The 144179-nt window shown below is 38.6% G+C and overlaps 2 protein-coding genes across 10 annotated transcripts in view; both read left to right on the top strand.

The window, feature by feature from the left end:
* The window catches only part of slc38a11.L (solute carrier family 38 member 11 L homeolog), a 22824-nt gene extending 14472 nt beyond the window's left edge, over window positions 1-8352 (top strand). For both annotated transcript variants that reach the window (XM_018235867.2, XM_018235865.2), the window contains 5 exons: window positions 672-742; window positions 1381-1542; window positions 3689-3801; window positions 4395-4526; window positions 7593-8352. In XM_018235867.2, coding sequence (XP_018091356.1) covers window positions 672-742; window positions 1381-1542; window positions 3689-3801; window positions 4395-4526; window positions 7593-7880 — 766 coding nt within the window. In that variant the 3' untranslated portion in view covers window positions 7881-8352. The remainder of the gene's footprint in view (window positions 1-671; window positions 743-1380; window positions 1543-3688; window positions 3802-4394; window positions 4527-7592) is intronic.
* Window positions 8353-27077: 18725 nt separating this feature from the next.
* Window positions 27078-104444, top strand: cobll1.L (cordon-bleu WH2 repeat protein like 1 L homeolog). 8 transcript variants are annotated; one of them, XM_018235859.2, is made up of 15 exons: window positions 27078-27159; window positions 28999-29110; window positions 76966-77154; window positions 78888-79095; window positions 79647-79875; window positions 80005-80043; window positions 81836-81924; window positions 83464-83709; window positions 86077-86239; window positions 86792-86866; window positions 89940-90162; window positions 91242-91306; window positions 91799-93843; window positions 96749-96904; window positions 101277-104444. In XM_018235859.2, exons 1-15 carry the CDS (start codon window positions 27093-27095, stop codon window positions 101361-101363), a joined length of 3993 nt encoding a protein of 1330 aa, XP_018091348.1. In that variant the 5' UTR covers window positions 27078-27092; the 3' UTR covers window positions 101364-104444. The 8 variants fall into 8 exon arrangements, with proteins under 8 accessions (XP_018091348.1, XP_018091351.1, XP_018091347.1 ...); XM_018235862.2 differs by lacking the exon at window positions 27078-27159 and adding an exon at window positions 27248-27902; XM_018235858.2 differs by lacking the exon at window positions 27078-27159 and adding an exon at window positions 27945-28098.
* The last annotated feature ends 39735 nt before the right edge of the window (window positions 104445-144179 follow it).

The raw sequence follows: 144179 nt of genomic DNA, 5'->3' as shown, positions 1-144179 counted from the left end.
GATGATAGCTTCAGCTGACTGATTGGTTGCTATGGGTTACTGCCCAAGTGCAAATGTGCCCAGTGTTTATAAATGACTCCCTCTGTCTTTATAACTGTCTGTAAGCAAACTGACCACAGAGTTGCTGATTTAGCCCCTTTAGAGTTCATAGCTTATCTGCACGTATATGGACTCACTCAGACTTCCTCTCCAACAGATTTCTTGATGAAAATCTGCCGGATATCTATCAGGCAGGTTTACAATCCCATTGGGATGAGGACTGCATTAGCTTATTGAAGCGGTCTTCTACCAACAACCTTTATTGACCTCCATTGAACAGTCCTTCTGTTGTTTGGCTTCTTTATTCTTCATAACAGAGGGTAATGCAGTTATGCTGCAAATAGACTGTGAGGAGGGTATGAATTGCCATCCTTGCCTTAGGTAACAGAGTAACCCCTTTATTTGCACACAGTATACCAAAATGCAAGCTACTTGTGTATGAAAGAGCATTTTGCAATTCTCAGAAGACGCAACAATGTAACCAGTGCATGCATTTCATTATTTCATAGTAAAAACTGTATGTATGAAGACTATAATTCAAAGTTCTTCCTTAGTGGACCAATGGAGTGTGTAATCAGTCTATTAATTTAAGTCATACAGTACTTATTTATATTTCACTTTAAAATACCTAGACCCCATACAGAAGATGCCTGGGTTTTTGCCAAGCCAAATGTAATGCAAGCAGTTGGTGTCATGTCATTTGGTAAGAACTTGCATATTCTATAATTATAAAGACAATGTTTATTAATGTATAAATGTGTGATAAACTTGCATATATGAAAATATATACACACATACCTATACTAATCTAACTGTAGATCGTGAGATCACTGTAATCTATGTTTCTCCAATAAATCATCCAAAACATGAATCTGCCATCACAACATCATCTGGCAGGGTATTCCGCTCACTGTGAAGAACCACCTATGCTGCTTAAATGTTCTGTTCCTCTAATCTAAATGGGTGGCTGCTGGTGTGTACTTTTTATAGGAACAGAGGTCCCCCGCTATCTGTCTACAATGCCCTGTAATCTACCTGTAAAGAGTAATCATGCCCTCTAGGAAGCATTTTTATTCCAGCAAAAAAAAAACCCCAACCTTGATAGTCTACCCTCATTTAGTTCTCATTAATTCTCTCATTTCTCTTATCAGTTTAGTTTCACATCTCTGCACTCTCTCCAACTCATTAATTTACTTCTTGTATATACTGTAAAGACTCTCTACTGCATTAGTCATTACACTTCACACACTTTATTTATTGATGGGTGTCATAAAACATATTCCACTGAATTATAAATTTTTTTAAAAAATGAGTCTTAACTTTTTTCCTTATGTGTTGCAGTGTTCATGTGCCACCATGCTTGCTTCCTTATATACGGCTCTTTGGAAAAGGCTACGGTCAGCAACTGGTCCCGTATTACCCATGTATCAATGTTGCTCTCGCTGTTTATCAGTTTGCAGTATTCTGTCTTTGGATATGTGTCCTTCACGGGATTTACTCAGGGTAAACTATCAGGATCAAATCTGTTAAACAAATTGGTTCCCACAGTGGTTCTAAATTGTTTTGTGTCAAAAGCATCCGGAGGCTGGGCTGTTTGTAGTCCTCATCTATATATACATACACATATACACATTTTGTAAATATATATAGAGAGAGAGAATCCTTCAATTTAACCTCATGAAAAGACAATATGTTGTGAGGAATTGCTGATATATCCCTAAGGCTCTGGGTGATCACTCACTTTCAGCATGTTGTATTGTTTATTCATGGATAGATGTCTTACTTTAGGTCACATTAATGTCAGGGTGAGGCATTTTGAAGGTAAGGCAGTATAATTGGTGTCTTACAGATACAATACCATTGTTCCCCAAACAAACAAGGTTGTACATTGAATTGCAAGTGTTGGTAAACTAAAACCTTTCAAGTGTTTAATTAATCTGGATTTTAAGTGTTCAAACAGAGAAACAATAGTAATCAGTAACCTTCATAGCTAATAAGGAATGTAGTTCTACACTACTATGTTGCTGAAGGGACACTTGTAAACGCTAAACTGCAAGCTCTTATGGTCCACCTGTGTTTACTAGAACAAGGAGTTATACACAACCCCCCTTCCCTAAATGTAAGTAAGTGTATGAACATGATCATTTAGCTGCTCAGATGTATGAATATGACCAATTCTTATTTTTTATTGAAAGTAAGCAAATTAGGGTTTGGTATGGGGACCCCTGTATTCATAATTCATTGGAACTCATCAGTTCCAGGTCACAGTGAGGAATCAATGGGCGAGGGAGCTCGCAACCCATTTCCAAATCAATCAAGATATTGGGTTCCTGGCATCACAGTGCTGCAGATAATGGGGTTCTGGATAAAAGATCCAACACCTGACTTTTGGAATTCAGTTCTTACAATATATCAATTCCACTGGGATTTTGGAAAGTATCACACAAAGTTTTTCTCATGGATAATTTCAAATGAAGTAGAGTGGCATGAATATGTTTAATTTCTATAGTTTGGGAGGAAAAGACTTTTGGATTTTCCATTCAACTCTGCAGAGAGAATTTGGCAGTAATGATATATAAGATGCAATTGGAAGAAGCTAAGAAGGAGACTATTATTTTACCCAGAACTCCTTGGCTCTCATTATGGATGTTGATTGACTAAAGGCTCATTCATTAAAACTGGACTGGAGGAAACAGAGTGGAACGTGTTATACTTTTCCATTTGATTTGAATTTCCAGCACTAACAGATTAAGAAGAAAGAGATAGAATATTCAGAATGAATTAGATTTATTGTTTGCCCATAAACAGGAGTCCACCATCTGTTATGCTGAAATAGTAAATAGAGTCCTATCATAATGACTTTTGTCCTTTCCGGAAGGGTAAAAGTTCTTCAAAAATGATCTAAAAATTACTCAAAAGGCTTGCTCGCTGTTTCATAAAAATACAAAAAACTACAGATCAATAAAGAATTAGTCTGGATACTTTTTACCATATATTATGGACTTCTGTACCAGCCCAAGGCCACCAACATCCCTGTAGCAGTGAGGATCTTTACCTCCCATGTGCCCATCTTCTTTTTTCACAGCACATGCCCGGGGCTGCTGTCAGGTACCCCAGCCTACGGCAAATTCACAATACAAAGTTTTAATTCAGGCACATAATACATGGATGGCAGCATAGAAACCAGTACACAATTAATAATCAGACCCGCAGCACCAACTTCTATGAAAGCTGTGCTCTAACTTTTATTTATGTTTAGTTTCTAAAAAGCAACCCAGAGCACACTGAGCATATACAGATCCACTGACACTCAGAGAAATGGTTTAAGTAGAAGATCAAAGATGGGGAGCTGCTGGGGACAACATTAAAGGCTTGTATTATTATGGCTATAGGGCTGCTGAATCTCTAGGCTGGTACAGAAGGTTCAGTATAATACAGAATGTCTAGCCAAAATATTTATTAAGCTTCAGTCTTCTTTTTACATAGCATAAAAACCTTCCATAAAACTCAATCCCTCTTATCTACAATTGCTCATGTCTCTAAGGAATGTTATACTGTCTTACTGATTAAATTTGTTCTTTATAAATAAATCAAACTACCAAAAGAAGGTCAAGCAGTGAGTTATTTTAAGTTGTTTTTCTCCTCATAGGAGATCTGTTTGAGAACTACTGCAGAGAGGACAACCTGGCCACTATTGGACGATTCTGTTATGCAATCACAATAATTCTGACGTACCCTATGGAATGTTTTGTGGCAAGAGAGGTCAGTATTCAGAGATTATGGGGTAGATCATCATGCCCCATTATTGTTAAACGGTAGGGACATAAAGATTTGCTGCCAAAGAATTATCAATAACCATACTCTATTCTTGGGTATTGGGCACCTGGTGGTTTATCCAGTAAGATCCACAATAAAGACAAATACTTAGAACAATTATATTTTGGGATCTGATAGCCTAGCCAAGTTATTCTGCCAGTAGGTGGCAGTGCTGCAGCAAATAGCAGAAAACAGAGTATCTATGGGTAGAAGTCGTGTGAAAATTCTGGAGCCTATCAAAAACCTGTTTTCATCAGACCTGGCACCATCTACCTCTACACAATTAGGTCTTAATTGGGACACAGGCAGGCTAGTTATTGACTGAAATTGTCATCACTCCCCCTCTTAGAATCTCTTATTTCAAATATCTAAACTGTAAAAATGTAAAAAAAAATACATACATTCATATGTAATACACAGAATACAAATATACAGGTTACATGAGGTAATTTAAGTGGGTGTTTAGCTTCTCTATAACACTACAATTATTATCTGTTGTAGAATGAAACTAAGGAGTTTCATTCTTGATTTTATTGCAGGTCATTTCAAATGTCTTTTTCGGTGGGAATCTTTCATACACTCTGCATTTTGCTGTGACTTTCGCAGTTGTGTCTCTGACCACAGCTTTTTCATTGGTGTATGACTGCCTTGGAATGTTTCTGGAACTGAATGTAAGTATTGGTCTAATCTTCCAAAATAACAGTAGTTGTTCGTATTCAACTGCGCAACATTGCACGAATACGACCATATCTCAGTTCAGAATCAACTAAAACACTGATTCAGTCTCTCATCATCTCCTGCCTTGATTACTGCAACTTACTCCTCACAGGTATTCCAACAAGTCACCTTTCACAACTCCAATCTGTTCTAAACGCGGCTGCTAGACTCATTCATCTAGCTCGCCGCTCAACATCAGCTGCTCCCATATGTATGTCCCTTCACTGGGTCCCAATCTCTTCTAGAATCAAATTCAAATTACTTACACTCACATTCAAGGCCCTTAATAAAGAAACCCCTCCCTATATTTCATCTCTAATCTCCAAATACACTCCTTCACGAAACCTACGCTCTGCTTCTGATCTTCGCCTCACTTCTCCTCTGATCACTTCTGCCCATTCTCGTCTACAAAACTTCTCTCGGGCTTCTGCTTTTCTCTGGAACTCTCTGCCAGAAGCTGTCAGACTTTCTCCTTCTTTCCAAACTTTCAAGCGCTCCTTAAAGACCCATCTGTTTAAGGAGGCTTATTTGATGTACCTTAATTAATCATTGCTGTATCAAAAATGACAAAGTGTTTATATAATCCTAATGTCTCCATTGTACCCTAACCTTTTAGTTTGTAAACTCTAATCTCTAGGTCCTTCCAACCCTATTGTATTCTGTAATCATTGTTTGTTATCCACCATTTATTCCCTGTTTGCTATAACTGCAGTAAAGCACTGCGTATCTTGACAGCGCTATATAAATAAATGATGATGATGATTGATAAAACAATAAATCCAGATGATTAATATGATGATCCTAGGTTTACAACCCTTCATCAAGAATATACTGAAGCCTGAGATTTAGTGTAGCCCCACACGGGCAGATTTTCTACCCTGGTCACCTCTCTACACAATCCCCATGCCCCTTGCACACACTTGTACCCACCATCCTCCTTATCCATGTGAGCCCCAATGGGGTGCTCCCGTGTGTCCCATTGAGTGCCAATTGCAGTTGCACTCCTTGCTCCCATGGAAGTTAAACCATTGTTCCTTCCAGTGGGAAGGTACCACAACCCATTAAACCACAGCCAAGACCAGCATGCAGCTCCTAGCTTTCAAATCTTTCCCAAAACATTCATTTCCCCTGTCCTGCCAACACTGAAGGGTCAAGTTTAATGATGCACCCCGCCCTAAGGGACTTAATGAACGAGCCTAACTCACAACGCTCTGTTGACACTGGGTGGGGGGGGGCAGACTCTGTGCAACCTTTTCCGACCAAAAATGTAGTCAGGGACATGCAACTGTCATCTAGTATAGTGATGTGTCCTAAAAGACTTGAATTGAGTCTGACTCACCCTCTCAGAAGACACTGTGAGGAACAGATTCTATCCCACCAACAATGTAGTCAGGAACAGGGAGCCCAGCTGCAAATACTGTGTATTGGAGTGTGGCCATGCTTATCTGCATGCAACCTTAGCCCAAAGTAGATACCAAATATTTAGCACAACCCTGACTCATGGGTGAATCCAGAGGCCCCTCTGGTTTCTGGACAGCCTTTGCATCTCTATCCTAGTACTGTATCCAAATGGTTTCACTAAGTTACCAAGAATCCTTCAACAGTTCTTAAATCACATCAAAAATCATAACTTTATTTCAGACAATATACAGTATTTATAATTTGGGTTCAGATCCATGCAATATATTACTTGGAATTTAAAATGAAAGATGAATAGGACAGGGCCTGAAAAGTAATATAAATGAAGTAAAAATAACAAATTCAACAAAATCAAAGCCTGTGTCTATAGGTTATGCCAGCAAAAGTGTTCGTAAACAAAAAAATAAACTAGAATCATTTGTCTGTAAATTCTGATGATCTTTAACATTTCATATCCTACCCTAACCAGAAAGACAAGGAAGGCATAAAATAAAAGCCTATAACTTCTACTGCTGTTCTACACAGATCTTTCTGCATGTCCCTTCAGCATAATAGGAATGGGGCTTTCCTCTGGTTTCTAGCCAGATCAAGAAAAGCAAAGAATAGTCCTGAACTGTGCATAGATTCAGAAAATCAAAATCTATTATAGATCACATGGCCATGCACGCAGCATTGGCTCACAGTAAAAACAGCAGAAACTGAGAGAATGATTCACTCTGCAAGCATAGTGAGGCATATAACCATTAAGCATCCATGCAATAAGGATTTAGAATGCAGGTCCTAGGAATACAAAGAGTTATTTTCATGGCACAGGGAGGAAAGTTGTAAAATTCCCATATAAAACACACTTTAGCATTCCATGCCCTTGATTATGGGTGATTAGCCTTCCATATCTTTAGCTGCATCACCTCCACTAGCTTTAATGATACTTAAGTGTGGAACCTTAAACCTAGATAACAGTTTCAATGGCATTTGTACTCCAGACTTAGATTATGTAACGTTACTTTAAAAGGGAATGTAAATATTCCCTGTCCTGAAAGTGACTTATTTAGTCCTAGTTTTTAAAAGTTGATATTCCAAGCTTATTTACAGAGGGAAAAAAAAATAAGAATCATCCTAACCTGCTCCATATTAGTCAACCTCACTGTTGTCTAACATATTGGAATTTTTGTGCGAAAATTGCATGCTAATATCACCCTGTTCTCAACCGTCAGATGGGCAGATATAGCCATGTAACCATCTGGGACGGACGGACACATTATTGACTGAAAGAGTAATACTAAATTTTGTCTTTTGAAACTCTGATTTCTCTTGTAGCCTGATACAGAAAAGCATTCAATGCAGTAAGAGCATCTGCTGACAATAGTAACAGTTATGAAATCTGTATCTAGCATGTAGTCCTTTTTGATTAGGGGATAGTGGCACAAAAGAAACAAACCAAACAATAGTTTTGAGAATTTTATGGATACAATCATAGTAAAATAAACATTAACAGTATTCACCCAAGATTGCTTAATTTCATTAAAGCAATTTACCATCTACTGTATGCATATCTGTCATATAACTATCTATAGCCATATTTTGCTCTCTCTCTTTCACAGGGAATCCTAAGTGCCACTCCGCTGGTGTTCATCATTCCCCCTGCTTGTTATCTGAAACTGTCTGAAAAGCCCTGGTACCATTTGGATAATGCCATCCCCCTTCTTATTCTGCTACTTGGTATGGTTATAATGCCAGTAGGATTTCTAATGGCGATCTTGTATCCACAGGAATGCAGCCATGGTAGTGAAATGTTCTATTGCTTGTCCACTAATTCCACACTGTTGAACATAACATCAGAAAGCTTTTACCGAATGACTTTAATATCACTAACTGGCAAGGGAAACTAATATAAACCCTCTGTAGAAATTCCCCTGTTCCCCCTAGTTCTCTAAAGTAAGTGACCCAAGCTTAATTACTGGTGCAAGAGAATTCACTAGTAAGAAGTATCCTTTCCAGCTCTATGTCAGTCATCTTGGTGTCATCATACATACAGAGATTATTGTGCAGATCTTGGCTACATGATATTACATGGTACTTACATGAGGAGGGGACACATTGCTGTTTTTTTATTGATTGATTGAATAACCCCAGGAGAGGCAACCAATAACTTTGCTTTATTCATGGAACTTAGCTCAACTGCCCAAGACTGTCCCACTTACAGGAAGAACATCAACACTAGATGCAGCAAAGTACATGTAGTTTCAAATGAATCATTTGTGAATCCTGTTCTGGTAGCAAGAGAAGACAGAAAACTACTGGTTCCTTGGATTGCATTGTAAATTATCTGTGACTGTGTACTTTGTTATATAAAGGGCTATTATTGCCTTGTTATTTAATTTATTGGCGCTACAATGTTTGGGATAAATGATTTCTATTCAACCTGATTTCATTTAAAGAGACACTAAACAACTGGCTACGCTGTTCACAGCCTGCATTTTTTTTCTTGTAGGCTTAGAGAAGCGTAACTGCTCCCTTCCCTAGTTTTGTTTATCAGCACTACAAAGTGCAGGCACATGGAGCAGGCATGAAAACAGGCATTTCTAGCAGACCTCCAGTCCATGTGCCTGCAAGCAAGTGGAAGCAGATGCATATCAAAAAGAGCTGGTGAGCAGATCCGCTTCTTTCAGCATGCAAAAAAATGTAGATTGTGAGCAGCGAATGCCAGTGATCCGTGATTCCTCAGCTTTAAATGGTACTAAAGCTTCCAGCTCCAGTTGCAGGAACAAAGAACATGGTGCCAGATTTACACAGATCAGTTGAGATTCTCATTGGAGGATTATTTTGCACTTTAATGCTGCCACAGGCCATGGAGAGCTAAGGAAAAGCTTTACTAAGCAATATTGCTTTTAGAAAACAACACTGATGTTGTTGGACTATAGCTTCCAGCATGCCTTAACCTTGTTAATATGTTAAAATATGCTGGGATTTGTAGTCCAGCAACAACTGAGGAAAGTGTGGCTGAGCACTGTAGTACAGTAGGGTCTAGTGTTCCTTTGAAAGGAAAACAATCTTTCCGACCCTCCAACCCTTTCTCCAACATTTATAAAAGGCAAAATAAATGGATTTACTCTGAAAATATATTTTTTATTCTTAATTCTTGTTTACTTATTACTACAGGTGTGGGACCTGTTATCCAGAATGCTTGGGACCTGGGGTTTTCTGGAAAACAGATCTTTCTGTAATTTGGATCTTTACACCACAAGTCTACGGGCTCTTACAGACGAGCGTTTTTAGCTGTGTTTAATTCTTTTCAATGTACTTAATTCTTTTCAATGAGGCTCTTCTTACACAAACACATGTAAGCACGAACAAAGGTTGGGATGCAGCATGTTGCATTTTTCCTGCATTCGGCGCTTACATGCGTCTGTATGAGTACAGCCCCATTGAAAAAAATTCGGTGCAGGGGAGCGCAGCTAAAAATGCTCGTCTGTAAGAGCCCTACTAGAAAATCATGTAAACATTAAATACACTCCATAGGCTGGTTTTGCTTCCAATAAGGTTTAATTATATCTTAGTTTGGATCCAGTCCAAGGTGCCGTTTTATTACTACAGAGAAAAAGGAAATAATTGTTAAGAATTTGATTCATTTATTATAATTGAGTCTATGGGTGATGGACTTTCCGTAATTCTGAACTTTCTGGATAACGGATTTCCAGATAATGGATACTATATCTGTATTTAATCTTTAGTATCATCTCGGTTACTCTTCAAATGACTGCTTGATTTCTACAGTACCGTACACTGTATATTGCCTGCCACATCAAATTTTAATATTATATCTTTAATCTTATCCTTAATAACATGAAAAATTACTTGGCCTAAAGCTGTACAGTAAAAGAGAAGTGACAAGAAAAGGAATTAGCAGTGAAATCGACTGAAATTGCTGAGGAAAAACATAGAAAACAAACCAACAATAGATTTACTGAAGCAATTAGAGCTAAGGAAATGCCATGCAGTTATGGCCAGGAAAGGTTTGTTCAAACACAAGGATTTTGTGGCAATCACTGGTATCAACTTTATTGTGCAACAAGAGAGGATCAACACTAGTCTAGTGTTAAAGTGTTTTTCTCGTGTTTTGCCCAGAAGAAATCCTTCAAGATAAAGTTTCTTTATAAATTCAGAAAAATTAGGAAACCAGTTCAGATCCAACTGAAGTTGCGCTGGAATGTAATGTTCCTGTCAAAAGTTATACCGGTATGTGTCCTAAGTTCTTGTCCTGTTGCAGCACTTTGGAATCGGAAAGGACTGGTGTAGGTTGCATGAAGTCATGTGATTAACAGTGATATATTTTATTGATATACAAAGTATAGTGATCCCATTAGGCCCTTTGGTGAGGAAGGGGTTAATACTGTATGACTGCTGACATATCTCAATGACGTATAATGTCTGTAAAGAGCTGTATGTTGGTGCTGTATAAATATTGTATAATAAACAGTAACACCATGGTGGAAATTGACCAAATGGCGAAGTGGCTAACACTGGCGAAAATTCGCCAGCGTGAAGTCATTTTGGCACTTCGTCAATTTACTAATGGTAGCTGGCGTAAATTTACTGGGGTAATTTCGCCAAGGAGATAGACTTCACACTCTACCGCCAGGCAAATTTACGGTCTGGCGAAAGAGCGTTACTACGCAAATTCACTAGGTTTTTGATTTTACTGACCGTTACCTATATCGCCAGACTTGCCTTTGCCACCTCAGACCAGGTGAAGTGCAATAGAGTAGATAGGTAATTAGATAGATAATTTTTCTAAGTCCCAAAAAACGCTGGCGTTTTTTCATATTTAAAGGGTGATAGACTGGAAAAGATCGTAATTTTTTTTTGGGAGGTATCCTCCTTCCCCCCTACATTTGCTAACATATGGCACCTAAACTATACTGTGGGTTAATGTGTAGGGCAATATAACACCTCTATATAATTATATTAAGGTTCCCTGGCCTTGTGTAGTGTAATGTATTTGCTGCAGCATATACAGCCATTGTACTTTAACTGCACGCCATATGCTAATTAGCCAACGCTAGCGTAACATCGAACTGCATAATTTTGTTGGCTGAATTTCGCCAGCATTCGGTACCCTGTGTGCAACTTTGGATCTTCGTGAATTAGCGTTGTCCAGGCGAATTTATGCCTGGCGCAATGTTGCGATGTGCACGAAGCCATCGCTGGTGAATTGTAGCCTGTTAGTGAATTTGCCCCTATATGTTAACTGGCTCTACTAAAGGGTTAATTGACATCAACTTATTTCAAGCTTCAATAAATGCAGAAGGCAGAGACACAGAGGAATGGAAAAAAGTTGATACACTGTGCCAGATATAGCAAGAAAAACCAACAAGCTAAAGTATGTACACCCTCCAACACTGTTTCTGGGTGTATATACTGTACATTGGGCTATAAAACTGTAATTTGAGGACACTCCAAGAAATTATTGTTATTTTAACCTTGGCAAAGTTAGTAAAGCTGATAAGTAATTGCTTTAGTTATAGGAATATACTCTTAATTACAGGTTAATGTATCAACTACTAGTTCACAACATATAGCTTACTTTCTATTAGTCCCTTATGAATATTTTCTTCAGCGCTAAAGGGGTGTTTTCCATGTAAGGATGCCAGGAATTCTGAAGTAGGGCAGATCCTAGAAAAAAATTCCCATAGCTATGGCCTGTGAACAGATTCCTTTGTATACAGAAGAGGCCGAAGGGCTCCCAAATGACTGTATATGGGAGTATGCCAAGGTGTTTTGGTTATTCATGTTAGCTCCTACCTACCAACCTGCTGCCAAAAAAAGGGGAAATACATCTGTGTGTTCTGTTTTCTAATTTGAATGTAATTTGCAGTGGTTTTTGCTTTTATATAGAATAATAATTATCTTATTTATTAACACAGGACACATTGGCACCTGAGCAGTAAGTCATAGCAGCCAATCAGTGATTAGCTTTGTTTAAACAGCGGGTTTAAACAAGCGGATTGAGCCCCCTAAGTGGGGTTTATTTTCCTTTACCCGGACAGAAAATAATTACTATAATAACCATTAGAATAATTATAAGCTAGGTTTTTTTTGGCATATGCCTTTGTGCATTTTAATCCTCTGGCAGGTGTCACAAAGTCACAGCCAGTGGCATGCAGCTACTGTAAGAGACTTCTCTTAGTTTCATATTTTAGCTGCAGTTTCATATTTTCATTATTCCTTGCATAGCAACCCTGCGCTCAAACAAAAGACTTATTATGCACTTCTGCCCTCTAAACTACTTTGCCTTATGATGTGTTTAGATAAGGCGCTGCCATGCCCTGCAGGTAAATTGGTTAAAAACATAAAATGCTCATCTGACAGCATATTTCACAAACAAATGCAAATGAGAACAAAGATACAACGATCCACCTAAAATGTTGTGTATTTTACACCAGGTATGTCAAACATGTATGTTTGGGGCCACATTTCGTCTTACTCTTTTTCGACTGTTTATACTGTTATGTGTCAATTATTTTCTGAGATTTTTTGGTACCTTTCATTTTTTATCAGTTTGGACATTTTTTAAGGGTTTCATGTAGATTTGGTTAAAAAATTACAATAATCTAATCTACAGTATACTCAATAGAGTAACTACTGGTGGTGTCTTGGGGCCCACCAGAGCTGTAAAAAGCATAGCGCAGGTGGCAGGGCAGGGGAATTTTTCTGCAGTGAGTTTGAAGGGGGGGTGGACATCCTGCATCCAGGCCCTGCCACAGCTAGTTAAGCCAGTGAATATACTGTACACATTAATACATATACCCCTATATGTAATATAAGGTACTAAGTTTGCCCAGATGCAGTAACTCATAGCAACCAATAAGATGCTTGCTTTTAAACAGGTAATTAGTAAATGCTTCCAGCTGGTTCGATATGGGTTACTGCACCTGGGCAAACTTAGTGCCTTTTATTACATGACCCCATAAGAGTTTTACTGACCTGTTAGGATAATAATATAATTTTCTTATAATCTGTCTCCCACTCATGTAGAATTGTACCTAATAAGCAGGCCTGGATTTGTGGAAAAGCCACCTAAGGGGACGGCATGCTGCCCAACCACACCCACATTGGTTCAACAACATTGGGGATGAGCTGGAGATACAATAATTTTTTTAATTTTCCACAGGCCCTTTGCTCCAATACACATGTTTATCAATGGGTTGTAGACTCATAAGCACAAGGCATCATGACACTTGTGGGATTAAGTGAGCGTATAAAGTATTGGGTAATTAGGGAAATGTGTCTAATTATCATCTTTCCATGGAAAGCACTAAATACCTAGTAAATTTACTAAAATACCATTAGTACACTGGCTTTGATGAAATTGCTGAAAAGTGATAATTATACATAAAGAGAAACACATGAACCAATGAGGGGAAGGAAGTAGAATCTATGTTGCTCTTTCCTTTGTTGTAACTCATTCTCATGCGTTGTGCTTTGTCACGGAGTCACCTTACACCACTGGCTTTAAATTCAAGGTTGATAACATCTGGATCCATAAATGTCAGCTTTTTCAAGCAGGGGTAACTCCCTAGGTTGCCTTATAAGCTATAATTTAGAGTAACATAACTATTACTATTTTATATAAATAGTACAATATGTACCACGAATCCCAACAACTTATATTATCAAGCTTCAAATATAGGAGCTGTAGTCCAGCAACATTGGGGTTGATCGCCTTTTTCTAACTCATACGAAAGGGGTAAGACTTTTTCAATTGAATCATGTTTACAAATATATTAATGTCGCAAAAATCAAACCTTTTAATGGTATTGATAATTAAAGTCAGCCCTTACCCTAAGTTCCTTAGGGATTACCCTTCCAGAGAAGGGAGTTACAAACCCCTTCCTCCACCATGTAAATGCAGAGATCCCCCTGGGTAAGAATTTTCAATATGGAAAGCACCGGTTTTAAGTGACACTATGCATGCTGGTTGCCTATGTCACTGCCCAGCAAGCAATAGGATCAAGTAAATACGTGAGGCCTGGTAATGTGCACTAGCGCTCACAAGATTCTCACCTGCAGTCCTTCAACTGGAGACCTGATAAGCACAATATCCTATGATCAACTTTTTCAACATTATGGGAGCTCTAGTCCAGCAACCACAGAGTCATTCTTAATGGAACGTCACACAATAAAACCTTGGTCCTTCAGGACCAACAGCCCAATTGATGATGATGGTTCTCCAATGAAAATCCTACCTACTCTGTTAATACTTGACTTTTTATTATTACAGTAGTATAAATGTTGCCAAAAGCATTAAATATTTTTTTCTAACACTAAACACCTGCACAACACACATTCTTCCATCAGTTTGAAACTGGCAAGCAGAAAATGCGTAGTAATCCTAGATAACAGTGAGATAACTGGTGTAGCTCTTATAGGCACTACCCTTATGCTTCTGCATCTTTAATTAAGCTTGGGGTGTAAAGCTAGGGTGTAAGGAGTTTGGGGTACTCCACCAGGCAATTGTGTGCCAGTTAAGGAAGAGAGCATAGAGTAGACTAGAGTAGACTAGGATAGGGGCGGCCTAGTGGGACAGTTGTGGCCAGAAGTCAGGTGGAAGCTTGGGCACTGTATGCAGAAACCGCAGGAAAATTTGTGAAACAGCAAAAAAATTGCGAAATGCATTAAAGTCAATGGGCATCCCGATAATTTTGAGGCACGATAATTTTAATGCGTGCGGCAATTTTGACAAGTTTGATGTTGCAGATTTTTCGCCAGTGAATTTTAACCGCTGTGAGTCAATGCCTGGCAAATCTATTCGCCCACCACTAGTGACTCATGAGAGGATTTCCTGAGAAGTATATGTAAATAATTTAACTTATGAGTAAGTTTCTTTTCAATTTGAGACTCCCATCTGCCCTTGTGAAGCTGCTAAATAAACATTTGCCTTGGCTCATCGCAACCTTCCCTTATGCTTTATTCACAACCTGAAGGCTCTACTGGCACTCCAACTGGCTGTTACAAAAAGAGTAATCTTTAAGAAAGGTATATGTCCCCTTTAATTGCTTCCACCAAGCCATGGGGTGGTGCACCTGGGTGCTACCCTGAACCAGTACAGTTGCGCAGCACTTACAGGGTGTGGTTTTCTTGAGTGTCTGTGACTCTAATTCTACATGGCTGTGTTACATGGTGCTGTTCACTGAAATCAGCTTGAGTTTTCTTACTTTTAAGCAATATAGTTTCAGGGAGCACAGAATTTTCTACACAGGTTGCCAAAAGTAAAGCAGGCCAAAGTAAGATGTCATGTACAGTCTGAACAGTTAAACTTACAGCTTTTAATTCATACTTTGGAGAACAGGTTCTGTTTGTCTGTCTAGGAGGATCATTAGTATCGACAGATACTTGTAATGGACTGAATGTGAAATCATAAATGATTAAATCATTGCAAGCATTGTACAGATGCCAGAGTGTCCCTGCAAGCATCTGCTTGTTCCCAGTAGCCCAACCCAGCACAGTGGAATGCTATGAGAACTCTATGTTTGTTTGACATCATCCTAAGCTAAGAAGCAATGCAAAAGTCATTCAGCTAAAAGTAGTTTGGTTCCATTACTATGTGTTCTTCAGGAACCTATGGACTATCACAATCTGCTGACTGACATAAAATACTTATAAATTGCAGTAGAGAACATTTACAGTACATTACAGTATTCAGATTTTTCATGAGGAATGCAATATGTAGTAAAAAGAAAACCAATTTGACACAATGGAGTTTGAGCATTTTGATGGCAAGTCTGTCTATCTGTCATCATTCCATGTGCATGGACAACACACCATAGCCACAGGCCTAAGACAATGTGAAAACCTTGCCTCTGGCGGAACTTCCTTTTCCAAACTGGAAATTTGAGTTTTAGTTTTGTCGCCCCACCCCTGGACTGATACAAATGTAGGAGAGGTAATCACTTGTGCTTTAGGTCTTGACAGTGGAGCTGTAGCTTTCATCTGTTGAAAACACTTGAAGGATTTACAGGCACCATACCTGTTATTAAATGGATAATATCATTACATCATAATCCACCTCGCCTGGATGAGTATAATTTTAGCTTTTGACAGTGGGTGTGGCCCACCTGATCTTCACAGTCAGCCCTAAGGCCTCTGCAATGACACTGGAGCAGAAATTGTATTTTTGCACTGGAAGAGAACCAGTATCAGACTAGATCTCCTAGGGTTCACCAGACAAACTGACACCCTGGGTCTGCTCTCACAGCAGTTATATATAGATAGTGCTAAATGGTATACTGTAGGTTTTCATATATGTCCACAGAAGAAATAAGGATGGGCTGATGGGTATAGTCTGGGGCCCGCTAGTGCTTGGTCCCTCAAGGAGATGCTCTGGTACTCTGATAGGCCAGTCTGGCATTAGGGAGAATAAGATTAGATAATGTGGGGAATATACTGTAGCCCACAACAACCAGATGCTGACTTCAATATCTCAACAGTGGCAGTTAGTAATCTAGTTGCTGTTGGTTACCAAAACAGAGTAAACTGGACACCTATTAATTGTACAAAGTAGGCTATCCAATCAATGGGCCTTCCAGTATTGTTGAAGAACAATTCTAAAACTGAAAGATAAAAACTGTCTGCTGAGACATTTGTCAGAGTGTTGATGACAGATCCAAAGTGACACTTGCTGGTTACAAGGAGGATGTGATCTAGTCTACTCTATAATTGTGTGGTAAAAAAAAATATATATATATATATAATATATATATATATATATTTACACCCTAATCCCTTTTCATAAAGGGACTACATATCCAAGCATGCATTTAACATATTAACAAGGTTAAGGAATGCTGAGAGCTGTAGTCCAGCAACATCAATTTGTATTCTTAAAGAAATATTGTTTCCAGGCTTGACGGCTGCGTTAAAATGCAAAATAATCCTCCAATGAGAATCCCAGTTGATCAGTGTAAATCTGGCTCCACGTTCTATGTTCCTGCAAATGGAGTTGGAAGCTTTAAGCACAATTTCCCAGCACTGAATAAGTAAGCCCTTTATCCCCATGCCTAATTCCAGTGTCATATAATGAAGCCAAAATCACATAATTATTACCGTATGTAAGATAACAAGAGGATGACATAGTGCTAGTAATCAGCATTCTCACTGGCGAATTATCTTGCATCTGTAATTAAGTTTTCGGTCAGTAGAATTTTCATTGGTGAATTGGCTTCGTTTGTAATTATGTTTTACTTTATCATCTGTAGAAAACTAGGAGGTGCAGTTGAACCTTTTAAAGCAGTAGTTTTTTTTCATTTAAGGTAGTGTTTTTTGGACTTTTTCTCAAACCCCTAACATGTGGTCAGGTGCCCCTTAATTCATAACAAGATTACAAATATTTTCAAGAATTTATAGGACAGTGAAAACTTCACCCCAAATCTCAATGTAACTGTTCCTTTAAAGAGGGTGGTTCACCTTAAAGGTAACTATTAATATGTTATAGAATGGCCAATTCTAAGCAACTTTTCAATTGGTTTTCATTATTTATTTTGTATAGTTTTGTAGATTTTCTGACTCTTTGCAGCTTTCAAATGGGAGTCGTTGACCCCTTCTAAAAAGCAAATGCTTTGTAAGGCTACAAATGTATTGTTAGTGCTAATTTTTATTACTCGTCTTTCTATTCAGGCCTCTCCTATTCATATTCCAGTCTCCTATTCAAACCAATGCATGGTTGCTAGGGTGATTTGGACCCTAGCTACCAGATTGCTTAAAATGCAAATTGAAGAGCTGCTGAATAAAAAGCCAAATAACTAAAAAAAACGTTAATAACAAAAAATGAAAACCAATTGCAAATTGTGTCAGAATATCAGTCTCTATATAATACTAAAAGTTATCTCAAAAGTGAACAACCCCTTTAAGCTGGACTATTAGAAGAAAGCTATGTATTCACCCCAACCCTTTCATTGCCTACATTCATGCTGCCCCCAAGGCCCCATAGCTTGGGATCCACTGCTTTAAGATCTATTTTTCATTCCAGCAAACTTGCTGATAGGATGTTAGCTAAATAAATCAATGTCTTTATATTACTTTCTGTTATGATTAGCTATTTTTCTTGGCTTTGGTTTGACATGCCTTTGAAATGTATTACCCACACTTGGTGTCATTGCAGGAATCATAGTATTCCTCTATTAAGAACTTATTCTGCATGTATTTCCATTTTATAGAGCCCGCCTAAATCACAACCATGTCAGCTGCTTCTGCAAAAATCCTTAAAGTGATACCGACACCAAGGCGCAGATTTATCAAGGGTCGAATTTCGAAGTACAAAAAAAAATCAGAATTCGACCATCAAATTAAAAAATCTAAATTCGACCATCAAATTAAAAATCTTCAAATTCGAATATCGAATTCAAAGTTTTTTCAGCAAATCTGGCAATCCTGGTCGAATAAAAATCACTCGAATCTGACGATTCGAGCGATTTTAGCGTACGATCGAAGGCTTTTTTTTCAATGTGTAAAGACTTAGAAAAATGTTGTAGAAGGTCCCAATAGGCTAACACAGCACTTCGGCAGGTTTAATTTGGCGAAGTATTGAAGTCGAAGTTTTTTTAAAGAGACAGTACTTTGATTATCGAATGGTCGAATAGTCGAACGATTTTTACTTTGAATCGAAGTAAAAGTAAATTCGAAGTCGTAGTATCCTACTCAATGGTCGAATTATCCAAAAAATTACTTAGAATTTTTTTACCTCGAAAATTAGTGTAGGGTCGGGAGATGGGAAAGTCCGATCGTACGTTGATTCGTACGATCGGATCTTTGCGTCTATGGCCAGCTTATGGCATCATGGACAGGTCCAGTTTGCTAGCAATGGTCGGGTTGAACAGCAAAGGTCATTGTACGAAATTATTTTATATTTGTAAAATATTCCATGAAATGTATGAAACAAGGAAATTCTGATATTGAATGTACTATTCTCAGTTTCCCAGGAGTCTGTGGTTAAATATATTGTGTGTAAAAATTGTTACAACTTGCCCTTAGAAAGCATAGCAAGTTGGATTTTGAAAAGAGAACAAACACAGTTTCTGTTAAAAAGAAAAAGGCCTGCCTTTATCTCACATGATGTTGCATTATTTGAAATCTACTTAAGCCCTGATTAAGTTGCCAAAATATTTGCTTTCTGCACTCTTTTGAAAAGGGCCACAGCTCATTTCTGATCTATCGTGTTTGATAAGGTTATGGGACCTATTACATATAGATCTTTGACTGCGGTATTATTTCCTTTATTTGAGAGTTGATGTAAGTCTACACAGGATACTGATATTGCCGCATTGTAATAAGACAATAATTACACAGTGCAACCATGTTGGCACAGTTTCAATCCTGACCCACCTCACCTCAGTGGCGTAACTAGATGTTACTGGACCCCAGAGAAAATTCAAGTTTGGGCCCCAAAACATAGCTAAGTTGATCAGTTTTACCCAGATATATTGATGTTGTCCATTAATTACGGTCTTACTGGGCCCCTGTAAGGCACTCGTCAGTCTGAAACCTTAATGGCAGCTGGTATTTTTTTTAGAGGCACATGAGGTCTCCTGCAGATTCCGTTGTTCACCAATGCCCTTTTGGGGCCCGGGCTTACTGCTGTGGAACCAACAGGAAATTTGAGCGTTTGGTAGTAAGGGTTTGTGAAGAGGTACTGGCAAGGATCAGGCAAATCGTAGTCACAAAACAGGCAAATGGGTCGAGACAGGCGGCAGGAATCAAAGTCAAACAGACAGAAGTCAAAAAACCAGGAAAAATAAGTAGCGTAAGAGTCAATTTTAGCATAATGTTTATATTTGTAAAATATCACCTTCAATCCATCACTGATATTGTTGGACTGCAACTCCCATCATGTCCTTTATAAGAGTGTGTTCTGTAACTTAAATTATAATTCAGCAAAAAGGGTTTTCATTCTATTTCTAAACATAACTATCGAGAAACTACAGTCTAAAGTCCAAGTTGCTGTGAGTGCTCTGACTAATCAAACAGCAGTCTGGGTATAGTCAAGCTGGCTTTCTACTCAGCAGACTTGGAACCTGATGAAAGTCACCTTTATCGGTGCAGATGTGTGTGTGCCATGGAATAACAAGCGCATACGTCTTTATTGTGTGCAAAACAACACAGACAGGTTAGCTGCATGCACAGAATATATGAAGGCCACTATATAATAAAATAATGTCATTTTGTGAACAAGGGAAAAGCTCTGCTGCAAAGGTTATTGGTTTAGAAGGGGGAAGTCTGGAAATACTCTTACAGTAATTATGCCATTTTGCAGGCTCCCTTATCAACAACATAGACATTTATCAGCAACTTGGCTGCTGACGTCAGTGTGAACATACTGCTCTCTGAGCACTGCCATGTCTTTTCCCCTATAAAAGTATTTCTCAGGCTCTGAGGCTGGTCTCTCTTGTGAGGCCTTATCTGGTGAACCTCAAACAGATAGCTTATTCCCTTCATACACATAATCTATTTGAATCTATTTGAAGTGCTCAACAGATGCTTTTACACTTGTCCTTACAGTGATTTTTTTTTTTTTTTTTAAGTTTTTGAAGAGGCAATGTAAAAGTTTACTTAATAATGTTGCAGAAAGGCAGCACATCTGTTATCCAGCCAGTCGGGGCTATTGCCTGAACAGAGGCTGCTGCAATTTAATTGAATTATAATCCCTCTATTTATTCAAGCTAAATACAGGTATGAGACCTGTTATTCAGAATGTAGGGTTTTCTGGATAAGGAGTCTTTGCGTATTTTGGATGTTGATACCTAAAGTCTACTATAAGCAATCATTTAAACATTAAATAAACCTAATATGATTGTTTGTTTCCAATAAGGATTAATTATAACTTGGTTGGGACCAAGTACGGGGTACTGTTTTATTATTACAGAGAAAAAGAAAATCATTTTTAAAAATGATTTTATTAAAATGGAGTCTCTGGCAGATGGCCTTCCTGTAATTTGGAGCTTTCTGGATAACGGACCCCTTATCTGTAGTGTAAACCAGATAATACAGGCCAATCGTCCAGCTGAATGAATTTAGGTAGAATTTAAGGTTCCTCTTACTTTCTAATTGGTTCATGTTTATTTCACTCACTGAGAACGGATAATTGAGTGTTATACAGGTATGGGAACCATTATCTGGAAACCCATTATGCAGAATGCTCCGAACTATGAAAAGATTGTCTCCCATAGACTCCATTTTATCCAAAAAATCCAAATAGTTGTATTAGTTCAAATAGTTTATTTAATGTTTATTTTATTTTATAGTAGACTTAAGGTATGATCCAAATTATGTAAAGATCAGTAATCCAGAAACCCCCAGATCCTGAGCATTTTGGATATCAGGTCCCTTACCTGTATATGCAATAGGCAAACCCCCCTTTCCTCTACTGCATGAACATTATAGAGGCCAGTAGGCGATGGAAACACTTCTCCCCTTCTCAGCTCTTGTAATGGACTGTGAACTGTGATCAAAAAAATCCTATATAGACACCCATGTGCTATTAACATCTGGAAAGTCACCTAGAATAACATTAAGAAGCTGAAAGGCGGAAAACTGTGTTTCAGTAGGCGATGGGCGATTTTCTCTATGTTAATCTATGTGCAACAATTGGATGGAGAAAAAAAACCCAGTTTTTTTGGACATTATTTATACGAAAAAATAAATTAGTCAATGAAAAAAAATGTTGTAGAAATTCACTCAAACGGCAGATGTAGCAATACATTTTTCAAAAAAAGAGAGTGACGTTCGGTATAACTTCAAGCTGTTATTTGCCAGTGTTTTTTTCACAGCAGGGTTTTCCACAAATAAACACTTTTCAAATTACACTGCATAGGAAAATTAAACCAACGTTAATTCTTCTGGTACCAGAACAGACTGGTCCACTGGCAGCCTGATAACGTCAGAAACCTGTTTTAGCAGTGCAGCAGCCATTATTAGGACATTTTCTAATATTAAACTTACAGGAGCTTCTTCATCAACACTGGGCAAATTTGCCCCTGGGCAGCAACCCACAGCAACCAATCAGTAATTAACTTTTTGCTGGCTGAGGGTAGAACAATGAACGCAAACATTCGATTGGTTGCCATGGTTCACTGCGCAGGTTCATCCTTATCCCGTGACCCCACAGTCTTTTAGCTTTTTCCCATTTCCTGGACAGAAAGTATAATCTCTGCCCCACTTTTTAACAGGTGATGACTCATAAACCCCGCCACCTATATTGGCTTTTTCAGTCTTAGTGAACACAGGCCCTGTTATTCTTCACTTTTTGCACTCTCATTGAACATACTGGGAGAGATGTATCTTCCCACTAGAGTCTTCCATGCTACTGTATCACACTATATACAGTACCACCCCCAATATATTTTAAAAGGGGTATAAAACTCAACCATAGCTGGAACTTTTACTCTTCCTAGCTCTCCATATTAGGCACTTCAAGCTTAATTACATATGCAAAATAATTATTGAAAGTTTTAAGAGTTACTGTTCCATTAATTCCCATTCTAATGTTGATTATGTTCATTTAGTTCATGGAATTAAGTATTGCAAACATTGCTCAATATTTCCTAAAGCATACTCACCATGGAATTAGGATGTCCTGAGGTGCAATCCATTAGACAAGAGCATCGCAGTATAATGATATGTTGTGCAGCGTACAAGAACAATCAGTGACTGTGCTTATGGCAACAGCTGGGCTTCTGCATAAACCCTGGCAATAAAACATATCTGGAGTCACTTGACATCAGTTGACATTGAGTTCAATTATGGCAGGAATTTCACAGGTATGTCTGTGCATAGGGAAGGTCGTACAAATTACCAGATGAGAATTTTATCATTTTTCCTTCTAAAGTTTCAATAAACATAATTTCTAAAAATATTAGAAATGTTTCTAATCAAAGATTTGTGTCTTAAAAGGCAAGTATACATTTCACATAAATTATGAAGTCAGGATGGGCTCCCATACACAGGACAGCCAATGAGTGTGCCGTCTAGTTTTTTTAGCCCCTGTGCACTTTCGGGTCTCTAAGCAAGGCTGCTATGGGGTACATTAAAATAACATCTGTAGGACTGTAAGTAGGTTATCCTTGTTGTAGAGTAACTATATGCAGTCAAGCCCTAAAATACTGTAGGTTTCAGTTTTGTAGAGGTAGGGTGCAAAATGCAAAAACAAGGTACAAACCAACACATTTTTGCACTGCAAGGCCACAGGTGCAGGTCTTTGCACTCCAGAATGCAAAAGTGCCTTTCTGATGAACCTGTTCTTGGCCATGTTCATGAGAGGTGGGCTGGGGTAAGTGCTGACACCTTGTCCCCTCTCCCCCTGAAATGAATGTCATTCAGATAAGCAAGTTACACCCATGCATTATGCACTGTGGATATTTAATCCATTGTGAGATGCAGATTTTGCACCCCTTATTGCTCTAATACTCGCATCTGAATCTTTAAATGGGCCCTCAAGTTTTTCTGTATTTTACACCACTTTTGGATTTTCCTCAACATTTACATCAAATGTTCCCCCATGCTTTCTTAAACATGCCTGTTGGTCTCATGTCTTTGCACTACAAAGTGGGACTTCCTCCCACAAAGACCCCAGAATTCAGGTCTAAAGAATAGTTTTGAAAAAGCCACAATTGCTTTTTTTTTTTGTTCAAGACATGCATCGGCACTGTCAGACAGTGCAGGAATCTGAAGAATTACGCGGGAGAGATATTTAGCAGATTTATTCTGAAACTGTCTAAAAGGTCATGCATCCATGCACATGAACTCAGCAATAAAATTGTGGTTTATTTCTACTGGAAATAGAATCAATATTATTTAACCCAACATAGAACAGGACATTTTTACCTACTATTCTAGTATTAGACCTTTAGATTAACTTGTAGTAAGATAAAGAATGTCCTATTCTTCGCAACTTTTCAGTTGGTCTACATTTTTTTTTATTGTTTTGGAATTATTTGCTTGCCTCTTCTGTCAATTTCCAGTTTTTAACTTGGGGTCACTGTCACCAGCAGTCAAAAACCAAATTCTATGTGAGCCTACAATGTTATTGCTTATATATCTTTCTATTCAGGGCCTCTCTTATACATCTTGAGCCTGCCATGTTATTGCTTATTTATCTTTCTGTAAAAAATTGGACCCTAGCAACCTGATAGCTGCTGAAATCCCAGGCCGGAGAGCTACTGAACAAAATGTAAAGTAACTGAAATAACACAAATCATAAAAAAAGCCTATTATGTATTAACGCAGGGGGACCCTGGAGCTACCACCACCCTGGAAGTATCCAATTTGGAAATATACTCAGGGCCCAATTACACTAGAATTATGGAGAAAACAGTACATTATGGGTAAAAAACAGGTGAATTGCAGCTAGAATTGCATTTTACACACTGCACTACACAACCAACAGCTATACAAAGGATGTCACCTCTATATTTGGATGCTAAAATAAGATGGCAGACACAATGGCGATTGTCACATGCAGCTTCAAACCAATGAGTTTATTCGATGGATAAAGTTATCCCTGGCTGGGGCGTTTCTTTCATGTGGCAAGGTGAGTACCTTGCCTCACTTTAATAAATGTGCAGGGGTCTCCCCGCTTGCATTGTGTCCTGTGTGACGGTAATTCTGCTTTGCTTTATCAGTATGGCGGTTCCATGCAAAGCCCATGTATGTATAAAACAGCCAATATTTAGGCCAAGGGCACACAACATGTGGATAAACATGGGCTGAGAATCAGTGTCTGTGCCTGAATCAGCACTGCAGCAGTGTGTTGGCCTGGGTCTAAGCACATGGTGCAGATTTTGGTGGTAAAACATGCGAGTATGCAGTTTATAAATCTGCTCTGTGAGCCTGCACCCGGCCAACACAGTGCTGCAGGCGCTGGTTCAATCGTAAGGGGTGATTCTCGGCCTGATTTTATCCGCAGGCTGAGAATCAGCCCAGTGTGCCCTTAGTCTAATGTAGTGAAAATAAACAGGTTTGTACTCTTATATAACATCTTACTGATGCATCGGGTACCCCAGATTCCGAGGAAATATCAGTATTTTCATCATCCAGAATAAGCCTCAAAACTTTCCCAATGAGCCATGAGCCTGATCTCTAGCATGGCCACCCCATCTCCTTACATGTATGTATGTCTTTATTTATAAAGTACTGTAATCTTACAATATATAAAAGTACAGATAGGGAGGACAAGTGACATAATAAATATATATAAGTACACCGGACTTACGTGCCATATGGTAAGAGAGACAGTAGGAAGGATTTCCCTACCCAGTACAGCTTACAGTCTATTTAAATAGGCAGATACTGTAGATACCTGCTGAGCTCAGTCTCCTTAATCCAAAGACAATGAACTTGTCATATTTTATCTAGAGTGATTACCCCCTACCAACTTCAACAAACTATTTGACCCCCCCCCTCCACTTCATCTTAAATAGAAACTTTTATAATGAAAGCCCTACAGGGTAGAGAGTGCACATGCAGAGATACACAGCAGCTCCTGCTTGTTTTATGTTACCAGCTGAGCATTCTTTCTGGCACTGTTACTAGTTGGGGTAATTAAATGCCTGGAAACAAGTAACACGCCTCCCACCAACTCACCAAATAAAATATCTGGGACTAGAACAGACTTTCAAGTCATGTCAGCACGAGCATGAGCAGGAATCCTGTAAGTCTGTGACCTGCTCTTAACCCTCCCTTTAAATCACATTCTTCGGGGAAATCATTGAGTGAGTGTGAATAGTAAGGCAGCTTTACTTGTCACTGCAATATCAAAGTGAGTGTTTTAATTGCATGTGGTTTGTGCATATAGTTACATGTTTGTACGTGTGTATGTATTGTAGGGATGCATCGAATTCACTATCCTTGGTGTAAGATTCGTCAGAATACCAAACCGGATCCTAGTTTGCATATGCAAATTAGGGGTAGGAAAGGAAAAAGTGGAAATATTTCTTCTTTTGTGACAAAAAGTCACGTGATTACCCCACCCGCCCCTAATTTATATATGCAAATTAGGATTTCGATTTGGTTCAGCCAGGCACAAGGATTCGCCCGAATCCGAATCCTGCTGAAAAAGGCCAAATTCCAAACTGAATCCTGGATTCGGTGCATCCCTAATGTATTGTATGTATGCAGGGCCGCCATAAGGGGGGGACAAGGGGTACAAGTGTCCCGAGCCTAAAGGGGGGCCCAGCAGTGCTGCACTTTTGAAAGAGTCGGGCCCCCCTTGACAGCGCCAAAACCGTGCGACCATTTCTGAAGTCCCATGCAGCAGAAATGCAGAAGTGCGGAAAAGCCAAAGTCCCGAAGCGGCGAAAAGACATAAGCCACGGAAACAGCCGAAGCTGAACTCCCGAGGGTGAAAAGACCCGAGCGGCGAAAAGATCCGAAGCAACGTAAATAGCTGAGGCCGAACTCCCGAAGCGGCAAAAAGACTCAAAGTCATGAAAACAGACACAATTTAAGTCCTGAAGCTGCGAAAAGACCCAAAGTCACAAAAACAGCCAAAATTGAAGTCACGAAAGGAGGCGAAGTTGAAGTCCTGAAGCCATGAGTTCAATTTTACTGAATACCAATTTGTGTTTTTTTTTATTTTTTTTAATCCCCTGGCCACCAATGTATTATTTTAATATTGTATAGGCCCCTGCCACCAATGTTTTTTTAAAAAATATTCTTTATGGCCCCAATATTTTTAACTTTTAAGGGGGGCCCTGGCGCCAATGTTTTTTTTAAAAAATATTCTTTGGGGCCCTGATTATTTTTAACTTGTTAGGGGAGCCCTGGCACCAATGTTTGTTTTTTTAACTTGTTGGAGGGCCCTGACCACCAAATTTTTAAATCATTTTTAAGGGAGGCCCTGGCACCACAGTTTTTTTTTAACTTATAAGGGGGCCCTAACCATATAAAATAGCTTTTTATAATGTGTGTGTAGGGGGGTTACCTTTTTTAGCACTGATGTCTGTGTGGTCTTTTACCTGTTGTGTGGAGTGGGCAGGATCTAGGGTGGGGCTTGGGGTGGGGCCCCCAAATTTTTTGTTGTTGTAAGGTCCTGTGATTTCTATTGGTGGCCCTGTATGTATGTATTAGTGTGTGTGTGTAAATGTTTACACGAACAGGAGGACGGCACTCCGGCAAAAACAGGTTTTTATTGCTGGGTACTGTAGGAATACATAGGCCTAAAATAATGTTTAGTTCCTATAAGTCACTGCAGTAGTGCAGATATGCCTAGTATTGTTAACAGGTGTGTGCACAATATCCAGGTGTGTATAGGCTTGTGTTGTTGAGAGTGTAGTGCAGTGTGCATGCAGAATACAGGTAAGTGTGTAATATACAGTGGGTGTGCTCGCTTGAGCTTAGTTTGTTTGTTTGGGTTGGAAGTTCAGTGAGAGGGATCTTGTGAGTGTTACACAGCCTGGGTGTTTGTGTATAGGAAGTGTGTCACTGTCAGTTTGTTAGTGTTCAGTAGCATGTGTTTATACAAGTAGTGTGTGTGTTTGCCAGTGTGTAGGCTCTGCCTGTTTGCTGTACAGGTGCTGCCCTCCCTCACTACTGTGCCCTCCCTCAATCACTGCTCCTGTTGGACTTTGCCCCTCCCGACTGCCGCACAAAAGTCAGTGGGACACTAACACGGACACTAACACACACTCGGCTCCTGTGACCGGCGGCAGGGAATGTGAATGAGAGAGGGAGGCAGTTCTGTGCAACGAGAAGACTCGTCTCGTACTTAGTAACATCAAGTTTCAACTTGAGCGCCCGACCCTCCTGCTGTGGCGCGCACAGTTAACTCCCAGGCCGGGCGAGGGGCGGGGAGAAGCGGGAGGCTGTGCCAGTGCGAGGGCACGAACAGAACAGCCTCTGTTTCCCAGGGAATCGCAGAACACAAGGTTGGTCCGCGCTCTCCCTCCTTCCTGGGGCAGAAAGTTTTCCTGGGTGGAGTGCGGATGGTGAGGGGGCGGGGGTGGGGTGGTAGTGCCACTGACACGGGAGCTTCTCATGGGCAGCCAACATATGTGACCGGCACAGATCCACGTACCCAAGCAGCACTGACAACAGCGGGACATTCGCCTCCAGCCCTTGTATGTATGTATTTAGGCTGACTTCTTTACTTTGCACCAGGCATGCCTAGCCTTTATTTATGGACTACAACTCCCACAATGCCGTGACAGAGGAGGGGAAATGGGAAAAGTCATTGCAACTGTAAGGCTAGTCAACAGGGGGAGCCACTGTGTCTGGTGACAATAGCATGTGTAGTAGAGGGCATTTAACTCCATGCTGCTTGTTGGATTGTTGTGATTTGTGAAGTCGCATTTCTTCAGGTGAGGTGCAACCTGCAACTGCTGCAATTAGCAATATGTATTGCAGGAATATGCCTAGTGCAGCCCTCCAGCTGTTTAGTATACGTCATTCCCAGTGAGCCATGACAGCTTGGAGGTTACTGGGAGTTGTGCTTCAACACCAGTTATTATTGATCTGCAACTCCCAGCATCTTAATGATAGCGGAAAGCACTTGTACCTATGCATTGTGTCTCAGGTTTTTTTTCCTCGGATATTCAGAGAGACACAATAATACATGGCTTGTTTGGGTTGAATGCAGCTATTGCTGCCAGGTATAATTAGCAGAGGTTCTCCCATACGTGACACACGTGAACCCGACTGTAAAAAAACAAACCTTATTGAATGCAGTGCAACTAAATCTCTGTTTTGTCTACAGAGACAAAAAAAAAATGATCATGTCTCATGACCCTGCCTTTTAATAAATCCTCAGTGTCAATCATTATCTGGCTGAACTGCAATACTTTATCTGGATGCAGGGAGTTGTAGGTCACCTACAGAAAATGACAAACTCTAGCCCAGATTGCCATTGAAAATAGAGATATTTAAGCGCTTATTATACTAACAGTTTAGGTCCCCTGGGCCTTTGAAGCGCCACAGTGTAATCGGTGACAGGATGTATGAAATTATATTTCCGTTTGTCTGCAGCTTGTGTAAGGAAGACAGACCTTGTTGCATGGTCAAGACACCACCAGGGAATGGACGATTCAGGGTCCTGGTCAGAGACTTCTAATCCTGAAGGAACCTTGGCACTGTCTGGGTAAGATCCTGCTGAAGTAAATCAGATTATGGACTCTTGACTGTTGTGCAATGTTTGACTATGCTGTGGCACAATATCGAAGCCAAGACAGGTAGAGAAAGCTGCGGCAGTGAGTAAACCCCGGGGTGGCAGCGTTTGTTTGTGATTGATCTTGAAACACGTGTTTGTTATATGTATTTCGGTCAATAAGTAAAAATTGGCATGACTGTGCCATATAGCTCTGCAACCAAGAGTATCCATGCTATGTTGTGCAATAGTAGCTCCTGAGCATTTTCTGTTTGTTAAAAAAGTGCTTACAGGTATGGGTTCTATTATATAGAAACCTATTATCTATAGCAGTGGTCACCAACCAGTTGCTCGCGAGCAACATGTTGCTCTCCAACCCCTTGGATGTTGCTCCCAGTGGCCTCAAAGCAGGTGCTTATTTTTGAATTCCAGGCTTGGTGGCAAGTTTTAGTTGCATAAAAACCAGTTGTACTGCCAAACAGCCTCAATGTGGGTTGATAATCTGCATAGGGTCTACTAAATGGCCAATCGCAGCCCGTATTTGGCACCCTAGGAACATTTTTCATGCTAGTGTTGCTCTGCAACTCCTTTTACTTCTGAATGTTGGTCACGGGTTCTAAAGGTTGGGGATCCCTGATCTATAGAGTCCCATTCCTATGGAATTGCTGTTTCCTCTGTAATAGTTTACATACAATTTGCCACCCAACAGACAGATTGCTTAGCTGCTTGACCTGCCTGAGAAAGCAGCCAATAGGAATGTCAGCTGGACACCAACATCCAACTATGGAGGCGAGTACTTACATGAGGATGTGTGCAAGAGGCCATACGCCTAAACGAAGGAGAGGAGAAATCCATAAATGAATAGAAAGCAGCCTGTGAGGTTTCTCTGGGACGGCAGTGAGACAAGACACTTTTTGTATATGGCATTTACAGACCAACCGCTCAGCACTGCACCTTATGAATATATAAACATGCTGCCCTGTTCCACTATGAACTGATATATTGTTGACTTTTTTTGGGTATTCATGGGAAACTATGTACCCTGCTACATACTCTTGTGACTTCTGCCGTTTCAACAGCACATCACTTGTTTTGCATAGGGGAAACACTGCTGGTATGACTGAGGCAATTATCTACAGGAGAAATATGCCATGTTTACCAATGGGCTTTATCTTATTAACAAAAAGACGAAATAGGAGGGCATTTTATTATTAGATTGACAGTTGATGCATCTGTGAATGTGAGTGGGAGCTGCAATATTGCTTGGCTGGCATATTATATGTTGAATATTGTATCAGTAAGACATAGAGGTATAGAAATTCCTGTGTGCAGCTGCCAAATGCAGAAGTTGTATTGTCTCATTACATTCCCCACACTACTGTCCTCACCGGTGGTGACTGAATGGTTCCCGACCAATCACAACAGTTACGGAGACGATTTAGCATGTGCGTTTTTACCCTGAGGGCATTACAGCATTTTGGCTGCTTTCCTGCTGCAGTGTGGCACATACACGTATTAACAACCAGTTCTCCTGCAACAATAGATCCTGGTTAAATCTGTGCACAATGTATTTCAGTTTTAGATTGAGGTTGTATGGGATTACTTTCGGCTAATGGGTGCCTACCTGAGGATTTCTTTGGTTCTTTTACTGTTGATTTGCTCTTGAATTATACCAATTTAACTTAGATTTTGTGACAGACCTACTGCTTGGTTTGTTTTGCAATTGTACTCCAGTGTAAACAATAGAAACCATTCAACAGTTGTCATTTTTGTGATACACCAGGTGCATAGGTGGATAATTCAGTTGGTAGATGAATCAGGTGTACAAGTGCATAAATCAGTGACATGGTTGGATAAATCAGTTGCACAGGTGGAAAAATGAGTTGCAGAGGAACATAAATCAGTCACACAGTTGGAGAAATTAATCACACTGAAGGACAAATCACACAGGTGGATAAATCAGTCACACATGCGGTTAAATCAGTCACACTGTTGGAGAAATGAATCACACAGGAGGACAAATCAATCACATAGGTGGATAAATCAGTTACACAGATGGTTAAATCAGGTGAATGGGTGAATAAATCAGTAGCACGGGTGGTACATTAGTTGCTCATGTAGATAAATCAGTTTCACAGGTGGATACATGCATGGATAAGTTGGCAGGTAAACCACTCACACAAATAGATAAATCAATCAGTCACACATGAGTATAAATCACAGGAGGATAAATCAGTGACATAGGTTGATAAATCAGTCACACAAGAGGATAAATCAGTCACACATGAGGATAAATCAGGTGCACAAGTGGATGCCAGTTGCACAGGAGGGCCAGTTAGAATAGCCAGCCACTTACTCTACCATATACTGTATGGTGTTGTATGGTTAGACAATGACAATGTATAGAGTAGAGATTGGAGACGCTGTTGATAACATTTGGCATGTCAACCTGTTTCATTAAAAAAAAATCCCAGGTGCCATTGCTCTTATAAGAGGTGTTACAGTTAGAAGCCAGGATCAGCAGAACCCAGGCGGCAAAGGACACAATGAGAACGTTCTTCATTCTAAAGCTACTTCACAAAGCAGGCATTCTAACTGAATTTAATAAGTAACATAGTAAGTTAGAATGAAAAAACTTAAATCTATCACACTCCAAATGGCTGTACAAAATGTATCCATAGCAAGGCAAATGAAAAGCTCAGAAAGCTGCTGAATCAGTCTTACTGGGAAAGTATTGTTTTGGAAAACCCTGTGCCCAATTGCTTCTTATGGGATCAGTGTCACAAAAAGAGCAAGCTCTTGATGCTCAAAAAATTCCAACAACTATAATCTGTCATTGGCAATATTATATAGACAACTAGAGCAGACCCATCAAAAGAGGACAATATGAATGGTGATTTCTAAGCACAATGGGATGTTCTAACTTGTCCTATAGATATCTCTCTGATTTTCATATAGATATTGGTCGGGCAAGCTATTGACCAATAAGCTGCCAACTTGCTAGTGCTCCCACATATCTGACTTTTTTGTAAACTTTGTTGGGAGTAGCTGAATGAGCAGTGTGTCTGAATAAAAAATCACTGGATTCAAATTGGCTCTCCAGAGTGAACTTTTGCCTACAGCTTATATTTGAACCCATGTATGGCCAGCTCTACATTCTTTGTCAGGTTGTTTCAGGGTCAATATTGCTGACTGAGAATTGCCTTTATGGATGTTCCTGCATCAGCATATTCATGGAGTGAGTCCATCATCTTGCCCTAGGGGTGTGTGTGGCTGGTGCGCTGTACAAAACATTCACACACATTTCAACTCCTGACTCATATCTGGCAACAAAACCAACAAATTTGAGTAAGATAAAATGCCAAACTTTAATATATTACCTACAGTTCTGCTGTGACCTCATTTTTTCCCCCCGCCGCTTTGGCAAGTATTAGTGACATTTGCACATATTCAATGAAGAGAAATTTAGAAGAATGCAGTTTTTGGCTGCTCATTTGTGGCATGTAAAACTTTCGCAAACGACTTAAACATGAAAATACTGGAAGATCTGTGAAGTTTGGCAAGCAGGCCCATATTTCATTTTAAATAGCAATATATATTTTTTGCTACAATTTGCCTTGTAGATAACCTTTTCTGTCAATATATATGTATGATATTAATGAAAATGTAACAGCTACTGAAAGCTGTATGTCGGCAGAGTTGCACTTGCTGCAATTGGACCGGATGCATGAAAACTGCTCCTGTGCATGTTGCAGCTAACTCTTCAAAAGCAGCATTTGCATATGATTTCTTCATACTCCTATTGATGCAGAGTGCTGTGGGAACCCTGGAGTTGCTGCTACAGTTGGGGTGGCGGTAACGACAGGGTCCCACTCCCTTTGGCAGCAATGGGTGCACAATTCAGCAGAAGAGGCGGAACGGAATGGCTCTGTACAGAATTGCAGCATTTGTGTGCAAATACGTATTATGCATTTATGTTTGCATAAGCTTTTTTTGTAACTTTAGCAGTAATGTCTCAAATTAGTAAGGCCTGTGTGGAACCTAAGCAGGTCAGCAAAAGCGACCAGTTCAGACTATGTGAAATGGAATGAAACTGACAAGCAACTTGTTTTTTACTAACGTTTCCTTAATAATTATGTAGATGATTAATAAAAATGCATTAATTTTGAACACCCATAAACACAACTCCTGAACACGATATACTTCTCCCAGCTTTATAATGGCATGATGTTGAGAGTTGTAGTTTTGCAGTAACTGGAGGGCTACAGGTTGGATAGTTCAAACTTCAAAGCTGTGCTATTTGTTATAACAGACCAGAGTCTGTCTTTGATAAGTCATCTTGGCTCGTATTTCCTTCATACCTCTCATATAGATAATATAAACAACTCAAACTACCCATACACTTCAGATTCAGTTGAATGCAGAATATTCCGCAAATGAGATGCCGAAACAATTATCAAATAATTAATGGGACTGGCTGTCATGAAATACAGTATCTATTGGACCCCTACTGTTCTGTGCTGCTAAATACAATGGCATTCAGTCCACTCCCAAAACAAGATTATGTATCTGGCTAATCCTTAAACTGATCCTTCAGTAGTTTTTCATTTCACCTCCATTACAATATACTCCTTTGTATCGGCTTAGTGACTTTCTTTAAACAACCGGTGTTCATTTCAAACCCCCCACCCCCAGCACAAAAAGCACAATGCTCATAACGAGAACTTGCTGAAGTGGAATATATGCCAAGTTATATGGGGAGGGACCTTACTGCAGATACAAAGTCCAGAGGGAAGTTGGCCAAAATGTGAATATTTCTTCTCTGTGGAGCATGTGATATGTGTAAGTGCCAACCTTTAGACTCCTCCTCTGCAAGGCCCTTGAAGAATGGAGCTCACTTTATAAGCGTGAACATCCACATACCTCCCATCCATCCCGTTTTTAGAGGGACAGTCCCTCTTTTGACAGCTCAACCTGCAGTCCCTCATTTGTACTGGAAAGTCACGTTTTTCTCTGCACTGAACAGCCACAAAAAGAAGCAATGTTTCTAACTTAATTGGCTTTTGGCAGAGAGCCCAGAACAGCCACCAGGTGCACTTGGAAACTTTTGTAACAATTTCAGATAAGCAAATAAGTAATTGTAACAATATAAGATAACAGGTCTCTTGGAGAAACTGGGACTCACAGCTTAAAGAGCAATTCACCTACATTAGCTAAACTGTAATAACAAAAAAAAAAACACAGAAATGTGTTCAAACTTTCATAACCTGACAAATTTTTTAAAATGAACATGGTAATTAGGGGGTGTGACCACAAAATATATGTAGTCTTACAGAGCATTTGTTGTTTAGATGGAGTAAGTGACCCCCATTTGAAGGTTAGAAGGAGTCAGAAGAAAAAGGCACATAATTAAAAAACTATACAAAATAAATAATGAAGACCAACTGAAAAGTTCTTAGTATTGGTGATTCTATAACTTACTAAAAAAATGACTTAAAGATGAATCACCCCTTTTAATAATGCACACCCAAACACATTCTAGCACATCATTAGAGATGGGGCTTGTCTGCTGGCACACCTCAACTCCTTACCACAAGAATGATAGCAAAGCAATGGTTCCAAAACATCAGGGTGTTCTTAGCCAATACGGCTTGGTAACATTTCTGTCAAACTGAGGCCCATATAATGACAGATAATTCAACAATGAGTATCCTGCCTGGTCTGTGTGGAGACACATAAGTGCACTTTGGATAGGTCATATTATCTCCTTGTTGATTTTTAAAGAAAATATTTTAAAGGGTAAGTATGTCTTTGTAGGAGCAGACTGTTTTCTATTTCTGTGTGCTTGAACTGTTAAATCATTATTACTTGCTCTCTATAAAGCTCTGTTGTAGCTAAATAAATACAGATTAACAGTCATAATTATATTACTATTAGTATTAGTGTGCTATATATACCTAGTAAGCTGGGCTGGGCTGATTTTGTCATTCAGTTTGGTGATGTTTGTGAGTATTAAGATGTATTAAGCTGCACAAGTGTTTTGTTACACGTGGTCACACCATTATGTATTGGTTACAGTGAAGCCTTCTGTATATCTATAATGAACAAAATCAGGGTGCAAGTCTGTGTTGTTACTATTTTGGACCACTGCAGCTTTTACAAAATTCATTATAAATAGGACGATGTGAGATAATAATGGTAGAAGTTTTATGAGAAGCTGCAGAAGCTGAAATTTTAGAAATAGGTGATGTTGGAGTAATTGGCAGTATTTCTCAAACCATGACCTTTTCTCTAACTTTGACAGGTTATTTAATAGGTCCTCAGGCAACAAAAATGCAGGTGTTGTAGCAGTTATATTGCATACATGCAAGTAGCTCTGGGCTTGCAATTGTCCTCCAGAGGTAGGTCGGTATGTGTTCTAGGCAGACAAATTTGGCATTTGCCAGTCTTGCCGGTGAGAAGGAATGCTTGCATTCTCACTGTGCCGTAGCCCTGAAGGAAGCACTTGAATGAGTGCCGTTTTGGGTGGGGTATGTGAAAAGCTGCAATAAAGCATGTGGATAATACATGCAGTGACACAAAGTATTTGTAGGCTCCAGCATAATGGGTGTAGAAACACAAATGCCTTGTTAAACAATACAAAGGCATTTCCTTCATACATGTCAGAACCTGCTTCTCCCGACATTGTCTGTCCGAAAAGCCAGGGCTATGTATTCAGTAGAGCATTTTATATAGAGCAGATATGTGAAATACAGCACTGTAATGAACCTGCCATAACCTGGCTGCTGTTCCAACATCTGTCTCTGAGAGTACTTGGGTTATGTATGCTTACTGTAACATACAGGTATGGGATCTGTTATACAGAATGCTTGGGACCTGGGGTTTTCTGGATAATGGATCTCCATACTTTAAGTCTGCTAAAAAAAAAAACATTGATTAAACTCGATGGAATGTTTTGCCTCCAAAAAGGATTAATTATATCTTAGTTGTGATCAAGTACAACACACTGTTTTTTTATTACATATTTATTTAAAAAAATGTAACTATTTGATTAAAATGGAGTCTATGGGACATGACCATCTTATAATTCGGATCGTTCTGAATAACGGTTGCCAAATAACGGATCCTATACCTGTACTGCACAATAGGAATCATATAGGAAAAGCAATAGCTGTGTGATAAGGGGTACGTGAGGGCCTATTTATCAACTATCAAGTCCCATTTTTGTGGTTTTAGTGGTTCTTGAAACCATGACTAAACTCACAAACTCTAAAACTACGAATGTCGTAAAATTTATTACCAAATTACACTGAACTCTGCAGTAAATAATTTGAATACCTCGAAAACCTCTAAAAATGTGAGAGTTTCGGACAATTCCTAGCAAAAAAACCCTGCAAAAGTCAGAATTGATTTAGAACAGTCCAAAAAGATCAGCGCAGCTCCCACGTACTTCTACAGGACCATGACAACTTTTACCTGGTGAAGTTTTGTATAAGTGGTTTTTGTGGATTTTACACGTAATACATCTCAATTGTTTTAGAGATTTTTTAAAAGAATGTGAAAACCATTAATTTTTTGAAATCTTTGGAAAAATTAAAATTCACTTGTTAGTAAATGACCCCCTTAGGGTCCTACAAAAAATTATGTAAAAGTAGTACAGGTATGGGATCCGTGATCTGGAAAACCTGTTGTAGAGAGCTTGGAATCATGAAAAGCACATCTTCCATAGACTCCATTTTATTCTAATAATTAACATTTTTAAAATGTATTAATAAGTGTAACAGCATGAATTTTATCGTTAGGGTGGTGGTGTACAGTAAAAAAATATTTGGATAAATATGCCATTTTGGACTTTTTAATGGATTCTTCAGATTAGTTCAGTGAAGTTGATGTATGATATAAAATAATGTGTAAGCATTAATACACAACTTAAAAAATACACTGTTTAAAATCTTTCACACAGCTTGCTAATAGGTCCCTAATATAGGTATCCGTTGTTACTAATTTGTAACCTTAGAGTGGGCCCCATAAACCTTTTTTTTGGGTTATAATGACTTAACAAGTAGTCCAGGGGCTTGACTTAGTAGCCTAGGGGATGCATACCTTCCATTATTTGGATGTCAAAAAACACATTTTTCCCATACAATCACATACCCATGATTTACCAGAAATCCATCTTAAAGGGCTGGTTCAACTTCACGTTAACTTTTAGCATGTTATGGAATGGCTAATTCTAAGCAAATTTTTCATTATAATTTTTGAATATTGGGCTTCTTTTCCTGATTCTTTCCAGCTTTTAATTGTGGTTCACTGACCACATCTAAAAACAAATGCTCTGTAGGGTTACACATTGTTATTGTTATTGCTTTTATTCAGGCCCTCTCCTATTTATAGTCTGGTCTTTTATTCAAATCTATGCACGGTTGCTATGGCAGTTTGGACCATAGCAACCACATTGCTTAATTTGCAAACTGGAGAGCTGCTGATTAAAAAGCTAAATAACTCAAAAACATAAATAATAAAAAAACAATTGCACATTGTCTCACTCTCTACATCATATTAAAAGTTAATTTAAAGGTAAACAAACACTTTAACTTTCTTGTTAACTGTACTGTAGGGATCAGTAATTTGGAACTGTCCAGCAGAAACCAATTGGGAGGAATGGGTATGTGGTCTGGGATTTGGGTGCATCACAACCAGTGCATAGAACCAGATTTTTTTTAATTTCTTATACCAAGGCATCAGCTATACCAACACTGGTATACCTACATTTATGCAAGGAAAGATGAGGGTATAGAGGACATTTAAAAGCACACATTAGCAATAAGCATTAGGTAGATGATCCTTTCTTTAACTGTTAATGTATGTCTGGTACAAGAAATTTTATGACATATTCTCATGCTATTTATAAATAATCCTCTAATTGCCTTATTGAAAAGGATGTATTTAATTTACTCTTCAGGTATAATCACATAAAGGGGAAGAACATAAGAAATTCAGTGGTCCTTTAAAGTAATAAGAAATACAGCTGGTACTAATGGCAGGATGTTGCTGTTACTTGTTACTTCTGAAAGTGTGGTTAAACGGGCGATGTGAGTCATTTAGAGGTGGCGTGATTTAAAGATTTGTGTGTTTAAGCAGAAAAAACGGAAATAAACTTTCCGTATATTGTAGAATCTACTTCTATTATATATAATTGCCTGGATGTGATTTGAATTAGAAGAAAATGTATAATACTATAAGGCAGTGAATGCCTAACTGTAATGCTGCCCCCCCGTATCTGTAATTTAAGGGGTAGGTCACCTTAAAATTAACTGACATTTACTTATACTGTAGATGGATGTATGAGCCAGTGGTTATAACACTGGAAATTTAGCAGATATCTGGTTGCTAGGATGCCACTAGGCAGTGGTGTGAATGAGAGACTGGAGGATGAATAGGTGAGGACCTGAACAGAAAGATAAACAATAAAAAAAGTAGCAATAACAACAACACTGGAGACTGACAGAGCAACATTTTTTGATTGCAGCGGTCAGTACATTTTGTATTTCAAGTCGAAAAGAGGCAGAGTAGGCAGGAACATTCACTCCTGGAGATGGACGCGTACAAAGCGTTTAGGAAATGGAGAAGTGGAGTCTGTTTGTTTGGACTTATTCTCCGCGCTTTATTTAAACAAGGAATTCTGTAATCGTAGCAGTAATATTTGGGCATTAGTGAAATGGTCTGCCACTTGCTCTATACTGCTGCCTGTGTGCTGATGGTGTTAGTAATAGACATGTACTGGCACATAGTGACGCACCAATCTCACATACGTTTTTAGTTTACTGTACTGGCACGTCATTACCTCTTTTGCACCTTCAGCCCTATAGAAGTATGTGAGATCAGTGCGTCACTACGTGCCAGTACGTGTATATTGTCAACACCTTCAGCACACAGGCAGCAGTATAGACCAAATGGCAGATCATTTCACTAATGTGCCCAAATATTACGGCTACGTGATTCCTGATTGCACTGTCCTAGTGGGCCACATTATTATTAATTTCATGACAGAGGCTGCGGGCCGGTGTAAATTTGAAAACGGGCCGCAAGTACATATTCAGTAAATCATAAACTTCCAAAGCAGCTTCTGGATTTGTGTGTGTCAAAGTTCCTTTAATGTGTTTCTTTCTTAAAGGGGAATTTAACTTAGTAACTATGGTTTATCATCATCCTGTAATTAAGTAATCAACATCTTATTGGCATTAGTTTTTGACCAAAATCGTTGCTGTTTATTTTTCTTTCCTTTATTGACACACTTCACCACAAGTGCAGGCTTTAGTAAGGTTTTTGTTATTAGTCATAACGTGGGTGTTCTTAAAGGAGAATAAACCCATTAGCTATGATGTGTTAAGTAATTAAGTAATAATTACTACGTACAAGGCAGGGTGCAAAAAGGGTGCAATATTCTTTTTTTTTTGTACTTTGCACCCTGCATGCTAAATTAATTTCTTTTCTAGAGGGCTCTGTTTTCCAAAATGGAGCCCAAGGTCATGTGTTAGCCTAAGTACTGATTATTACTAGTGATATAATCATGCTGCATATGTAGTGGTAATGTACACTTTATTGTAAAATATAAGGCTGTTATAAGTCACCAAGGAGTTCCTTAACCATATAAAGGCTGAGGGCTTTAATATAGGTCAGGAACTCATAGGTATCATGTGAGCGAAATGACATCACTTAGCACAGATTATAATTGATGACATCACTAAGCACTGTTTAAAATGATATCATTTACAGGATATGGAAAAATAAACTGCCCTGTTGTTAAAAATATGGTGAATTTTAAATTACACTTTATAAACTGCACTTGCTGTTGTAATGGTCCCTTATTGATTCTTTACTGCATTTAAAGACAGTTTAAGCTGTAAACACACATTTTACATGTAAGTGGATTTTCTGCAGCTCACAGATATATTTGTTAAAGTTTATTACAAACCTAATAACAAAAGATATTTATCCTTTGCTGTTATTTCCTGCGTGCTGGAGTATTTTAGCTTGCCTTTAAGCAACACTTTAAATACAGTTCAAAGAGAGCAATCGGTACAACATATTTGTTTTCCAAAATGGAGCCCAAGGTCATGTGTTAGCCTAAGTACTGATAATATAATCATGCTGCATATGTAGTGGTAATGTACACTTTATTGTAAAATATAAGGCTGTTATAAGTCACCAAGGAGTTCCTTAACCATATAAAGGCTGAGGGCTTTAATATAGGTCAGGAACTCATAGGTATCATGTGAGCGAAATGACATCACTTAGCACAGATTATAATTGATGACATCACTAAGCACTGTTTAAAATGATATCATTTACAGGATATGGAAAAATAAACTGCCCTGTTGTTAAAAATATGGTGAATTTTAAATTACACTTTATAAACTGCACTTGCTGTTGTAATGGTCCCTTATTGATTCTTTACTGCATTTAAAGACAGTTTAAGCTGTAAACACACATTTTACATGTAAGTGGATTTTCTGCAGCTCACAGATATATTTGTTAAAGTTTATTACAAACCTAATAACAAAAGATATTTATCCTTTGCTGTTATTTCCTGCGTGCTGGAGTATTTTAGCTTGCCTTTAAGCAACACTTTAAATACAGTTCAAAGAGAGCAATCGGTACAACATATTTGTTTAAAAAATGTTTAACTAGAAACAAAAAAAGAATTTGTTAACAATAAAGCAACTTTGTTTCTATTAAATACCCTTTGCCCTTTTCAAGTCAAGTCAGTTATTTTACAAGTCAGTTATAAATACTGTATATACAATAGCTACAATACACAAAAGCCATGAATAATAGCCTATGTAGCACAGATTTATAAATGGTGTCTGGTAATAGCATTGGTTATAATCCATGCATTGCAATATGCAGTTACTGAAACTGGTTTATTACTGTATATTACATTATAAAAGTGTACTAGTATATTATGATTAATAATATACCTCTTACTTTAGTCCCTGCCCAAGTGGAGCTTACATCCTTAAGGTGGCCATACATGGGTACATTTAATCAGCTGATCTGGCCCCTTCGGACCGTGCCAGAAGTTTATCTGCCTGTGTATATCGGCCTTCCAATGGACCTGGAAAATCAGACAGATATAATTTGAGCAGTTTTGAAAATCCCAGTGGATGATTCATAGGCCCAGTGGATGATTCGATCCTTGGTCAAATGGTATGAAACTGGAGTACCTGGAGGAAGCCCACACAAGCTTGGGGAGAACATACAAACTCTGTGCTCTGGCCTAGTACTGGCACTCCAGCACTGTAAGGCAGCAGTAATCTGTGTCCACCTTTGTGGACGTGATTGGGGGAGGTCCAAGGGGAGAGCTATTAGTGAATCAGGTCTGGACTGGTGGGGCCCACCAGGTTTTTTCCTTGTGTCCCACTGGTCCAGTCTGACCATGGCAGTAATTACATTGCAAATTTTAATTGTGCATTTTTAAGACCACCTTGAAGGTGTAAATCTAATTCTGAATTGACTATGAAGATTTTCATTCATCCAGGTCATGGTATATGTAGTATATGTAAATATAAAACAACTGGACTTGCTGAGTAATCATTGAAGACTTTTCACTACTCATCCGAGCAGCTCTCAATTGCACATTGAAACTTTTCAAAGAGGTGACATCTGAAATTTACAGAGGTGTTGATTCTGTGTAGTAACTGTGATAGGATTACCCAATGTGTCAATCCTAGAAACAGGTGTTACTTGTGAGAGTTGCATGAATGGATGTGTGAAGTGTTCTGAATCCACTGGGGTACAGATGTTAGAACAGCATTGCATGTAGCAGACAGGTGGTGTTGAAGGTTGAAGGTTTTTTCACTTTGACATGAATCACTTCTTTAAAGCCTCCTTCAAGCCAATGGTCTTCTTTATCCAAGATTTGGACCTTGCTATCTTCAAAGGAGTGTCCCTTGTCTTTTAGGTGTAGAAAGAAAGCTGAGTCTTGCCCTGTAGAATTTGCCCTCCTATGCTGAGTCATTCGCTTGGTGATCAGTTATTTTGTCTCCCCAATGTATAGAAATGTGCACTCCTCGCTACACTGAACTCCGTATACCACATTGCTTTGTTTTTCTTTTGGTGTTGGATCCTTTGGGTGTACCAGTTTTTGTCTCAGTATGTTGCTAGGTTTGAAAAACACAGGGACGTGGTGTTTGTTGAAAATCCTCTTGAGTTTCTCCAACACTCCAGCTACATATGGAATGACTATGTTTCGCATACTACGTGTCTCCGGGCGGTTATTTCTATTGGTGTTCCTGTTGGGCTTGGTTGCTGCTGTTTTGACAAAAGCCCAGTCTGGGTAGCCACACACTTTCAAAGCTCCTCTGAGATTTTTTGTTCTTTGTCTTTGGACTCTGTATTAGTTGCCACACATCCTGCCCTGTGGTGCAGAGCAGTGTCGGACTGGCCCAGTGGGACACCGGGAAAAAAACCCGTGGGCCCCGACCCTCAAGGGCCCCCGCCGGGCCAGACCCCCTCTGCAGATATCGGGATTTGAAAAAAAAGGAACTCCATTGCGCATGCACACCGAGGGATGCCTTTGTGCATGCGCGCCCAGCAGCTCTGTTAATAATTCAAGCTCAGCCAGCGCGTCACAGTAGGGGGTGGGGGGCCCTGGACAGCAGTCCCGGTGGGCCCCGTGCCCCCCAGTCCGACCCTGGTGCAGAGTTCTAACGACACCCAGTTTGTGTTCCAGCAGATGGTGGGAATCAAACAACAGATATTGATCCATATGAGTGGGTTTCCTGTATACTTACGTTTTCAAGTTACCTCCCTCTTGGATGCATATCAAACAGTCCAAAAAGGCAAGTTTGTTCTCGTGGACATCTTCCCTTGTGAACTTGATGTTACTGTCCACTGAGTTAATGTGTTCTGTAAAGGCCGCCATTTCATTGAATCTGATTTTAACCCAAGTGTCATCAACATACCTGAACCAGTGACTCGTTGTAGTTCCCCGGAATGTAAGTAAGGCCCTCCTTTCCACTTCCTCTATGTACAAGTTAGCTACAGTGGGAGAGACTGGAGAACCCATTGCACAGCCATCTTTCTGTCTCTAAAAAAGGTCCTTGTATTTGAAGTATGTGGTGTTAAGGCACAAACACATCTAATAAACAACTGGTTTATAGTAGTGTACAGAATCCCCAGAGTCTCCACATTGCCAGCTTGGTGCACATTCCCCTACCATCAACAGTTTTAGAAGCTGCCTGTTGCCTGCTGTTAAACAATGAGTAGGGGAGATAACGGTCCATCTGACTTACATTTGGTGCCTCACATCTATTATCTTGTGTCAGTTGTGTGCCACACTCGGCTCACGTCGGCATACGCTGCCCTTATAGCTTTCACTGGGTTTCCAGGCATTGTCTCTGGGATCAGCCTGTCAGCACTAGGAAAGTTGAACAGCTGACATATCATAAGAACTGGAGGAACACAAAGGAGGGATTGGGTTTATGAGCTTATGAGCCCCGGTGCACTCTAATTATATTTAATTGGCAGATGCTAAATTGTTTGTAGCCAGTTGGTTATCAGAGTAACAGGCTACAGAGTCACAATTACTGCTAAGCTTTTCCTTGGTTGTTTTGTTTCGACGAGTGCTGTTTGGGAGCTTTACTGGGCTAAAAAGTACTTGTCTGCCTCGAGCTCCACTGGGCTTGTAGCCATGACATTTTTCCTTAGGTGTGTTTTAACAACCAGCGTTGAATATTACAAAAAGCAATTCCCAGGTCACTACATGAGAAAGATGTTATAAAAATGCCTTTTCCATATATAAAGACGCCTTTTATTTATTCATTTGGAGGAAATGACACAATGGTAAGGCAGCGCTTTGCATCATCACATGTTCATTTCTCTGCAGCACTCATAGATTGTTATTATATAGGATAGGAAGGCTAAAACATGGAAATCCACATGATACTCCGTGTCAGCACAGGCAAGGGTATAACTCCAAGCTGAGCTACATTGGGCTTCATCAAAGCTTGCGTGTGTGGTGTGGGTGGGTTGTTGAAATGCTGAATGCAGCAGTGCTGTATTCATGGGGCAGGTCTCTGTGCTCCGATATAAAGGAAGCAGGAAGGTGGGTGCAAAAAATGTTCTTCATTTCCCCTTTGGGGTGTAGGATGGAGTTGAGTTGATTTCTGCCTCATTGTTTGAAGAGTCAGAACCAGGAGTGGAAAATATATAGCTTTCAGTTGCATTTATATCTATAATACACTTTAAAACTATAGAAGATTAGTAATTAATGCATATTAAACTGAAGAAGAACTGAATTTTTCTTTCATTGGGCATATTTTCATTTTAAGGTTTACATCCCTTTAATTTCTGCAAACTTGCTGAACTGTCCAATAGGCTGCTTAAGACTGGCAAACTTGACAGTCAATATCTGCCCATACGTGGGAAATGTATAAAGTGACTCTGGGTTGCTGTCAATGCAAAATCTAGAGCTCATTTCCCTCTGTTTAGCCAGGAACTAGAGTCATTTGACGTCAACCTGCTAAAGGCAGCAGCTGAATATGGTGATGTGGCCTCTGATGCTCTGCCAGCACTCGCTCTGATGATTCACTGGGACTAAGCTCAGCAGGTGGATTATTAAAGTGCACAACTATTTTTCTTTTTAAAAAAGTTGTTCCACTGTGTGATAGCTTAAATTATTTGTCGTAGGTTCATATGTTTTGCTTCCCCAGAAGCAGCTTTGTGATGTGTTGTTGGTACTGCTGAGGCCATATCTCCAACTTTTAAATGTCCCTAGAAGGCGAAGAGAGGTTTTGATGGCAGCCCTGTTGTACTTGACAGCAGCCCCATGCTAGTTGTGCCCCCCTCTCATTCCCTCTTTTGATACAGCTAATACTTCCTGACTGTCAACTGTGTCAATATTCTTGTATGCACAGCACTCTCATATGCTGAATGTACAAGCTGTGAAAAGAGTGCTTTACTTCTGCGACTATATTAGCCGGTGGGAAGGGTGACATACAGAGGTGAAACAGAGCTGTGCAAAGATATTGTCAGCAGTGTACTTTCTGTCTTGTTTTTATAATGTTGCATAAATAATAAAAATAGGTTTTGGCTGCCCTTTATACCCTGGACTTGATCAGACACTATGCTGTGTACACTCCACTTATAGATTGTAAGCTCTAAGTGGAAGGATCCACATTCCAGCTTTGTTTCTCAGAACCTTTGAATGCAGTGATCAGGCTTACTTAGCTGCTACTGGGAAACATTACATTTTAGAACAATGGTAAAAAGGAAAACATTATTCTGTTTTTTGGTGAACTATTTGAACAGGATATGGTAAACTTCCCCTTTAAGCACCACATTACCTTTCACTATAATAGGAAGCTGTTGCATATAAGCCACTACAGATGTAGAAGTAGTACTAGATCAGGGATGGGCAGTGTTTGCCCCTTCCACCAGAGCTTTGGAGTAGAAAGCAATTTTGGGTATCTGGAGTCGGAGTTGCCATAAATGTACAGACTCTGACTCCTAATAACTTTAAATACAAGCACTGAAAATAATCAAATCTGATTTAAGAGCTTCTATGAAGGAGGATATGGCAGGAACAATTCTGTTTCTAAGAACAATACTTTAGTTAAATCTGGATTATATTTAACAGCTATTCTACAGCTATATGCCAGGTTCAATTAATTGTTTTTGGTTTATGTAGTTTAGCTTTGAGTTTGGTTTACAATTACCAAAGAATGTGGTTTATATTTTTGAGCTTTGGCAACGATAAAATGACTTGTATGTTGTGTACTTAAATTCTTTTAATCAACCTGGAAATTACATTTGGAACATTAACACCAAAAAATTAGTGTTCTAAAGTATTTCACATATAATATACAGTTAGCATGCACTGGTGTGTTTGCTTCAGAAAGACTATAGTTTATATAAACAAGATGTTGTGTAGCCATGGGGGTAGCAATTCAAGACGCTGAAAAAAAAGTGTAAAAGGCACAGGTTACGTAGCACATAACAGATAAGCCCTGACCAGTACAGTGGTGTTTTATCTGTTATCTGCTATGGAATCTGTGTCTTTTCTACTTTTTTCCAGTAGCTTGAATGGCTGCCCCCATGGCTACAGAGCAGCTTGTTCATATAAACTATAGTAGTCTTCTGAAGGAAACACACACAGGTTTTACCAGTGCAGAGCAACAGTACAATATATTTTAATTACTTTGATACACTTTTGGTTTTTGGTGTTACTGAGGTACCATTAACTGAGGTCTGAGGAGTTGGAGTGGAAGGATTTATGTACCGACTCCACAGCCTTCCACCCCATTATTGTCAAACTACAACTGCCATCTCATTGAGAAGGCTGCCTTCTAGAGGCAAATTCAGATTTGCAGTGGCCAGGACTAAGGGAGATGGGAGTTAGTGGGAGGAGGCAGTGATGGCACAAAGCACATGATTGCAGGTACATAGGAACATTTTTAAAACCTTGTGTCTGTTAGAAAGAGCATAATGTACAGCACACAGTGCAGCCATGCAAGAAGTACAAAGGGCATCCAAGTGGATGGAGTCCAGCTTACCTCTTATGCAACGAAAGACAGGTGCAGTGGGAGGAAACGGAAAGAAAAAAAAAGTTAATCATGAACCAAAGATCACAGTGTATATCGGGAATGCAGAAGCATAATGATTCCATATCCACCTGCTGACTCAGGAGGGTAAGTCTTGGAATCTGCACATTGCTCTATACAGTAAGGGGCATATTTCTTATGCTGTGTAAAACAAAATATTACACCATGCGAATGCCAGATCTGCCGCCGCTATATTACATTGCTTTCGGCAGAAGTCACTCTAAGAAAAAAATGCTTAAAAAATTTACTTTGTTTTTTTATGCGGTGAAGCCTGGCAATGTGTGGTGTATTATCTCGTAGTTTTTTACATAGCATAATAAATATGCCCCTAAAAGTATTGTGCAAGCTGCAGTGTGCAGCAAATAGCCCAGGTGCTTTCTACGTGCTTTCTAAATGGCTTCTAAGGGGCCCAATGTTGCTTGCTTTGGGGCTATAAGGGGCCATTTACTTTGACCCTGGACACAAAAGCACTTAGAGGCACATACGTATGCCCATTAGTGCTAATTGAAGTCACTTATTTCCAGGCAAATGGAATCTGGCGCAAGGCGCAGAGTGCACCATCAGTGGGGGCAAGGTAGCCCTGTTCTTTCTGCTTGGTAACTACAAGTGGTAAGTACAGAGCTCCGTTGCGGCCTGCATCCGGCTGGATGTGAAGAGAATAAGAGGGAGGGGGGAGGCCAAAAATGGAAAGTGCTCCATTCAATGGGCAAATAAAGGTATTGTCACTGCATTTAGAGACATGCAGAACAGTGTATAAATATGTTGCCTTCTGCTCCCTGTCTTGCACTTGCACAGTAAAGGAGCTTCCTAGTGCTTACACAATACTACTGTCCTTACAATAAGGAGAACATTAATCTTTAGATATGATATATTGAGAAGAAAGGAATGAAAGAAATTTTTACAGTAAGAGCTGTTAAAGGGGTTGTTCACCTTCCAAACACTTTTTTCAGTTGAGTTGTTTTCAGATTGTTCACCGGGAATAAAGACTTTTTTTCAACTCCTTTCTATTTTTCATTATTTACCATTTTTCCAAAACTGGAGTTTAAAGTTTAATGTTCCTGTCCTGGTGTTTCAGTCTCCCTACTCAAATCGAGGAGCAGGTTCTATATTAGTTGATACATTTAAGTGATACATTTCTCAGCAATATCTTTGGAATATTAGCTACTGTTGTATCAATTATACAGCTGTCTGTAATGAAACTCATGGATTCTGCATAGCAGGGCCAAAGATAACAAATGTATCAAATAAATGTATCCGTTTAGAACAGTTACAGAGGCAGCAACCACTTTAAGTTGTGGAATTCTCTCCCTGCGGCATTGGATACATTAGACAGCTTCAAGAAAGAGGTGGGTGTCTTTTGAATGAGAAAATACATTAGAAAATACAAGTTAATGATACAAAGCTAATGATTATTTTTTCAGGATTTTCCAGCAGCTAGTTCAGTTTCACTTCATCAAAGTGTGTCTTTGTATACACTCCTACACTCCTCTACTATATAACAATGTATGTAGATACAACCAGGGCCTCCTAGCTGTTGCTGAGCTACAAATCCCATCTGGAGGGCCACAGGTTGCTGATCTCTGTTTAACAATAGTGACATGAAGTCTTCAGGAGTCACCTACGCTGGGTTTCTCAAGGTTGCAGCCTACCCAAGTGCTTGTGCTGTGGCATTCCAGTCTTGCTGTGAAATCCTATTAAGACTCGCATTCCCTGCAGTGGTATGTGCCGGAGATATGCGAGAATTTATTAGCTGTCTTCCTTCCAGAGTTAACTGTTTGCTGTTAACAGCAGAAACAAAAAACGTAATCACGTTTTATCCTATATATTGTTTATTGTGCATTATCTGTTTGTATTTTTCAGTGTGAGTGGGAACTATCATTTTGTTTGCCTCTCAGATTTTCTTTGGACTTGGCACATTCTAGATTTCCTGCTTTTAAGAGATAAGGTGGTAGACTTTTTGACTTACAGTTAGATTTCCTTGAAAGATACATAAGGTCTCATTTACAAAGTGCAGGGCAAGGTGCAAAGTGTGCAAATGAGCAGGAAGGAGTGCAGTTTTGCTTTGTTTGTGCCTTTACTTGTCAGGCCATAGTTGCCTGTGGAAACACCACTAATTAAAATGCAGAACGCAAAGTGCCCAAAGTCATTTCTTGTGCCATTACAGTAAGTGATGCATTTCTTCTTAGACACAGACTGTAGTCAGCAAACAATCCTCCAGGGCATGAATGAATCATAATAAGGACACATGAAGGCTAACTATTCAGTTGCTCTGTTGGGAAAGAGAGAATTATAATACAGTAGTCAAAAATATTTATATATCAACATCTCCATGCCCGGCCACAACTGGAGATACAGCATGTTGCAAGTACTGTTAGTTGCAGGCAAAATGTATCACCTTTATGTTTTCCTTCCTCCCTTTGTGATATGGAAATGTTCCACAGGACCTAACACAAAAGCAAATATTTCAACCAGAAGTAACCATGAGTAATAAAAAAGAAGACAAACTCTAAGTTATTGTAGAATATGAAAATGTAAGCCTCCTAAATTCAGTGCAAGGTGCACAGCGCAGTGCTGTAGGCACAAAGCATCCATGTAGGCAGTAATTGCAGGGATCTGCTGCAGTGATTGCTCCTGTTGACACTTCAGAAGTTGCTTGTGTACATGTGCAAAAGCTTAGGGGCATCCAGTGCTGCTCCCACATACCACCATCTCTCCTGAATATGGTGCTGCCAAATGCATACTGTTTTGTATTCATGGAAAACGCTCAGGTCTTTCCACTCCAAACTAGAATGCACAGATGAACAAGTGTGCAACATGCAAAAATATAGTGGTTTGCACCCATTTTTTTGTGCATTACAACCTGCCCTGAACTTGGTAAATGTTGCCACTGGCACTTTATCACTAAACCACTGTAGGACACTGAGTATACTTTGCCATTCAGCATTTTATTACAATGCAATTGTGTTGAATATAAATGCAACTTGTTTGTGTTAGAAACAAGGGTTGTGTCTAGTGAAAAACATTTTCGTGGCTTATGGTTCTTGTTAACTTTAGAAAAAAGGGGAAGTTGTGCTTGCCACTAAACAAATTTAAACCATTAGGAGGGGTGCAATAAGGTTGTGACCACAATATACATACAGACAAAGACAAGAGATCCTCTGCCGTCACCCATATCAATATATTAAGGGTATTGAGACATTTTGTGCATTATGCTACTAAAAAATGCCCTCCCTTTTTAACAGAACAGACTTTTTGTACATACTGCCTATTGCAATATATTCAAGATGGCCAATTTGTCATCTACACTCACTTTCATCTGATTTATTAAGAATCCTACTGTTTCATTCATTCATTCTTTCCAAGGTTAAAACTCCCAGCCACTGAGAGCACCTGATTGTAGTTGGGAATAACAGGCACTACAAGCTACTTTTGCAGTAGTTTAAGGGCTTTAGCACACGGGCAGATTCGGGAGATTTAGTCGCCTGGCAACTAATCGCCTCTTCTTCGGGGCGACAATCTCCCCGAAACTGCCTTCCCCCTGCCTTCCGCCTGCTAAAATGAAAAATCGCCTGCGGCAATGTACTCGCTGCGTTTTGATTTCCGAAGTTGCCTCACGAGGAAACTTTGGGCGACTTCGGAAATCGAAGGCAGGCGATTTTTCATTTTAGTGGTTTAGGGGGCATCATTTTTTTATGGTTTAGGGGACATCCCTTATCTGCCTATATGGTAAATTTAAGATGCGGGGAATCTCCCCAGCCTTCCGCCAGATAGCCTTACGTGTTTTGTGCCACCATAGGACACTTCGTCATAGGCTAATGACACAAACAGTTTGTGTTAATGGTCAGTCCCAAAGCTTGTAACAAAATACTCAATCTTACGTTTTACAAAGCCTTGGCTCCCTCTACATATACATATATACACATAGTTCCGGGATCCAGTGCCGCCCTAGGCTCTGCTTAAATGAGCAGATAGGAACTGTGCCTATGTTATACCATACACCCATGAATGTGTAGTGGCCTGCAGAAGAAAAACAGTTTATTATGACTAAATGCAGTTGAGGACAGCCTGATTAGTTTAAAATAAATACAGCCTGATAACACAGAAGCCACACATTCAATGTACCATTGTGTTGCTGTATAGACTGGCACATTCCTAGGGTTAGGTGTGACTTTAGTATACCAAACAATGGTTAATCACACTGTACATGAGTTTTCAAATCCTGTTCTGCACATAGCTGACATTTATCTTCACTAACCAGTGTTATTATGCCTGCCCCCAAATATGAATTTCTGACTTAAAGTTTTTGACAAAAAATGGTGCAGTCTCATGAATAAAAGACATCTTTAAACAACCCACTGAGCATACTCACAAAGGCAGCATTGTGCCAGCGTAACATATTCCATGAACTTATCGCCCAAATGCCAGCAGTTCAACTGCTTTCAGTCTGTCCTCAACTAACAAGTTGAAAAACAAAAATACATTTTTTTTAAGTCACCATAAATATAAATGTTAATTAGATTTCACTGTGTTCTTAGAAAAGGTCATGGGGGTCCAGAAAAAAAAGACTGATATTTTTGCCACATTTGGGAGCAGAAGGGACTTGGCACCCATATGTAATAGACATGCATAAAATACTCTCTGATTTTTTTTAAAAAAAAACATACTTTTAATTAGGTATAAAAAGTGAGGTTTAAAAAAAACAAAAAAAAAAACATTTACACATATCCTCTTTAACAATTATACCCACAATGCCTTAAATGGGTTGTTTACCTTTGAGTTAATTTTTAGTATGATGTAGAGAGTGATATTCTGAGACGACTTGCAATGGGTTTTCATGTATTAATATTTGTGTTTTTTAATTATTTAGCTTTTTAATCAGCAGCTCTCCAGTTTGTTATTTCAGCAATGTGGTTGCTAGGGCCCAAATTACTCTAGCAACCATGCATTGATTTTAATAAGAGACTGGAATACGAGATGCCTTGAATAGAATGATGAGTAATTAAAAGTAGAACTAATAATACATTTGTAGCTTTACGGAGCATTAGGTTTTTTAGACGGGGTCAGTGACCCCATTTGAAGTTGGGAAGAGTCAGAAGAAGGCAGCAAATAATTAAAATACTATAAAAATAAATAAGGAAGGCCAATTGAAAAGTTTCTTAGAAATGACAATCCTATAACATAAAACCCTCATATGTAATAAATGGCACTAAGTTTGCCCAGGAGCAGTAACCCATAGGAACCAATTAGATGTTTGCTTTTAAATAGGGGACCAGTAAATGCTACATGCTGATTGCTTGCTATGGGTTTTTGCCCCTGGGCAAACTAAGTGCCTTTTATTACATAACCCCCTAAAAGTTAAACCTTTAAGCAGCTTTGGCATTAACAGTATTGTTGAAAGTAAGCTCTGTTTTTTTATGAAATTCAGATTTAAGTTATAAAATAGGGAAACCCTATCACCAATTACAGTTCTTCTACTACTCTGTGGACATTCCACAGATCCGCACTTCATAAATGGAAGAATATATGAAAGGGCCATGGTGCTAAATTGTCAGCTATGCTAATAATTATGCAGTAATGTATGATTGGCCAATACTATTTTACTTGTAGAATGGCTAGTATACAGGTATGGGATCTATTATCCAAACACTTGTTGTCCAGAAAGCTCCAAACTATGGGAAGGTCATGTTCCATAGACTCCATTTTATTGAAATAATTAAAAACTTTAAAACATACTTCATTTTTTCTCTGTTATGATAAAACAGTAACTTGTACTTGACCCAAAATAAGATATAATTAATCTTTATTGGAGGCAAAACAATCTATTGGTTTAAATGCTTTTTACGTGATTTTTTTTGGAATTAACCATGTATATATTATAGAGAAATACCCCTATCTGGAACGCCCCAGGTCCCGAGCATCTTGGATATCCATTATATTAAGACTCTCAGACTAGTAATATATCACTTGGGGACTTTCCTTCTTCTTTTATGGGTAGACTACATGGACAGCTAGTTCCTTTTTGCCAACCAATTCACATTTTGTACAGCAGTTACTTCCAAAGTGATAGTATCCCTTTTTGGGCTAATAAGGGTGGTGGCAGACGGGGCTACTGGGGAGATTGTGTAGCCTAAATGTAGGAAGTGGTAGGCACGCGTTTCCATGGTTACCGCTGAGTAACGGTAGCTTGGTCTGCATTTTGTTGGAGGCCATGGGATGTGTCTTTGGGGGTGGTGGAGAGGCCCCGTTTGTGTTATATGGTATATCTGTAGATTGGAAGGATTATTTTAGGCGGGTTACCATGGAGACGCGTGTGATTTAGTAGTAGAAAGGAGTAAGCACGCGTTACCATGGTTACTGCCCATCCACAAAAGGCGCATTTGCGCAGTAAGAGTTCTGAAGCCTTGAGGAAGTCGTACAGACGAAACGCGTCGGCTAGCAGTAAAGTCATCTGGGTGAGACCAACATCGCGTGCCATACAAACAACGCCAGGCAATTAACATCTATTGTACAGCGCGGATTTGGGAAACCCACAGACGGACTGATAACATGCTTATTTTAAGCACATATATGTGAGCGCAATCTGTATTTTATTAAGTATTTATTAAAGAAGTTTTTACACAATTTTAGCACATCCTTTTTAGAAACCGAGTGATGCCTTACATTGGAGGAGCAACTGCACTTTTATGCTAGTGATGCATAAAAAGTGCTTGAGTATTCATTACTTACACTAGGAGGTGGTCACACATATTTCTAAGAAAACACAAACAGTTAAAGGGCAATTAAACCCTCTGGTGGAAGAAAGAGAACACCCCCCCTAGGAATTGCACAAAGAGGTGTAACTCTATTAAAAAAAAACTACACTATATATTACTATTTTTTTTGTTGTCTATCCCTGAGTTTATAGCGCTGGTTTTCTTCCTACAAACAAAAGATTTTATTGCGATTTATCTGAAGACAGATTTTAATTCCGGCAAAAGGGAGTGAACTGCAGAGTCTCTGGACTTTATTCTGTGCAGCTGATACTGGGGAGATTAGTTGTCCAGCGACAAATTGGCTCTCCTTCAGGCGACTGATCTCCCCTAAATGCCTTTCCGCCGGCTAGGGATCACACTTTCCCCGTGAGGCAAGCGATCCGAGTGCCATCCTGCCGGAGATTTACATTCTAGCCGGCGTGAAGGCATTTAGGGGAGATAAGTCGCTCAAAGAAAAGGCGATTTGTCAATGGGCGACTAGTCTCCCCAAGTAGCCACGTGTGCCATTACTCTAAAGGGCTTTACACTGGTTGGAAAGCATAGCAAAGAACATATTTGTTGCACAACCAGATAAAACTAGAGCACATCCACTTGATGTGTGGGATAATAGAAGGAATTTTCTCTCCAGCTTCGTGTTGTTTGCTGCGCACAATGAGGCCAAGTAGCATTGCAAAGGAAAGAGACATGGGAGATCCGAGGGAGTGGAAAAACCGGATTATCTGGAAAGAAGATACTGCTGTGACATAGATCTGCACCGCAAGGAGATATTCCAGGAATTTACCAATTTACTGGAATCTAAGTTTCAGATGCAATAGTGCATTCTGGTTATAACCTTTAGGAAGATGGGAATTGGTAAAAATATGAAAATGGTGTAAAGCGTGTGTGTGTGTTTTATTAATCCAATTCAACTGGACAGCGTAACTACATGGTGCTGGGCCCATCCACAAAAAAATTATGTGCAGAGATCCAGCACTCACCACACCCCGCTCTCTGCTCCTCTCCTACCTGAGAGAGGAGCACACGAGCAGCAGGGGTGGGTACAGGTTCTGGTGTGCTCTGAAGATTTTTTTTGCTATAGCAAAGCAGGAAATGCATGCAAAAATTGTACTGGCACCAATCTGATTGCAGTGGTTGTGTGATCTCTTCATGGGGGGGGGGGGGTCACAGTGTACTAACAACAGCACCAATATGGACCATATTAGAATGGGTATTTTGAATAGTGATTTTGCTCCGCTTGCATCTCATTGAGGTTATTAAAAAAAATGTAATTAAAATTATAACTAATTTGTAGCTTAGCACAGTCAGCATGCAGCTGAAGTCTGTGTTGCCTTTTAGTTACATACGTGGTTAGAGATACTGTATATTTCCACTAATTTAACTTTCATTGGCCATCAGTTCGTACCTACCATCCATAACACTGAGCTTACCGATGAGAACCAGTTCTGCATATTTTAAACCACTAGGTACAGGGTCTGAGTAAGATAGTGTACTAATCACATTTTGCAGCTTAAACTTTTCAGCCTAATTTAAATTGAATGGGGCCTGTAATACTGCTGTGTGCTGGCGGCTTCCCAAACTCCCACTGTATTCTACACAGTGCAGTTGCTATATTAGTACCGATTCAGTTAGATATAAAGGGTTATATTTATATACACAAATATAATAGTTTTACCCAAAAAAGGACTGAAATGAACTGCATATTTATAATTGATGTTTAAATATCATCCAGATCTAACCTTGACAGACATTCCATGTGTAAAAGTTCTGTACCTATTAATTAAAGTATGTACTCCAGATTCACACAGGTGCTGTATATACCCCTATTGATATGCATTTTCACCAACTATGCCAATCTTTTTACGCAGGTTATTAGTGCAACTTATGTATTGGAGCTTGATTGTTGTCATGCCACTTTATAAAGTGGCATTAAAGGCAGTAAAACAAGTGGTAACTCTTGGACAAAAAAGTTTCATTTCAACTGTCTAAATGATGGAAGATGCTTGTACAGTTTTGCGGCCAGTGTAAATGTAGCAGCTTCCTTCTCTGTGTTTCATTATTGAATAACAGATTTCTCTCTGAAAACAATTTGATACACATACACTGTCATAAACTGGAGGCTCTGTGCTCATTTGCCAGAGTCAGAACAAAATAATTACACACTATCATCTCAAATAAAGCCACATTGATACAAGTAAATGAAAACCATTTTGGCTGACTGAGAAAATTGTCCCCAGAGCTTTTTCATTCAGTAAAACAGTCATGGAGATGGGACAAATGTTTTCTAAAGTCTTGTGCCAAGAGTCTAAATCATATTGCACTGTACCAAACTTGATCTATATTTCTTTTATAAACAGGGTGTAGCCAGTGATGGTATACTGATATCCAGTCTGGTGGCATTCCCTGTGAATTGGAGCAGGGAGAACATGGATTATCATTTTTGCAGTATAAAATGGCAGTGCAGACCTTGATACATCACAAATGTACCACAGAGTGAAATGAAGGTCTCATGAAATGCTTGGGGACCACAGAGTGACATGAAGGTCGCATGAAATGCTTGAGAATCACAGAGTGATATGAAGGTCTCATGAAATGCTTGAAGATCACAGAGTGATATGAAAGTCTCATGAAATGCTTGGGGACAACAGAGTGTTATGAAGGTCTCATGTAATGCTTGGGGACCACGGAGTGATATGAATGTCTCATGAAATGATTGGGGACCACAGAGGGTTATGAAGGTCTCATGAAATGCTTGGGGACTACAGGGTGTTATGAAGGTCTCAAGAAATGCTTGGGGGCCAAAATGTCTCTTGATATGCTGGGGCCAAAATATGTCATGAAATGTGGGGGTCATAGTATTTTGTACCATAAATAGCAGGTCCACATAGTGTTTCTTTCTCCTGATGCTCCCATTCCAACCATGTAAAAAAGGGTGTGTTTTTGTTAATTGGATGTGGTATTTTGTGGGTCTGACTACACAATGTGCATCACTAAAAAAAGCCATTCTAGGTTCAGCACTTACTTATTTCCCCCCTTTCATTTTTCAAATATTGGGAGATATGCAATGTAATACACGTGGAGTGGTGACAGGAGGTCCTCAAAGCCAAAATGCTTTCTGCCTGAAAGCAGACTAAAATTCCCACGTGCCAGGGGCTTTACAGAGTAGCAAATGTCCTTTATTAGCCAAAGTCCTTTCTCTGTAGAGCTACCTTTTTCTTCTGCCACGATTGCAGAGCCAGGATGTTGGAACCCGAAACCCAGTTTCTCTGTTTGTACTGTTTAACTCAAGAAAAACATAGTTTGTTCTTAATTAAAACAACAGGCAAAAAAATTTGTTCTGTGCAAGTTCCATTCATTGAATAACAGGCAGTACTGCTCCTTTAATTGTTTCTTATAAGCTTACATATTACACAGAAGACTTGCATGTATTGTGGGGAGGATTTGAAGTACCAGATAAATATTAGCAAGCTTGTTCTTAAAAAAAGCACTCTCCTGGCTGCCACGTTCTTAGAATTGCCTTTAAGTGTTTTGTACCACTTAAGGTAAATGAAGAGCCCTTGAGAGTGATCTATACAAAAAGGCACAGTAGCAGGGATCTAAGAGGCCTATCCAGCTCTCTTATTACAACTGAGCAAATTTTATATGGGTTTGTATATTGCATAGTGCAAAGCTCCCCCCTCATTGTGGCTTGTGGATCTGTGCCATTCCTCACCGCATTCTCCTCCCTTTGGTTCACAAGAGAAGCTGGGGCAAGTATAATAATGGAAGATATGTTCTTGCACAGTGCCTTTGTCTTGCACAATAATTTACATACTTTTAGAAGTAGGATGCCGGTATAACCAATTTCCAAGATAAGAGAGAGCGCAGATCTCTGTGACCCAAGGTTTATAGAGGTTGCACAATACTGGCAGCTGGTTTCTGCTGTTAGAGTTGTTATTAGGTGATGAGCATTTATTACTTCTTCTGCCATAGATTGTGCCACCACAAGTGCGCAAATGTATGTGCAGTCTTGGCATCATATGAAAGGATAAGCTGATGCAGCTCTAAGAAATTGTTGGGTCTCATATAAACGGTGTATGATGATGAATTTGCCTTTAAGCAAACTGTGCTACTAGGTGCTTATCTAGGAGTAAAATGTGTCAACATGTCTTGCGTACATTTATACAGAATGTATCCTGAGCATCTGAATGTGTAAGAGGTGAGACCAATTTGTATATTCCATGTGTCTAATAGACACTGAAAGGGGAGCGTAAAGGGCTGCGTGTGGCTTTCTAGTGCCGAACCGTCCTATTTCTCCCATGCAGTGGGCAAATAACTTGCTCTACTCACATTTTCACAAGTGAATTCAGTTATTCATGGGAAAAGGATATATTTCAGAGGCTTAAATAATATGTGCGGAGAACATGGCCTCCATTAGCATAACCCTGCAGGATAAACCCACTTCATTATTACCTTAATTGCTAGGTACAATTGTTTCTTTCAGAAGAATATGGATCTTCTTTAGACCCAAACTGGCCCACCACAGCTCCCTGTGTGGGGCCCTCAGCATGTCCTTCTCAGCACACAATTATATCATTCTTTAAGACTGCATTTAACTAGTTCCAACCATACAAATGTTAGCTGATACACCTCCATTAAGACCTGAAGAAGGTTGTTGGCTGCCAGGAATTTATTAAGGAAAGATCCCTTTTTTTTCGTTCTTCTCCTGTAGAACACAGCTGCATTGTTACATATATATCTACTGTTTCAGTATAGTGGAAGCTTTGTTCTCCCTACTATATATTGTGTTGCCTTGAGCTCTCTTGGAGTCTTCTCATTACTATAGAGTGGAGAGTTGTCTCTTGTAGCCTCTGTTACGGGTTATCTGTTTTACTAATGATGCCTTTTTTCTTGCCTGAATGAATCTGCTTCTCATTTACGGTCTCTCTTTTTTTTTCTATATGGTAATATATGAGTTACTAATCTAATTTACACACATCAGTCACATATGTCTTTTCCAGTTATAGCAATGATTCCCTAATTACAGCTCAGTTGCTTGTATCTAAGGCCAGATTGATAGAACAGATGTTCTCTCTTCTCTATCTCATTCTTCTTCTTTCAGCCCAACATGCTTAGTTTTGCACAGCACTTCTTTATCCAATTCATGATGCCCATTGAGTGATTGCAGCCCGGTACTACAGATGAAGCCACTTGGATTTGTGAGTTAAATGCGTCATGACTCAGGGGTAATTGAAGAAACTGTGTTATCTTAAGTCATCTTAACTCATTTAATGCATTTAACCTTTTCATTAGCATACCAAAGCTCCATTGTTCACAATGGTGAATGCTTTAATTAGATGGGTTGTTGTGACACAGTTTTCTGTGTTAAATGAGATAAATGGGATATCTGTGTTTAGTTATTCTGTGTCAAACAGACAAACCAAAGTGGCTGCATCTGTATATGTTTACCATACATTTTTTGAATTTACTAACCAGCTTAAAGGGGCAGAATACCACTGTCTATCTCATTGTGTTATTTAATGCACTGAACAGGGCAACTTCTGAAACTAAAGTCACAGTCTAATTTCAGTTAATAAGAGCTCAATCAAATCAGCAGTCCATTGGGAAGCCCCTGTGTAAACCAAACCTTCCCCCAGCTGCACATACTTTGAGATAAGAAGTAGCTTAATATACAGAATCTTCTCTGTAGACTGCTGTTTTGTAATATACTGTATAACAAAACCCATACATATTTCTAAATAAAACTCATAGGTAAAAACCATATTCAGGACAAACCCTAGTGAACCAATGTAAAAAGGGAGGGTATATAGCACAGCTGTGGAGTCTAAAGCAATTTTGGGTACCAGGTACCATAAACTGAGGATTAGGAGACAAAGGATGTATGTACTCCACAGCCCTGATACATACAGTAGCCCCTTTAATTTTGATCTTTTGTTCCCTCATGGCTTTATCTTTTATATGGATACAGGGTTAATATGTAACCCTTAATAATGCTTGCAGAAACAGAGGGGTTGGGAATAGGGAGTTATCAATCGATGTGTACCATGGCCCATATGACTGCATTGTTTTCACTCTTTGTTTAGTTTCTAGGGTGAAATTTTTTAAAAAAAGTGCCTCGAAATGAACCTGTGAACCTATCATACTTGCCTAACCTCAAGCTGTTAAAAGAAATATAAGATTATTCTTCGGTACAATACTTTGTTAAGATGACTCTAATGGGTAATAATAAACTTGCTATCAACCACAGCGTAGGATGAAAAGCAAACACAATTAAAAGCTTTGAACTTTTCCTAATATGAAGTATGCATGGTCCATGGTGGTAGGACCTCTTACCTTACATGTTTCATCACCTCGTTGTACTTCACTAGGTAAATAAAATATTCAAAGGGGCCCTATAAGCTAATGATCTCCGAATAATGCCCATTCTCAAGAGTACCTGCAGGAAACCCTCAAATGCACAGAAATTTTTTGCACATGGTGCCTGGGTTGGGATTGAATTTATAAGACTGGCATTGTAAAGGTGAACATAGATGTACAGATATTATCTTACAAAACAAAATTTTCATGATATTCAGTGCATGTATGGTGGGAGATGAACCAACCAACATCAGCAAAAGACTTGGATATCGGGAAGCTCATCGAGATCAGAAAATATTGATTTGGCGCCTTTGAAGGTGCCAGAACATCAGTGACTGTTTAATGCTGAATCATCAGACACATTCTATTTTTTCTACCTGTACTTCTGGCGATTCAGCTCTGTCTGTATTGAAAACTAATGATCTTTCCTGAGATTGCCTTAGGAAAGATTGTAATTGTTACATCTATAGCCGCCATAAGACAACATTGCTAACAAGAGGTTTCAATAAAGCACTGCTGTCCAACTTTTTCTGTGAAGTGGGCAAATTATTCAAAATTTGACCACATATCTGAGGGCCATCTTATATTAAAATAATAATTTATACAATGAAGTCTGTGGGGCTCTTGAATAGGCGGGAGGGGGGCATAAAAATCATTACCACATAGAGCCCAGTCAATTTAAGGCTAATTGCTTAGTTGTATTTTCTTTGAACAGACTAGTTTTTCAGCATTTAGGGCCTTATACTCATTGCTCTCTGGTGCTGCTTTCAATTTGATAGCATTTATATGCCTAAAACATGAGTATATGTATATATAGCCCCACAGCCCTATGTCACTTTCTGCAGGTGCTTTATCAACATTATTGGGTTGAAGGTAGGTCAGACAGGAGGAAAAGAGATTGAGGCTGCTGAACACTACATCAGGGCCGCCATCAGGGGGGCACAGGGGTCACTCTTGTCCCAGGTGATTTCATGTTCTTAGGGGGGGCCAGTCATGCTGAAAACCGCTCCGGAAAAGAGAAAAACGCAACAGAAAAGAATGAAGAAGCCGCAATGGAAAATAATGAAGAAGACCACTCTGGAGAAGAACAAAGAAGCAGCAACGGAAAAGAACAAAGATGACCGCTCGCCAAGGAGGATAAAAACAGCCTGCCTAAATTTAAAGGTAAATTCCGCTGAACACCAATTTTTTTTATTTTTTTTAACCCCAGCAACGCTTTTTTTTTTTTTAACTTGTAGGGGCCCTTGCAACCAAAGTTTTTTAACTTGTACTGGGCGGGGCCCAGAAAATGTTGTCATATGGGGACCAGAAAATTTCTGATGGCAGCCCTGCACTACATACTGTAGTAAAACTGTTCAACAGCCCTTTGAATTTATGGAAACCATTTTACAAAAGTTCTTGTTTTTTCCCCTTGACTGCAAAATAAATACAAAAAAACTGGTATAATCTCCTTAAATACTTTTTCTTTTTTTTAAATGTATGTGGAAACCTAAATATCTGGCAGAATTAAGCTATGTATGAGTAAAGCACTTTAAATGATACATTCCTGATAATATGATGCAAAACATTCCTTAGCTACATATTTAACAGTTCGTTGAAATGCCTGGCACATACCCACATTATTAAGTGTCCCTTTTCCTTTAGGATATTATGAAATATTTAATGCTACAATTCATAAGATTCCACAACTTAAAGAGATACTGACACTATAAATTAAATATTTTTTAACATCACTATCATAACTTTCATAACATTGTGTTTGCATGCTATTTATAATTTAGCCATAAAATATTTGCCCAAAGTTTTTAAATTGACTTTGTGATCCCCTGTGTTCCTCTATGAAGGGGCTGCCGTATCTGTGCAGCAGTTGTCTGTTAGCATTAGAAACTGTAACTGATGGGGTGAGAAGGGACAATCAGACTGGCAAAACAGTCAGGTTTAGGAATTCAAACAACATTCATTACATACAAAAGCAGATCTATCAGCAAGAAACAATCAAAATGACCTATAGGTAACTATAGGTAAGTACATCAATATTTTGAAGAGTAGTTTTTTTGTGTCAGTATCACTTTAACTTGTTTCAGTTGCAACCCACTGGCCCTAGATTCACAACTGAATTTTGGGCATAATCCTTGGGGTCCATTGGAAAATGATCAACTAACGTACGTCATTAATTTGTCATTCCTATGTCCTATGAGAAAATGCGCGCTGTCCTACAGGGTCACATTGATCCTAAAGGAGCTGTGAAATACAAATTATTATGTTTAATGGCTATACATTGCAGATAGTACCACAGTACCAAGAAGTATGTCTGCCATACTCAACTCTTGCTCTTGGCTTGGTCTTCTGTACTGCTGTTATACCCAACAGAGACCATGATACTTTGTCACAATCAGCCTTATATTTATCTTTGCTGGCATGTAACACATATTAAGGGCTCTTACACACAAGCGTTTTGGGCTGTGCTCCCCTGCATTCCGTTACAATCTGTTCAACTGCAGGGGAGGACAGGCCCAGATGCACTCAATTCTTCTGTATGGTCCCATCCTTACGATGGCGCATTTAAGTGCCGAACGCAGGTGGACCGCAACATGCTGCATAAGACCTGTGTCAGAAACGGGCGTTATTTTTAAACACATGCTGAGCACGAAAAAGCGCATATATTATGTTCAGTGTCGGACTGGTACACCAGGGGCCCACCCAAAAACCTTAGACCAGGGGCCCACCAAAAAACCATAGATCAGGGGCCCACTCTCAGTACTATTATTGTTCTTCTCCTCACTTAACCTCTGTTCTCCTAGTCTCTATTCTTTATATACTATAATCTATTATTCCATCTATTTATCCTCTTTGTTCTCACAGACACCTGGGCCCACTGGAAGTTTTCCTGGTATCCTGGTGGGCCAGTCCGACACTGATTATGTTTAATCTTGTTTTATTACATGTTAAGTGTGTTTTTTTCCATTCCAATCACAACCCTCTGTTCTAATGATAGCTGAACGTGCATCAAATACAAGAATACAACATGCTGTGTCTAAACAAAAGCAACGTTAAACACAGAAAAAAACAGAAAAAAACAGAAAAAAACCCCCGTGTGTAAGAGCCCTAAGTCTAATTACCAGTTAGTATAGGTGTATAAATTCAGCTGCATGTGGCAGACTATACTGACTTCAATGCAGCCATTTAGACAGCACATGTATTAACTGATAATTACCCATTTAGCATGGGATTATATATGGCTACTGTGATTCAAAATAAAAAGGCATTTTACAAATCTATGGGTATAATGTATTAAAAGGAGCAAAGTTTTCTACTGGTCTAGCAACCAACCAGCAGGTAGCATTTATTGGTCGGTTGTTCATATTGGTTGCAATGGGTTACTATGCCTGGGAAAACTCAGTGCCTCACCCTGAGTCAGTTCATCTGGTCATGTGACCTGCCTCTGAAATGGTCACATGACCATAACCCTAACCTGCAGCAATGTAAAAAGAAGACAAGACAGCAGATCCGTGGGGGTAGTTTTAAAGGCTTCAAAATGAATATATTCCTCTGCTGTAACCGGTGCGTCTCAAAGTATCCATGGCTGTCAGGTCTGATGTCATATTATGGGGTATTTCTAAAAAAAAAAAAGTACAAATACAGAATTATAATATATATGTATAAAACTTATTATGCAAAAATGTTTTCTAAATTTTTTGAATGTCGGAATATTTGATTAGCAATGTTATCAATTGGTATGCGTTACGGGCTCATATTATAATCATATTTTATGACTGATAATTAGTAAGCAGCGCTGACTTCTAAGAAGCCTGGTATTCTGCATCTAAACTGTCTACAAATCAGCCCCTCTGTAAGAGGATTAAATATGGCAGCAGTATTATAGGTTTACCTGCATATATTATTGATATGGATCGTCCTTGCTATGGAAGAAGGGAATTCATGCACTGCAGAGCAACGTATTGCTGTGTCTGACAGCAGCACAGCAAGTGAAATAAAGCAGCTTAATAACCTGAGCAGCAAGTAAGAAAGATTAGCCCCTGCTAGCTGATATATAAATAGTGCCGTTAACCAGAGGCATTTATAAGAAGGTAGAGTCTTTCATTTACAGGGAAAAATCGCGGCCGGTTTTGTCTCAAAAATCTTAATGAAGAGGAAATTTATGAATTTATTATGTTGGCGGTAAGATTGCTTTTCTTTATAGTGACATTTGTTTTTGTCCTGCTTTGGTCTCAGGGGACAGGGCTGGTGATCCTCTGTATAACAGGCTTGTAGCCATTTTTAAGAACGCTATTTTTAAGAACTGCTGGGAGTTGTAGTACAACGTCCAGTTATCCATCTTTATAAGACCTTTTCTTTAAATAAAAGTACAGGTTGAAGAGCTCTGCTAAAAATTCAGCACTGGGGATTTTTCCTAAGTGCCCCAGCTGAAAGGAATTTGTTGGCAATTCAGGTGTTTCAGGTTATATTTTAACCTTAGCAGAACTGCCAACTCTTGAAACTGTCTTCTCAGTAGGTATAATGGTTAATGCCAGATTCAGGGAGGCAGAAGGGCCATTACTTAACTATAACAGCAGTGATTTTGGACAATGTTGTTCTCCACAAGAGCACTGTGATGATTAAACATCACGTGTGCCATAGACCTTAACACCATAGCTGGTTTATTTTTCCTTTAAAATGAAGTCACAATTACCCATTTAGAATGTAAAGGTTCCAGCTAAAAATAACCTGAAACAACTGAAGTTTTGGAAGACACCCCTTTATAAACAATTGGCTTTTTTCTGAAACAATCAGGGAGCAGCAGTGGAGCCTGGTTAGCTGTGTTATTCAGCCTGTGTGTATTATGCTGGGCAAGGATCGTCTCTGGGGACGCCGTGCCTTTAATGTGCTGCGAGACTCTTTCTGTGCCATTTCCTTCTGTTGTTCACTACGGAAAATCAGTCTAAAATAAAAGCTTGGCTAATGAATTCTACGTAATTCTGCATTGTTGCTTATAGACCTCACCCTCAGCTCTGGTAAATTTCTTGTTCATTAAGTTTTTATTTTATTTCCAGGGCTAAGTGAGATACTATGAGGAAAGTAGAAAGTACACTTTGTCACAGAAAATACTATAAAAAATTATTTCACAAATGCTCATGGTATGCTTGTGTGAGATGCTGGGAGTTGTAGTTCTGGAACAGCTAGCAGGCTATGTATTGAATATCTTTGCTGAATGATTGCCACTTTGCCTCTTTCAGACCAGGCACATTCTTAGATTAACATTCTGCAGTAAGTTTATATGCTTGATTACACTGGTTTATGAATGTAAATCCATAGCAAATCATCTGCTGCGATTGTGGATACTCTAAAATGTATACAATTGTTGCATTTAAGGTAGTTGCACTTCCATAGTTGCATCAAGACCCATTGCGTCCATCCTGCTTCTTCTGCTACATTGTGCGAAAGTATGATTATTGATGCTTGTAATCCGGGAGCTACCACCACCCTGAACTACCGGGTCAATGTTTAGTTCCTTAAACTTGTACGGGTCTGGAGAAACCCAGATTCCCAAATATTTAAATGTCTCTACCCATTTCAAGTTTGCAGACATAGTCATGTAAGTAGATTTGCCAGTTGACCTGCAGCCCTGAAAATTCTCCAAACTGGTCAACTATCCTGAGGAGGGCCCCAAGTGATTGTTTAGCATCTGCTAGGAACACCAAGGCATCGTCTGCATATAGGGATATCCGCTCCTCCACCCCACCAAAGCGCATTCCAGTGATGTGTGGGCTTGCACTTATCAAGGTTGCCAGAGGCTCTATAGCCAGCGCAAACAAATGTGGTGAGAGCGAGCACCCCTGCCTAGTACCTCTGCCTAAGCTAAAAGGGCTGGAGACTAACTTATTAGTGTGAATTCTATCTGACGGATTAGCATATAACAGTTTTATCCAGCTTATAAATTTAGGACCAAAGCCCATGGCTGCCAACAAACCCCACAGAAAGTTCCACTCAACAGAATCAAATGCTTTTCTTATATCAAGGGAGACTATTACCCCTGGGTAGCCACCTAGTCGGGCTAAGTCAATATTGGTCAACAGTCTTCGTATATTAATATCAGTTGCCCGTCCTGGCATAAAACCTGACTGATCAGGATGCACTACAGAAGATATTACTTTGGTGAGACGGTTGGCTAGCACTTTTGACAGAATCTTAACGTCATTACAGAGGAGCGAGATGGGCCTATAGGCTGCACAGTCCAGCAGGTCACCATCTTTTTTGGGTATCAGGACTATAAGTGCTTCCCTAAGGGATGGGGTGGCATACTGACCTCCAGTGCAGTTTCATATAAGCAAAGTAATCGAGGGGCTATACTATCTATATTGAGCTTGTACCAATCTATCGGGATGCCGTCCAACCCTGGCGTCTTGCCCGGAGGTAAGGATGAGATAGCATCCATAATTTCGGTAACTGATAATGGCTCCTCCAGTGAGGTGTCAGGGTTTCCAAGGGAATATTACCCAGAAATCACTTAGGGTTTGGTGCGTCATATTGGCTGAGGATTGGTAGAGGTTATGGTAGTAGTGTACAAAGGCTTCGTTAATGCCTCTAGGGTTATCCCGCGGATCACCCAGTGGAGAGTGTATCTGCATGATTGGGGTGGGGGCGGTGGATTCCCTAAGCTGAAAGGCCAGCAGCTTGCCCCCTTTATTACCTTTTTCAAAAAGGAGGTGATTACTGTATGATAACTTTTTTTTTTGTTTTGTCCAGTAAGTGAAAGTAATACTGTCTGCGGGTCTGTGCAACCTGTAGATGGTGATTTGGAGAGGGATCTCTAGCAAATTCCTCTTCTGCCAATCGTTTGTCCGCCTCTAGCTCCTCTGATTTTTGATTAAGCCGCTTCCTGTGACTGGATACAGCCATTATACAGGAGCCTCTCAAATATGCCTTAGAGGCTTCCCACGCCGTTAGTGTAGAGGCTGAGCCTTCGTTTAGATACCAATATTCCCCCATGTCTTTAATCAGGTGGTCATTTACCTCTGGGACCTGTAGCCACTTGGGGTGGAGTCTCCACTGCACTAGGTTCAATTCACCCTGGGGTCGTAGGATAAGGGAGAGGGGGCGTGATCTGATATGCCGCTTGGAAGATAAGCTGGCTACCTCTGCCAATAGAGGCCTAGAAAGTAAAGCAAGATCAATTGTAGATGCTGCATAGTGGGAAGCTGAGTAGCATGAGTACACTTTCTGAAATTTGTGCCTCCATGGGTCTATGAAGTTATACGTATCACAGCAGTTGGTTAGTGGGCTAATGGTTGTATCTGTTATGAGTTATGCCTATCCAACGGGAACTGCACCCTATTTTTTGTATAGTGATATAAAATGCAATTCTATCCAACTTTCCAATATACAGCCAAAAACAAATGGACAATGGTTTTGAAATTATTTGTAACTATATTTTCCACTAAAAGAGTATCTTTCTGGCTGTTTATACTTTAGGTTCTGCAACAATGTATAAGAAGTCAGCTGGTTAACAGACCTAGAGGATGACTGACTTCTGCTGCAGTGTTTCATGGGTCTGAACCAAAGAACAGAAATAGGATAAACAGTGGTGTAACTACATCTAAAGCAGACCCCTCGGGCATGGGGGGCTCAGACCTCGGTGTCTGTTGAATTATAGTCCCCCCTCCTGCCTTGAAAAAAGGTAGCAAAGTGGTGCAATCAGGTAGCAAGAGGGGTGGTGGAGATGGGACTGTTCACATTGGGTCTCTCAGAAGAATTTTTTTTTGAGAGGGGGGGGAATGTTGCTTCCAAGGAGTGCTACTATAAACTATTGCTTGTTTTTAAAAGCAATTACGTTTTTAAATAACTTTAAATGTACATTTTATTGAACATTTCTGATGAATGTATACTGCAAAGACACTTAGCATGACATTATTTTTCATTATGCAAAATGCATCTTTTGGGTAGAGATCCCTTTTAAGAGATGAAAGGGAAAGGGGTGCAAGTTAATGCCCCTGTGTAGTTTCTAATTTCTGTGGTTGGACATGTGGGCATGGCAGCACAGAATGGGTTACACTATCTAGCAATTTACACTGTTATCATGCGATTGCATGTGATGGCAGGGAAAGACTGCAGGGATAAGTCAGAAGATAAGGTGCATGTGATTCTTATAAAGCTTTGCTGCGGAACTGTCACTGATGGCTTTACAGCTTTACTTTCTGAATCCTCTGACGGCTGAGTGGTAATAAAATGTAGACCTATATGTTAGCAGTACATTTTTTACAAGCTGCGCCGGCTTGTAAAAAAGCCGGCGCGGGTTACAGGAAGGCAAAGCAGAACCTCTCTGCAGGGCCGGCAGCCAAGTTAGCCTCACTGAGGCAGAATAACCCTTCCTGAACCCAAAACTGGCAGGCGTAATTCCCTGGATCTATCACTGTAAGGAAGTGAAATCACAATCGGGATTTCTTTCAAGTATCCATCGGCACCACTTTAATTAGTGTATTTGAGATGGGCTGCTTCATAACTTTAATTTACTAGTGGCGTTTTTATGCACTTCCATTCTTCATATTGTGTGTATGTGTATGGTATTCAAACTAGTGTGCTGTTCTGAACCATACAAGAATGCACTGAAGGCTTTATTTATGATCAGCAGAGCAGGGTGCTAAAAATATGGCACTTGTATTTGGGGGTACAACGAGTGAACCCTGTAGCCTCCTATATCTCCAACTACTGACACTAACCATACCAAAACATAAACCAATAAATATAGCTGTTATTTATTCTGCAAGGGGGCTGCCGTTGGTTTCCATTATATACAAGTTAGCAGTCTGCCTGCAATTACAAAGCATGTCATTCATATACTGTTGATACTGCATAGTAAGTCATTCGTTGCTACTACACTTGCCTGCTTTACTAAAATATATATATGTGCAAAAAGACTCCAAATGTCTGGGTCTTTTATGCACAAAAAGCTCTTATTAAGCATCCAATATTTTGGTCATATAAACATTTTTTGTGCCATGAACAGTCATGTTTGGCTGAGCAGAACATTGACTCTTTAATAACTGTATTTTATAAATATATTCTTTACAGAAGAGCCACAGAGCGCAGAGCTATTATTGCTGATATTAAACCTAATTTCTTTAGGCACCTGGGCATTTGCTTGCCTTATACAGAGCGCTCCATCTTCTCATTACGGTACCTTTAAACAGATGCTTTCATAGTTAAAGAAGCAATAACAATAAAATGGAAATTGGTTTTATATGAAAGAGCTTGTTAAAATAGTTGCAGTAAGTCTGGGAATAGCACGTGTTATTTTATAGCAGGATACAAACAGTAATATTGCTTCGCTTATACAAGCTACAGGTGGAAAGCAAGGTTTTATCGCTAAGGGACTGGATTCCCTCAAGTGCACCCATTTTTCAATACTAGTAGCATGTAAATGGAAAATATACACCCCCATTTTTTATACACAGACATACATAATTCCACAGATTAAAGGCACTAGGCTTACTCACCTTAGTGTTTTGCAGTGGTAGAATACAGCTTCTGGACCAGACCAGCAATCCTTCATCTCTGAGCTGTTTTTTTTCCAAGAGGCTATTAACCCACTGCTACTATAGGCACCATCTCTCCTTACTATACCTGCTATCCCACAGCCCCTTCCCAGAGACTATTATCCAACTGCTACTATAGGCACCATCTCTCCCTACTATACCTGCTATCCCACAGCCATAGTCCTTTCCCAGAGACTATTATCCAACTGCTACTATAGGCACCATTACTCCCTACTATTATCCCACTGTTACTATAGGCACTATCTCTCCCTACTATACCTGCTATCTCAGAGCCATATTCCTTTCCTAGAGACTATTATCCCACTGCTACTATAGGCACCATCTCTCCCTACTATACCTGCTATGCCACAGCCACAGTACCTTCCCAGAGACTATTATCCCTCTGCTACTATAGGCACCATCTCTCCCTACTATACCTGCTATCCCACAATCCCTTCCCAGAGACTATTATCCCACTGCTACAATAGGCCCATCTCTCCCTAATATACCTGTTATCCCACATCCACAGTCCATTCCCAGATTCTACAAAATTCACTCACATCCATATAAAGTTGATCCATATAAACTCGTTTGAGTTTAGATATTGACACTTTATGCAGCTGAATTTGGTATACAGGCTACAGATATTTGGGCTTTTGGCATTCAGACTGGCAGCTGTAGCTGTTGATCCATCTATTTGAGCTTTAACCCATTACCTTTTTATTCAAACGTTTACGAGTAACTTTGTGTAGATTTCAGTGTACCTGTGCTACTTGAGAATTCCGAGATATACTTGTACTTAGGGTCTGACATCTGTGTTTCTTCCTGTAAATTTCTGCTGATGTTTAGATGCTTTTGTGCATTTTAAGGCTAAAAATAGGCATATTTACATGCTGAAGCTTCTCCAAGCATGAATAGCTGTGGGCCGAAGTGGGATGAATTTGCAGACAGTTTTAACTGCCACGTCCTGTTGTTGTATATGTATATATACATCTTATAGGTGTAGGTGAGCATCCGTCCCCCACCCCACTCCCTGCGGCTCTTCTGTCAGCAGCCGTTAAAAGATACTGTATCCAGTCCTGTAGGAGCAGGCCAAGATTGTTATCGCTATTTATCAGTCTTGCAGCCCCACATGCTTCAGAGAATTAATTAATGATTGTTTTAATGAGTGTTTGCATCTACAGTTCAGATGTACAGAAGTGGAGCTGCTATAAAGCTGAATATATACATGACATTGAAGATCTACAGATCTGCATACCCTATGATAGTCCAGATCCTGATTGTTTAGCCACTGAGCTTATGTTTGCATTACATGTGAGCCAGTGCAACACACACACACACATTTTGAATCCTTTGCACAGAAAATTGTGGCGCATATATGGAATTTTGTGACAAATCTCATCAGGCAGTACCCACTCAGCTTTCTGTGTCCACAGTTTGCTTACTGAATTTGCTTAAAGAAAGATCATTTTTGTGTATATGGATACAAATTAGAGGAAACATTGCACAATTTTCTGCCTCTCCAATTCATTTTAAATTATCTGTTTGTAGCAGTGAAGCAGTAGTTTGGGCAAGGGCTCCGACTGCAGGAGTCTGCATGCCAACATTCTTTAATCTTGCCCTATTAGTTGAATCACTGAAATTTAAACTTGTACATTTGTGGAATGCCCACTGTTCCCATATACTGTACCTGTGGATGGGTGTCATTAGTTGGTCTGGCTTTCAGTTTTGCCACTGCACACTTCAGTGTATGATTAAGCTTGTGGCCATACATAGTGATATCTGGCTGTTTCAATGCATTATACTTCTGAGCCTAAGAAGATGGGTCCAACAAGGCCACATAAACGCACAGATGCAATTATCCAACTGGACACCTGCCTGATAAATATCTGCCACTTTTTGTTTGTATTGCCAGAAAGGCCAGTCAGTGGGCCCCATTCAAAAACCAATAAACTACAGACTTGGTCGGAAACTTTTATAGACCCCCTGTATGGCTGGCGTTTGATTTGCCAAATCGCTGATAAGTAAAAAGACTGATGATTATGAAGTTGGCTGGAAACAACCAAATTATATAAAATTATTGTCCCATGTGTGGCTAGCTTTTGGCTTGCTAATAAGCAGAACAGGTGAAGACATTTGCCAAAAACAACAGCTTTTTTTAGGGTTTATTGTAAAACAGAACAGCTGGACAGCCTTAATTACTTAAATATAATAATCCTTCAGGCCAACAATGGCTTGCATCCTGGACTCCATAATGACATGTTCATGGAAGCTGCTATAAACTGTTTTATCATTTAAAATTTATAGTAATTGGGATTCGACTAAAACAGAAAGTCTTATTATTTTCAGTCTTGTTATAATGCGGAGTGGGAGCTGTTTAAACATCTGTGTGCAGCAGGCGCCAGGTCGGCCATATGTTTTGTATCGATGTATCATAAAATGTAATTTTCGTACTCGATAAAACATTTTTATTTTTGTACTCTTGATGTAAAAACTTTCAAACACGAAACTTTACTTGTACTTCCTTGGGGTTGAAAATATTCTATACATTTTATATTAAAAAGATGCTTTACTCTGAACCCCTCTGTGAAGAAGTTTAAAGATATATAACCTCAAAAATAAAATATTGCATAGTGAATAAAAATGCAATATAAATGTTAATCCCACTGTTAATCAATAAAAAGGCAATATAATTGTTAATCCCACATGCTTTTTATTCCATTGTTTTCTTTTTTTCTTTTTTTTAAATTCAGAATCTGGATTTTTTCTGTTCAAAATCGGTGTTCCATTTTTTTAAGATACTCCCTTATGGAAGATATATATTTCTCAGCTTGGTATTTACTTGTAGGCTTGTAGTATGGTTGAGTAAGCAACAAGAAAGTGTTTTTTTAGGTATAGATACAACTAGTGTCTGGTCCACTTCTAGCTCCGTTAGTTACAGAATTGCACTGCTCATCTTGAGCATATGGCATGTCAAACTCCATTGTGTGATCATTTTTGGGGTGCAGGAAAGTATGAACAATATGCATTCATTTGAAGTCTTGCATCACGATGAAGGAATATTTGTTCGTAGAAAACAAAACTACTTCCACTGGGGTGGCACAGGTTTGATGTGTCTGTTACATTTTGAGAGCATAGCACAGAAAAATCTTACACTGTAAAGGCCCCCATACACGGACCGATAAAAGCTGCCGACAGACCAAGTCGGCAGCTTATTGGCCGTGTAGAGACCCCTGACGGGCTTTCCAGATCAATATCTGGCTGAAAGTTGGGCAGATGCTGATCTGGCAGGTTAGAAAATCGCATTGGATCCAACCGCCCTAGGGCTCACGATCGGATCAGTCCGACATCGCCCATTTCAATGTGGGCATATCGGGGGTGACATCACCAAACGAGCAGATCTCTTTATGAACAGAACAATTGAAAGGTGGGCTCAACATTTACGGATGCTTATACAGTATCCAGACATTCAGCTCTTCAATATACTGATGAATATCGGCCGGTGTTTGATCACCATTAAATAAATAATAATAATAAACAAAGACCAATGGGTCATTTGCAGGAGCTACAGAATCAGTAGTTGAAATTGGAGTAAAGGTGCACCAGTCAACCACATTAAAGGGATACTGTCATGGGAAAACATTTTTTTCAAAATGAATCAGTTAATAGTGCTGCTCCAGCAGAATTCTGCACTGAAACCCATTTCTCAAAAGAGCAAACAGCTTTTTTTATATTCAATTGTGAAGTCTGACATGGGGCTTGTGCTCTGATAAACTTCAATCACTCTTTACTGCTGTACTGCAAGTTGGCGTGATATCAACCCCCTCCCTTTTCCCCCCCAGCAGCCAAACAAAAGAACAATGGGAAGGTAACCAGATAGCAGCTCCCTAACACAAGATAACAGCTGCCTGGTAGATCTAAGAACAGCACTCAAAGTAAAAACCCATGTCCCACTGAGACACATTCAGTTACATTGAGAAGGAAAAAGAGCAGCCTGCCAGAAAGCATTTCTCTCCTAAAGTGCAGGCACAAGTCACATGACCAGGGGCAGCTGGGAAATTGACAAAATGTCTAGCCCCATGTCAGATTTCAAAAATTGAATATAAAAAAATCTGTTTTCTCTTTTGAGAAATGGATTCCAGTGCAGAATTCTGCTGGAGTAGCACTATTAACTGATGCGTTTTGAAAAAAAAACATGTTTTACGATGATAGGATCCCTTTATAAGCTCTGCATAGCACTGGGCTATATGGTAGGTACCACAAAAGATGCCATTACTCCCAAAATCCATATGAAAACTCATGTTTGCCGGAATGTATTTTGGCCAACGGTCAAAGGAATTTGTTTGACTCATATCTAATACTGTAGTATTGGCATCATATTTTATGGCTACTTACCATCAACAGGGATTGGGCATCTTTTTAAAACATAAGTAAGAATGGATTGTGGAAAAAACAAAGGCTGTCCTACGATGGTCCAGCCAAATAGTTGATTTTGGTCCAATTAGTAAAATTGTGGCATTACAAAAGTTCTTAAACAACTGAATCAAATGGCACAAATCGGTATGGAACTCTACACATCCCAAAGAATTGGCTGTGTTGCAACTGGTTTATCTACACAACAGTAATGTGCCAAGATTGAATAGTTATACAAATACTACATTTTAGTTTATGATAGCAAAGGTTAAGGTAGCCAGTCATGCCCAGATTTGGTCGTGTAGGTTTGCTGATTGAAAACATACTTTTCAACCATCTGCGAACATATGGGCCAATCTGGGGGTTGTTCAGACTGATAATATTGCCTATCCAGTGGATTGTTGATTACTGGCCCTGATGGAAAAATTGTATTGTAATTGAAGAGGAGCCATTGAGTGGCAAGAACAAAATAGCAAGTAAACAAGGTTTCCATACACCTATATGGACCATTTTATAGTATCTGTCTGTTAGGTACAATCATAGTTAACCTCATGTGTTTGGTTAAAACACTCTCCTTCTCCATAGAATGGCAGCTGAACCAAGATTTTATTAGTATCAAAGATTTAAAGTTGCTGTATTAACTGTGCTTTACCTTGTGTTTGTTTGAATTCCCATGAGACTGCCACATCACATGGCCAGAGCTTTGTGTTCCTCTCCTTGTGTACCCAGAGTTTGTTTGCAGTAAGCAAACAGAAATATTCGTGCAGCCATCTTTGAACTATAAATCTGTTTGATGAAATTCAGCAAGGTCTAGCATTGTTTGAGAGATAGGAGCATTGAGAAAAAATAATGGAGGGGAATTAGATCCCAAAGCTGTAATATTTGTTTCGTCATGATATTTTTTGTATGTGTAAAGTCTTTTTAATGCTTCAAATCTCCTTAAATTCATTTAAACCCCAAAAATATATTTGATGTAAACTCCTCTTAGCACTCTTGCAATTTACATTATTTAAAAATTGCCAGTGGTGGCTGAGATATTAAACATTTTAGACTGCTAATACAAAACTTTCAACTAAACTTCTGTCTGTGAAGGTCAGTGTTGGTGACCCCATCTGTCTATGCAAACTTTCTATGAATTTTCTATGCATTCCTGTATTCCGTTAACCCAAAGGTTGCTGACTTGAAGTATAAGCAGATGCAGATATCTTGGAAACAGCTGAAAACAGAAAATATAAATTGCAAAAGTGCTCAGAGAAGCATTCTAAGTAGGTTTTAATGAATTCCAAACGTGTATGAAAACTGCATGTAAACACCAGTGGATCAGTGGATTTGCTGCTCATAGAAGCCAGGCTTTCTAACTGACTATGAACAAAAGACTTGATGAGCAGTATGCCATGTAATAAGCCAGTTAGGGCCTGACAAGGTGGAGCAAAGCTATATCCATTATAAGGTACTTCAGAGTTCCCTGACCATTATAAAAGCATGTGGCCTGCAGTCTCAGACCTTTAAATGTCATGGAACCCCTTGGTGACTTTTAATAGTCTTATAAATTACAGTAGGTGGTACATTATCCTCTTTATTTTGCAGCTCTATCTCTGTAAACTTGGCTTGGATCTCTGAAGCTTGCTATTTTTTTCATGTAACAGCAACTTTTATACAAACTTCAATATGCCTTTATTCTGCTCTGTGAATGGGTTTTACAGCCAGTTCATGACTGCCGTGTGATACAGAGTCTTAAGCAGGAAAGGCTGGTTTTACTCCCGTCTTCGTTCCGTGTTCTTTTGGCTCAAAACCATATATTGTTAATAGAGCAAGACTTACTAAGCCTTCACTCTTAATAAGTCCCAGAGTGCATCTGTGATTTGATCAACCACGTTCCGGGTCACTGCAGATCAGGCTTTTAGTATCTTTGTTCTGATTTTGTGCCATTAGGACTTTGTATCATTCTTTCTAGTCCAACTGGGCGGGACAGGCCTGCTGTTTGTTTCTATGGCTGCCCAAGAGAAAGGTATGCATTGCATTTATGATTGTGTACCCCTGCTATGCCGAGTCAGTACTCTGTTGCTGGAGAAAGTACTGCACACCCTCCCTCCCTCTTAGGGATCTTTAACAGGAAAGGTTTTTATATGGCTGCTGCATATTTTTGGTATCTGTAGGTCTGGAGCATGTGTATCCAAACTGGTGATATATTGATTGTGTAGCTTTATCATTGCTATTTTGTTTGTCTTTTATCATTTTTTTTATTTGATTTTTATTATCAAAAAACAACAATTGCTCTCTGTGTGACCTTTGACGTGCCATGATATGATGAATCGACTCACTTTGACCTACAGAGGTATTGGAGGAGTCACAGAAATTGCTCAGGACTGTGGAATTCAGCAGGAGCTGTGTGGGAATAAATGCAAATCACACATGCCTAGTGACTTTAGATAAGGAATACCATATTCTGTATATGAATATCTATGTAAGTTACACTGTTCTAGCTTACCAAATGTTCACATTCCCATCTGGAGGTGCCCACATCTTCCTTGCAGCTTTGCCTACCCAGATTGTTCAAGTTCCAGTTGTACCACACGTGGTGGTACTTGGTAATAAAAGAAAAGCAATAATGTCAGTATTCTGAATACATAAAACAAGTAACTTTATGCAACAATATTTTTACCCATGTAATTCCAACAATTATTACATATTGCACTAAAGCCTTTTTGGAAATTATTAAATCTTAAGCTGGCCAATAGTAGGATTTTCTGATCGTGTGTATCGTCATGACAATTTTTCGTGCCATGGTGATCAGACGTTTAGTCGACAGACAGGTTAGAAGATTTCTGTCGGCTAACAATAAGTATTGCTTAGCTGACTATATCAATGACTGACTGCCACTACTTTTTGTCTGACACTACTCTCATACTATTGCTTTCATTGAATTAATGACCAGAACATCATCTGATCTGATACTTTATTTAATCTGAATAGTGGTAGGCCGGGAGATTGCAACGCATGATCGTTGGTCAGGCATAAGGCTAAATCTGCACATTTATGGCCAGCTTTATCCTAGTTCTCTTATGAAAAGATAAAATAGCATTTTGTGTTGCACCCAATTGTATAGACGTCCCATCATTGTCTACTTGTATAAATACAAATAAATATTGTTTAAGGTCACAATGAGTCGTGAATAAAATGCTTTTATATTTTAGGAAGAAAGCCAAAGGCAAAGCTCCTCTTCCTCCAGGAGAAGGAAAATACTCAGAAAATTCCCCATCATTTGACTCGTCCGACAGCAATCATTTCAGCATGGACCAGAAGGAAAACATAATTGATCGAGACATTGAGCTCACTGTAGTTCTTCCTGGGGAGAAGACAGCAATGGCTATGGTTCATGGCAGGTATGTTGGAGTGGGGGTCTTGAACCATTTCTACACATGAGCCACATTTAAATGTAAAAAGATTTGGGGAGCAGCACAAGCATCCAAAACATTTCTGAGGGGTATCATTTAAATGCTGTGATTAGGCATTTGGTAGCCCCTATGTGGACTGGCAGCCTATAGGAGGCTCTGTATGGCAATACACCTAGTTTTTATGCAACCAAAATTTGCCTCCAAGCCAGGAATTAAAAAATAAGCACCTGCTTTGAGGCCACTGGGAGCAACAACCAAGGGGTTGGTGAGCAACATGTTGCTTGCGAGCCACTGGTAGGGGATCACTGTTATAGAGGAATTCCTCAAAATGTACAGTTCTTGAGAGGGTTAATGCCTACCCATTATCCTAGCTCAACAAATCAGCTCCAAAGACCCTAGCTATGGGATCAGTTATCTGGAAACCTATTATCCAGAAGGCTCTGAATTGTGGAAAGGAACAAGGAACGTGCTCTGTAATAGTAAACATTTTTTAAATTGATTTCCTCTTTTAATAATACGATAGTAAATTGTATGCGATACCAACTAAAATATAAATACATATTGTTTTTAGCAGACTTAAGGTATGGAGATCCAAATTATGGAAAGACCCCTTTATCTGAAAAACTAGAGGTCCCAAGCATTATGGATAACAGATCACAATACTTTTACAGTAACCTAGTGTGAACACTATCTTAGGTCACTGGTCATATTTGAAGCTCCAGATAGGACATTTCTTTGTCATATTTGTCCTTCAGCCTGTAGGAATATCTAGAACAGATGTAAGGGCTTCAGTCTTTAAGTCCGTTTTCATTAACAAATTCAGGACTGACCTTCAGGGTGGCACTTAAAATTCCTTCAATGTATTTAGCAAAAACAAAATTATGCAGGATAATAAGATCGTTGGAATCTAATTATCTTTGTGTGTTTATATTTTTGAACCTAGAAAATACCAGTAAGGGAATTCTTCAATTTGAATGAACAAAATTCTGCCAGTGCAACAATGCTTCAGGGGGGTATTCCACCAGTTATGGAATACAGGCAACCATTAAATGGCAATTTTGGTTGGCGATAGGCTTCTTGGACCCATGAATGTGGGGGCCCAAAGCCACTAGGCAGTTATTCTAATAAAATGTTTTCCTTTTATTATTTTGTTTTCATTGAACTCTTCTAAGAGTGGGTCAGACTGGCTGCAAAATAGCCTCAGATCATTGGTGTGGGGCTGGAGTGACAGGTGAGGTTTTCAGTTTTAACATTCACCAACACTTTCTTAACACTACTAGACATTGTATATCATGAAAAACAGTGATTTATGCAGGCATTTAGTTTGATTTCTGTTTCTGAACTTAACAAGCCATAAGATATAAAACAATCTTGCTTCATTGTTGTGACCCTTGGTTTGGTCGCTGTTTTTTTTGATAGTGTATGAGAAAATGTTATGGTCAGCAACAAAATGAATAAAATGAATCATTATTGTTTGGTTTAGAAAGGCTAAAGGAATTGTCTCTTTTCTGTCTGGAGAAGAAGTATAATGAAGTCATTCAGTTAAAAATGTACATATAAATATTTGAGACCCTTACAGTAACCTTTATAAACAATTTCAAGATTATGTGTGTTCTTCCAAGATCATCTTGATTTTGGACAAGTTTCTCACCTTTACATATATACCTTCTGCCTTTTTGTATATATCAATTAATTTAATCTTTTTCTTCTCCTTTATTAAGCAAACCGATGCTCGACCTGCTGATATTTCTGTGCGGACAGTATCGTTTAAACCCATCCTCCCACACTATAGACTTGATTTCGTCAGAGGGAAGCCAGATCAAATTCAAGCCAAACACCCCAATTGGAATGCTGGAAGTGGAAAGAGTGGTTTTAAAATCCAAAATTTCAGATGACAAAAATAAAAAACCCTTTCCTGCTGCACCAGAGGTAAGTTTTCTTTTTTTTCCCCATATAAATTGTTTTTATATGTCCACCTTCTTATAATTTAGTTCTAGAGATCTTTGAACATTGACCATCATAAGAATTTACTGTGATTTGCTTTTACATAATCAGTCGCTTTCCTGACCAATAGCCAATCACTATTCTACGCCAGGTCATCAAGCCATTGGGCTAATCATGTCATCTCTGGGCTACCATATTATTTAGCTTATTAACATTTGATTTGACATGTTATTTCTTAAATGTGATGGGGTTATATCACTACTAGTTGACCTTTAGTATATTTTCTGGCTCTTGTGTGTTGTTTTAGGTTGTTATTATAGATGACAAGAGCATTTTCCTCTTGGACTTCACCCATAAATGCACATGTTGTTACAGTCCCAAATCTTTCACCGAAAAAAGTCAGGGCTTGTCTGGAAGTAAATGGATGCTGGGCAATGTGTTAAGGGCATTGCAGGGTTTGATTAAGGCATTGACTATGTCCTGTTTATTTTTTTTGTACTGTTGGAAAAATGCTCGCCCATGTGTTAATTTTTCAGCAAACAGTCCGAGTTGTGATAAATTACAGGAAAACACAGAAGACTGTTATGAGAGTCAGCCCACAAGTTCCACTTCATGAGTTTTTTCTCTCAATCTGCAATAAGTGTGAGTTTGATCCTGTGCACACTGTGCTGCTAAAGGACCATCAGTCACAAAGGCCCCTGGATTTAACCAAGTCTTTAAATGATCTTGGTATAAGAGAACTTTATGCAGTAGATCGCAGCAAAGGTAAGTGTTTTATCTTCTTTGTGATCTATAGTTACAGGCATAAAGAAAATTAATCCAAGTTTTTCTGTTGTTTAAAGTGCCTCCGAATATTTTCTTTTGAAATTTATTTGTTCAATGTTTGACTTTCAGCTACTTCTCCTTCAGATGTGAAGCCCCCACCTTTGCAAGGCAAGTATTTCATTTGTTTACTTTTTCTTGGGTGTGGGGAGGTTCATTAACCAAATTCCTCTTGTTCAAGTGATTGAAAAAAAAATTATAACAGAAATGTGTTTGAGGCTATCGAATCTAAATGTGTTTTGAGGTTGCCTGCCAGTGTTTGGAATCCATAGCAATGCCTTGTATCTAGTGCTGTGGGTGAGAATGGGAGCTCCATTTCATTTTTACCTTGGTTATTTGATAGACACAATAGCCTAGGTTATGTTACACAACAGCTTTCTCTTTTATTCATTTTCACACTTTGACTGATGGGCTCTCCAACCTAGTTATCCAGAAGCTCGCCCATGGGCATTTTTGCACTATTCTTGTCCTTTCATACTGTTAAGGCTTATTTGATGTTCTCACAACTACCAGGCACATTTGGCTGTATATCTGTCTTGTATAGATATTGATTTCTACAACAACAAATAGCAGATTATGATTATTTGGCATATTCTAGCAATCTACTTTACTTTGAACACAGACCTTGTACATAAATATTTGTAGACAACCCAAAAGGCCCTGTCCTACAAACATTCGCCCAGAAGTTGATTAAATTAAGTTATTGCCTGCATCACCACATTGCTTTATATAGTTTCTCCTTTAAACCCCCAACCATTATAAAACTGACTTATAGATCCAGGTAACAAAATAAGTAAAATGCTGTCAGCTTTTGACTGTATGTATAGACCCATACTGACCTTATTTAATTAGTATTTCTTACCCTGTCTTATCAGTTTATGAAATATACAAAGGCCAGTTGGCTGGTAATTTCATTAAGATCAGAATTAGCACACAATATCATTCCAGTGTATCTTGACCTTACCCTAATACAGTGGCTTTTTCGGACTGTGAAGCTAGCCCCCTTGGGGGTACTTTTGGAGTATAATTCTGGGAAGATTCCACCTGAAAGGTGCATATTGCTAACCTTTGATGAGGCATTTTCTCTACACAAAAATGACTTCTCTTTGCACAAAATGACCTTGTATCAAAGGTGCTCTGAGGCTGAATCTACAGCTACTGCAAATATACAGAGACACAGTGTTCACGACACACAAAAAGTTTTTTTTATTTTAATGTCAAACCAAATAAATCCTATTTTTCTATTTGTCTGCATTTTTTTTGTGCTGTTTTGAAAGGTTACAAAAACACTAGAAACATCCGTAAGCACATCCTGTAATTATTTATGCCAAATTATATATTGCGAATCCAAGGATATAATGTTATAAGAGAAAAAGTCCATGACTTTAAGGAGAATTCTGTTGCCCAATGGCACACAAAGCTCTAAATTCCGAAGTCTGGAGAAAGCAGCACCCATGTTTAGATCATTAGTAGATATGGCTTGATACATAAAGCTCCTAGTATTCCTCTCTCCTGCAGCCATACTGTATGAAACACTATTATAGTCTGCATCCTGAATGTAATGAACTGTTTACATGATAAAATGGTCTTTTGCCAGTGTTTGTGTCTTCAGCCTTGCCAGTGGGCCTTTGGTTTTTCCTTCATTTGAGATATCTGAGGAGTTTCAGCTCTTTTGCAGGCCAGGGATGTGTAAATGCTTAATCAGAATAACATCTGAATGCAACATTTCCTCAATGGTTTGTACAGATGGGCGGTTGAAGCTAGATAATTACAATATCACATTTTGTCATCTGTGTGTTTTTCATGCATTTGGTGTGAGATAGGTTATTTAAAGCAAAGAGTATAAAGTCTTGGATTAAAAATATAAGTTTTCACGTTTCTGAACTATTTTTTTGTATTTCAGAAGCCTGCCAGAATCTGGAAGCCAAGCCAAATGAAGATAAAGGGTTCTTCAATTTTTTTCGCAGGAGTAAAAAGAAGCCAAGAGACCAAGTAAGATTCTTTTTTTCTATTAAATTACCAAAATAGATAGCAAAGTATAGTATAGATGGAATCAGATATAGGTTTCTTGTAGTTGTAACTAAAACTTTAACTCTGTTTAAAATGACATGAACACTTACTCTGTAAGCAGTGTCTGCACAAAAACTATTTGTAGGGATCTTAGGTTTTTATGAGGCAATCAAATCTAACATGACCATACGCAATGCCAAACATTGGCTGGAGCTGGCGCCATTGGAAACTCGTTTCACCATCTGGTAGTTTGATGGCTGATTCCACTATCTGCAGGAATGCTTTATGATGACAATGAAGTGTATAGGAGGAGGAATAATGGTCTGGGGCTGTTTTCCATGGTCTGGACTATGACCCCTTATTTCAGTAAATACCATAGTGTACAATTACATTATTGACACTTTAAAGTATGCCCATTCATGTCCTCACAATAGTACCCCCAAAGTACAAAATAAGGCCCAAAAAGTTAACTGGTTACAGAACCATGATGTATCGATAAATGCTGCTCAGTTCAAAACCCATTAATGAAAGACCGGTCACTACAATATTAATACAATCTTATTAAATTATGTCTATAACCTACAGTACCCAAAAAACACCCAAAGCTTTAGGCACTCACACTGTAAATACTGTGACCTGGGTGTATACACCCAATGTCCTGCTCTCATAAGTTTCCAAGCTCCTTAATACTGCATAGATGTTGAAGGGAAAATGCCCCGAACCCATAGGAGGAGGTGAATTTGCAATTGAAGAAGATATCGGCAAGCACTCCAAACGCCACTTGTAGTATAAAAGACGACATTTCTTCTTCAACTGCACAGAACCATGACCTCACCCAGTTAAACTCCTGTGGATGAATTGGAAATGTCAATGTGAGCCAGGCCTGATCCCCAACATCAGTGCCCAAACTCTTAACCTATGAATGGAAGCTGATCCCACCAACAGTGTTCCAACATCTAGCAGAAAGCCTTCCCATAAGAGTAGAGGATGTTATAACAACAATTTCATATTAACACCTTTGTTTTGGAAACTTTTGGCTATACAGGGGTCTGTTAAACCTAATTGATGATTGGTTGCTCTGGGCAACATCACCGGTAATGCTTCACTCCACTTTTTTACACATGATAAATAGGCCCCATAAGTGTATATTCATGTTCCAGATGTAGAATGTTTTCTTAAACCTAACCTTAAGTATGTAGATAATGTGCAGTTGGTCATCATATTTTTGTCTCTTGAAAATGCTCTCTGATTGATGTGGTCTGTGATGCCTTTAAAAAGTAGATGCATTTGGGATTTATATTATTTAATTGTTGTTAGGGGCAATGGTTCTCTATCAAAACCATATCTTGAGAGGAACAGATTGGTTACAAAACTATTAAGATTGGTGGCCAATTGTCACAGAATATCCCTGTATTTATCCCTGTGAACACCCCCTGTTAAATCTTTGTCTTTTTCTGCTTTACACTTTTTTTGAGTGAACTGTTTGGAAAATGATTGTTTTTATATTGCCTTTCTCATTAGACTTCCAGCGCTCCAACAACCCCTCAGCTCAACAAAGCAAGACTAAATGCAACACAAAGGACAAATCCAGTTTTCAAGTCCTACGATTCAAACACCATGCCCTCTATGCCCTCTGAGGTGCCAAAGAAAAGAAGGGCCCCGCTGCCACCTATGCATCCTCCCCAAAGTGCCCAAAACAGCATATCCCGTGGGCAAGTGCGGACTTCATCTTGCATTGTGAAATCTACTATTCATGAAACCGAACAGGTTTGTTTGTTTGTTCATTTGTACCTACTGGAAAAGGAACATGTCAAGGAAAGTTGAATTTAGGAGGTAAAGATGGCTTTAATTGGTCAATGGTATATATCAAAATGTCTGGTTGTAGACATACAGTAGGGCTGCTGCCCTTGGAATTTGTATTCCTCATACGATTGCCTCGGGATGGAATCATTGATAAGCCACATGTAATATATTTTGTTTGTTATACTGTAACTGGCTGTGAATCCAAGGTTTTTGTGTTAACTGAACCCTTCTCAATCATTTGTTTCGTAAGCGTGGCTTCAAAAGTAGGTGTATAATTAATCCCTCACGATCACAGTGACCTCAGGCAGAAAATTGGTACAAAAATGTTGCAGCTTTTTCTTTGTTTGTTGATCCAGGAAAGAATTCTATAAGGAAACCTATATTTAGCTTCAGACAGACTGCACCCCAGGGGACAACATCATTTAGCTGATTTTCCCTGTAATTATGCTCATAATAAAGTCTTAACAGTGAAAGGCATAGTTGTGTGCAAGTGAGGTTGGGCTATCGGTGCAATACTAATGCCGTTCTAAAAATCTATCATTGCACATTGTTAAACTTGTTATTAAACTGGGAAGCATAGTGGCTCTGGCCAGAAACAAACTCGGATCTCCTTGCAGCGCAGAGGTCCAGAGTTTGATAACAGTCTGTGTAAAGTGCTATACAGGACAGCTAGTATGATGAAGGCAATGATCTAAATCAGGGCTGTCCAACTTGCGGCCCGCGGGCCGCCTCCACATCAAAGTCTGCCTGCTGTGTCTGTTTACCATATGTAAATTTTAAAAGGTATCACTACAGAGATTAACTGGCCCCTGCATTGTTTAAACCTCAAATTCAAACTAATCCCCTGTATTGTTCACACCTGTGATCCCCCTGCATTGTTTACACTTGTGACACCTCTATTGTTCACTCCCCTAAAGCCTGTACTGTTCACACCTGAGACCCAGACTGAAACTGCCCACATTGTTCACCTGTTCACACTTTATTCAAAATACTAATGGGGCACCAGCACTGTGTCACTGTATGTAGTACATATTAGACTGGTCCTGATTCCTGTCTCCTGCTCTGTTCTACCTTCCCTCCCTGTGTGTGTCATACTTTGTTATTTGTACTGGGGGTTTGTTAGCATTTGAAAATTATTGTTAGTGGCCCCTAAGGTGTTTAATCATATGCTGGGGTACTGTACTAAACATAGGGGATGAGGAGGCATATGGATTTAAGGGTATGTCTTAATATGACTTTTTTAACATATGAGTGATATCCTTGCCAGGGCAGGCACAAGGTAGTTCCGCACCCTAGGCAAGAACTTCAATCAGTGCCCCCCTGTCCTGCATTACCATTTCCCTCCTTACCATGATGGTTTTTAAATAAAGAAAGCAAGAAAGTGTACAACACTTTTTCATTTATATTACTGCCCCCTGTACTCGTGCTCAGCAGCCATCCATCATACAGCCCTCCAGCAGCCATCATATGCCGCCAATCTTTACCTGTGTCAGCAGCAGCCAAAAATAAATCTGATCACATCATATTGCCCCCAAGTATTTATGTACCTGTGCCAGTGCCAGCGCCCAGCCCAGCAGCAACAGCAAACATATGGGCCCAAATCTGTACCTGGCTGTGCCAGCAGGAAGCTTCACACTTTACAGTAATAGAAAGAAAGTCTTCAGTTCAGTGCAACTGTGCAAGGCTGAGAGCAGCGAGAGCCACACCAAGCAGCCCCCCAGCTCTCTGACTCTCTCTGTCATCACATCAGTGACATCATTAACGCGTGTATGCACGTCGCAGTGCACCGCACAGAAGGAGCTATTACTTGCCGGCAAGAGGGAGAAGGGGAAGGAGATGGATTCCATCCAACTGGGTGACCATGATTACTGAAACAAATTAGTAAATAAACGCTTGAAAAAAAGTACGCCCCTCAATGATGGCGCCCTAGACAGCCGCCTACTCTGCCTACCCCTAGTTCCGGCCCTGATCCCTTCAGTGAGCACCAACCATTTGGTTTTTTGGTGTGCTATTAATGTGGACCTGGTCTTGCGGTAACATGGGTGTGGTTTAAAGCGGGTGTGGTCTAAAAGCAGGCAGTGGCTAACACTGGCTTCCGTTATCGGCCCTCCACCATTTAGATTGGAAAAATTCCGGCCCTCGGTACCATAGAAGTTGGACAGCACTGATCTAAATGGTTATTATGGGTTAGTGGGAATAGGCAAGCCTCCCACGTATTTCTTAGTAACCTCACTGAAAGCATGATCATAAGGAAATATGATTCATGTTCATGATTTGAATGGGGATTTCATAAATTTCACCACTGATTCTTGTTCTGGCTTTTGTCCTCAGGTTGTGCCAGGAATCGATAGATCACGGACGGGTTCACTTCAACTTAGTGGGTCATCTTCTTTTAATTCCCCTCTAAGAAGGACAAAGCGCAAAGCTCCTCTGCCGCCATCGCCACCACCAAATTCCTCTCAAGATGACAATTATGCGAATGGCAATGAAAAAGGTAATGCTTACCAGTAGTTAACTGTTATTGGGCATATGTAATAGAAGCCAAAATGTGTGCAGTATGTATAGTATTCTAGTGCTACCTGCTGATTTCTTGGTTGTTAGAACTGGTGAATACTTGCTTAGAATTTTTCTATCTATAACAGGATAATTTAAGTCAAATGTAACTGCTTCTTTTATGCAATTTTTGTGACACAAAGTTTACTGGCAATAGCAATATAAGATGTGTGATGAATACTAAGCAATGTCATATGTATAAGCATGGTGGGAATAGGTGCAAAGGGGACCCTGACAATGCAGTAAGGCTGGGGTGTCAATTAGATCAGGGTTATCCATTCTGCAGGTCGCCAGATGTTGCTGTTGGGAGATGCTGGGAGCTGCACCCGATCACTGACATGGGGTGTAATGTATCACTGGGTTAATAAGCATGGTAAAGAAATGTAACCCTGTCTGTTTCACAAATGGTAATTTTACTATAATTTCTGCCTTGAGGCAAGAACTGTTGGAATTTTTGATGGTGGTGGAGTGACAAGTCTGTTTGCTCTCTCAGCACAAGTGTCTGAAGAGGTTATTTATGAGAGGAGGATTTTAAGGGAAGAAAGCCAAGACACAACCGCTCCAGCAGGTATATTATCTCTGTATAATTCTACCAATGATTATTTAGTTAGTAATGGAAAATATTGGTTCATATTCTCAAACATTTGCAGAAATGTTCTAGGTGAGTCTTACCAGGGCAAGAGAGTCATTGGCTAGCGCTGTGCACCCCTTATACAAGTGCTTCACTGCAGAGCAATAGTCGGTGGTATGGCCAATCAGCATGAGACATGAGCTTCCCCCAAAACTTTAGAATTAATCGTGACATTTCTTGCCCCTTGTCGATGATTAATAGCAGGCCAGTCTTGATATAGCTGGATCAAGTTACTTCAGATAGGCCCATAGGGTGACCTCTTTGTTCTAGCAGTCTGCTAGTAGTCCTATCTGCTGTCTTGTCATTGTCTGTATGGAATAAAGTCAAGCATGATAACTGTCTGTATGGAATAAAGTCAGGCATGATAACCTGCCAGTTATCAAAATGGCTATTATTACTGCAGCCTGGGGTGATAAGAAATATTAAAGGGGTACTATCCCTTTGCCATTTAATTAATCTAGTGCTGTTAAGTACTGTGTTGCACAAGTCACCCTGTGTCCCCCTCTATTATAGTGAGATCAATGTGCAGTTTAAGCTTGCTGCTTTTATATTGTAATGAGGCCTCAGAAGGACAAATACTGTTTAAAGGTTTGATGCCAGGAAAAAATGGACTTTGGTAGTGGTACAAATCATATGTGCATCACTTGCAAAGGAGGCCTGTGTTACTACAAGTGTTCGTACAAGAATCCATAGCCAATTTTGCTTTACTGCAACTCCCATCTTTCTTTCATCCTTGCAGATAGTCAATGTCCTGGAATTTACAGTAAAATTCTATATATGTCCTATGCTGCCACCTACTGGAATAAAGCTAAACTGTAGCTATGGTGTTCATAAATTCACTCTAAATAGGTTGCTAAAATTACAGGAATGGGATCTGTTATGCAGAATGATAAGGATATAGGGGTTTCAGATAATAGCTATTTCTATGATGTAGAGCATAACTATTAATCATTTCTAAAATCATTCAAACATAGAAAACTATTGGATTGCTTTGCCATTCATGTGGATTTGGCCAGGATTTAGATATTGGTGTTAAAGACGATGGAAGTTTTTTTAAAAAAAAACTAAAGTAGTCAATAAATTATCATTTGTTTCAAAAGAATGTGACATTGCTGCATTTTTGGACTTTCTGGATTATGGATTTCCATATAATAGATTCCATCCCATAATGAAAGTAATGGAAAAGTTTGTATTTTGGTGCCTTTCTTATAAAAACAAATAGCTTTTCATCTGACAGAAACTTGTTATGCTGAATCCATCCATTGTGACACTGAACTGATGTTCTTCCCAGAATATATCTTGTTACAGAAGAGATGAGATAAATATACACAGGAAACTGGAGATACATGATGTTTTGCTTCTAATCCTCACATTTCTTCTTCTCTTTTATAAATGCTGCACACTGTACTGATTTCCTACTCTTTCTTATGTTTCTTGGGCATAGCTAAAGCCTGAAGTCATCTCTTTCTTCCAAGCACTTTGAATTATTACACAGTTTACACGCTGCCTCTTCTGCATGTCCTGTAGGATACACATGAATACTTCAATTGCTTCCAAATATTTCCAAACACAAGGGGACAAGAAGTAAACTGCCAAATGTATGTCTTTTTATTAGTGTGCACTCATCATATCTTTTTTTTTTTTTTTTTTTGTATTCAGCAAACTGTAGGGTAAGATTCACGCCATTTGAAGCCAATCCAACACCCAAGTGAATTGTTAGGCCTCAGAAATAGATGAGCATTGTGCTAAACTATTCATAAAATAATTCTGACTAGATCAGTATGGGATTTTTTTGTTGTCTTTTTTTCATTCGATCCCATGGATTATTCTACACGTGGAGTTTTTTAAAAATATGTATAGGTTTATTTACATATATTAACTCTTTTTCTACCCAGAAAGCAGTGCTTTTCCCCCCAGAACTGTAAAAGGTGCAGTTGCTCTGAAACATTTCCAAGTCCAGTTGACGTAATGTATGGTGTTTGGTGCAAGAGTGACGCATTTGGGCACAAGTTTGCCTTTCCTATTGCTGGACAGTGGTGAGGGAACCCTGGAGCTAACACCTGGCCAGAGGTGGGGGTATCTCCAGGGTTGCTTTGTGTTGGAAGGTGCAACTGCACTCGATTGAGAACGGGAGGCAGAAAGGACTAAGTGGCAACAAGCACAACGATGCAAAGAGTGCATTTTGTTGCAAGTACCATTAATAAATGGAGTTTAACAGGCAACTGACTGTTGGGAAAGTTGCAGGAGCACAACTGCAGTACCGGATGTAAATGACCCCTATTGTGTTTTGGATTTTTTTTGTAGGAGAAGGATTAAATCACCCTATCCTTTTCCATTTCATTGTATATGCCTTGGAGCACAGGCAGCATAGAAGGAGCTCAATATATAGAGCTCATTATACATCCGGGCACTGGAACAAAATAAGCCTTGATCTTATATAGAGAAAGATTCACAGGTTGGTGGAGTTAGTGTTAAAAGAATCCTGATGTTGTGACAAAAGCCATCAGGAAACTGAAGCAGAATAAACCTTGTGGTGTTATGGATACTGTGTAGGCATCTGTCCCTTCTTGCTTATATTAGCTAGTTTGTTTAGTGCAAGAATATTACATATTTACACTGGCGTGGTAAAGAGCTCACTCCTTCCTATCCTGGAAACTTTTGTTTTGGTATCGTCGTTATTTCATTTGTTTAGTTTGTTGAAAGCTCATCAAATGCTCTTCCCACGGAATTCCTGATGTTGGGCCTACACACAAAATGCTGTATTTTTCCTCCACTTGTGCACATTATTTTGGCTTTAAAAAGCTATTTGTGTGTCTTCTAGTATTCAACTCGTTATAAATAGAGCAATTTGATAAGTACCTCTGACCTGGGTACAATTGTAACCACCTTCCTTAGCCTTCCCATTGTGTTATTATCTATGTCTCTGGCCCAGGGGAAGTCATGTGACACCAATGGAAGCATGGGAAGGTCCCACTTGGGGGAATTTAAGCTTTTATTTTTTTGCTTGCAGTTGATATAATCTCTGAGCCGCCTCTGGAAGAAATTAAAGAAAAAGAAGAAACCAGTTTCAGTCACGAGGTAGAAAGCGTGCGAGATAAAACAGAGGATGTGTCTGTGTCATCTGTATCTACTGATGTGATGGGTGATATGACTGAGGGATCATGTCATTCAGGATCTGACTTGGCAAACGGCTCCAAAACCTCAGAAGAGGAAATAATGATAATCAGTAACAAGTAAGTGATGGGTTTCTTTTAACCTACACAAGGTCTCTTATAATAATAGAGTAACGGTTAAGGGCCTACTGTAGCTTAAAGGTAAACTATATGTTCTGAAAGTTCTTTTGCTAGGACTTAAAACCATTCATTTCAGAGGCATTATACATTGAACGGAAGGGATCATATAATACTAGGAGATGATGCTAATTGCAAAATAATTCTCATTTAACAGATGAAAGGCATCAGAGGATTCTTCAATTATATAAAAAACCTTACTGTGTAATGTAGTTTAGCCTTTCTGCTGGAGAAGTTCTTGGCACTTTGTCTGCTTACTTTGAGCAGAAACTCCGTGTGGTAGATAATAATTAAAGCTTGTAGAAAAATTACACTTTATAAATTATATTTGTTATTCTATAAAGGAGAAAGAATCACTTGGGGTTGCTAAATTGTCGCACCCCCCAAGTGATTTTATTTGATTACTTCTGGGCCAGCCCCCCAATTCTGAAAGAGAAAAAAGAAAAGCACTGGACTGGGGTATTTTTATCTCCGCATCATGCCACCATCTTTTTCCTGCGTATAAGGCACTCTGTGAGCTTGTTCATGGGCAGTGCTTTAATCAGTGAATAATTACTGTACTGCACATGTGCTTTCCCAGGGCAGTATTGGGGATGCTTGGAAACAGGAAGAGTATGGCCACTGAGAAGAGAAGCATCAGCCTAGGGTTGGACATGAATCATTGGAGGGTGCCAGAATCAATCTTTACAGAGAGTATGTATTATTAGTATCAGTTCCTGCCCCAGTGACGTTTGCATTTCCTTCTAAGAAGGGTCAGTATCCCCTTAAAATCCTCCATTCCCTTTATAGCAGCAGCACTCTCATTGGTCACATAACAGTCAATGTAAGAGGGAAAAAAAATTAGCTGGGTTTAATAAGCAAGAGTAACAAATAAGCATTTACTATACCACTGCAGTTTGAATAAAAGGCATTATCAGACATTGCCAGATATTGTTACTATATAGCAACTCACATGTGCACCATAGAGCAGTAAACGACTTTTACAAGTTGAGCGAGAATTTATTTACTGTATTTTGTTTCAGGTCTTCTCCTGTCGAAGTTGATGACTTAGCCGCTGGGAGTGCTACACTTGAATATGATAGCATGAGTAAGTATTTGTGTCCCTATATTTACAGTATAGGAAATCCACACTACGAGCTATGAAGTAAAGCTTCTTGATTCCCCCTTAAGAATATTCTTGCAACACATTACAACTATTAAGTGGTTGTCATTGTGGTCAGTCTTCTGGCCATGGGATGTAATCACATGTTTCTGGTCTCCTAAAATGAAATAACAAAGCTTCTCTGCATAGTCATGCTGATAGATCATCTATAAATATACATGGATATAAATATTCATTTATATTATATTTATTTATTATATGTTATTTATTTATTATATGTATATTTATAGAATATAAATATACATGAACCTAGAATGTGAAGCCAGTAATCCTAATCCGGATATAAATCTTGCAAAAAATTATTGGTATTCAAACAAATTTCTAATTGAATCCTGAATTGTCTGCAACCCTAATAATTAGTAGCAGTTTCAGTGTAGCTATGTTATTGTATAACTTATAATGGATTTCTTCATTAAGGTCACATTGGGAATGGAGCATCAATCCAGACCACAGAAACGGAAGATAATATCCAAGCAACTGACATTAAAGTACTTCATATTGAAACTGAAGTGCAAGCACAACCTTACATGGAGCAGAATGAACGTATGGTCACTGATATTCAGAATAATGCCACAATTTCAGTTATTGAAATAGAAGGGACTTTGGATCACAGTAGCCCAACAAAAGCCAAACTGCAGGATTCTGCTGTTCAGACAGTAAGTTTCGACAGTGATGTAGAAATGAATAGTATAAAGGAATCTTCACTGACCTCTGAGCCTTCTATAGAGCATTCACACAAGGACATGGAAATCAATGGCCAGTCATCCATGCCACCTCAAGTTATTCATAAGCATGTAGCGTTTTCCATGGAAGCATTACAGACACAGGAAGTTGAAAATACCAGCAAGGAAATCCCCAGTGCTAAAGAAAGTGTGCAGACACAAACTATTGTTGAAACAGAAAAGATGGTGGAGAGCCCATTAAAATCTCCATCAAAAAGCCACCAGCTGTATATACAAGATTCAGAGCCAAAACCTAAACCTTCCAATGAAATTACAAGAGACTACCTACCTAAAATTGGAATGACTACTTATAAAATAGTGCCGCAAAGATCTTCTGATGCCGAGACTGATAACGCACAGGATTCCATAAACCATGATACGTTGGCTCAGCACGACAAAAGGTTGCAAAGCCCTATAGGGACTAAGAGTGTGTCTCCTGTCCAAGCAGCAAGGGAAGCTTTCTTCAGCGAACTCTCTTCAGCAATTAAAAATGGAAGTCATTCTCCTCAGCTGAGTGCAAATATAAATCCTATGAGCTTGACTCATGTAAATAACACTTCAACAAGTCAGAAAAGTCCAGGATTAACAAGGAGCTTGTCGTCCGAACCTGTTTTAAAATCAGAAAAATCAAATGTCCCAGAAACAAAATCAGGTTCAGTTAAAGCCCCAAGTTCTTTCTATTTGCAGATGCAAAGGAGAGCTTCAAGTCTTTATGTGACCTCCGCTGCTGCTAAAATGTCAAAATCATCAAGCAGTCCTACCAATAATACAGTTGCTAACCTAGGAAAAGATACTTTGCAAGCAACAATAAAAACATTACCTCCTAGTTCAGAGGTTGCACAGGTGACTTCGAAACGAGATGAAAATATTTCTTATGACAAGTCGCTATTTGCTAAAAACATATCATTGGAGAGAAATTTAGATCCTGCAGCTGCTTCGCAGTTAACAAGTAAAACATCTTCTTCCAGTGAAGATTTACAGCTGCCTTTACCATCACTTGATCTACACAAAGACAAGTTAACAATTAAAGAAATGGAGTCTGAAGTCCAAAGTCTTGGAGAGTATTCCCAGCTGACACAAAAGCCTAGACTAGATGTTCGATTGCCTTCTATAAGTGAAGATGAACTGGCTAAAGACTTAACAGAAGCAAAAAAAGTTGAAACAGTTTCTGAAACCTACTCGGTGGCTACAAACAGGTGTAACACGTCTCAGAATATTACTGAAATGGATAAAACATCAGACATTAAAAGTGGAAGCTCTATAGTTAATGCTCAGGAAAAGCATCTGGAAAGTCCTACATTAAGTAGTAAGAATAAAAGTGAGAATTCTCTGTCTGCTGGAGTAAAAAATGCTGAAGTTAAGACTGAGTCCTTAAATGTATTGCCAGAGGTGACCAAGCATTTTGATGTTGATGACATGTCCAGACACTATGAGGACTCCCTAACATCTAGTAGAACTGTGAGATCACCAAGCTCTCCAACTGGCCCGGCTGTTACAATGAGTTTGCAAAAATTGAGGACTTTCGCCACCCCTCGACCATTTTCAAGTAGTAATTCTTCATCTTTTGCTCCTACCAGTTCCTTAGCAATTAGACGGTCACAGTCATTTACTTCCAGTTCTGCACCAGTTAAGCAACCTTTAAAATCTACTGGCTGGACCTCTGTTTCTCCAACTGATGTGGAATTCAGAAATTACTCCTCTTTCTCTTCAGAAAATCCACAGGAGCAATCTGAAGATCAGGTAGGTGGCAAACTGATTTTAAATGATTGATGCATGGCTATCTTTAGCCCTTCTTAGCACCTGTTAGGGGAACTCTTAGGTACTGTAAGGTTGGACTCATAGAAGGTGCCTTCCCTAGATACTAAAGAAACTAACATGCACAATATTTTAGTATGAAGCAAATACATGTTTATGCAACGATTCCTAGCTAAAATTGTTACTATAACAGAAAAGTACTTTGATAGCACACTATCCTTCACTATGTTTGCCCAGGGACAGTAACCCATAGCAAGAATAAGATGTTTGCTTTTAAACAGGTGACCAGTAAATGCTACCTGCTGATTGGAAGCTATGGGTGACTGTACTTGGTGCACTTAGTGCCTTTTATTATATAACCATATAAAAGCATTGTACATAGTGACGTGTAGAGGTTTCAGGTACGTGCAGTGTTACCTTTAAATTGCATACTGTTGTAACTTAAAATGCTTTGTTCAGAATTTGGGGGGCTTTAAGGAAATTACAGTTTTATATAACTACTGCATTACTGTCCAGTGAGGAAAGTGAATCGTTTTGGTAGGATAAGAATTGTCTCAGAGGCATTGCATTACATAGCATTTAGACTGGTTTTCACAAATTTTCTGTTGTATTTTAGTTTCATCTTTATTAGTTAATGCAATATTTTAACCTGCCTAGTGCTCTCAAATTCTGCATCACCATTTGTGCCTTTTTATATACCCTACATTTTTAAAATGTTAGAGGCACTGTATGCATATAATGATTTTTAGGAATATTTTAGCTGTTTAAAGTTCAAGTAGAGCTACAAATAAAGACAGCCTACTTTACATAGAGGTGGTCAATGAGTTCCTCCTATGTGACCCCTTGAACTAATGATTGGATCATAGTTTCTGCCATGTCCACAGTCATATTGAAGACCGCATCAATGTGCAGATGCCGACCCCGGTCCGATGGGAAAATCAAACCATACTGAAATATATAAGCTGCCAAATCGATCTGAAGGGCCCACATTTGCGGTCTGCCTGTGTATGGCCACCTTGAGAAAAGGAGGCAGTCAACCAAACATAGCCCACCCAAAAGGGCATACATGCCTGAAATGCACTGTGAAACATCTAAATGACCTACAGGCTGAGCTTTTGGGTCACTAAATGGAATTGTGGACTCTGTATTATTCTAGGTTGACCAGCGACCCTTCATATGCAGAGCTGTCAATGATTCCTACTAACATGGGTTAGTATAAATTATTGTGGAAACTGCAGAAGGGAGAAATTAAAGTTACATCCCCTAGTACCTGTAACACCAATCATGTTTCATACTTGGTCACTACCTATGTTTAATTTGCTCTAAGCATGAGCACTATTCCACCTTTGCTGAAGATATGTAATGGGAAATACAGTATATGCCCTATTTGCATTGATGATGCACCGTCCTATTATCTTCACTATTGTAGATAATGCAGTGCGTGCCCTACCACATATCCTACCAACTGGAATGTGCACATATAGCTGGAGTTGTCAGAACTGCTTGCCTATTTAAAAATCATTATTCCAGACATTTCTCAACATGTATTCTTTTATTGAGGTTTATCTGAAATGTTTGGAGAAATGTTTTTGGAACTTTGTCTCCATTGTATAAAAAGGCGTAGAAGAGATATTGTGTACATACAGATATTTTGATATCTAAGGCCTGGCAACATCCCAATGTGACACTCAGATGAGACCGTAGCTTGAATAGGGTATTTCTCTCAGTGGGATGCTGCCACCTTTCAAAACTGGTCATAGGCCAAGCTTGGTATTTGGTAAAATGGTATGGCTGGTGAACAGTGATAGCATAGTTGTTATTTGTCACTGTTTTTGTTAATTTAGTTGGAATGTCAGCTGCCCCATAGTTTTGGCTGCTCACATGCCGCTGGCCTGCCATTTACACTATACTTTTTCCAACACCGTTGCAGTTAGATAAGGTGGTTGTTTCTGCAGCTTTGCTGCTGACTATGCTGACCGATGTGTATATAAATAAAATCTCTGCCACAAATGGGAATATTTTCTCTTTAATGTGCTGGCCCAACCTGGCAAATAACTCCATACTTTTCTCATCATGTAATAATCTCAAGTGCTGAAGGTCCTCTCTTCTTCCCTCTAACACATCCTGACTCTTTGTCCCAAGGCTCTTGAGAAGCCCAGATAATGTTTTTAAGGATATTTGAACCGGTTAAAATAGCTGAGCCTTTAATGACATCACCTGCTAGGGATTTTGTGCTATTCTAGCCATTTAACCCTTTCAGTGTCATTGCCTTTTGTTCTTGCTACAGGTGTGTCTGTGTTTGTGTGCAGCAAGGTATAGACCAAAAGGGCTACCAGTAATGTAGAGTCTAACGGCACGTTAGTGATGTAAACAGTATCAGTGCTGTTGGTTCAATGTTTGCTGAAACTTAATGGAGATATATTGTGTCAAAACAAGAATCTGTCAGTGCATTATACTCCTCTTTTTATAGAAGGAATGCACTATTTTGAAGATAATAATTTTTAGCCCCGAGTAATACCAGCACTATGTATTATTCATTATTGCCTACAATATGAGGGTTTTTTTTAACATATCCTATATGTCTCCTTGTGCCTGTGACCTGGTGGCATTATTTTTTATTTTCTATGCAAATCTTTGTGTAATGATCCAGAGGGTGTAGCCTTGTTCCATTTAGAGAGATTTACTAAAAGTTTGAATTGCTTTTTAATTGTGTTTATTGTTTCTGTGCTTTGACATAATGGTTTAGATAACAAAATTAATATTTGTTGTATGTGAAAATAATAATATTGATGCTTTGCAAGTTCTTACATTGACGTACCTGTATTTGTTATCTGTAACCACTTTGTTTAACCTTAACAAGACTTATTATGTAAGTCATTTTCTTTTCTAGACACTAACCCCTGAAATAAAATACAAAGTGCATAGCCCGCCACCACTTCTAGAGAAAAAGTCTACTGTATCTTTTGAAAGTTCTGACCCAGAATTCATCCGGCAGAATTTACTGACTGCCATTCGCTCTGGAGAAGCTGCCGCTAACTTGAAAAGGGTGAGTGGCCGCCGAAGAGGGTCTGCACAATGTCTCAAAGGCTCAGAAGCCAAAATTAATATTCTTAATTAATGCGGAAAGCTTTCCATATAAATTTACCCTTCACAATCCCCTGCTCTCTAATTATAACAAAAACCTCAAATTCCAAGTATTCTGCATAATAAATCCAAAAGCTGTACACAGAGCTCTGTAACCTGTATATTCATGTATGTATGTGACTTGGAGCAGCCATATTGCTTAGTTCAACAGAAATAAGGACAGACTTAACTGACAACAGTAAACATACATGGTTGTTTTGAAGCTGAAGCCTTTAGTACATTGATAGATGCAAGCAAAGTGTTCTCATTAAATATAATTTATTATCAAGCACAGAGAAGAAATATGTTCACAGAATAAGCTATAAATAGCCCAGACTCCAATCTCATAACAATCCTAATATTTGTATTTTTGTGTGTCCCTTATGAAGTAAGAATACTATAAACACTGAGATGACTAAATATGAACCAGTTTAGTTTCAGCATTATTAGAAAAAAGTTGTCTAGAAGTGAAGCAAGAATTTAGTTTTAGGCTATATGAATAAGATGGCAATACATTGACATCTTGGCCATTGATAGACCGGTCAACAAACTGAATCTTCACACATTGGGGCTCATTTATCAACACTGGGCAAATTTGCCCATGGGCAGTTACCTATAGCAACCAATCAGTGATTAGCTTTTTAAAGCCAACTGCAGGTAGAACAATGAATGCAGCAATCTGATTGGTTGCCATGGGTTACTGCCCATGGGCAAATTTTCCCAGTGTTGATAAATGACCCCCATTGTCTCATATAGCATAAATTTAACCAGTGGCCCAATGAGAAGATCTGAATTCATGTCAGGTAGCTTGCCCCTTTCTGACTCCTACATATGCTGATTTAGTTCAGAGGTCTGCTTCATGGAAATGCAAGAACACCTTTGCCCCAAATCGACCACCTTAATGGAAGGTAACAAGTGTCATGGGACTTATCTTGGTGGGAATACAGTGGTGGAAAAGCATATGCTAATGCTCACTGCACATGTTCACTTAAAATTGGGTACAGCGCCAAGGTGTAATAAAATCCAAAGCTTAGAAAGTTTATGTACTAGGATACCTCAAAAGTGTAGGATCGTTCTTTAAAAAAAAAAAAAAACCCTAAACTGTTATCACCAATAATACCAGGAGCCACAGATGTTCTGTACAAGAGGATAGTGTATTCCCTAATGCAGAACATAAGAATACTACGGAGGAGTTCCATGACCATATAATGATCATAGGCTGAGTTGACTTCTGATCTTATATTCATTCTTTCATTCTTCGTATTTAGATTATTAATTATAATACACACTCAGTGAATAATGTCAGTGATTATAAATGACGCTGAGTGATGTAATTTATGGCTTACAAAAAATAATGTACCTTCTGGGTAAAAAATGGTGGTAATAGAAGTAGCAGCAGGGTCCAATGTCCTGTATAAAGTACATATCATTGAACTCTTTGGGACTTTTATTAGACTTAAATTTTACAACAGGGGGTATTCGAATTCCTTTATATTCATTAATATTTTTTTTAATTCTGCCACATTTAACATTTAAACAAACCCCCAAAGCTATAATGAATGAATGTTCTGTTACATTCTACAGAAAAACTTGGTAAATAGCCCCCCACAATTCTTTATCCGTTAACAACAAAACAGTCCATTCTGGTCTTCTAATAATGTCAAGCACAATGCTCTGCAGGTCTTATGAGCAGAGAATTATTTAAATGTCACACATAATCCTCTGTTTCTTAATTAAATATGAACTTTACATTACCTATGCATGGACGGAATTTGACTTTTTCACATTTCTGAATCCGTTTCATGCTAATTTTCTAACTGAACATCAGCTTATGTCTTGGACTGCAAATATTCATGTTTTTAGCATGTCTTTGCCTTGTTCGATAACACTTTTTATTTAATAAAGCCATGAACTTGTTTTGAAAACAAATGTCAGCTCTCAAAACCACTGTGAATAGCAATGTCAAAATACGTTGTTGTATTTTTTGTGAATTGTTGTCTTTTTCTGTCCACTCAGCCCTCTTTTAACCAAAACCTCTAGTATCCTAGATATTTAGCAATTCTTATTTAACCTGTTTTAGTTATTTTTCAGAATCTGTTTGGCCTAAAACAATTTTTTGTTTTTTGGTGTGGTTCTAAATTGTAGAAAAATGTGCCCTTGTTAATCAGTACCATATGTAAATACTCTACAGCAGATTATATATATATATATATATATATATATATATATATATATATATATATATATATATATATATATATATATATATATATATATATATATATATATATAGGGTTTGTTTTTTTTTGGAACTGTAAATTAATTTTAATATTTTTTAAATTTTTCTTGAGGCCACCAGAAGGTACTATTGCAGAAACAGTGGTTCATTTTTCATTTCTTTATTCAATATTTTTTGTTTTACAAAAATAAGATAACATACATACATTTTACATGGCCTTCACCCTAGTATACTAAATAGCAATGAATTTTAGACAGTTTCTGCTGTGTAAGAAATTGCCATTTTTTTTGTCATGCATTTTGTTTCGCCAGGAAAAATGCAGTTTTTTTGCATCTAAAAAAAACACCAACAGCATTAAGAGATTTCCTACATTCTTTTTTTTCACACCAATTGACTCCAATGCATTTTGTGTTTTTTTCAAAGCAAAAAAGGGCAGTTTGAGTATTTTTCTTATTTCTCATTCATTTTTCTCATTTCTAATTCTCACACCACCTAAAAGACATTACTGGTACTTAGCATCAGAATAAAACATCTCTTTTCTTTAAAAAATATAAGTAGTATGTTTTTCACACATAACATCATTGGATGCTCTACTTAAGGGCAACTTTCTGAACTTTAAAAGCAAAGATATTTTTCTTAACACTGCTCTCAATTGAATAGGGAATTTCATGATTGTGTTCAACATTAAAGGCTGGGTTAGGAGCAAATGCGAATAAAAGAGCACAGATTTAATGCAATGTTTATCAACATATTTAAATCCACATATAAATTGAGCAAAGTCATTCAAATTATAATTTTTTTTTTACTGTCTTTGGATAAATAGATGTCCTTTTGAAGAGAAAAAGTGCTTAAGGCCTACTATTTCAAATTCATTTAGCAGTGGAAAATGTCACATGATGTACTTGGAAGAGTTCTTAAAAATAGTTCAATAAAACCAAAGACTTGGTATTTACAGCAACATGTTGAAGTTGCTTTAGGCCCTTTAGGTTTCCACCACGAGGAGTCATAAGATTTTGGATTTAATGACGTTTACATGGGGATTGGGTTTCTTCATTTGCATTGTCTATTATTGGGATGTGTTTGTGTATACATTCAGGCTTGTGTGTGATTGAATACACATGGACATGCACACAATTGTGTATGAAACAGAAATCTTTACTATGTTATTTTCTTTTAAAAGCTTGGTGGTATCAGATACCTGGAGAAAAAGTATGACACATTTTATAAAACTCTCAGCAGGGTGATGTAGTAATATGGTGCTGATTTACCCTGTCGTAACAATTTATTGCAACCAGTCAGCTGACCATACACAGGAGATCCATGTCTTTGACTGGGTTGCAGATTATGATCATCCATGCTCTTTGGTTGATTTGATTGTTCAGTGCCATAGTTGGATCACAGTCAGCCATAGACCCAATATACAAGTTCATGGCCTTTATTATCTATAAAGGTACTAGAAGATATAGGGGGTTATGTTATAAAATGTGAAAAGTATGCTACGGGTCTAGTCATCTGTAGCAACCAATGAGCAGCTTGCATTTCTGGTAGGTATCTGATTGTCTGCTATGGATTACTGCATTTAGGTAAACTATGAGCCTTTTATTGCATATGGGTGATAGACTGGTAAGGCAATTTCAACCAGCTGAGGCAAAATCAGCTTGTTGGTAATGGGCATCTTAACATTGTAAAGCTGACCATGCACTAATAGATCCACAAGGTCACCAAATGAGCAGATATTTACCCAATTTAGCCACTTACCTGGTGATGGATGAACTGTATACAAGCCTTGGCCTGTCCGATGGGGCTGAGCCAGGAGCTTTTACTGGCCTCTGTGTGACCACCTCAAGCCTGATTAATGTTTAATGCATATTGGCGGATGTGGAAGCTGGGAAATAGTGTTGGTCTAGCACCATACTGGGCTGTGGATGCAAACCCTATTTGACAGGTCAGCACTTGTCTCTTATGTGATCTGATCATTGTGGGGGACAAACAATTACATCAAGCTAATTTTTCCAACCTGAATCTTTTTTTTTTTTTTTTATCCACCCCCTCACAGGTTCCTGTCCCATCCAATACAATATCTATAAACGGAAGATCTACAATGAGTCATCCAGTTTTTTCCGAGACACAAGAAGAGCTCTAGAACTTGCCAAAATCCATCATTCTGTGTCCATGACTACTGCTGTTTTGAGTTAAATGGAAGTGTATGTTAGTATATTATGCAAGGATCTTCGTAATGCTCTTGGACAGAGTTTTGGAACACAAATAATTTATTTTATGTTAAGAGGCCTGCAGGTGTCTTATTGCTGAAGATTTTATTTTAGAGATTAGTAATTACTGTTCATTTCAAACCTGCATTTATTAAAGGACACATTCTAAAATGAAAGTCGATCTTATGTCACATATAAATATATATATATATAAATACAAATAAGTATAAATAAGTAAATATATCCTACATAGTTTATTTTCATTTACTGCCCTTTCTATTCATAAACTACAATTCCAGGTATGCTTAGCTGCTCTAAACACTGTCGCTGAACTGTAATTACAGTATATTAATGTGTTATCAAGGGTTAATGCATTCTGGGAGCTGTCAGCTTTTTATTTTTAAAGCAATACTGCTCAGTAAAACTTTTCCCATACAAGAAAATCCCCAAATGAGAGTCCCAGCTGATCTATGTAAATATGGTTCCATGTTCTTTGTTACTGGAGCTAGTAGGTTTATTTGTAATTAAGCTCTTGCTTGTCAACTATAGAGAACTAGGGGTGCATTGGAGGGATTAGAACCCTTTACACGAAACAGGGGTCACAATGCTGTTTAATTGTTCCAGCATTAATAATATGATCAAAGAATAGGGAGCATGTAGAATATTGAAGGACCCTTGTGCAAATGGGGTTTTGACCCAGTAGTGTTAGTAGTTATGCCTGACAGTGTTACTTTAAATAGCCATCCTTGATGTTGATAGACAGCCTTCCAAACATACTTTAACCTTTGATAATATTTTTAGGAGTCTGGAAGTTTTGGTCTGTCAATGTTTGGGTTACCCATTTTGGACCACTGTTGTTCACATTCCCTTTATACAGACAAGCTCAGCCAATTCAAAAATCCTTTAAGAAGTTTCAAACTCATTCACACTAATGATTCCAGCCTGAAGGGAGGTGTAGAATTGTCATGTCACCTGACAGCAGCAGTTCTAATTATCATCTTATGGTAACCTCAGGAAACTGCACTTATTTCAAGGGAAAGTTACATTCCATATGATTTTTAGAAGTTTCCTTCTTTAATAATAATAATCTACTTTTCTACTTTATATTGCCTGTTGGGATCGATAGTTGTGGGTGCAGGGTTAAATCAACATGTAGTTTTCTTTCAAAAGAATACGCACACCAATCATTTGTGAATCAAACAATTTTTATTGTTTTTACACAGATGCACACAATAAAAACAGTTTGATTCACAAACGATTGGAGTGCGGGTTCTTTTGAAAGAAAAAAAAAAAAATATATATATATATATATATATATATATATATATATATATATATATATATATAAGAACAACTTTCATTTCAGCATTAATGTTGTGTTACTAAATTGTTTAATGTTTTCCTATAGAGAATGTAAAATGAATGATTTTTTTGTTTCTGAACAGTACAAATGATGTAATAATTTTTTTGAAAGCAACTGCTTGGTGATCAATGTATATATTGTAACTGCCATTTTTGCCTTCTCTGTTACATGGTTAAATTTAGCAAGTCTGCAATTAGCAGTGTTGAAATAAAATATTTAAAATAACTTACAATTATAGTTATGTTAGTATTGGGGAAAATTCTGAATTTATTTTGCATTTATTCCCAGGGGATTATCAAACATTTATTTAAACATATGTGATTTCTTCTATTACATCCACACAAATTTAAAATATTCTCTAGTATTTCCAGTGCACATCATCCTTGTTTTGAGTCAGTGGTCGGCTCCTAAAGGATTTATAGATCCAAGAGTTTTTTTTTTTTTTTTTACATTTGATTCAATGGGGACATTTCACCACCTAAACTATGTCATGAAAAAGTGCTTGTCTGAGCTGTTTGCAATCTACATTATTTTGTTATTACAGTTTACATTGTTTTGGCCACATTAGTAACAGAACTGAGCAGTAAGTGCCTAGACAAAACAGCAGAGGGCACACAAATTCATGATATTCTCAGTGTAAACCTCTTAATGACATGACAAGTAAAAAAGGTAATTAAGATAAATTGTAATATTTTGTATAGTTCACATCACACTAATACAGTAATTTAAATCATAATTAGAATTATTTTAAGCCAGTCCTCTGTAATCTATAGTCTAAGCACTGAAGAGAAACCTCTTTGTTACCCTGGCTCTGACTTTCACCTATAAAAAGAAAACCTTATTGATAAGGCTATAAATATAAGGAAATCACTATCCATATTCACTGAAATGCTTTTCGTGCAGATTTGAATTTTTAAATATGAGTGAGGTTTTACTATATTGCTTTCTACAGCCAGGATCTAGATCTCAAAGAAATAGCACCTCAAGTTGTAAACATAGGTATAGACATATAGATATCTATAGAGGTTAAGTTAGGTGAAACAATGACACCTCACATTGGGATCTGTGCAAAACTCTTTTTTTCATATTGTATTATTTCTCCAAAGGAAATGGACATAAACTCTCCTTATAAATGTATATATTTTCTTAAGTCTTCATCTTGGCAAATATTTCTCTTATAACTCTTTACGGCACTGCTATAATTGTATTGCCATTATCAATGTTTTCAACTTTCTTTCCTTTCTTGCACTCTTACATGGGCTAATGGTGATGTCGGAGCACATGATTGCAATATATATATATCTGTATAATGTTCTAGAATGTATTTTTATTACATTACATTTTTCTAATACTCTCAGTGCATATGAAATGATTCTTCCATTGCCCATTTTATGTTGGAATTATTGTTCCCTTTGCAAGCTAACTAAATACAATTATGGAAGATGTTTGACCACATGTCTCATAAGCTGAACCAAATCTACTGTACCTGTTGTACTGGAATTCCCCTCTAACAGACCGTTGGATCTGCCTCACCTTTTTCTTTCTTTAAAGATTTAATGCGCTGGAGCATATAGCAATGTATGTTATCTTAAATAAAATGGTGTGGAGTAATTGGTATTTTCAAATAAACTTGGTTATATACTATTGTTAATTTAGTTGCCTGTGTAATTGTTTGCAAATGGTTTTTCAGTTATATAGAAATGTTCATTCAGCTTGTTGGCTAAAATTCAGTTTATTGGTAAATTAATTGTCTGATGCATGACTTGATTTTTTATTTAGGACATTAATAGATGGTAATAAAATATTAAAGGCATACATGCACCAAGAACTTCCCCTATAAATGTTTTCATAGCCTGTAAAGAGAGAGACTGTAAATGTATGCAACCAAAGGTATCGGCCAATAGCATCAGGGGTTGAATGGCAGCACTTCTGTCATGCACCTTATCATCAGGGGTTCTGGACAGTTAGGACAAAAAAAAGTGCTCCACGATATTCAGACAGCAGCACATACTCCAGTTAAAGTAAAATAATAATAGTCTTTTTTGGCTCCACATTAAAAACAGGCAAGAGGATCAGATGGAACAGTGTTTGGGTTGGACAGATCATGGGCATAACCAGGTAGGTGTACAAGGTCCCAAAACTCATTATGATAACTCTTATAGACAAGGCTTTATTGAGGTCTTGTGCTGCCCTAGGAACTACCTTAGTCTGACCCTTCCCATTGGTACATGTGCAGTACCACAGTACAGTTTGTGCACACACCAATCCCAAATAGGGGAGTTAACCTGAAATCACAAAGAGATTAGTTTGAGGAAAGTGGAGGTGTGCCAGGGGGATTTTTTATTTTTTTTTGCTTTTAATATACTTGCACCTTCCTAAAACTATCGAAAAGGCATGGACATGGAGTTGCCTATATTTAAAATAATGCTCTGCTGATAAGTATTTTCACAATTATTTGAAAAGATTAACATAATACATTTTATAAAGAAACTAAACAATTATACAAATGTTAATATATCAAGTTGAATTAATATTTAATAGTTCTAATAGCATCTTATTTATAATTAAATATATTTTTGCTGTCATAAAATTATTTAAGTATCTGTTACACAAATTTTTTCTGATTCTGATATTGGTTTCATTTATTTCTGATACCGGTGTGCAACAAAAATTAAGTCAGACACAATTTGAAACTTACAGAATTCTTTAATTTGCTCCAGTTTTATGAAACTATTCTGCTCAGTCTCCTAAATTCTTTTTGTTTTCTTTTCTAAATGTCATCCAACACACATGAACAGGTTTAGTAGCTTGGGTAAACTCCTTCTGCAAAATCCTACTTGTTGAAATGAAATGAAACTCCTAGATAGAATTCTTGCTTTATCCTTGCATCATCAGATGCGATAATCCATGCAAATAAGGTTGAGTTTGAGACATGTCATGGGCATTATTAGATTAAGCATTTTCTTTGATTTGATGTTTGGGATTTTGAGAAATGTGACCTAAACATTTTTCAGATAAGTGAACCATAGCATCTCTGCCTTGGCTACAGAAGGCCTTCCTCCTTAATATAGTTGGAAGCCCAAAGGAACTAATGTAAACTACACCATTTGCAGTCATGTGCTGACCTTTTACTGTCTGTGTCATGCATAAGACAGAATGTGCAATTTTTTAGTCAGAGCTTATGTGATGTGACTTGAAAAACCCTCTGTTGCATGGCAAAGAAAAAAAACAATCAGTTTTTTTTTATATGCAAACATAATAATTAAGCCTTTATTCAGGCTGTCCACTCTTTAAGGGAGGAAGAAACTTCTAATCAAAACAACCTACAAAAAAAGATGTACATGAATAACCCAATATTATGGGCCTATTTATTAAAATTTGTGAATTTTCAATTTTCTTTATTCGAAAAAACTCAACAAATTTGAATGTACGCTTATTTATTAAAAAAACTCGGCCACTTAAGAACATGAACAAAAACTTGATCCCAGAGGAATCACGTTCTATCAATCATTTTCAATGTCTACCAAATGTTTTTAAAACAATAAATCACTCCCTAAATGTTTTTAATGGGTTCCTCTGGTGTGGTTTGCATATTCCAGGTCCAGCATTTAGCCCACTTATTGTCTTATGACACAAGGTACTACATGAGCATATGCACCAAGATCGTGTACTCTAGAACAGATCTTTGCCCTGGAAATAAAGGAGAAGGAGCATGGTGCAGGTGGTGGAACCAGAAGGTAAGTTAAGCTGTTTAGAGTGGGGACTCCATATTAACATATGCCATTTGGCACATGAGACTAAAAGGAAATTGAAATTATCCAAGCTTATGGGCTTCATTTGCCATAACATACAATCCTGGGACAAAACCTTACAAAAGGATAGTAACCCAAAGGTTATAGAAACCAAAATCTGGATGGCTACTGTACCGGTGCTGGTAAGTTTCCCTATGCATGGCCCTGTAATTACAGTCTGGTATCAGTTGTTACACCTTAGGAATATAGAACAAAATATAGATGCAAAATTCCAGCCATGAAATACCTTTACAACACTTGCTATTGCCTCGTAACGGGAAGTATAGGGAACACCACAATTTGTAAAGGCTAATAGCCATTGGTACTTGTAGATCTATTTTAGATCAAGATAAAAAAGAAAATACAGCAATTATTTTTTTTTGGGGGGGGGAGACTTGGTTAAGGTAATATAGGTAAATAGGTAATAGGTTAATAGGTAAGCTTAAAAAACAGAGCATAACCACAACCCTAACACTTACAATCTGCACCAGAATTGTCTGCATGTTCCTACTCACATGATTTCAGACAAACAGGATTTGTTTTACAATCGGGTAAGTTTTGTTCATTGTCGAAGTCTAAAGAAAGCTCTATAAATCATAAAGGCAAATATTTGAAGTAAGTGGTTATTTTGTCTAAGCTAAATGCAGCAGACAAATTAGCCTTTCACTGTCACAGACCTATAGTCAGCTGCCAACTTCCCTAGCCTAGAGGCTTGTTATTGTTAACCTCGCTCCTACTAAATAGATCAGTGTCATCTTTCATTGTCATCTGTTCTTGATTCCTTTGGCAGGAATTTTTTTTTCATATTTTGTTGTTGACACACCTAGGGGCAGATTTATCAAGGGTTGAATTTCGAAGTGAAAAAAACTTTGAAATTCGACCATCGAATAGGCTAGTCCGACATTCGAAGTCGAAGGATTTTTAAGATCGTACTACGAATCGAACGATATAATCGTATGATTTTACAAAAAAATCCTTTGACTTCTCAAAACTTAGCCAAATACTATCTGTAGGTTCTAGGAGGTCCCAATAGGCTAACATAGCAATTCGGCAGGTTTAAGGTGGCAAAGTGTCAAAGTCAATGTTTTTTAAAGAGACATAACTTCGATTATCGAATAGTCAAAGCATTTTCACTTTGAATCAAAGTTGAATTTGGCCTATTCGATGGTTGAAGTACCCAAAAATTACTTCGAAATTCAAAGTTTTTCAATTCATATATTCACTTTGAATTCACTTCGACCCTTAGTAAATGTGCCCCCTATATTAACTCAAGATGATTTAGACTTAGATGAAGAATTAGAATTCTTAAAATCATATCATCATAAAAACCTGAGACATTTTGTATTACTGATATTTAACCCATGGGGGGGGTTAGTTGAGAAACAATTGTCTGAAGGATAGATCTCAAACTACACAGTACAACTATACAATATAATAGCTTTATAGTGTATAGGATCAGTTATACGGAAACCCATTATCCAGAAAGCTCATAATTAGGGGAAGGCCAACTCCCGTAGGGTCTATTTTAATATATCAGCTAGACTACAATTAATCCTTGTTGGTGACAGATAAGATAGATACGATTCTGTGTTTGTCACATGCATAGTTATACAAGTGCAACGCAGTGAAGTGCATCCTGATCCACTTTTTTAGACTGTGCAAAGTTAAAACATACTTGTTAAATACTACAACTAAGTACAAAAAAATTATCATAAATTAATTATCATTAAGTATAGCAGCATAGCATATGTAGAACAAGATGAACCATGTTATTTACATAAGTGACAGAACAATCATATTGGGTTAACTAATGTTTAAATTATTTTTTGTATGCTTGAAAGAACAGTAACATCAAAAAATGAAAGTGTTTTAAAGTAATAAAAATATAATGCACTGTTGTCCGCACTGGTAAAACTGCTGTGGTTGCTTCAGAAACGCTACTATTGTTTATATAAATAAGTAGTGATGGGTGAATTCGCTACGCCGGCGTAATTTTTTTGGACGCCGATGAATTTTCCCGGCCGTTTTGCAAATTGTGCAAATTCGCAGCGAATTCGCACCTGGCGAATAAATACGCCCATCACTATAAATAAGCTGCTGTGTAGGCATGGGGTGGCCATTCAAATGAGAAAAAGGCTCAGGTTACACAGCAGATCAGGGCCGCTTCTGCCATGAGGCAAGGTGAAACCCTTGCCTCAGGCAGCAGCGAGCGGCCAGTTACAAGGGGCGGCAAAAAGCCGCCTCTTGTAACTTTAAGAGCCGAACTTCCGGGTTTTAACCCGGAAATTCGGCTCCGCTAGTGCAAAGAGCGCTATTGCACTCAATCCACTAGCGATACTGCCCCCTGAAACCCGCTCCGACGCTAATTTTTAAGCGTGGAGCGGGAGAGGAGGGGGGCGGCATCTGGGCTGCTGCCTCAGGCGGCAGCAGCCCCAGAATCGGCGCTGCAGCAGATAGCTGATAAATTCTGTAGAATATAATGTTATCTGTTATCCACTATTTAACCTGTGCCTTATAGCCTTATTTCAATTTCCTCCATTGCTACTCAGCAGCTTGTTTATATAAAAAATAATAGTGTTTGATCAGTTTTACCAGTGCAGGGCAACACTACATGGTATTTTCATTACTTTAAAACATTCATTTTTTGGTGTTACTGTTCTTTTAAGATATAGAGATTCAAATTACAGAAACACCCCTCATCTGAAAAATTCCAGGTCTGGAGTATTCTGGATAACAGGTCCCATACCTGTACTATACATTATAAGACTAATTATATATACAGCAGGCACCTGCAAAAACAAAGGGTATATATCTAAATTTGGCCTTTTTTTCAGAGGATGTGCTTTCACTGATCCAGGGTCCAATGGCAACAGTTGGTGTTATGTGCAGCTTCTCAGCAATGGAAACCATGCTTCTAAAGACATTTTGAAGTTGCCACTATCTACAGCAACTGGGTGTTCCAGCTGATAATATGTGATTTATAAACACTACATGCTTCAAGTACTTTGTGGTCCCTTTTGTGATTTTGAGGAAGGCTGGAACTAGGGTAGGCAGAAGAGGCATGTGCCTATGGCACAACTGGCGTAGGGCACTAGACATGTACTTTCTGCCTACTTCTAGTATCCTAGTAATCCTGTCGCCAATCTGTCACCATCCATTCCTTAAATCCACCTTCCCCAGTCGTCAGTGTGCATACTCTCATGGGGGTGAATAGGCGGTTGGAGTGAGGTGGCCAATTGTGTTGCCTAGGGTGTCCAGCTAGCTTGGCCTGATTTTGAGTGTCCTAATCTTTCCCGACCCAATTCTTTCTGTTTCACAATCACTTCAGTTATATTTGACATGGGGAACTCTAATCCTAAATACGACACATTGACCTGCGCCAGCAATGGGTGTGGATTAAATCAACCATTCTCTTAATTACAACAGAGGTCCACATGCTTTTAACTATAGCGGTTACAGGTGTATTGTTCTTATTCAAGACAAATGTACAAAGCATAGTGACCACCATGTATTATCAGACATAACCTTTGCGAGTTCAAACATAAAATACAGAGGATTTAGATATAGATTTATATATATCTTGATAACATCCCTGTTCCTCTTTATAAAAGAGGTCCTTAACTTAAATAATAGTATTATGGTACCTTCATATAATATTTTTAAAACTATCGTTTCAGGATAAGCTTGGTCCTACGATAACAAAAAAATCTTTTAAAAACATCTATGGCCACCTTTACCGAAAGCTACATGGGAGTAAGTAAGAGAGTTCACAATCATGTGATTGCCCCTTCTCCCATGCTATACATCCCTGTTGCCTGATGAAGACCTATGAAGGTATGAAGCTTGTGTAGCAGCTGGTATACAGTAGAAGAGCTAGATGTTCACAGAAGCTGCTGACAGTATTTATTGGTTTTTCCAAGGCAAGTTCAAACTGGAGAGGTATTTTTTTTTTTTTGCTATAATTTACTCATTTCATATATGTAACTTATGCACCGAATCCAATATCTTGAATTCGGCCGAATCCCCGGATCCTTTGTGAAAGATTCGGCCGAATACTGAACCGAATCCGAACCCTAATTTGCATATGCATATGCAAATTAGGGGTGGGAAGGGGAAAAAATTTTTACTTCATTGTCACACAATTTCCCTCCCCAGATTCGGATTTGGTTCGGTCAGGCAGAAGGATTCTGCCGAATCTGAATCCTGCTGAAAAAGGCCGAATCCTGCCCGAATCCCGAACTGAATCCTGGATTTGGTGCATCCCTAGTAACTGAGCCCATTTCCATACCATGTGTGGATTGGGTAGTGATGCCAGCCCATGTAGTGCAGCTGCAATATCAGAAATGCTGTGGATGAATGGCTTTTTAATTGAGCTTCTCCTTTAAACTTCTTCCTTGCAAGATAGTCCTTAGTTTTGGACAAAAAAAGTTAAATGGCTTACAATGTGTGGATTTAGGTGAGTAAATACCACTGTTGGAGTAACTGGACATGGTCTAGCAGGTAATGAATAGAGTTCTATAGTTCAGCTGTTCATAAAAGCTTCCCAATGCCTTACCTACCCTATTAAGAATAATCTCAACCCCCACTCGCGTGTGGTGTGTATATGTAGTATTATATCAGCATTATATTAACTAACTGCACATTTCATTGGCTTGGAAGGAAACCAACAGTACTGATGTGTTTATCTGTTTCTATAATTTATATGCTTTATGTCCTTTTTCATTTGATTTGGATAGAACATTGTCATTGACTCAATGCTATCTTGTCTGCAGAGCTAAAAATAAGGTTACATGTTCCATAAACATCCATTTGCAGTGAACAAACATTGTCAGGCATTCAGGGAACTTATTTTATTGAGCAACAGGATAGTTTTAACATGATATTTAGAGTAGGATTCTCCAGTTACTGGCTAAAATGCTAAGCAAACAATTCCCAACAGTAATGCATTTTCATAGAAAGGTATGAATCAAAGTTGTTACCGAAATAAAGTTATAGTATATTAGTAGACAAGATAATACCTTCTGGTGAAGGGTGGGGGGATTCTACCTTTTATTAGGGAATAAAGTCCTTTCATACTTTTATAAATGGCATGTCACTATGGGCTTACCTAGGCTGAGAAACAACCTGCTATAAATGCTCTGTATGCCAACCTAAGATACTTAAGGCAGAGAAAGAGGCTCTTCCTCCTATGTTCTTAGGCCAGAGCCCTCCCCTACTCAACTAACTTCCTATGAGATTTCTTTAGAAGGCCAACCTTGTTACGCTCTACTAGTGGAACTAAAGTGGAATTAATAACAAACTGCACTTTGCCTCCTTAAAGGCTGGTTGTGCACCCCCAATTGACTCCATTCAGGTAGGATAATCCTAAATAGAGAGGTGTTTTGGGTGGATTAGGGCAGAACTGAGTTAAATAACTGGTCAGGGTGTGGTCAAAATGATCACAGACAATTGTTTTTTGGCCACTCTCTATGACTGCAAGGCCTCATTTTATGCAATGGGGTTATTAATAGAAGTGGGTACTGTAAGAGTAGCATCAATGTTACATTCACAGAATGTTGGAACAATAAAGCAAAAAGAAAAACCTATATTTATATATATATTCTCTTAAAAGTCACATTAGACATTCAGTATCCATAGGAAAAATCCAAGTCAAAATATAGTGGCCCTTATAAATTTAGAGGGGTTTGCAGGCCTGGATTTGTGGAAAGGCCACCTAGGCCGGGGGCAGCATGCTGCCCAACCACACCCACATTGGTTCAAAAACACTGGAGATGCGTTGGAGATACAATCATTTTTTAAATTTCCCATGCGCCAATCCCGATGATGAAAATATGCACGAATAAAGGGGAGGGGACAAGAGCGACAAACGGCAGTGGGCCTAGGGGCACCCACTATGTAAATACTGCCCTGGGGGTTTGTTGTGATGTAAATGTAAACAGGCAAATCTTTTGGGAAAAAACATACCTTGAAGCAGAGAATGGAAAATTGTGTCGTGGCAAAAAACCGGTCTGATCAGTTATTAACTTGGCTGCAGAACAAGGTGGAGTGGGTTTGTTTCTAATGCTCTTGAAGTTATAATGCAATTGTAGGCATATTATTAGAGAGGCATCCTGCAAAAATAGTTTGTTCTTGCTTCACTGGTTCTAACCCTTTTAGTGCTGTGCCCATAGAATAGACTTACTATCACCAAGTTCTTTTTAAACTGAGCCATCTTGTGTATACTGGCAAGATCTAAAGAAAATGGCACATAATGGTTTAATCTGAATTTGTTTTTGTTACATGATTAAGGTAAGTAAAGCACAGGTAATGTCTACTATGCAGTACTGATAATAAAATACTGGCCGTTTCTGCATATAAATCTGCCCTGACTTTCTCAGCTTCAGGAAAAGGGAACAACTCTGTAGACAAGCACCATATGACTGTTGCATCATCTTATCTATAAATTTGCTTATTGTAAAACTGTTGTGGGGTTGTTTCCTTCAAGTAAATCGACCAAATGATTGCAACAGCAGCAGGTAGCAAAAAGGAGCCGCACATTATTGATCTGCATGGCCGCCAAAATTGGTGTAGAAGCGCAGACGGGCAAACTGCCCTGCCAAATCTGAACATCTATAGCTCTCTTAAGGTTAACAGCATACAGGGAGATTCGGAGCTTTATGTTGCCCAAACATTTTCTATTTTGGCGTGTGAACCAACCAACAAGCTGGAAAATACAGGTGTAATGATGAGCCAATCTGTCCCGTTTCGATCTGCCAGAAAATTTGCTTGGTCCTGTGTTCATATGCCCATTGTCACATGGGATCATTTCAGTCTGGTGAGCAGTTCTGGGGTGAAAAATCTCACTCCTGAAATTCCGCAAGTTTCTCATTCAAGAGGAATAAGAATTAGGCTGAAGATACACACCAAACATTTTCTCCATTGGTGAAGAAGCATCCAACACCCACCCTGCTGCTGTCTCATTGAACATAATGTGATGTGTTTGAGTTAGTGCTGCTCCAGCAGAATTCAGCACTGAAATCTATTTGTCAAAAGGGCAAAGATTTTTTTTTGAATTTTGAATTCTGACATGGGGCTAGATATATTGTCAGTTTCTCAGCTGCCTCCAGTCATGTGACTTGTGCTGATAAACTTTAGTCACTCTTTACAGCTGTACTGCAAGTTGGTGTGATATCACCCCCTCCCACCCCCCCCAGCAGCCTAACAACAGAACAATGGGAAGGTAACCAGATAACAGCTTCCTGATACAAGATAACAGCTCCCTGGTAGATCTAAGAACAGCACTCAATAGTAAAATCCAGGTCCCATTGCGACACATTCAGTTACATTGAGTTGGAGAAACAATAGCCTGCCAGAAAGCAGTTCCATCCCAAAGTGCTGGCTCTTTCTGAAAGCACATGACCAGGCAAAATCACTTGAGATGGCTGCCTACACACCAATCACAGGAAAGTTTTCTTTAAAACGCCTTTATTTAGACATGGGCACCGACCCAGAAAAACACAACGTTGCAGACCGACATTGGTCTTTTATCAAGGGCTTGATAAAAGACCAACTTCAGTCTGAACCGTTGTGTTTTTCTGGGTCGGTGCCCATGTCTAAATAAAGGCGTTTTTAAGAAAACTTTCCTGTGAATGGTGCTGTCCATGATGAAAAGTAAAAATTAAGGTGGAAACTGTGGGATGTGCATCTGTCAGGTACTTACCAGCGTCTGCGAGGATTCGTATCTTCGGCACGATGCGTTCCAGCGCTGTGTTCCAGTGATGTGACGCCGGCGCAGGAGAATTGCTGGGCGCAGCGTATTGACGCAGGTGACGGTATTTATCTCGGCGCAGAGTTTCTCCCAGTGCTCGGACATCGTTGTTCCTAGCTGTTTGTGAGTAAGTTTCTCTGATTACTATTGAACTTTGGTTTTGACCCTGATTTTGCCTGTTTGACTACGCTCCTGCTTAACCCTTGGAACCCTGCCTGTTATATTTGAACTCCTGTTGCCGAACCTGCTTGTCTTGACTACGCTTCTGTGTTTACCCCTTGAACCCTGCTTGATATCTTGAACTCTTGTTGCCAACACCTGCTTGCCTTCTGACTTCGCTGCTGCATTAACCCTTGGAACCTTGCCTGTACCTGTTTATCTGTTGCCGAACTTTTGCCTGTTACCATTTATGCATTTGCCTTGACCCTTGTCTATCATCTGAACAAGTATCATCCCTGCCGAACCAGTTTATCCTGCTCAACTACGCTCAGTCTTCATCCTGGGAACCCTTTTCCTGTGATATTTCATCCATGTGCGCTATCTGCTCAACCTACGAGTTTAGTGAAGCGGTTATTGTGTCAACTGTGCTGATAGTCATTCTGCCGACTACTCGTCCATTGAAACCTGCAGTTGACGCGAAGGTGATTGCTGCTCCAGTACCTGTGACGTCCTCCCTACTCCTAACTGCTCAGCAACTAAACCTGCACCTTCCCATATCTTCCCAGACACCAGACCTGCTCCTTCACTGACCAGCGCTCCCAGCCAGGAATCCCAGGCTCCCATACTACACCTTCACTGATCTCCCTCTGTTGCCATTGGAGGGTGTTTCAGTAGAGGAGCTGTAAGGGTTGTCTTCCTCCCATCTGTGGTTCCTCCCGGTTCGGTAAGTCTGACAGCATCAGATTGAAGTGATTTGGAAGGTATGTGCTGACTAAACTCTTGCTGGTTCAGGAATGAAATTTTACATGGTAGAAAATAGAATATAGAAACTACACCATAAAAATCATGACAGAATCCCTTTAAGGTTGAGAATTTCAATTAGCTCTTTGGGCTGTTCACATTACTGGCAGTTAGAGGTCGCCACTGGCAGTTTCATGGCACCCCATATATATTTTCTGCGTAGTTACAATCTCAGCTATAAAACAAGAACATAACTGATGTTTTTTAAGAGAGAAAAGAGGCTTCCCCATTTTCTCCCATTACACGTCATAATGCATGCAAAGGTCACTATAACATTCTAAATAAATCCGTTTTCCCCCAAGAACATTACCTACACATTGTTCTCGTGCATACATTACGATTATGTTCATTTCACTTGTTCAAACAGTCTTATATGTATGTAGTATGCTACTGGCCCAGTTTAACAAACTAAATGTAGGCCTCAGACAGCAGTAAAATTACATTTTATTTACACAATGAAGGGACAATACTACAACAGCTTGTTAATCACTTAACCCACTGGAGCTCTTTTCACTTCAGACTTGCTGATAGGAAACTCACGTGGATGCCAGTGGCATGGTGTGACAAATGACATTCTCTGTGCTTATGTTCCTTTAATCAGCTATGAGTTATAAGAGCAGGATGATTAGGGCGTGTGTATGTAGTAAAACCTTCACTATATCTCTTCAGAGAATCTGGCTTATAGGGAGTGGCAGTTGCAACGTCAGTCACAGTAAGCAAATAACTCATTAGACACGTGTTTAACTGCTTAGCAAACCCATTGCCCATACATATATATAGAGATAAAAGTAGTAGAGCAGATACTTACTTAGCAAATAGTCACAAGATGTCATGTTAGGCCACGTAAAACCAAGCAATATACATGTAAATGTAGTTCATAGGCTCATAGGTTCATAGCCAGTAGTTTCCCACTTTGCTTAAAGAAGACATTATTTTCTGGTCGAGCAGAGGACTTGTCAACAGAAATTGACAGGATTACCACTAAATTGATTGATCATCCTATTGACATGAAGCGGCTTAAAATTCCAAATGAAGTTAAATTCTGCATAAATTGTGTGTTTGAGGATATCAATAGACATGACCAGTGGCGGATTAATGAAACGTGGGGCCCCTAGGCTGCTTCTACACAGGCCCCCCTATCTAGGCTACTGCTGGGTCCAGATGTGCGTGATCTAGGCATGAGTGCACCGAGCTCTATGGCGGGACGGGTTTGGGGTGCCAGTGACATCACTGGATCTGCACACATCCTGGTGCACTCACACGCCTTGCCTGCTGCCTTCTTCCAACAGTTGTGCCTGACTGTTACCAGCAGCACAAATAAAAAGAAATATTAAAAGAAAAAAGTAAAGTAATAATTGAAAAAAGCTAGATGGACTGCTAAACACACTGGGGCTATAGCCTAGGGTAACTTGCGCATTTATCCTCCTCCCTCCTGGACATGATGGTAGCCACTGCTGTAGGATGGTCTAGGAAATACATTGTACAAACAATATGGATGTTTGTTTCAATCAGGTGTATATTACTTCCAAATAATTATGGCTCACATTCACTTATTGTGAAACATCTTGTTACTATTGTATTAAAATATTTGCCATATAGGCACCCATGGGTGGTGGTAGGGGTGCAGCTTTAGTGGGGTAGAGCAACTACAGAGGAAAGTTTTAATTTTGTCCTTCAAATGCAGCTAATTCTGGTTGCCGGGCAGATTAGGGGTTGGTTTCTTCTGCTGCTTGCTTAGTAGCTTAGCACATGTACAATGCAGTTATTGCTTATCTGTTCTGTGCTATGTAACCTGTGTCTTTTCTCCTTTTTTTCAGGTTGAATGGCTGCACAGCAGCTTGTTTATATAATCTATAGTTGTCTTTTTGAAGCAAACACACATCTTTTCAGAGTGCATGCTAAACGTATATAACTTGTTAATTACTTGTTAATTACGTGATCTGTCATTTTACTGTTAGTATTTAGAAGCATTTCAACTCAAGTTCTGGTCAGACCATAATCTTCTCTTATTAAGAACAAAGAGCCCAGTCTGGTTTAAGTGTTTCTCCCTTCCTATCCCTGTAAACAGGTGTTGTTTTGTTTCAGCAAATGTGCCTTCTTGAGCCAAAGTTTAGTAGGATTTGATTTGTCCGGTATAGGGGGTATGGGAAGATGTAATTTTATCCTTACTATTACAGTGCCCTGGGACTCATTCCATGCAACAAGAAGTTTCTTGAGCTTCTGTTTATCTATTGTGTCTACTTTCCTGACACCACCTATCAGAATCTCCCTTTCCCGCCAAACCCAGCTGTTTTGGGAAGCATATTGAATGTACCCTGATTAATCAGAAGCCAACTTAAGAAGAATCATTTTCAGCATCCTTCAGCTTCATCTGTCAACTGTTGTTTTACCCTTTAGATTGTAAGCTCTTTTGAGAAGGGCCCGTGGATCTCTTTTTTATTCTGTAGCTATTGCTTGCTATCGAAACATATTTCAGCGAGGTTCAAATGTTCTAAATAGGAGAAATAAACAACATGGCAGTTAGAAATCAAGCTTAAAATAAAACAACTACAGACCAATTGCAACATTGTTAAGATTATTTTCATCTTTGAAATAAAGTTAAATCATCTCTACTATAATTAAGGTCTTCAGAGCCACTTGCAGACTTGAAAAACTACAAGCAACATGAACAAATCCATTTGTTTTTTAGGAATACAGTAATTGTCATATTTGTGCATTTGGCAGAAAACCCAGTACATTCCCTGTCCTTGTAATCGAATAAACATGGAAAGTTATTTTGCTGATGTGGCACATTTTAAGGATCATTTCCTCAGAAAACATAAAAAAAAGTTGATCTCAAGAAGGAGAATTAATAATGGAAGATACTGTAATACCAAGGAATTTCATGGGTGCAGTTTCTTTCTCATAAATAGGGGTATCTTCACCAAGAAAAAGAATGTTAAAAAACATCTTGGTGGTTATTATATATGGCCCTTATGCTAGGACTCAACTAATACCAGGGTTAGTGATGAGCGAAACTGCCCAATTTTGCTGTGCTGAATAATTAAAAATTTTGCCAAAAATTCTCAAATGCATTGAAGTCAATATGCATTTTTTGAATGAAAATACACTGGAATCCATGAGCGTTTTTTTTTTTCTAGCATTTTTTCTTGTGCCAAATGCATTAGCGTCAACAAAGTTTTTTTTTCTCATGCCAAACACAACAGTGTTTTTTTGTGCGTGAAAAAAGTGTTTTTTTACCACCCATGAAAACATGAATTTTGTCACAAATCTGTGTCATGCAAAAAATACACTCATCCTTAATTAGAGTTGTCTGCAGAGAAAGGATGGACTTTGTTTAGATCTCTACATCCCTTCTCTACAAACACAGGATTCTATGACCATCACATGGAATCAAATAAGACCCTAAACAACCAACTGGGGTTATTCTATGGAAAATTTTCTTAGGTAGTTAGGTAACAAAGAAAATTGCATATATGTTAACTTCAAATGCAATGCATTGACTGATAATTTTATTGAATTGGGTTCAGGTCGGCTATTGTAAATTTTGTAAGGGCTGGAGGTTAAAGGTTCATAAATCTTACTAAGTGCCTTTTGTTGTGGGATAGTGTAAGTTAAATTGTGGATGAAATTTTTTTAACACAGATTTATAGAATCTGATGGATGGGCAGAAAGGACTTTGGGGCAAATTCACTAACCTCTGGAGTTGCGCTAGCGCAGGCATCGCCGCACTTTGCCAGGCGAAGTTTCGCCAGGGAGCCGCTAATTCACTAAAATCCAAAGTTGCGCTCAGGGAGGGAAAAGGTAGCGAAGTTGCGCTAGTGTTATTTCATCAAGCAAAGCGAAGTTGCGCTAGTGATGCCTAATTTGTATACAGCGCCAAGTTAAAGTACAATGGACGTATATGTAGCAGCAAATACATTACACTACACAAGCCTGGGAAAGCTTCATAAAATAAAATAGAGTTGTTATATTATACATGAGTCCACTGTATAACTTAGGTGCCATATGTTAGGAAATGTAGGGGGGAAGGAGGGTGCCCCCAAAAAAATGTACGATCTTTTTCAGCCTATCACCCTTAAAAAAGGAAAAGACGCCAGCGTTTTTTGGGACTTTTTTGAAGCAATCCCTATCTACTCGCATTGCACTTCGCCTGGTCTGAAGTGGCAAAGGCAAGTCTGGAGCAAGAGGTAACATTCAGTAAAATGCGCAAGTTAGTGAATTAGCGTAGTTATGTCCCTTCGCCATAGCGCAACTTCATCTGGCGTAAGGGTGCGAAGTTGTGCTAGAGTAGGTCCACTTCGCTAGCGAATTTACACCAGCGTCTGTTAGTAAATCGGATAAATGACGAAATGACGTCACGCTGACAAATTTGCGCTAGTGTTTGCACTTCAGTAAATTTGCCCCCATCTGTTTTATGATTTGAAGGTATTTGCAGGTAATAATTATTATGTTCTCTTTCATTATCCCTTCTTTGGTTTGTGGCCTAGCTTCTGTCCTCTTTGCAGAAAAGGTAAATATCATTTGATATATACGAGTTTCTCACAGATCAACTGTATTTTAATGTAGCCAGTGGCTGTGCAGGTGTGGGATAATGTTTTGGTAAAGGTTTATTGTGAAATATTGCTTTAAGAATACAACCCTGATGTTGCTGGACTACAGTTCCCAGCATGCCTCAACTTTTCTTATATGTTACATTATTCTGGAATTTGTAGTGCAGCAACAACTGAGTAAAGAGCAGTGCATTGAAGCAGAGTTTACTACCCCTTTCTGACAGCCATACATGCTCCAACGTGTTCTAAACTGACCAATATCCATAGTGCATGGATGTTGGTTGGGATTGGCAGGCACCATACGTGAACCAACAGTCGTGCAAAACGTTGTTTCATTCAGTATTGATGGTACATGTGTGGCTAGCTTTGCTGGGAATTTTGCCGAATGTATCAGGAAAAATAATTTGCTCATCCCTAGTCATTATGCAGCAAGTGAAGTGGTCATAGTGCAAACAGAATGTAGCCCTTTTCCCCATAATTTCAGCATAGTTTTACCTGCAAGGAGATAGTTGTGCCCAATGCGGGAAAATGTTTAAAATTGCACTTTAATGTGAAACAGCCGCAGATGTGCAATATTTGATGTCTAGGTGGTGTTTTTTCTGGTGCTCGGCCTAAAATAACACCTGGGTCTGATTCTCTAGATGCAATTTCACTGCATGTTTGACACTGCCCACAGTGGAAACCCTGGAGCTACTGCCACCTTCAAGGTTATAAAGGAGCCTTATAATGGATCAATGTGCTGGCTCACCAAATAATGCTTTTATAGGCATGCATGGTTCATTATTTTCCTTGCAATGTGTTACACAGCAAGGATTAAACATTGTCCCATTCACATTTACCAATTTAACAGCAGACAGTTTAATCGCTTACTAAAAATATCAAGACCTGACCTTGGATTTTTCCCTTAACTGTGTGAAATTGTTTTGTGTCTTAAACTGTATGTAACTACTTTGATAGGGCCACACACTGATAGTCAATATGCATTTGTTACATTTACTATATTCCACTATCAACACAAAATGTATTACTACTGTCCAAATATGACTTCAGGGCTTTCGATTTTATCATGGACCATGTGGAACAGCCTGAACAAGCTGTAACAATGTTATCTTGGAACAGCTCAGCATCTCAGATTTATCAAGTGGAAAAAACAAATGGTTTTGCTTCTTTTTGTGCATTATAAATATGAGAAAATGTAATCCATCTATGTGAAATATTTTTTAGGACCTGAGAAAGTTGAAAAAAAAAACAAAGTAAAAAATGAGAAATTCGAATTACAGCATAAAAAATGGAATACCTACTGGCATAATGTCAAAGTTATCTATGTATGGACTATAGCTAACTTATATGGTGTTTTTATTTGGTGGTATGTCCAGAAAAAAAAATTGTGTTTTTTTTTTTCTAGCAATGACCACAATTAATGTAGACAATGACCTTGGCTGTTAAGCCACACCATCTACTGGCTTCATGTAAAGGGAATGTGCTACAGAATGACTATAGGTTATAAAGAAGATAGTAGCCAGGCAGGCAATAAAGAAGAATAATACATATAGGCCTGAAACAGCACAGGGAAAACAAATCAAACGGGAAATTATTCAACATTATCTTTCTAATATTTTCATTAGACAAATATTTGGTAGAAAAAAATGAAGCACCCCAAATCATATTTAATACCTTTGTAATCTTTGTATACTGCATCTGTACATGTTGTCAGCTGACTGTGGTTTTTAGTTTTACAGGGTGGAATTTCTTATGCCTATTCCTGCCACTCATTAGCATTTTTCTTTATAGCAGAGTTCTGCTGTTCTCTTGATTTACAGAACCTACTGGCACCCTACTGCCTCTTGTGTTATCTGATATATATCAGCGAAATCTGTAATGTGGAAGGGATAGTCTGGTAGATTTAAGACAAGTATTAAAGGCCATATTTACAGTGCCCCATGCAGTAGTAAAAGTGCACGTTGCCCGCTGTGTTGCATATTGTGCAAATAGCGTTTTTCAAGCCCAAATGCTGTAAAGACAGGGTTAGCTGTGTCTTCTGATGCTGCGCTTGTCAGTTTTTTATCTTGTACTTAGTTCAGAGTGCAGGGGGCCACAAGGGCTTCAGAAATGAGCATCAAGGGGTGCACTCTTGCACCCCTGAGTGTTCTTGCACTTGTTCTCCCATGGGTCATGAAGTACCCCCTAAAGTCAACTCTAATCTCAAATAATCCCTGCCTCATTGATAGATTTTGTCATTCACATTTAATGCAGTGTGTATTATAATTGCTCTGCATGATGTAATAGGGGCTCTGAACATCATTGGTCAATTTAATTAAAATAGAAACTTATTTTCCAATCATCCGGTGTACAGCAGAAATTCCAACGACTGTCTGCAACAGGAGCCCTCAAGAACCGGTGGATTGTTTACTGCCCGACCGGTATAGCGATAGAAGAGGGAAGCCGCACCAAATTACAACATTTCGGCCCTTATACGCTCGGTTTAAAAACCATTCCGGTAAGCAGAACTCTCACCTTCCTCCACTCACGTACCAGCGATTCTGTTGTCTTTTCCCGTTAGGCACCGCTACCGAAATCCGACGGACGAAACCAAGGATAAAGAAGCTAGAACCTCCAATGCGCAAAATCTGACCACTATATGCGAGTAGAATGTGTAGCGAAAGTTATCCTTAGTTTAAGGTTAATACACTATCGGGATTTCTTCTCTTTCTATATTTAGGTACTTAAGTGAATCATTACAATAGCGCACTGTTTCCTGCTCCATTTTCTGACATATACCGGTGGACCTGTGGATCCACTTTACCAACGGTGCAGCTTTTAACCCCTGTCATTCACAAGCGCGGTGTATATCTCTTTAACCCATTAGTTATTTTCCAATCATGTTGCAATGTGTTTGTCCAGCAATGGAAAATCAAAGCAATTGGAGATTTAGTCATAAATGTTGAAATGTTCTGGAAATAGTTAAGGAGTTCTGATGTATTGAGTCTGGTTAAAAATGAGCAAACTTTTTCTCCTAATACTGCAAGAGATTATCTAAGGATACTATGGAGAGGGAGGAGTGAGTCCTTCAGGCGAGGACCTGCTACTGTGCACACAGACAAGTAGGGCTGATGCAGGAAAAGGACCAGGAACAGGGTGGCATGGGTGAAGAATCTAGATCAGGCAGGATAGGGACAGAGCAGGTAATGAAAAAGACTAGAACAGAGAGGAGCAGAACAGAGAGGACAACGAATCTGAATCTGGAACAGGACTGAGTGGGCGTAGAGACAGAAGTGGGATGGTGTGGGCAAAGAGGACAGAACTGTATCAGGACTAAGAACAAGACTAGGTACAGGGAACAGGAAGAGACCTAGACTAATGCAGCAGTAAGAACAAAAGCCAGGAGCAGGACAAGAACAGGTCAGAGTGCAGGATTAGAGCTAGAGCAAGATCAGGAGCCAGGAACACAAGAGCTAGGGTCAAGCCTCAGTGCTCATGAAACAAGGCCAATAATCAGGCACCAGCTGTGAGGAGGTTGGAGCTTTTATAGGGCAGAGTCAGCCCTGATTGTCTGACCCCAACCAACCAATAAGCCTGCTGGAGTGATACAACACAGCCAGGGAAATAAGCAATAGGGAGATGAGCAGGTACTGGGTTGAAGTCCCAAATCAAGTCCCAGCAAAATTGGCAGTTTTACCAGTGGCAAATATTCTTCTGTATCTGCCTTGCACTTTGTTTCACTAAAAAAAAATTATACTGATGGCATTATTAGAATTTCCCCAAGCGTTTTGTTTCACCAGGAAAAAATTTTTTTATTGCTCTGGAAACACTATGGAAATATAACCCAATGACATTATTAAAATTTCTCTGTTCGTTTTGTTTTGCTCTCACCAAGGGCTCTTACTTAATAGGGGCATAACCAATGTCAGGAGAGGGGTGTTGTTTTTACAAGGGGCTTCTGTACCTCCAGTCACATGCAGCAACTTTATTAAATGCATTGAAAGCTCTAGTAGAAGACAACATTGCAAAAGTGACATATTTACTTTTACAGAGAGACTGAAAATTATCTCAAGGATATATATTCTATTTTCTCTACGGACAAGAAAAGTTCAAGGCAGTTAAAGCATCATGTACTTTTGTGATAATAAGAATCAGAACTCCAACACTTTTCAAGGAAAGAACAGACTCTCCCAGATCTTTTTTTATATTACTTATCATAATGTTCTTGAGAGATATCTGTTTCTGATTTGTTCTTTTTCTTTGTTAAGCTTTAGTTTTTCTTACTTTTGACTTAACAAACCTTACAAAATCTTCTAATTATTTTTTAGCTGTTTTTATCCAATAACCAATGTCAAAACTTTTTCCATATATTATTAAAGGGGTAGTAAACCCTGCTTCATTGCACTGCTCTACCAAACTTTACTCTGGTTGTTGATGGACTACAAATCCCAGAATAATGTAACATATAATGATGGTTGAGGCATGCTGGGGAATGTAGTCCAGCAACATCAGGGTTATATTCTTAAATAAATATTGCACATTAAAACTTGTCCTAATCTTTTCTCCAAATCTCCAGTGTAATATAAATAAGACAAAAATGACATAATTATCTCTATATGCAAAATAATAGCAAGATGTTTGACATAGAGCTGGAAATCACCATTCTTATTGGTCGATCCTTTTGCATCTATAGTGAGGTTTTTGATTAGTTGAATTCTTATTGGTGAATTTTCTTGCACTGTGGGACAGTGTTACAATTAGGTTCACAACCCCTTTAAGATATACAGACTGCTGCAATTATGACACACATATCAAGTGAGGTAATGACCCAAAGTTACCTTAGAAACTTCTCTTAGCTTAAAGGAACCACAAATACAAAACCTCCAGGGATTAACCAAAACAACATGTGACAAGGAGGAAAGCAAAAAACGGTACATTGAGGCCAAGGGGGTTCAAGCAAGTACTGGCAATAGAAAACGTTTGCTGCTGGTGAGAGAGTGCTGGTTGTTGGAGGAGCCCCGTGCGCCCTTGGGTCTGTTGGCAATGACAAGGAGAGCTTGAAGGCAAGACAAAAAGATTGTGTTACTGTTCTCCTGGGTAATTGTTCACTGTATAGGTGACACATATATCTATTCCCTTTATTGAGTCTATACAATAACTGGTCAGTAGTTACAACTTCTTTACACCTTATAACAGTAAATGGAAAGATTTCAGTTCTTGATGAGAACATGCTATGAACATTGCAATCATAAAGCAATGGTGTGAATGTCCTATCAATTTCTAGACATGATCTGATTTGAATGTTGGCTCATTTTGATGCCCATTTGGTCATTAAATATTGTTGTCATGCATTCAGTTAACCTTCCTGGTCTGTCCCAATAAATCAGTGCTTTGAACAAAGTATAAGCAGACCCCTAAATACTTACAAATACCATATTCTTTGTTCATAGTCAGTACTTTACACACAACCCTGTTTGGGTGTTTCTAGGATGCAATGTTGCACTGTATATGGAAAATAGCTTTCAGGTTAAATGTTATTGATTTTAGCTTGAGACATATGAGATTATTACTTTAGTTCTGATTCCATATCTAATTTTTCCATTTTAAAAAGTATAGCCTATTAAACTGAACAATATATTTTGTGTGCAATGCCATTTAGATAGGAGTGTTGGCTGCCTTCTTGGATATAAGTTCTCCTTCCTGTTTCAGACTAAAGAATATAACCTATGGGAAAGTTCTTTGCTCATACAAAAGAGAAACAAACAGGGTTGGAGGTCACTTTAAATTCATTGTGCTGAAGGCTAAATCATGTGCTTTTAAAAGACTTGCCCTTGGTGTAACTTGCATACTGTGCACTGTATGTACATAGTTGATTAGTGTTGAAAAAAGTCACTTGTACTTGTTCAGCCCTTCAGATTTCATCCTTACTCCCTTGGTAAACAGAAACATTTTCTGGATCAAAGCAACTCATACTTTGGAACCTTACCTAGCTCACATGAAGAACTACCGACATTGCCTTGCATGAAATTGCCTTCCCTCCATCAGAAGGGTTCACCCATTTTATTTGATGCTTTAAACACCAAGAACTCAGCCAAACTCAAAATCACCCACACCATTCAGCACTTATAAAGGATAAAGATCAGGTTTCATTCATTCATTACATTGACGCAAAAATCTACGAAAATGTTCCCGTGTTCTATTACTAATCGGTAACCAAGTACAGATAGGGCAAACACTACTTCCCCCTTACAAATGACCCTATATTTATATGAGCGCTAATCAGGAGCATATATTAATTAAGGATATTTCTAAAATAAGTTAGAACTTTCCTACTTGGATTTGCGGCCCGGTTCTTTTAAATTGCTGTAATAAATACATTCCTTTATATAAAAGTTGTGTGTTATGGTAGAAAAGACTCCAATCACATCTGGTGATATTGGATTATGTTATACTGTTCCAATAATGGAGCCTTAATAACAGTGTGTAGATGTATGGAGCTTCTAGCAGAACAAGCAAAATGCCTGTATGTCATTTCTATGTGTACATTAGCTTGCACGGCTCATTTGATGGGTTCTGTTATGGGAACACATATTACTGAGCATAGTACGCTAAAGCCTCGGGGACACTATTAACAGCTTTGCGAATTAGATAATGGCAGAATGATTGACCAGCTGTTTATGTCGTTTTTAGAAATTCCCCAAATGTTCTAAATCATTGTCAGTTTTATAAGACAATAACTAAGCATGGTGAACATAATCTTAATTTTATTTCATAAATGTTGCCAGAAGCAAAGCAGGCTTTTTAGGCTGGAGACCTGTATCTGCAACATCTAATTATTCACAGATCAGCAGCCTTACAATGCGTTTTTTCTTTTTTAATTTTTTTATATTTTTTCTAAAATACCACGGCTAGCTATACCATAGTTAACAGTTTCCAGAGGAACAGTAAATGGAGTATGTTAATTGTACAACTTGTCTTTGTCAAAGCTCACAGATAAGCATGATTTGGTTATTTTTTCTGCTTTAAGTTAATGTATCAATGGGATCATCCCTGAGCTCCTTAAGTGATACAAAAACATTTCCAAAATATGTATTGCCATGCACTTATGAATAATGCCTTTAAAGCATTTTATTACAGCGGAAAAGTAATACAAGCTTTCGGGGAGAACCCCTTCCTGCCGTGCACTGCTTTAAAATGCTTTAAAGGCAAAGCTGGAGGATGGTGTGCTTCATATCCCATTATTTAAGAAAGTAATTTGGTTGGCATGGAGGCAGCTTGGGAGTGGATGCACCCAAAAAGAAGTAAGTGGCGTGGTGAAGAAAAAAGAGTATTGGACTTATGAATAATACATCAAGTGAATACCCTCCTTATATTACAGGTTCATAAAGTCCAGTGGTTGTCAAACTTTTTAAGTTCAGGTTTTCAAAAGAGGTCAAGCTTTTGATCAGGGCCCCTACTTATATAAAAAAAAACATTGTTGGACCAGTCTTTCAGCCATAGTTTCAAGAATGCCAGTGCAAATAATAAGTATTTGCCCCAAATTTCACTGCCGTTTTTCTATTGGTGAAAAAACATTGGCACAGGATCCAGTATGGCTACCATAATTTATTTGTGCTTCCATCCTGGCTGTCTTTGTGCAGGGGTATCTTTAGCCACTATTAAGCTTTTACTGACACTTCTCATCCAGTCTTTCTGTTCCGTTATTATGATACATGTAATTTAGTTGTTAACTTACACTCTAAAGTTATTCATTCATTTTAAGTTCCTTCATGATCCCCATACTACCAATATTCACTAAACCCTTTTTGTAATGGTCAGCTCCTTCATGTAATTTATTCAGGTGTATATAAAGGACAAATGCCCTGGTTAACCTTCATAGATCCACTTCAGCTCAAAACTGTCCCCCTCTTCAACACGTTTGAACCTCTGGAAATTGCAGGCCCTAGGCAAACACCAAGGTCGCCCTTATGGTAATCTGCCACTGAGCCTATTTAATAAAATATGCTTTATGTAATAAAACAGGGGAAACCGTTACAATAGGCTCATTTATATTGCAGTCAAAATCACAATGTTTTTGCATGGTTCTACATTTTATAAAGTGTTAAACACAGTAACCAGTTCAGATAATTGGAAGTGTAATTGTAGCATTTAGAAATAAAACCCAGCACAACAATCACATGAAGTCCAAGCTAGGTTTTACCATCTGCAAAGCAACAATCAAGGGTATAGACAAATAGAAGTAAGCAGACAGAAACAGACTGAAAAGGAATTACAGCAAATTATGTTATCATTGCTGGGATAGAATGGAGGATATGAGTCAAGCATGGAGGATGTGAGTTACCACAGAATTCTAAGGAGGGAATAAGGTTGAGGACATCTTAATCCAGGCTCAGTGTTATTTTTTGATGACGCAAGTAGGGTTTCAGAGCTATTTATTGTCCCAGGGTAAACAAAGGTTATGATTTCATGGCTATTAGAGGTAATAGATTTAGGATTAAATGTCCTAGCAGGGTTACCAACAATACATTTCTTGCTAATATTATATTATAAATATATAATGTATATTGAAGTTTAATTGAAACATTTGTAATAAAACATAAAAAAACAGGCAACTGTGCCTTTGCATAATTGTCCTTTACATTGTCATTTACATAGACTTTTTTTTGTAGTAGACATGTAGGGGGAGGTTAGTAGGGTAAAATAGGCTTCCTTAACTCATCAATAATTGAATAACCATATGTATATATGAGTCACCTCACATAAGTCTTGTGTTCAGTATTTAGAGAAATACATGATATGCCACCACTCTGTTTTTCCCAATCACAATTTACTTTTGTGTAATGCCTTGTTCCTCCAATTGTTTTTGAAGATTTATTCAATTTAGATGATGCACTTTGCAATAACGTTAACATTTAGCATAGTTATAATAAAGGAGAGTTGAGCATTAAAGAACAAGGAAAGGCTAATTCACTGGGGAGTAACAACATTTTTAGAACACACCATCCAAATAATTAATTTTTTTCCCCAGGCTGGTACTACTTTAAAAAATACACCTGCTTGGGTTAAAGATTAACAGTGTGCCATACCAAAATCTTTCTTTATTCCAAGCATCCTCAGCCTGGGCTTTGGCAAGACCATTAGGGCAGTGGCCGTCAGGGAGATTTGTCACCAGCGATTATTTATGCATGACTGCGGGCAACAAATCTCCTGAAAATTAGTCTCCATTGGAAATAACTGAAATCTCTGGCGGTAAAACCAACATTTTGCAAAGTCACCAAAAGTTTCCTCCCCAGACAACTTCAGGCGAATTTGGAAGAACAAAGCAATGCGTTGGTTTTACCTCCAGCAAGTTCAATTATTTCAAATGAAGAGGCATTTTTGGGAGATTTGTCGCCCGCAGTCATGCATTGTTATCGTAGGTGAGAAATCTCCCAGCCAGGCCACTGCCAAGAGAATTATCAAATGGGAATTATCTTCAGCAACTCAAAACTGGTCACCTCACTGATATCTAACACATTGGGATTTACTGTGCAATTTCTGCTTATATATATAACAATGTAATCACACTTTAGAGGACAAATACATTGCTGTTCAGTAGTTTAGAGCTATACAAAAATATATTGATAATTTTGGCAGAAATCATCTGAAAAAATTGTCAACAGAGCAAGAGGCATTCAATTGAAGGGTTACATCACCATAAATTGAGCCACTGGCCATGGAGGACAGTTCTCAATCAAATTTTAACATGAAATATTGTTGCTGGACTGCAGCTTCATTTATGTTTAACCCAATATATATATAATATGCCGTAGAATGATTGCAACATTTGTTATGGAATTATATGTCCTCTTTTTAAAGTGTCATGATGTGATACCAGTGCAGATACCAGGTATGGTTGGTGAAAACCACTTGTTTAAAGTGAAACACACACATTTTGCAAATTTTGTCACAATGTGTTCTAAACCTATTTGTACTATAGATCCTTTAGCTGACTAATATGCTGGCAAATCTACTGTAAGCAAACACTGCAAAAGTCTAAAAAAACATGCTGGTGTCCATTTTTTAAACTTTTCACCCTACCCTGTGCTTTGTAAACAAGGCCCAGCATATTTTGGCAAAACAAAATGGTTAAAAAGTCCCGTACAGCTATGGGATGTGCTATTCAGAAACCTATTGTCCAGAGAATTCTGAATTACAGGAAGGCCATCTCCCATAGACTCCATTTTAATCAGATAATTCACATTTTAAAATGATTTTCTTTTTGTCTGTAATAGTAAAACAGTACCTTGTACTTGATCTCAGCTTAGATTTAATTAATTTTAAATGATTTTTTTTAGTAGATTTAAGGTATTTATGTCCAAGTTACGGGAAGGTCCCTTACTTGGAAAACCCTAGATCACAAGCATTTTGGCTAACAGGTCCCATGCCTATAAATAAACATTTATTGAAACATTTTAAATACAGATATGAGACCCGTTATCTGGAAACTCTTTATCCAAAAAGCTCAGAATTACAGGAGGCCATCATAATAAAACAGTAACTTTTACTTGATCCCAACTAAGCTATAATAAAACTTTATTGTAGGCCAAACAATCCTACTGGGTTTATAAACACAGCAGTTTAACCAGTGCAATGCAACACTGCATTCTGCTTGCGTCAAATTCGATGCAGGCATTAAAGTCTTATAGGATAGATGGAGTGCAAATCGAGTGCCGCACGATGGATCGTCACCCTGTCGCTGTTTCAGAAGAGGAAGAGAATCAGTAAGTAATTTCTTAGTAAAAGCTTTGCGAATTAAAATTTTAAACTGTGTTGGTGTTTTTTTTTTTCATTAAAAAGAAACACATTTTTTTTTAAAAATGGTCTTTTAATTATATGTTACATTATTCTGGAGTTTCTAGCCCAGCAACAATTGTAAAGAAGAGTTTGATTGAGCAGTGCAGTGAGTGAAGCAAGGTTCACTACCCCTTTAAAGTGGTTGTAAACCCAACCATAACATAACTAGTTTTCTACAGAAGTTGTGTAAAAACATAATTATGGATGCAAGACAATCTACCAATAAGGATTCTAACTGATGAAAAACATCACTATAAATGCAAACCAACTTACCATTAAGAATGCTGATTCCCAGCACTATATCAGGCATCTTGCTCTTATCTTACATATAGAGATATGATGTCATTTTTGTCATTATATTTCATTATATTATAATACACTGGAATCAGACATGAGGATAAAGGACAGGCTGGTTCAGTGCTGAGAAACTGTATTTAAAGCTTCCAACTCCAGTTGCAGGAACAAAGAACATGGATACAAATTTCCATAGATCAGCGGGGATTCCCATTGGAGGATTCTTTGCATTTTAAGGCAGTCAGTGGGTGTAGACACTTGGGGGAAAGTTTTTGAAAAGCTTTCTTGTGCAATATTGGACTACAGCAACAGTAACAAAGTAGTTTTACAATTACAGAGAGAGAGAGAGAAGAGACTAACATATATATGTGTATATACTTGCATTCAAATATGCACTTCTCTATAATAGCGCTCAATGCCATTGCATCTGACCTGCCTCTTCTGCTGAAGAATGGGTAGAGTGTGCTAGCCCATCTAAAAAAATCTCAATTGTGGCCATATAGTAGCAGAAAATGGTTGATAAACTCTGATAAACTTGAGTTCAGAGTGGCATAGTTGGCTGCAAAGTTGGCTGCATCTTCTTATAGGGCCATGTTATTTGCTTGTATGCATGTATCTGGCCAACATAGCAATGTAAGTGGATTTTGAACAAAACAACTATATATACAGTAGAACTGATGTCAGATCAATGTCCTATAAGGGTAATGGCACGCAGATATTGGGTGTAACCAAACACAAAAGTGCTAGCAATAGCCTTTGGTCATTCTTGCCTAAAACATAGGCATACCCATGTCAACTATTAGTGGCTGAGCTTGACTTGAGCTTTGTACTTTAGAACTGCCACTGACAGGAAAGTAAAGTCCAGAGTACCCTTTTATTTTTTTTATTCTTGTAACTATGAAATAACAACTTGTGCATCTCTTGCTTCCTATAAGAGGAAACAATATTTTAATGATGACTATTGCTGGGTCAATTGCATCTGAATTCTGCAGAAAAAGAATGCTGCACTGGGGGGGAAAGAAAAATGCATCACTTTGCAATTAACCCTGTTAGTATATCAAGCTGAATATTTCACAAACTATTTAAAAGATGCAAAAAATTAAAAAGTTTCATCCATCAACTTTGGTGACTGTTCATCACCAGTTCTCCTTTAAAACTTTTTCCCACTATAGCCTTTATTTTATAATTCCAGGAAAAAATGCTATCACAAACATGCAGCCTTACTGGCACAAACCATCACTCTTACTGCCAAGTTTACTTTAAGCATTTCAAGGATAAAAGTAGATTAGTGAATTGCTAAATGTGCATTTATTGTGGAGCCTTTTTCTTTTTTGAATGTTTGTCAAATATTACTTAAAATATTCAAAAACTCTGGCACTGGGCTAAGAAATTAGAACATAAAATTCCCTAAATTTCGTACTTTGTAAATCGATATGTTCAACCTCGAAAAGCCAGAACATGTCTGCATTTACTGAAAAATGAAACGAGATGTTTTCTGTAACTATGTTTATCGTTCAAAAAATGTTTGGTTTTCAGAAATACTTTTAACAACAGCAGGGAACATGAAACGATGATTAATCTCTAAATCCTCCTAGGAGCCTTGTCAGCACCGAAGCTGTTGAACTAATTAATAACTCTGCACATTTCATAAGTGCCAGCAAAATACAGTTCTTAAAGGAATTAGAGGTCTACATTTTGTCCTTCTTGTTTTTTACAGTGCCTTCCAAAAGTATTTAGACCTGGGACTAGTTGTCTGAGTAATAAAACCTGCAATGAAAATGGTGTTCGCTCTGATATTTTTATTTCAGAGCACCGAAACTCAAAATCATTTTTCAATATGCCATTATTTTATTTTAGGGAAAAAAATTTATTATGATGTTTGAGAAATTATTCAGTGCCCACGCCTTAATATTTTATAGAACTACCTTTTACTAGAACAGTATGATTTTTTGTGTTCTGGAGTTAGTACAGTATATCTCTGCAAGAGGTTTAGGTCCATGCTTTGTGCAACTAGCTGTCAAAATGGCTTTTGCACCTCAGTTTTCAAATAGTGACCCACATATTCTAACTACATACATTGTAGGTCCAGGGCAACCAAGAGCTCTGCAAAATATGGACCTGGGTGTTGCACACAAATACCATTAAAGCTTTAGAGGTGGACATATAGGATAAGTTAAACACCCCTTAATCTTGCAGGCAATAATGAGTATATTGTCAGTATATGGTGCCAGATTTACTTTGCACTAGTTATCCCCTTTATTGGAGCTCCCTGTAGATCTGCTATGTTCCCTCTCTGTGTTTAAAATGAGGGGTAGGTGTGTCCTAACGGCCCCTGCCTGATAAAGGAGGCAGCAGGAAGTGGAACGGATTGGAAATTGGGGGAAATTGTTTAATAAATTAGTCAGAAATACATATTTTTTAAGCACATTCCTTCTATATTTAGAAGACTATAATGCACTGGCGTTTTTCACATAATATGTCCCCTTTAAAGAAAAGCATATCATTTGCAATGTGGGAAAAAAGTCAGATAAGATCAGGATAGAGAATTTTGGGCAATGCCATGTAAGTATGGAAGCAAGAGTGTGGCCCTTAGCAGTCATGCAGTCTGTACAAAGTCTGACTGTGCACTACATCCTGCATCCTGTGATAATTCACCTAGAATGATAGGCAGGGTACAGAATGCAAAACATTAGTACAATCCTGCCTTACACTTCTTAAGTCATTTGGGCCTTATAATATTATATTGATATTACTCTGTGATCAAACATCAGAAAGGAAGGACATACTTGTTTTTATTGGTTCTAAAGTTTGCAGCTTCAGTTGGAGGAAAAAGTACATGGAGTCAGAGTTTCACAGATCAGTTGGAATTTTCATTGGAGGATTATTTTGCATTTTAATTCAGCTGCTGGCCCTGGTGAGCTAGGGGAATGTATTATAAAATAGTATTGGTGCACCCATGAAGTTACTAGATTACAACTCAGAATATGTTTTTTTTAAATATCTTAAAATATGCTAGCATTTGTAGTCCAGCAACAATTGAGTAAAGAGCTGTTTTGTGGTCACAACCTCAACCTTAATGTTTTCAAAAATTAGTGGTGAGCACAACTTTTCCTTGTTTGTTAAGGGTTATACAGGACAAATGGCCAGCTCCATGTTGTAGCTCCCACCCTTTCAGCTATAGTCAGGTGATTCCGCTAGCGGCAAATAAAAGGGCAGCCAATTTCAGAGTTTTAACCTTGAAAGCAGCTAGTAAGTTGCAGGTAAAACTTAGTCCCTGTGTAAAATGTATAATGAAGCAATAGAATTCTTAATGAATCAGATGAAAATTGAGCATATGGGATGACTTTGACGTAGTTGGCCAGCTTAAATATATTGCAATATATGGACAAACAATACCTGTTTTGTTTAAAGGGTAAGGCATTTTTAGTAGCATAAGGCACAAAATGTCAAAAGGGAATTTTGTGGTCACAGCCTCATTGCACCCCCACTTAATGTCTTTAAAAATTTGTGGTGAGCACAACTTTCCCTTCTTTATTTTTCCCACAATAGACCTTTTTTTCCCAGATTTGCAGCTTCATTGCAGATGCAAACAGTAGATTTTCTTGACGCAATTGCGAGGCAATTGCACCGCACCTGCTACAATTGTGTTTGATTCTCCAAAATGGACACGATCTTCATTTGTGCTCTGTAGCAAATCAGACACACACACACACACACACAACATGAAAATCTCTCTTATCCTTTACAGTCGTATCAGATGTTTCATTCAGAAAACAAGAATGAATCTATGCATATGCCAACAAAATAACTGCACTCTCTTGTTGTAACTCTATCCAGAAACATTCATAAGTTTGTCCACTCGCCTGGCTCAACAAAATAAAGTGCCTAAGGGTGATGGCACTTGAATGAATTACATCCTCAAAACAACCTCTAGATTGCAAACTAGCATGACCCATAACTATTCCTGTTCAGTGCAATAAAGACATTTTGGGGCCAGACATTATTACTTCCTACCCCTGCACAGCTGTTTGTTTGATTGTGCTGATTTAAAAAGATAGCCTAGCCTGGGCAGAAAGAGCCAATCCTCTGATACTCTAGGCCTAGTATCCTTTGGATGGACACCCATTTAAGAACATCTTATCAATTTTCTACCACACTGGAAAACTTTTTGTACAGCTGGGTACAAACTGAAGGACTATAGTGGTCTGGCACAAAGCCTTCATTCAAAATGTACTTTCCCAGAGATCTGAGAACTCTGGCTGAACTGGCTAAATATCATAATAACAGGGGCTGAACAAAGTACTAATGAGTTATAAGAAATAATCCTTGGAGAACTCCACAGAAGAATCAAGGATTAAAATAACCTAGGAATTTAACCAACAAAATATTACGCTAATTCAAAAACACAGATTTGCCCTGTGTAACCCCATGTACTGATGGGTCCACAGATATTCCAACATTGATTTATTTGCTTCTAGCTGCTGACTTTTCCTCTATATGATTGGTACCTGCTATTTCTGCTTTCACAGGGAGAAGAAATATCAATGGTGACATACTATATCGTCTCTAAAACCCTTTTGCTCACCTTAGCTCTGACAAAAAAACAGCCTTCCTATGTTTCTATGTTGTTCCCTAATAATAACATTGACAGCAAGCATCATCTAAGTTACTGGAATGCAACCCTATCTTGAATGATGATATCTAACTTACTGGAATGCACCCTATCAGAATAAAGATTTTTAGCTTAGTGAGGTAGAACATTGGTTACAGTACACTGAACTCATTTTCTCAGCTAGACCAATGGGGGAAACTTACCCAAGTTAGAGAGAATTATTAGGTTGTGGATTCCAAGACACAGAAGTTAACCCTATGGATTCCTCCAGGGATTACTGCACAATTTTTTTGTTAATGCAGTAATCCAATCTCAGCAGGGCAAATATAGTGCTGTTTAGTTATAAGGAGCTAAATTATATGTATTATATTTCAAAAAATAAATTTTGTTAAAATTTAAGTTTGCTTTTTTTCTATGATTCGAGAAAATTGTGTGTTAATAACATAAGCTAAATTCAAAATCAAATCTTCAGGATTTATTAATCAAAACACACACACAAAAAAAAAATAATAAGTAAAACCTAGCATGCTTAGTCAATGGGAGATGCATTTTCAACATTCAAACTGTTCTATGTAATCATGACGCAATAGAAAATGCAAAAAGGAAAGGTTGTGGGAGCACTCCATGGCTAAATAAAAATCTACTAAAATACAATGGAAGTGCTACTGATCTGGCCAAATTAACTACAGACATAGAGAAAAAGAAGAAAAATGGATCAATGCACATTCCCTGGTCCTCTGTCATATCAGTAATCTATGCAGATCCATGTATTTAGTTACAATATTATGATCATAAGATTGATACTGATAAACCACCATACCACGTCAAGGTAAAACCCATATGGCGGTCCCTAACTATTTATCTCTGGTCATAATACTCAAATGCTAAAGCCTCCCGGCATAAGAACATTACCTGAAATAAAAGGTCTCCCGTCCTGGGCATTGGTTTCAATCATATGCATCTGCATAGATTACTTATATGACGGGACCAGGGAATGTGCATTGATCAATCTCTCTTCTTTTTTTCTATGTCTGTAGTTTTTTTTTTTACACAATCAAGTTTAGAAAAAAACTACAATTCAAGAATGAATAAACTGACCTCCCTGACTGCATTTCATAGGAAGCCAAAAGACATCTCATTGGTTGCTATGGGCTATTAGAGTTCCTGAAAACTATTATCTAATAATGACTTTAATCATATTTTATTAATAACAAAACTATTTTTTATTACAATATTCTGCAAATTGTCTTGGAATATCACTCCCTACATCATACGGAGGGGCAGATTTACTAAGCTCGAATGAATAGTTCAAAAGCAAAAATATTCGAATTTCGAAGTATTTTTTTGGGTACTTCGACCATCGAATTAGTCAAATTCGATCAAATTGAATGATTCGAACGACCATTCAATAATCGAAGTACCGTCTCTTTAAAAAACCACTCGACTCAATACTTTGCCAAATAAAAGCTACCGAGTTGAATGTTAGCCCAAGGGGACATTGTAGATTTGGGGCACTTTTTATGATCAAATAAAAATCATTTGATTGATCGTTTAAAAACCTTCGAATCGTTCGATTCGAAGGATTCCCTCGTTTTATTCAATCGTTCGATCAAACCTTTTGTGCTAAAATCCTTCGATATTCGAATTCGAAGGATTTTATTTCGAGGGTCGAATGCGAGGGTTTTTTAACCCTCGAAATTCGACCCTTGATAAATCTGCCTCTAAAAGTTAATTCAAAGGTGAACAACTCCTTTATATAAAAAAAACTGTTCAACTCGATAAGAATAATAATATTTCATCCCTTGTATCTGTGTTAGTGCCACCCTACTTTCCAGAGATCAGCTGGGATTCAAATTGGAGGATTCTTTGCATTTTATAGCAGTCACTGGGTGTAGACATTTGAGGGAAAGATTTTGAAAAGCTTTAGAGTACAATATTGCTTTAAGAATACATTTTTCTGGACTATAGCAACAGTAACATTAAGTTTGACAATTTCAGAGAGAGAGAAGAAACTAACATATAAATGTGTGTATATATATATATATATATATATATATATATATATATATATATATATGGTACATCAAACTGCAATTAAGTACAGGTATGGGACCTGTTATCCAGAATGCTCGGGACCTGGGGTTTCCCGGATAATGGATCTTTCCGTAATTTGGGTCTTCATGCCTTAAGTCTACTAGAAATTCATTTAAACATTAAATAAACCCAATAGGCTGGTTTTGCTTCCAATAAGGATTAATTATATCTTAGTTGGGATCAAGTACAAGCTACTGTTTTATTATTACAGAGAAAAAGGAAATTGTTTTTAAAAATTTGGATTATTTGGATAAAATGGAGTCTATGGGAGACAGCCATTCCGTAATTCGGAGCTTTCTGGATATCGGGTTTCCGGATAAGGGATCCTATACCTGTACCAGTATAATGAAATCCCCCAAATCAAGTGCAAAACAAAACTATAAAGTAAATCACATTCTTCCAAAATCTCACTACTTTACATACAATATTACAAATTATATTCAGGTACAATGTATTCGATGCTACTGACAATCTCCCTTTTAACAACACTTTAATTGAATTATTTAAATTACGTAATTTATAATTATTTATTTTATTACATAGATTTGTATGGAACCCACAGAGATTTTAGGATCCCGCGACATATATTCATTGGACTAGCAAACAGCTAGTTAACAATTGTGGCACAGACTGACCTTCTTTATCAGTAAGAAATGTATTGTTATCATCACAACTAAGGGAGGGAACAGGAGGCCTTACTGTAAAACAACAGTGAATAACGCCTTTACATGCAGCATTTTCTCAAGACCATCAAAATCTCTATAAGGCTAATAACAGTTCACACAAAACAAATGTCGCAGTCAGTATAAAATATGCAGAGATTCATTGTAGTCCAGCAACAACTGAGTAACTTTTAGTTGAGCAGTGTAGCATTGTACAGTTTAGTGACCCTATCAGTATGAACATCCAAAGTTTATTTTAAAGTTGCCAGTTAAAGTGGGTTCAGGACAAAGTGAGGAGAAGACAGATAGCTGGAGGTTCCATGCAACAGGTAGCAGTGAGCCATGAGAAAAGGATTAAAGGGGTAGTAAACCCTGCCCTGCTGCACTGCTGAACCAAATTTTACTTAGTTGTTGCCAGATTACAAATCCCAGAATAATATAAGTTATGATTAAGACTGTGGCATGCTGGGAGCTGTAGTCCCACAACATCAGGGTTGTATTCTTAAAGTTTCCTAAACCTTTTCCCAAATCTCAGCCAGCAACTGATTTACAATGCAAAAAATCCTCCAATGATAATCCAAGCTGATCTGTGTAAATCTGGCTCCATATTCTTTGTTCCTGCAGTTGGAAGCTTTAAAAACAATTTCCCAGCACTAAATCAGTCTGTTATTTAGTTTCATGTCGGATTCCTTTGTAATACAATGAAATCACATAATAATCTCTATACTGTGTGTATGATAACAGCGAGATGGCTGAAGGTGGCCATACACAGGGAGATCGGCTCGTTTGACGATTTCGCCAAAGACCAGATCTCTCCCCGAAATGCCCACATTGAAGTGGAGGGTATACAGCTGGTTGGATCGCGGGACCTCATCAATGAACAGATTCGGCTGCAATCCAACGGGATTTTTTTACCTTGCCCGATTGGCATCTGCCCGACTTTCGTACAGATATCGATTGGCGATGCCCGTTGGATGGCCCCACACATGGGCCAATTAGCTGCCGACTCGGTCTGTCTGCAGCTTTTATCGGCCGGTGTATGGGGTCTTGACACAATGCTGAGAATCAGCATTCTTATTGGTCAATTATTTTGCAGTGAAGTTTTTCATCACATTTCGTCAAATCCTTATTGGTGGGGGGCACTGAGTTGCCTTAGAGTTTGACTTTTTGACTTACAACCTCTTTAATTCTAGTGACAGCATACTTAACATTAAGCATGCATGAAGCTAACCAATCATAAACCTGTTTGTCTGCTTTTGTGCTTCAAAAGGGTTGTAAACCCAACTGTAATGCCATCCCACAGTGCCCCCTAGTTTTCTACAGAAGTTGATGAAAAACATAATTATAGATGAAAGAAAATTCATCAATATGATTTGACTGATCAAAAACTTCATTATAAATGCGAATTAATTGACCTATACTGATTCCCCGCACTATGTCAAGCGTCTTGCTCTTATCTTACATATAGAGATAATTATATTATTTTTGTATTCATTATATTAGACTGGAATCAGGCATATGGATAAAGCTCAGACTTGTTCAGTACTGGAAAACTGTACTTAAAGCTTCCAACTCCAGTTGCAGGAGGCCAGATTGACACTGATCAACTGGGATACTCATTGGAGGATTTTTTGTATTTTAAAGCAGTTGCTGGCTGTGGAGATTTGGGAAAACATTTGTAAAAGTTTTATTGTGCAATATTACTTTAAAGGATTATTAACCCCCCTCACAGGCAGAAGTCCACACTGGCCCCCCTCCCCCCTGCACAGTGCTACACAAGGCGGGCACCATGTTTGCCAGCCATGTCATTTTCCAGATCCTCTTCTTTCCTTTTGGTAATTTACGGAGTTCTCCGGCTCCAAATACACATGTGCCATATATGGACGTGTCATCGCTCAATTAATGAAGAATCAGAGGCTGCCGAACACTGCGCTGTTCTGCATGTGCGGGTCAGTATTCCTAGAGGGGACACATATTCTGGTGTAGCACTGTGCAGGGGGAGGGGGGCCAATGGAGGAGGGCCAATGGGCACTTTTGGCCGTGGGGGGGGTTTAGTTCTCCTTTAAGAATACAACTCTGATATTGCTGGACTACAGCTCCCAGCTCCCAACTTTTACCAGAGTAAAGTTTGGTTGAGCAGTACATTGAAGCAGGATTTACTACCCCTTTAATCCTTTGCTCATGGCTCACTGCTACCTGATGCATGGAACCTCAAGCTATCTGTCTTCTCCTCACTTTTTCCTGAACCCAGTTGCAGGATTAATCAATACAGGAAGGATGAAACAATACATAAATGGGGAATGTGAAGTGGGGGAAAGTATTCATTTCTTTTACAATACTTTAGAGGCTATGGCTTTTTTGCAGTGAAACCTGGCAAAGATTTTGCACATCACTACTTGTTACCAATCATTGAGTAGGGCTTTATTGGTCAGTAGGTGTGCAGTTACCTATCAGGCAATATCTAAAGATTATGGTCAACAACCAATGGACTCAAGCTCATCTAGGCTTTAAAGTTAAACCATTTCTTGACATTCCACCAGCTCATGTGAGACTAAGGTACCCAGACCGACCACTTTGAAATCCCCCACATGGTGCTCCTTCTTCAGTTACTACAGTCAGGCTGCCTCCCAGGCTTCAAGAAAAAGAGAAAAGTTACATACAAGTGATTAGCTTGTGAGCAAGCAGCAGGGCCCATTGGGTTTTTTCATTGTGGGCCAGTTCAACTCGGGATGTGGTCTCAGGGATACGTAAATGTTATCAACATTGTCAAAGATAAATCTACATCACAAAATAACAGAGAGGGAACACAATACATATTTTCACTTACTTTGCTTATGCAAAATAATGTGTCTGGTTTCTCTGTACATACAATAGCATGTTGCTTTGCATATACACCTGGCCACAGTTTGTGCCTTCCTCCAATGTTAAAGGGACACTAAACCTAAACATAAATGTGTCCCACTGCACCCCCTAGCAGGGTCGGACTGGCACAGTCGGGGCCCACCAAGTTGTGAACCTCGGGAGCCCCGTGCGCATGTGCAAAAGCTTGTGCACATGTGTGAATGACAGATACACTGCTAGAATGCACGAACGACAGGCCCGACGCGCACATGTGCAAATGGAGAGAAAACAGTGCCGCACAACTTTTCTTTCCGTTCGGGGGGCCAATCTAGGACTGGGTCTGGGCCCGGCCCAGTCTGACACTGCCACCTAGTTCTCTATAGAAGTTGAGAAAAAATTTAATTACACATGGAAACCAATTCATTTCTGGAAATTCTACTGAATTATAGATGCAAGAAAATCGTTATAGATGCAAGAAAATCGACCAGTGAGAATGCTAATTCCCAGCACTATGTCAGCCATGTTGCTCTTATCAAACAGAGGTTATTGTGCCATTTTTTTTAAATTTCATTATATTACACTGGAATTAAACATGAGGATAAAGACAGACTTATTTAGTGTAAGGAAACTGTGCTTAAAGCTACCAACTCCAGTTGCAGGAACAAAGAACAAGGAGACAGATTTACACGGGTCAGTTTGGATTCTCATTGGAGGAGCATTTTGCATTATAACATTATATGCTGCCCCAGGCCCTGGAGAGTTGGGGGGAAGTTTTTTTGTGCAATATTGCTTTAAAAATACAATCCTAATGTTGTACCATATTGAGGCATGCTGGAATCTGCAACATTAGGGTTATATTCTTAAAGAAGTAGGAAACCCTACTTCACTGCACTGCTCAACCAGTTGCTGGACTGCAAATCCCAGAATTGTAGCAAACCCAGAATAATGTAAGATATAATAACGGTTGAGGCATGCTGGGAGCTGTAGTCCTGCAATATCAGGGTTGTATTCATAAAGCAATATTGCACAATAAAACTTTTCCTAATCTTTTCCTCAAATCTCTACAGCCATCAACTGCTTTAAATTGCATTGAGAACCCCAGCTGATCTGTGTAAATCTGGTTCCATGTTCTTTGTTCCTGCAATTGGAGTTGGAAGCTTTAAGTTTCCCAATACTAAACCATTGCATTAAAGTCAATGGGCGTTTTTTTCTTTTGGCGACTTTCTTGTCCAAATGCATTAGTCTTCGGGGATTTTTTCTTATGGCGACTTTTTTGTCTCTGCAACATTTTTGTTTTGGTGACTATTTTGTTGCAGCAAGTTTTTCCGTGGCAAATTATTGCCATAGTTTCGCAAAAAACTTTCAGCACTATGTCAGACATCTTGCTCTTATCTTACATATAGAGATAATATTCATTATATTACATTTGAAACAAACATGGGGATAAAGGACAGACTGGTTTAGTGCAAGGAAACTTTCTTAAAGCTTCCAACTCCAGTTGCAGGAACAAAGAACCGGGAGGCAGATTTACACAGATCAGCTGGGATTCTCATTGGAAGTTTTTTTTTGCAATTTTATTTGGAGACTTGGAAGAAGTTTTGGAAAAGTTTTTGCTGATAAAATAATTGCTGATTGGTTGCTATGGGCAACATCACCATTAATGTTTCACTTCATTTTTTACACAGCATGATAAATAAGCCATTATGTTGAGTTATTTTGGTCCAGCGACAGCTGTAAAGTTTGGTTGAGCTGTGCAGTATTTTGATTTTTATTTTTGAAATATGCAGAATCAATTACAAAACTTAAAAGTGGCCTCATTATTTAATTAAGGTTCGTATTTTAATTTACTCCACAAATGTTTCCTGTTATTTTATACCAACCCAGAGGTAGTTTAATCCATTGGGGATGAGGAGAAAATCTTGCTTAGAAAGTGGTGTAACATAATATATAAAAAGGAGATGGGAAGGGGGGTCAAAGTTGTTATATAGTGATTCTATAGATTCTTTAGATACAAGAGGTAGTCACATTCAACCTCTTTCTCTAGTCTGGAACTAGTCTACTAAACCAGCTATGAAACCTAGAAGTGTTTGAGGAATGCCATGCCACCATATTCTTTTGCTTCCTAGGTGTTTCCTGCACTAGTGATGGACGAATTTCTCCCGTGTCGCTTTGCCGGAAAATTTATGAATTTCCAGCGAAATTCGGGAAACGGTGGAAAATTACAGAAAAATTTGTGAAACTAGAAAATTCACGCCAGTGTCATTTTGGACGAGCGTCCGAAAAGTTGCCCGTGTCAGTTTTGATGCCGTTGTTAAAGTCAATGGGCGTCCATATTTTTTGTGGGAGTTTCGCGATTTTTTTCGCCTGTGGCAAAACACGGAGTTTATGCGCTGCAATCTTGACACAAGTGAATTTTCTGTCGCGCATTTTCACGCAATTTATTCAGCGGCGGCAAAACATGGAAATTCGCCGCAAATTCACGCCAGCCAAATTTATTGCCCCATCAATATCCTGCCCCAATTCTAGGGCAGCGCATGTTCACTACAGAAAAAGTTCTTTGCTGAACATGTGCTTGCCAAAGCCTGACAGGGGATGCCTGAAATACTGGAAAAAAATGGCAGAACTCCTCAAACAGTACCCTGTGCTGATGTATTTTTTTTGGAGAAGAGGAATGTCAGCCCAGGGTAGCTGTTAAGTGACTAGACTCACTGTCAGCTTGCAACCCCCTACAAATCTTTATTTGACTTTCTCATTTAAGCTGTGTATTTGGATTTACAAAACAACTTTCCACCGTAATTTTACACTCAGCTTCACATTCATTGCATCATTTCATAAATTCACTTTTTGTATTCTAATTCCACTTTTTTAATGTGGCTTGATATATGACCCCCATTGGCGTTTCAATATTTTCAATCATCGCCATGATTTGTCCTTGTGCTTCTGATGAAGTGGCGTTGAAGCCACGAAACGCGTTAAGCATGGACTGCGTTTGATGCACTGTTGGTGGTTTACTATCA

This window comes from Xenopus laevis, chromosome 9_10L (assembly GCF_017654675.1).
Source record: "Xenopus laevis strain J_2021 chromosome 9_10L, Xenopus_laevis_v10.1, whole genome shotgun sequence".
In the NCBI taxonomy this organism is placed as follows: domain Eukaryota; kingdom Metazoa; phylum Chordata; class Amphibia; order Anura; family Pipidae; genus Xenopus; species Xenopus laevis.
Note: the sequence above shows the minus strand (reverse complement) of the source record. Positions and strands in the feature narration are given on the sequence as shown.

Excerpts from the sequence above, each read along its gene's own strand:
- cobll1.L (XM_018235858.2), top strand. The coding sequence starts at position 27,960 with ATGGTGAGGGGGCGGGGGTGGGGTGGTAGTGCCACTGACACGGGAGCT. Across the intron at positions 29,111-76,965 it reads GGAACCTTGGCACTGTCTGG|GAAGAAAGCCAAAGGCAAAG; the intron begins GTAAGATCCTGC and ends TTTATATTTTAG. Across the intron at positions 91,307-91,798 it reads ACTTGAATATGATAGCATGA|GTCACATTGGGAATGGAGCA; the intron begins GTAAGTATTTGT and ends TTCTTCATTAAG.